The sequence below is a fragment of the Micromys minutus genome, assembly GCF_963924665.1.
Source record: "Micromys minutus genome assembly, contig: SUPER_22_unloc_1, whole genome shotgun sequence".
Lineage (NCBI taxonomy): Eukaryota > Metazoa > Chordata > Mammalia > Rodentia > Muridae > Micromys > Micromys minutus.
In genome coordinates, this window is record NW_027667990.1 from 545,756 (window position 1) to 689,934 (window position 144,179).

The following is a 144,179-nucleotide window of genomic DNA, read 5'->3' on the forward strand; positions in this document are numbered from 1 at the left end:
GAGCAAGGTATAGAGTAAGAGGCAGCAAACATGCATGACAGAAAAGGAAGCTAAATGCCTAAAAGATGATAAGTTAGCTAGAAGAAAATTGTTATTCATAACATATTTTAGTAGCATCTGCTTTATCATATTTGTGGGAATTGTAGATGCTATTAGAATTTTCTTTTAGTCATTTGTAAACTGAAATCCTGAAGTGAAATTCTTTGGACACTGGAAGTCTAGCCACAAGTACAGTCTTTTGCTAAGAAAAGTCTAGGCTTCCCAGTACCAAGTGAGTTCTTCAAACTTCAAGAAAAATCTTCAGCATCACACATTTGAAGCTGTCTCATGATGTTAACTGTATATCAGACAAGACAAGGGAAACGGTCTACACAACAAGCAACTGAGAAAAATTAGAAAGCCTGTCACATAAATGCACCAGTTAAATTGTTAGAAACCAAAAGGAAACATCTCCAGGAAAGATGAACAAGATGCAAGTGAGCAAGTACAAAAAAATCAGAGCAAGTTTTAGGGATAAGGTAATTTCTCAGCAGAGCAGGGCTTGGGGTCATAATACCTTGGGGAAACAAAAATGACACTTTCCTAAATTCATGTTTTCGGTAGGGTTTTAAGTTGATCTTCATGGCTGTTCACATGAATCAAACAAATAGTAAAAGCATACAATGACAATAATAAAAGCACATGGCTCTTCAGGTGACATCCTCCACAAGAACTGTTAATAACAAGCCAGATTTACTTCCCCCTAGAGACTGTGAAGTCTTAGAAACACTATAGCATTTTGTGAATCTAGAGAGCATTTTTGGTGTCTGGCAAGAATATGCAGTAAGTGGATGCAGTTCTGCATCATAAACAGCATCTGCCTCTAAACCAATGATCTCTCTATCTTAAATTCAGAGTATTCTAGGATTTCAAGAGAGCAGAAAGAATCAGAGAGGTGATCTACGGCTCCATGTTGGGAAAGAAGAAGTAGAATATCTTATGATTGATCATGCTCATCTCCCAGTATGAGCAGTAGTGAACCAGCTCATATCTGTGGGAAAAAGAGACCATCTCTTCCCTAAGATTTAAAAAACACAACACTCTGCTATGAGAGTATGGGTCACTGAAACTTTAGAGGAATCCCAATGCCATTGCTTCATGTTTCTAGAGGATATGGTGCTCACAAGTCTTCCAGTCGTGGTTTCCCTGTATGTGGGTCTGAATAGCTAAAATTCTATAAAGATGACCAAGGCAAGATCTTCACCTCTGAAATTCTTGAAAATGTCAGCTCTTCACATAGACCATAGAGAATTGAGAGATGGTTTAAGTTCTCTGTGTAGTTTGGGGGTGAGACATGAGGTGATAAAGATGCCCACATGGCTCACATTAAAGCCTGCTGTGACAGGCCTCATTGTGATGTTGCCTCATTATAGAGCTGCAGAAACAGTGGACATGGCCAACAACTGCCCAGGTTACACAAGAGCAAAGCCTGCTCTGACAGGTCTAAATGTGCATTAAAACAGGATTACTCAAGAATTGTTATGACACTGGACATGACTAAGACCTTTCCATGTCACACAAAGGGAGAGATTTCAATTGAATGACATTCAGATGGTGTGCCAAGGTGATGTCTGTGAGAAATACTGAGCCAGGTTTGTTGGAGTGTGAGAGTTGTTTAACAAAGAAAGCAAGGGGGGGGGGGATAGATCTTGAGTCTGTCTCATGACAAACAGGTCTTCATATGTGTGTCTTTCCTGTGAGCCTTGATGAGATTCTGTGTTGTCAAGGCAGTTGTCCTCAGGAGAGACCTTACTCTACCTGGCTTTCTTTTTTCTCAAATGACATAGTTTTATGATCTCAGTCATGTACAGAGATGGGTACATATACAAAGACACAATAAATATCCTGTCTTTCCATATATTGCCAATTTTGTATCATTGGGATGTTATTCTAGCAAGAAATCATACCTGGATGGCATTTGATAGAGATGTATGAGAAACATCCCTTACAGCAGCTTCAGTGAGAGTGGTAGGACTTGTCATGTGCATCTATGTTTCCAACCTCACTTGCTTTAGGATATGGTATGAACAAAGCTTCTGCTCTAGGTTCAGAGACCTGAGAGTTTTACAAGAAATAGACATTTTCCAAAGATGCCCTCTGAGAACAGAACCCCGGAACTTCAGCTATGTGTGGTATGAGATGCAGGACTCAGCTCTACTTTGTGCCCTTACCTCTCATAGTTGTTTGCAGTCTCAATGTCTGAGCATGGAAATCTAGGTTATCTATGGTAATCCTCTTACCTGCATCTACCAGATGAAGGCTGTAATAAGTTTCCCTTCTGTATTTATGGGTATCACATATGAAGGGTAATCTAAATTTGTATTTGAGATCTGTGGTGAGCTTCTGAGTACCTCATGTCATAAGCCACGCTAACTGCAACATCTTGACTCATCTTCAGGGAGGTAGCATGGTGCTTATGTTTTAGTGATCCATAGAAGATAGATTTGGAACTATTTATTGGTAGACTTCAGTCCTATTTTCTTCTGTAGACTCACTGTCTACATGGTTTTCATCATGGCAGAGGCACATTATTCCATTAAGAGGTTGTTCTTTATTAACAGCCAATGAAGATCCCATGGAGAACAGGGCCGTTTTTCAGAGCTTCCACAGTATAATGTAGATTCTGTGATAACAGCCAGACCTTGACCTTCACTCATTTGACGTTCACTCTATCTTCCTCACTTAGTTCAGGATACTTAGGCAGGCGTGGCCTTTGGGGAGATAAGGTATATTTAATGTTGAAGGTGGAGGTGGAAGGCATAACCATGACCCATGATGGGTCAACATCCTGCACAAACACCCTCCCCTAGCTTTCTGGATCCCCAGCTTCTGCAGAAGTTTTGTTGACACTAACTAGAAAGGAATAGAAAAGTTTCAACTGTGAAGCTAGGAACTCTGACATCAGGAACTACAATATTGTAGGGCTGTTCAAGTTTTAAGTTCATTTTCACCACTGAGTCAAGATTAAGTTTACTGGCTTGGATTTCTAGTAGTTAAATATGAGCACCTTGTGTATGGGCTCTTTGTCCCTGATGTTGGATTTTCCATTTTTAAGTGTTACAGATGAATTGTTTTACCCATAGAAAATTCTGATAAAATAAATATAGGCAGAATGGACAGGGAAAATAAAGTAGAATGCTAAGATCCAGTAAGACTTAATGTTAGAGAACTAAGCTGAGAGTGTGGGGATTCCGAAATAAACAACCAAGACAATTATGTGGGAAATAATAGACCCCATTGTCCTGACTGGATTCCAAGGAAGAACAGCACAGGTGTGGGTGAAGACCGAGACTCCCACAATTATTTCCCCAGCATGTAATGGCACAGTCACAGATTCTTCATTTTCTTCCCTTAGAAAAACTTTTCCAAGAATTCACAATAAGGTTCAATCCCTGTGACCTATAAAGGGTTTGAGAAATACCGCAGTAGAGTTATTGTCTGTCTTCACAGGCCACCCTGGAAATAAATAAGCTATCCCCCAATTCCCACAGACAGAGAAACACAGAGTCACACACCAAACACAAACACACAGAGAGGAAAAGATTCAGAAAGAAATAGAAACAGATAGAAATGGAGATTGTTAGTGATACAGAAAGAAAGACACACACAGACAAAAGGAATAAAAAAAGCTAAGAGACAGAAGAGAAAAAGAGAGAGTTAGAAACAAATGTAGAGATAGAAACCAAACTGAAATAACAGATAGATGTAGAAACAGAGAAACAGACAGACAGATAGACACAGTATAAAGAATAGACAATGAAAACTAAGTGAGAAAAATAAGTAAACAATTAAAATTCTTAGCAAGGTTAGATGTTCTCAGTGCCCATATAATCTGTTCAGATTAGGGTAAGTTCTGTAAGCATCATACATACCTAGCAATACTGAACTGGTTCTACTCAAAGAGGCACAGACTAATAGGAAATGGCATGAAAGGCTGACCACTTTGTTACCTTTTGTGGAAGGAGGGACTCCATAATTGGAAAAGGACCTAGCAGAAAAAAATAGCAAAAGGATCAACCTTGAGGCAAAGAAGCTTGATATGAAATCTTAATCTATGTATAGAAAGAATTAGTCGAGGTCATTGTAGAGACATCCCAGTGATGAGCTTTTGGCTGAATGAAAACAGAGATATGTGTAATGTGGGGAGAAACTGAGCAGGCCAAGGAGTTCACAGTTTAAGATGTTGTCTTTGTGTCTAGATAAAATCAGAATCTGATGCCTTTAGTGTTGAGTCTGATAGTTCTCAGTGTTGGGAGCTGTACTTGACACTGGGATCACATTTTGCTCATATAACTCTCAATAGAGCAGGAGAAGTGACCTGGAGGGGGGATCTTCACAGAGAAATCCTGTAGATGAAGTTCTCTTGTGAGCATATCTATAGAGGATCTGTTTGATTATCTTAATTGATATGGGAAGAAAACAACAACTTTGCCATTGCCTTCCATAGGCTTGGGTACAGAACACATAAATGCAAAGAGCTTTAGATGAGCACAAGCCTGCAAGTTTACATGCATGCATTTATCTCTCTCCGCGGTTTACTGTGGATATGACATAGGTAGCCCCTTTGTATGTATGCCTCGGTTTCACTGAGTTAATGCAGTAAAATCTGTACATGTCAAGTCACCTGGATATTGCACTAAAAGGTTTTGTTTCAGATAGTCTCCATGATTCTAAAGCAATCCACAGACAACAGTGGAAGGCATCTGGTGGTTCACTTTTCAGTCAAAGTTATTAAAATGTGGCTCCCTACTCATGAGGAGTGGGACCAGGTGCATATTGCCTCACTCCAATTTTCTGATTCCCACTCATAATCTAAGACTCTCCCTCAAAGAGTTCTGTCAAGCATCAGAAAAACGTCTTTCTGTGTGTGCTGTATGTCGAATTACAGCAAAGAGTAGATTTCAGAGACTCTTAAAACCCATCTACTAATGTCCTGCCAGGAAATACCAATCATATTGAGAGGCAAATATTGTGCCACCATTTCACTGACATAAAATTAGTGAGCAACATAATTGGTGAAACACGGGTGAAGAACAAGGAAAGAAAGCACTCAGTAACTGGTGGATACCCAGATTTCTCACATTTAAGAAATAACCAATGACATGAACCACCATAACATCTGCACATAACCCTTTTCCAAACCCCAATCTGTAGAGGAGTTCAAGGTTTACACATTGAAATAAATGGCTACTTGATACTTGATGGTGGCAACCAGATAAGGGAGAGGGCCATACTGCATTTACCAGACTTTCATGCTACAGATGTTTGGGATGTTGCAGATGAGGTTGCTTGACTCATTGATGGTGGCTTCCGGTCTGGCAGATAGGGGCTATTGGTTGGCCTGCCAGGTAGCCACATTCGGCAACTTCTTGTGGGAAAGCCCCATGATCTGCAAAAGAGAAGCGAGAGGATGGAATACAATGGGATGAGAAGGACAGAGTTCCCAGTACCTTAGTCATGATTCTGCCCATTGCTTCCTGACATCCTGACACTGTACTGAGTCTCTGGAGAGAAGAAGTATATGCAGACCAAAGGAAGTTCTCTAGCAATAACCACAGAGGTTCAGTGCTCAGAAGGAGAGGACAGCAGTGAGTTTGTGAATATGGAAGAACATTATAGGATGTTCCCATGTTTCTAGACATGTAGGTCAATTCTAGGTTAATGCCATTCAGAAAAGATTTAGAAAACTGTGGATGGAAGCCCAGAATATTCTTTCTGTGCAGATGAGTGATAATAAAATCTGAGAGAAATAGAAATGACTCTATCCTGTGGCTCCATCATGCACTGCCTCTAGGCATTAGAGAAGTCTAGCTGGTCAATGCACTGCATTAGTCAGTTTCAAGTGTGACCACACTAAACACCATCTATGGAAAAGTAAGCTGGAATCTAGAAGACAATCATAGTGAGGAAACTTTTTGTAAGTGATCTGCAAACTGACAAGTGAGCATCAAGTGTTCAAGAGAAGAATTCATCCCACATGCTGTTTGAAGAATGAAGAGAAGTAGGCCTTCACAGAAGATCCTGAAGAGTCTCCTCATGGGGCATGACACCCAGTGATCCCTCAGGACCTATCAGCACTTCAGAGGTCTAGTCATCCTAGAAATACTACTTACTTGGGCCGGGAATGAAGAAATGTTGGGACGTAGGTTAAGATGAAGCCATGGTGAGAAAGCCACATGGCACCTGTCCTTCCTCACCAGGTCTCTCCTTTCACGTGTAAACACTGTCTTCCCTGAGACAGAATGTTCCAGGTTGGAAAATGGGAAACTCATATTTTCAGACATTGAACTAGATTTTGGGGTCAACAGTATTAGCTATAAAGCCAGTTCAAATTCAGATTTCAAGTGGTTGTGACTTCACTGAGAGAGCAGGTACAGACTTTCAGTTCAGACTGTCTTTGGCAGTAAAAAACAGGGAAGGACATTGGTGCAGAGTATCAGCAATTTGGCTCCAGCCTGTGTTGCTTTGGTCAGGGATCCTCTTGACCTTTGAATGCTGTACTGAATGTCAGGATCTTATCTGGAGATGTCTGAAAAGACAGCATTGATAGAAGGTCTAAGCATACGTGATTTAGGCAGCTCAACCTACCTGTACCACACAGTCGCTTATTTCCATAGTTAATAAAGTCAGGGAGAGTAAGTTGTTGTGCTCAAGGAGACTGAGAGTCTGCATGGGAAATAAATAAACCAAAGGCTGATGAACAGCCAAGGTCTAGGTTTACCTCTTGTGACAGTTTTTATCTACACCCTTACCTGCTTAGAAGCTCAACATGAATATGTGAAAAAGGCGGAACCACATGCAGGAACACAGCATCCTTACATTTTCCCTCTGTCAGGATGGCCTCCTCGTCTTCTGACTTTCCCATCACCAGGACAAGAGGAGTGCACAGTTCATGCTTTTGGCTTGTTATGACAGTCAACTCTCCCAGGGCCTGTGATCTGTGTAGAGAACACAATTTCACCAAGAGATGAAATACAGTAAATCCCTTTAGGGTGTGCACAGTATCACAAACACTCCTCAGTTCCACGTGTTCATGATGGCTGAGTGCCACATGGTTGCTCTCAATGTCCTCAGTTTCATGCCTTCTTTCTCTGCAGGCTCAGCCAATCAGAGCTGTCTTCTCAGGGACACTGTTTCCCAACCACCAGGACTGGGATGCTAACTCCATTTTCATTACTGTTCTTACCTCTTTTGATATGGACTTACCTCACCACCTTCATCTTCCTGAATGCAATGGGCTCTGTCAGTCTGTCAGCCCCTCGGACAAGGCATGTGTATCACACTGATGATCCTGGGATCTAGCACGTAGTGAAATCCTTGCACCTCACTCTGGTTATTGAATGGCAACTGACAAAAGAAGAGATCACACCACTTCAAATAGTCTAGAAGCTGGGAACACATCTCAGAGCCAGTCTTCACCCTTGCTCCTTGTGGGTAAGAATGAAGTCAGACCTGTGAAATGAAAATGGCTTCCATGGTGCTAGAGGAAGATTGGAGTAGGCACAGTCCAGGAAGTGACTCAACAGGTTGCAAGGCAAGAACTGAGAGCCTAGCTCTGGCAGACATCCCACACTTAGGAAAGAATTGCTAGGAAATGCAGTGACAGATGTCAGGGTTTCACCCACTGACTCATCTGTAGAGGTCCTTCTCTATTGTCCAAATTTTAAAGACTGAGAAGGAGGGCTGGGTGAGTGTCAGAGAGATAACAGTCCTGTCACTAGGAAAACACCAGCTTGCAATGAAAAACTGAAGAAAAGATCAGGGGATGCACCATGTAGCTTCCAGATTGGCCTCACATTAATTTTTGCATACAGCCTTCCACTGTCACAGGTATATCCTCCTTTTTGCCTCCTCAGTGCCAGGAGCTAATTGTAGGGCCAAGTCTCCTCTATGGATACAAAGCAATCATTACCTGAGTTTCAATGGCAGAAAAACCTTGTCAGCGGGTACTCCACTAAGACATGGACTTCTGCGTGAGATGGTGACATCACTGCAGCTTGAAGTGAAGGGGAACATGTCCATCCACACTTTCATCTCTAGGTTCACTCATACAAGCATTAGATTTCTCAGGAGCTTCTGTTGTCTGTGGGAACCATATCCTAATACCATGTCAGCACAGGAAGGAAATGTCTTCCTCTTGATGGAAAGAACAAATGGGGGAAGGAAGAGAAACAAGGGCCAGCTTATGTGTTCTATGAGAATGAGAGTTGCTTGTTCTTGGGGTACAGGAATTGAAGGACTGTGTATCAGATGGTTTGGGCAGCTATCAAAGAGGCCCTGTTCTTGTATGTCATTTCTTATATACCTGTTGTTTTACTGTTTTAGCATGCAGAACAAAAGTGTAGAAATCCAGTCCTTTGTTTATCTATAGATGCTGGTGTCAAGGCTTGGGAGATGTTCCACACTGGTATCACAACCACAGAGTTCGGGCCCTTGGTGTTCCTCTGAACTGCAGGGAGACTTTGAGGTGGCCCATTAGAGACTTGATCATTGTTCCTCTTCCAGGCACCAGATCAACACTATAGATTCCATTTGGACACTTGTCCCTGTGTAAAACATCCTTCCTTATTTTCTGCATAACTTGCTCAGGTAGCAGAATTTCAGTTTGTATTTCCAGTTCAGTGTTGTTATTTTGAGATGTGATCCTTAGCAACAATGAACCACAGGCCTCATAGTCAGGAATCCATGACCATCCTGGACTCACATGAACAAGCTTCTGTAGCACAGCACCATCATATGCAGAGGAGACACTGAAGGAGAGAGAGGCATTGGATGTGAGGTGACTTAAACACAGGGCACATTGGACAGTGGCAGGATCATCCCTGTTGAGAATATACTACTGAATGTGACTTTCCTTGGAAGATTACAACTAGGATAACTGCCAAAGGGCTCAGGAGAACAGGGAACTGGGACAAGTTCAGAGATGAGAGAAGCAATGGACCCTTTACCTTTTCCAGAATGACTAAAAACTGCACATGAGACGGCCAGGGACTACTAAAAATTGTCAAGTCCATTGACTACTGGATGTCAGCATGTTGTGTGTCTGAAACATAAAGGAACACCCGGGACTTTAGGATGGAGAGAGGAGAGTTCAGTTGTGCCAATGGTCTTTGTCTCATGCTGACTCTGGGATATAGAGAGTCCAGACCCTCTATTCCCTGTCTGAATTTGGTTCAGGATGACTCTAATGACCACCATGTGCAGATAAAGACAGCAGCAACAAGTCCTAGAACTGAAACAAATGGAGAATAGAATTGACTGGGGGAGGGAAAGTGGCTGAGCCTCCTAATAGATGCATGAGTTAAAAGGTGAAAGGAGACAAGTTCAAGTTCTTCATTGTTCCAAGAGTGAGGAGGAGCTTACACCCTGAAGTGTCTTGCATGCACGCCAGTAAGGGACTGCCTCTGTCCCTCTGGGTTGGATACTTTTCTGACAATTTGGTCAAATTTAAGTCATACATTGTTTATTTTAAATTATGCCCTATTCATTTTCTCGACTCCACCTGATGTACATTTTCCTCATTATTTACTGAATGTAAGTGTTTAGGAAAGTATGGATTGGAGCTTAGCTGGGAGTAGGAAACAGGACACAGAAATCATAAAGAAGCCAATAGAGAGCACCCTTCACGGCCTCTATTGTTGTTTCTGTTACTAAATTTCTACCTTCAGTTACTATACTTGACTTCCCTCAGGATGGTTGTATGCATGAGTTTTAAGTTAAAAACCTTTCCCCACAGCCAAACACACCCCACTGTTCTCTCTGTTTCTTTCAGCAATGTAGAGGGAAAGGCTTTGATAAACACCTTTTGAATTGTAGCTCCAGATGAGGGCAGTCTTATCACAGAAGTCTCATGGGAGCTTCCTACATTATTAAAAAAAAAATCTCAGCTGGGTACAAAGCCTCAGGTACTGGCTCCCAGGCCCAGATAAAAGCACACCTTCATTGCCCGTGGCCAAGCTTAAGATCCCCTTCTACATGAATGGCGACCATTTGATATGTACCCATGTCTGGTGTTGGTGCTTATGGGATGGTACACTAAGCCTGAGATCCCCACAGTGGCCACTGTGTGGCCTTCAAGTATTTGAGAGTTCCTAATGGAACAGCAGCTGGGAAAGTCCTTTCTCTCAGCACCGTTCATGAGGCAGCCTTGTTAAAGATGATGAAGATCTTTGAACATCCCAGTGTTGCATGGCTGATTGATATCTGTGCTACTTCCTGAACTGATGGGGACATCAAGTTAATCCTCGCATTTGAACATATATATCAGGACATGAGGACATACCTGCACAAAGCAACGCCACTATGCTTGCCATTTGAGACCTTTAGATCTGATGCACCAGTTTCTAAGTAGCCTCCCTTATATTCATGGAAACTGCATTGTTCACTGGGAACCGAAGCCAGAGAACATTCTAGTGATAAGTAATGGGACAGTCAAGATGGCTGACTTTGGCCTAGCCAGAATGTTCAGCTTCCAGATGGCCCTCGTGTCTGTGGATGTTACCCTCTGGTGCTGGGCTCATGAAGTTCTGCCGTCTACTTATGCAACACCTGTAGGCATGTGGATCATTGGCTGTATCATCAGAGAGATGTTTCAACAGAAGCCTCTCTTCTGTGGAAATTGAAGCTGACCAGTTGGGCAAAGTCTTTGAACTTATTTGATATCCTCAAGAAGAAGACTGGCCTCCAGAGGTATCTCTTCCTCAAGGAGCCTTTGCCCCGAGAGAGCCTTGTCCAGAACAGTCAGGGGTGCCAGACATGGAGGAATCTGGAGGACAGCTGCTGCTAGAAAATTTGACCTTTAACCCACAGAAGCAAGTCTGTGCCTTCCGAGGCATCCCTGCAGCACCAAGACCTGCACAAGGAGGAAAGCGACTGGAGTGAGAAGAGGGGCTGCCTGCCTCAGTTTCCAGACACTTGGTGGGAGGACCTGGATGAAGTGGCAGGCTCTGCCTACTCCTGAGGCCGTGCAGAGTCCTCCAACTTTTTACAGAGATCATTTTCAGCCTTAAATGACAATCCCTCACTTCTCCTTATAGGTTTACCCCCCCGTACCTCCCTTTTTTCTACACTAAATGTCAAGTGTATTTGTTTTCTTCTCTTCCTGAATCATACTGGTATAGTTTTTATACAAGAAAAATAAAAGCAGACAATGAAGTATGGTCTTCAAAAAACAAAACAAAACAAAACAAAGTCCAAGATGAATTGTTCTACAGAGATATGGGATGGCAGGTGAAGGAGAAAAAATTAGCCAGATCAGTATAATCATGCCCCTTTGTAGGTATGACTGGCCTCCAGAGGTATCTCAATCTCAAGGAGCCTATATCCCCAGAAAGCCTCAGCTAGGGCAGTCAGGGGTGCCAGAGATGGAGGAACCTGGAGCACAGCTGCTGCTGGAAGAAGACTTAGTGTTAGAAAGATGGCAATGGTTAGGATGCAAATCTTCAAGATTCTTAGGAATAAAAGCCTTTTTGGATCATTCAAAAGATTTACAGCTTTTCTGTGCAAAGTGCAAAAGATGTGCTGTGTAACTACTCCCATCAAACCCACAGGAAAGCAGGTCACACAGGCTGAGTGGTCTCCATGATGGAAGCACGATGACTTTCTGTGTTCTCTAAACCTCAGTGCACGGTTCTTGAGCCCAGCAACGAGTTTCCTAACACTTTCAGGAAGACAGAAGCCTGGACTTTCTCTCACACCTGAAGCCCACTTTCTATGTCCGCCAATGGCACTGCTGTCAGCTACATACAATGTCCCAATCCTTCTGGGGCTGACTCTCAGGAGGATGGCTAGTTCAAATGTTGCTGCAGGTTTAGAGTGATACCTAAGGCAACTGGTTATTGTGAGAAACCATGAAGGTGCATCCTAGGTGAGCACATGTGTAGGAATCTGAATAGAGACACTTTGAGTGTCCTGTGGCCTGCACAGTAGCTGCCTGAGACAGCACATTTACTGAATGATTAGGTAAGCCATCAACAATGCTGCTGTGTCAGGAGGCTTCACATTTCTGTGTTCTGGAGCAGGCATTTGTTGTGCTCATGGGGAGCACATTTCTTCTTGTTGGTATCAGGGCAAATGATGGGAGGAAAGGACAGTGTAGAATGTGAGAGGTGAGTGTGCTGGGAGAGTCAGTTTGAAGTTCTGTTGCCTTGAGTTTGTTGACTGTGAAGATCCTCTGGCAGCTCCTCAGCCCTGGTTTCAAGATGGTTTGAAAGATTAGAATGCTGCTGTCTGCCTAGGCTCTGAATGCCACAGTGGAGAATAAGGTGACATTGAAACCATTTCATCTCTGAGCAATGTAAGACACCTAAAAACTGGGAATCCACATCTGATACCCAATGTAAGAAACATAGCAACAATGTGAGAATTCACAGGGCTTAGTACACTGTGCCTTCCAATTGAATTATAGAAAGACATTGATATGGCCACCTTGTACCTCAACCATTGTCACTATTTCAAGCACTAGGTCTCCAAGCATAATCTCTACCTGGATATTTTCCCGACAGACGACAGGTATACATGCCCCCTTTCACTCTGGCTGTACCCTCAGACACTTGATGGTTACTGCTAGTTCAGTTGCCTTAGATCCCACCTAGGCATTCTCCAAAAAGGTTTTTTCCTCAGATGTTAAGGATCAGGGTTTAATCCAGCTGGGATAGAAATAATTTCTGAAAATAAGCTTATAGCACCCTCTAAGAGTGTGGTAAACCTCTAGACCCTAAAGCATTAATAATTCAAGAGCTAAGAATGCAGCCTTGTGGCAATCCTTGGTATTTAAAAATCATTATGTTTAATCTTTACATATCAAGAAAACTTCGACATTTCCATATTACATTTATTTTATATGTATTTTATGCTTATCATAACTAGTAAATTTAGAGTACTATCAAACCTATAAAAATCAATTAAGTACTGAAAAAATATTTTCATATAGTTTTATGCACAAATGCTTTGAAAATCTGTATATTTATCTGTTTTTTTTTTAAATAAGTTTGTTTATTTTTTAAAAGACCTGAAAATCAATTGCAAATAAAAAAGAGAAAGAAAGAAATCTTGTCATCCCGACAGACTCCAAAAAATACATCTTTTTGATTTTTTTCCAATAAGAAGACATGAATAAAACAGAGACAATAAAATTCAGAGCTGAGATGCATCCCCACCTGGCAAATTTGCTTACCTTCTCATCGGGTTTTTCTCACTACCTCTTCCAGGGGAGCCATTTTTTTGGAGAATGGATGTTGTCATTTTTTCCTTCGTGCACAGGGAAAGCAGCAGATGTTGGAGAAGCGATTCCGTATCCACCTACGAAATTTCTTCAGTCGCCCAATCTTCTGACAGGGAGATGTTATTTCAATTTCAGAGTCTTGTGAAGTAGTCGGGAGTGTTTCGATTTCTAATACGTTGTTACACACACATGGGCCAGCCACTGCTCTTGAATGTGGGACACTGCTAGAAGCTCTGCTCTGCTTACAGGGGTAATGCAGAGCAATGGGAGGCAGGGACACACTCCTGGCCAACTTGTGTCCCGATGGTTTCAGTGGAACAGGCCCCTGCTCTCCTGAGGGCCTGATGTGGAGGAGGCCAAAGTTTGGCTCACTGGCCCTTCTCTTTAGGGGAAGAGTATGTGTTGGGGATGCGGATGGTGTAGGACAGGGATCCACAGCCTTGGCTGAAGAGGGAGATCCATGCTTATGCCCTAGGTCTACATGTGCTTTTAATGTTAGATATGCACCCATTGGTGCATCGTATTTCTTTTTGTGCAGGGAATTCAAAATCTGGATGGCATTGTATCCCATGCCACACAGCATATCAATGATTTTGAAGTCTGGGTCTATCTTGGTCGAGATGGTTATTTCGCACTTCCTCACCCATGGATGGTTTTCAATTTCTTCGATGGAAGGCCTCATCTCTGGGGGAACCGTGAGGACTTGGTGGATCAGGTTCTCCAGTTGTCCAGAGAGGAAACGTGGAACAGCATAGGACCCCGTTACAATATTTTTACTGATCTCTTTAATAGTCTTTCCTCTAAAGGGGAACAACCCAGTAGTAATGAAAAAGAGCAGTACTCCCAAACTCCACACATCCGACTTCTTTCCCTCATAGGGTTCACTTAATATAAGCTCTGGGGCAAAATATATTCTGGTTCCACGTGGTACTTTCAGTAATGTCCCAGGTCTGCATCTCCTGGCTAGGCCAAAATCTATTATTTTGATGTTACCTTTGGCGTCTCTTACTATGTTATCCGGCTTGATATCTCGGTGTACAATATCTCGTTGGTGGCAGAATTTTATTCCCGAAACTATCTGTCCAAATGTTTTTTTTGCCTCCTCCTCCGACAGTCGGCCTTGGTCTCTTACTATTTCAAGTAAGTTTCCTCCCGGGACATATTCCAATATGAAATGTATGTTACTTGCTGTTTCTAAGACTTGGAAAAGGCGAATGATGTAAGGATGTTGTAGTGTCTCCAATATTGCTCTTTCAGTCCGGATCCACCTGATGTTGTTCTCATTAATCTGTACCGTTTTGATGGCAACCTTGGCCTTGGTTTTCTGGTGCCAGGCCAATTTCACAGTGCCAAATGTACCCTGGCCAAGTAAGAAACCCACACTATACTGACTTCTCAAAGTCTCTGTTTTGAAATTGCTGTCCATGAGGCTGTTCCCTGTGCTCTGGTGCACAGTGGTTGTGAGATAATACAACCTGAAAATGAACAATCTAGTCAACTCTGAACGAGTCCCACAGGTCACCCAAATCAGCTTCCTGCTCTATCTGGACAAAACTCACAGGCCAGTCCACAGTCTTATACTGAGGACATTCACTCTTCTATCACAGTGGTTCTTTGTGAGGTCAGAGCATGAACTTCACCATGAAGATAGGGTTATCCTGCAGTGTGGCTGTTTCCTCTCTGAGCCACAGGGACATTTCTACTCTCATGAAAATGAGACTATCCTCTATCATCTTCTTCAGCAGATCAAAAGACAGATATTTACTTGTTTAGCAGTTACAGGCTGCAGAGGGCATCTGCTGCACAAGGGAAGTGCATTAAAGCTGCAGCCAGAGAGAGAGCTTTGGTCAGCTCTGCACCCTCCAGCTCTTTAGGCTCATGAGCCTCCAGTTAGAGGAGCAGCACCTGGGAGGTGCACTGAAGGTCCAATAAGAGAGCCCTTGTTTAGTCCTCTTCAGGTTATTTATTGATTAATTTATTTATTCCTATCACTTTCCAAAATAAAGACAGTTAATGATGAGTGCTGGGACAGTTCAGAAGCCTCCCTCTGCAAATAAGGAGGCCCAATCAAAGTGCAATGATCAAACAGGAAGGAAGCACTGGGACTCAGAGCAGGAAGGGCCCTGGACTCCCCAGTGGGAACAGTTTCTTCTTGCCTCTACTACTTTACCAAAACTCTTCTTCTTGCCTTTGTTCTGGGATCTGTTTCTTTTGTTGCAACCTCCCATTCTTCCTCTGAACTTTGTCTGAAGTTCCTCCTCCTCTTCACTGTTCCTGCCTGTGTTTCTGATAGTTCCTGCATCCACAATGCTGTCCCCTGAAAGCACCATGTCTGCCATCCTGCTTACCTCTGTCATCTAGATATTCTTCCAGAGTTCCTTCCCAATGATGGGTTCCTGGTCCCTGGATCAGGCAGGGCAGGGGCGCACTTTCTGTGTGCTCTCTGCAGAGATTTCTCTGCCCCCTGGCTAGTCGGAACCCCTTCTCCTCAGGCTTGTATCTCTGGGTCTCTGCTGGTCCTCGTCAAGACACCTCATTCTCTGATGAACAGCTCTGAACCACCATGTCTACCTTAGGCAGTACCAGTGGTTGCCACCAAGACTCGAAAATTGCCATTGAAACACCCTTCAGTGTGATTTCCTTTGGCTTCTTTGTAATGTAGCCATGTACAGACTGGACATCGTGCTTTATGAATGTGTTAGGCAACAGCTCCTTGACCTCCTCCTTTTTATCAGAGAAGATGGGTGTGTGCCATAGATGACCACTGTGCACTCAGATCACATCCCTAATCCTCACTGCCCTCTCTGTCCTGTGACACTTAATCTCCAGGTGTCCACAGTTATGGCTGCTTCCTGAGTCTTCATCCCTATCAGGTCCAGCTGTTTGTGTGCACATTTTGTGTATTTCTTCAAAACATTAAAATCCCATGAGGTCAAGTTTCAGAGAAAAGGCAGTGTTTGCGAGTTGTCTTCAAAAGCTTTCTTATTTGCCACACATAAAATTTCTTCCACCTGATTAGCAAAACCTGTATCCAAATAGTATTACCACAACCTGGGGTTTCGAACAGAAATCACCCCCACTATGCACTCCTTCAAAATGACCACCTTAGGTAGTTCCAACCGAAGAACAATTTACTGATAGCTTTTTGCTGATGTCACTGTAGCCTCTGGTCATTTGATTTGCTAGTTCTCTTCTAGGTCCAGGAATAGAACCTGAGGGGCTTGGCTTCACTTCCTCTCTTGTTGCAGACCATGAAGTTTCTCAAAGGAATAGCAAAGGAGAATGTCTTCTTGGTTACTGTACATGGCTAGGCAATTAATTCTTTCCCACTGTACACATGGTGGAGTGTCCTGGCTTGTGAAGGAAATAGGAAGTTCACCCCACAATCTTTAAAAGTCTCTTCAGATATTGAAAACTTAAAAGAGAGTTCTTTCTTTGTGCCCCATGGGTATTTCCTTTTCTGTCTCACTATTACTTTCTTCACTGGGAGCTTCACTGAGTTTGAGTTTGTTTTAGAATGGCAGAGTCCATTCCTCAGCCTGAGGATTTTCTATCCCACATTTCTATTGGCTTCCTTCCCTTTATTCTTTTCTTTGGTCTCAGGAATGTTTGCCTCTTGATGAGAAAGCTCCTTTGTTTGTATCTCTGGTTTTAGCAGTGGCTGCTTTCTTCCCAAGGGCTCCTTTATCTTCCTGAAAACTTTGCGTTTAGAAGCAGAGTTGTCTTGAGGCTCCACTTTCTACTCCTTTGCCTTCTTGTGTCTGTGTCTGTCTGTGTCTGTGCCTGTGTCTGTGTCTGTGTCTGTGTCTGTTTTGGTGCCTGTGCCTGTGCCTGTTCCTGTGTCTGGGTCTGTGTCTGTGTCTGTGCCTGTGTCTGTGTGTGTCTGTGTCTGTCTTTGTCTCTGTGTGTCTGTGTATATATATTTATGTGTTAACTACATCAAGCCATGAATATGAGAGATTTCTAATTTTTCTGAGGTCTTCTTTGATTTTCTTTTTGAGCAAATTGAAGTTCTTGTCCTAAGGATCTTTTACTTATTTGGTTATTTTTACCCCCAATATATTTTATATATTTCTGACTATTCTGAAATGTGTTGTTTCCCTAGTTTCTCTCTGAACAAATTTCTCATTTGTAGAGAGGAAGGATGCATATTTATTTTAGTTAATTTTATCACGTTGCTGAAGTTCTTTATGGGATATAGAGGTTTTCTGGTAGAATTTTCTAAGTTGCTTATCTATACTATCATATCATTGGCAAATAGTGATACCCTGACTACTTATCTGACAAGTTGTATCCCCTTGATTCCATTTTGTTGTCTTATTGCTCTAGGTAGAAGATTGAGGCCTTTTTGGATAGATACAGGAGAGTGGGTCTTGTTGACTTCTCATTCATCTTATTGGGATTGCTTCATGTATCTCTCCATGTTATTTGATCTTGCCTGTTGCTTTGCTCTATGTTGCTTTTATTATGTTTCAGTTTGTGCTTTCAATTCTCGGTCTTTCTAGTACTTTTAACATGAATGCCTGCAGTATTTTGTCAAATGCATTTTCAGCATCTAGGGAGAGAACCATGTAATTTTTTTCCTTTGGTTCATGTTTGTAGTGGGATAATTTAATATATTTTCATATATTGAATGACTCTTACATCCCTAGGATTAGGGCTAATTGATCGATTATGGTAAATGGTGTGTGAGATGTTTTCTTGGATTGAGTTTGTAAGAATAGTAATGTGTATTATTGGAACAACATTCATAATCAGAATTGGTCTGAAGTTTTCTTCCTTTGTTGGGTCTTTGTGTGGTTTAGGTATCAGAGTAATCATGCTTTCATAGAATGAATTAGGTATTGTTCCTTCTAATTCTACTTTAAGGAATGATTCTATTTTCTGGAATTCTTTTTTATGGAACACATGGAGTGTTGATATTAGGTCTTTCTTGTAGGACTGGTAGAATTCTGCTCTAAAGCCATCTCTGTTGGGCTTTTTGAGTTGGGATGTTTTTAATACCTTCTTCTATTCCTTAGGGGATATGGGACTGTTTATATAGCTTATCTGCTCTTGATTTAACTTTGGAACTTGCAGTCGTGAAAATAATATATTTCATCTAGATTTTCCAATTTTGTTTAGTACAGACTTTTGTTGTAGGATCTGATGATGTATTTGAATTTTCTGGGTTTCTTGTGTTACTCTTTTCATTTCTGATTTTGTTAATTTGGATACCTTCTTTGGGTCCTTAAGTTAGGCTAGGGATTTATCTCTCTTGTTGTTCTCAAAGAAACAGTTTTTGGTTTTGTTGATTCTTTCTTTCATTCTCTTTGTTGCTATTTGGTTGGTTCTGGCCCTGTGTTTGACTATTTCCTGGCATCTACTACTCTTGTGTGTGTTAGCTTCCTTTTGTTCAAGAGTTTTCAGATGTGCTGTTAAATTGCTAGCTTAAGATCTCTCTGATTTCTTTACCAAGGTACATAGTTCTATTAATTTTCCTCTTAGCCCTGTTTTCATTATGTCCCATAAGTGTAGGTATGGTGGTTCATCAGTTTCATTAAATTTCAGTAAGTCTATAATTTCTTTCATTATTTTTTCTCTGGCCAATTTACCACAGAGTAGAGAGTTGTTCCGTTTCCATAGATATGTGGGTTTTTCTGGTATTTTCATTATTGTTGATATCTAGTATTTGTCAGTGGTGATCTCATAGGATGCACTGGACTGTTTCAATAAACTTGTATTGTTTGAGGCTTGTTTTGTGACCAATCATATGGTCAATTTTTAAACAGAAACCATGGCCAGATAAGAGGGAGATATTTCTTTTGGTTTTAGGTTGAAATGTTCTGTAGACACTTGTTAAATCTATTCGGTTCATGACCTCTCTTAGTTTCATGGTATCTCTGTTTAATTTCTGTATCAAAGTCCTGGACATTAATGAGAGTGAGGTATTTAAGTCTCCCAGTATTATTGTGTGAGATTCAATGTGTGTTTTGACCTTCAGTAAAGTTTCTTTTATGAGTGTGGAATACTTTGTTTTGGGGCATCAATGTTCAGGGAGTGTTTTTTTCTTTCTTTTTTTCTCTTTTTTTTTTAATGTCTCTCTCCAGCCTCCCATGCTAAAGATGTACGAAGTATGTAGTCAGAGCCTAAATAGTTATTTTTGTGAAGAAGTTCCTGACACAACTCTCTCCACAGTATAGTGCTGTTCATCAATAGATTCTCTTGAAGCAGGGTAGGACCATCTAGAGAAAGGGCTCCTGGAAAGATCATTTCTGTTAGTGGAGATGATCTTATTTTGGTTTCCAGATCTCCTGTCCCAGGATTAATCATCACTGGTCATTCCAGCTTTAGGATGACCTACTGCCCTCCAGTGGTTGTCATTCTTGCCTGCACTTTCATGAATAGCTTAAAAAAGAGTCATAGGCACAGCCAGAGAGAGTCAGAAAGAGAACGAGAGGGAGAACTAAATATAATGTTTTGGAAACAAAGGAATAGACATTTAGTGTAAAGTTCTGTAAATAAGCACTTTATATATTTTTAATTTTATGCCAATCTGTGTGGCATGGTGAGAAATCACACTGTCCCATGAGATTCTATGGAGCAAACTAGGTGAAAGACCCTCATCTAGAGGACCTTTACCTGAGGAGACCCCAGGACCCAAGAACCAGCTGAGACCACTGGATGCAAGTCACAAGAGGGTTTATTGCTCCCACACAGGTGTCCGTGGGTGACAGCCTATTTGGAGGACTGGCACGCCGGACAAAGGGACAGTTTTCTTTTCATAGGGCTTGTGGGGCAGATGTGAGGGACAGAAGCAGAAGCGTAGTTACAGGGTTCTAATTGGTTAGTTTAAATGTGGTCCAGGAGTGAGTCTAAGGACACGGTTCCAAAGACACTGCTCCTGGTGTCAGCTGGGGCTGCAGTTTTTCTGAGAATAGCTGCTTTGGGCTTCTCTGAGAGCAGTTGCCTTATAGGGCTTATTTGGGGGCTTTCTGTTCTCTGTCTGTTGCAAGCTGGCTGCCCATCAGTATCTTGTTTGGCCACCTGGGTCCATGACCTGGCCCGCCCTGTGTGCACAGCCTTGAAGAAATGGCGTTATTGTTGCTAAGCGGGGGTCTTTCATAGGGGCTACATTTCATCCACTGAACAAGCATTTGTCCATGCAGGAAGAATATATTTAATCAAAATGGACAAAGATAACCGATAAGTTAATCTTGAATTTCAATTTATTCCTATAAGATGATATGGGTGTGCTAGCAAGACAATGCAGTTGAAAGACAGGATGCTCTTTCACAGGGCTCACATGGTGGTTCCAGGCCCTACATTGTGGCTAACAACATCTTTAATCTCCAGGTCCAGTGGATGAAGACATTCCTCTATTGTCCTCACATACCAAGGGCTGGAATGGCTTGCCATCATGTAGGCAAGGAAAACACTCATTGATGCCAAGTGAAAATTAAAAAAAAAAAATTAAAAAGTAAAGAAAAAACATAAGTTCCTGCCTTAATGGGCAGGAATAAAAGAAACATTGACTACTAGAAAGCAAACAGGTTAAGAGGAGGACATGTCAGTCCTATGGCTTTTTCCTGGGTACTCCCCTTCTTGTCCACATTACCTCTCACCTACAGAAAAATCTAACAAAGATCAATTAGTGCTTGTAGAACTCTTGACCTCAAGACCTGCTTTAGTGCCAGTCCTGACTTCCTTTGGTGATGAACAGTGATATGGAAGTGTAAGCTGAATAAACCCCCTTCCTCCCCAACTTGCTTCTTGGTCATGATGTTTGTGCAGGTGATAAACCCTGACTAAGACAATATGTTCAAAGGAGCCAATCATAGGTCTTCCACAAGAGCAATGAGAGCTCTTAACCACATAGTCATTTCCCCAACCCTGTTTTCTTTCTTTTTTTTCTTTGAAAATATATGCACATGTATATATGGTGAGTTTATTCCTTCTGTATCTTACTCTCTTCTTTATTATGAACATATTTTCTGTTCTTTTACAACTTTATTTTACAAATCAAAGACAAATGTACAGATTTTAAGCATTTATGCATAAAAGTATGAGAATACATTTTTGTCTGTACTTGATTTTTTTTAAAGATTTGATAGGATGCATTACAATCTTAGTAATTACAATGAGCATAAAGTACCTGTAAAACCAGATGTAACCTGGAAATAGTCAAAGTTTTCCCGGTGTGTAAAGATTAAGCATAAAGGTTTTTCCTCTTCTTTTTTTTCCTTTAATTTCATATAGTCTGTGGGTTATTTCTGGGGTGTTCAGAGCTTTCTGGGGTTAGTATCTAATTATCAGTGACTGCATATTATGTTACTTCTTTTGTGACTGGGTTACCTCATTCAGGATGATGTTCTCTAGATGCATCCATTTTCATAAGAATTTCACATTTTCAAACCATTGGTCCCGATTTTCTTCATAGACAATTTTATTGGATATTTTATGTCTTTACAGTACAAATGTTATCCCCTTTCCCTGTTCTCTTATCCTGTCCCCTGGAGGCTCATTGTAACCCCCTCACATGCTTCTGTAAAAGTGCTCCCAATCCCAGTCACACAATCCCACCTCAACCACACTGGCAAAAAGGTGCCTTCACAGACAGGACCATGGGCTTCTTCTTCTATTGGTGCCAGTCAATGCCATCTTATGCTAAATATGTCACTTGATCCATGGATCCCTCCATGTGTACTCATTGGTTTGTTGTTTGGTACATGGGAGCTCTGGGGGTGGGTCTAGTTAGTTGATACTGTTTTTTTTTTTTTTATGGGGCTGTAAATCGCTTCAGCTACTTCAGTCCTTTCTCTAACCTTTCTCTAATTCCTCCATTAGGTCTCCTTGTACAATTCAATGATTAACTGCAATCATCCTTATCCCTGGAGACATACCTATCAGGCTTCTATCATCAAGCATGTCTTGACTTCAACAATAGTGACTGATTTTGGTGGCTGCATATAGGATAGATCTCGAGATGTAGCAGTCTCAGTGTGACCTTTCTTTCAGGCCCTGCTCCCATTTTGGTCAATGTCATTCGTCCTGTGAGTATTTCTTCTCTCTTCTGAAAGGGACTGATGGATCCACATTTTGGTCTTTCTTCTTCTTGAGCTTCATATGGTATGGGAATTGTTTCTTGGGTATCCCAAGCTTTTGAACTAATATTTATTAATTGGTGAGTACATACCATGGATGTTCATTTGTGAATGGGGTACCTCACTCAGGATGATGTTTTCTAGTTCCATCCATTTTCCTAAGAATTTCATGTAGTCATAGTTTTTAAGAGCTGAGTAGTATTCCATTGTGCAAATGTACCATATTTTCTGTCTTTATTCCTGTTGAATAACATCTGGGTTCTTTCCACCTTCTGGTTATTATAAATAAGGCTTCTGTGATTGTAGTGGAGATCATAATCTTGTTAAACGTTTCTGCATCTTTTGGGTATATTTCTAGGAGTGGTATAGTTGGATCCTCATGTAGTACTATGGCCAAATTTCTGAGGAACCACCAGAGGGATTTCCAGAGTGCTTGTAGCAGCTTCAAATTTAACCAGCAATTATGGAGTATTCATCTTTCTCCACATCATTGCTAGCATCTGCTGTCACCTGATTTTTTTTTCATCTTAATTATTCTGACTGGAGTGAAGTGGAATCTCAGTGTTGTTTTCATTTGCATTTCCCTGATGACTAGGAATGTTGAATCATCCTTAGGTGCTTCTCAGCCATTTTTTATTCCTCAGTTGAAAATTTTTTGTTTACCTCTGCATCCCATTTCTACTAGGATTATTTTGTTCCCTGAAATCTAATTTCTTGAGTTCTTTGTATATATTAGATATTAGCCTCGATTGGGTGAAGGATTGGTGAAGACCCTTTCCCAATCTGTTGATTGCTGTTTTGTTTTATTGACATTCTTTGCCTTACAGAAGTGATGCAATTTTATGAGGTCCAATTTCTTAATTCTTGATTTTATAGGATAAGCCATTGGTATTCAGTTAATGGAATCCTCCCCCATGTTCATGTGTTTCAGGGTCTTGCCCAATTTCTTTTTATCAGTTTTAGTGTATCTTCTTTATGTGGAAGTCTTCTACCCACTTGAACTTGAAATTTGGATGAGGATAGTTGCATTCTTCTACATGCTGACCTTCAGTTAAACAGCACCATTTATTGAAAATGCTTTCCTTTGGATGATTTTAACTCCTTTGTCTAAAATCCACTGACTATATGTATGTGGATTCATTTCTGGACCTTCAACACTATTCCACGGATCTTCCTGCCTGTTTGTGTATCAAGACCATGCACTTTTTATTATGTGGATCCTTTCAGTCCATGAGCATGGAAGATCTTTTCATCTTCTGAGATCTTCGTCAATTTCTTTCTTCAGACACTTGAAGTTCTTGTCATACAGATCTTTCCTTGCTTGGTTAGAGCCACAACAAAGTACTTTATACTAATAGGGACAAATGTACAGGGCAAGATTCTGATTTCCTCTTCCCACTCATGTGTTGGAGCTCTTCCTAGCTTATTTCTTTTCTGAGCTATAGTAAACAGTGCAGCAATGAGCCTGTATGACTGAGTATCCCTGCTTCATATTGATGGATCAAACAGCAGTCCCATTTTACTTGTTCTGAGGAAGTTTCCTCTTTTACACGGGAGTCACTGATGATTGTGAGTCACTACTTGTGTGCTGATACTGCAACCCAGGTTGTTGGCATGAGTAGACAGTATTTTTCACTCTTGAGGTGTCTCTCAAATTCTTACAATGTAGGGCTCATGGATGGCCTGATGCATGACTTGGATCTTTAGTCAACATTTGGTTAGAGGCTAAACTCAGGTATTTTATTAGAACAATGATAGCTCTTAAAAACTTAACCATTTCTTTTGCCCACAAATGTTCAGAAAAGGTTTTGCACATGAATATTGTGGAGTATATTTCTTTTTTACCTCACTCACCTCCCTTTGTCACCCACTTCCCATCACATTGGTTCCATTGTCTCCATATTACACAAGATTACGTCACCTTTATGTATGTATGATGACTTAATATGTTCATATAGAATTCAGGACTGTGGCTAGTTTGATATACTTAATGTGATTTTCCATGACTGCTTCCATTGTCCAGATAATGACTTCTGCTAATCCCATCTTGTATGTGTACTATATTTCATTTGTCCACAGCTCTGGAGATGGGTGTCTGGTTTCAATTGTTTGGTGTCATACTTCGTAGTGTAGTGAGCAATGATATGCAATACCTACCTCTGTGCTATGTTGGCATCCATTATATACCATAGAGTAGTACAGCTAGGTCATATTGACAATCTGTGTGTTCTGAGAAACCTGCATCCTGATTCACACAGTCACTAGACCAGCTCACATTAGCATTACCAGTGTCTAAGGCCCTGTTGTCTACCACATTACCAGCATTCATTGTTCTGTTTTTTTAGTAAACAATAATTTGGTTAATATTTAAAAGTTCAAAGGGCATGTCTCAAACATATTCATCTCCCCTTCTTCCAAGTGTTACCAAAAATGCATTGGCATTCCTACCCAACATCCTCTGTTTTGTGACATAACCAGAGGGGGTTATTGAATTCCAGTCCCAGCATGACAAATATGTTTCTGGTGGGCTGAGCCTTTACTAATTTCTCCTCTCTTGTTAAATCCTTACATTCCATTCTTTAGTTTAGCAACCAATTCCATTAGCTTATTTCACTCTGTCTTCTTTCTGAGGCTCCTACCCAGGTCCAGTTATCATAGAATTGAACTTCAGCAATCAGAATCCGCTTTTAACTCACCTATTTGCCATGCCCAGTAACAACAATCCAGTGTATTCTACCCATTGTAATCTTTTCCTGTTGAAAATCTGAGATATTGATTATTTGCTGCTTTGCCTGAGTGAGTCAGAAATTAGCCACTTTAAATCAACAGTGAAAAACATGCGTGTTTAAGTGTGCATTTGTGGTCTCAGTTTAATCCTGTTCCTGTAGTGAGCATTCTCTATTCCTCCTGTGTGTTGTTCCCTTCAAAACATTCCCTGTGAATATGCAAAACATAAATCTACCCACTGCATATAGGAAACAAAGAACATAGTATAGATACCACAAAGTCTAGCTTTGTGATGCAATGACAATTATTCCAAGGAATATGGAGTGGAAGGTGACTCAATGGAAGAGAGAATCAAAGACAGAATCATCATCAAAGCTAGTCCCTGAATGGGTTACAAGCTTACTAAAGCTGGGAACTTGGAGCACACTTCACAGTCTGAGAGTAGCTTAATAGGTAGATGAGTACCTGTTACAAGTAGCAGTTTGTTTAAACTTTTTTCAGGCAGCATGGCAAGAGGTGGTCTGGTTTCAGTTGTCTTTGTTCCTTGGTGTGTGAGAGAGACTCTGAGGGCTTTGGGTTGATTACATCCTGAAAAGAAGAGATCTAAAGAATCTGGTCAGTTTCAGGAACTTCCTGGAGCTATTTGGCATTGTTTCCCTTCCAGGTTAATTCACTGCAGAAAAGAATATTTCAATCTCTCAGGCAAAGGATACAGAAGACACATACCTGATACCACTCAACTCTGACAAGTTGTTTGGTCTTCCTCTTCAGCACCCTTTCCTATACTTCTCCTCTTCATATTCATATTCTTCCTCTCCCTCACCTTCCTGTTAGTTCCTCCTCCTGCTCCTTTCCTCATTCCTTACCTCCTCATCATGTTTCTTCTTGTCTTTCTCTCAGGTCCATATTTTATTACCCAATGAACCTAAGTCATGAAGTCTGGGTTGGGGATCATTGCCCTCTCAGGGATTGCATCAAAGAAAAGACTTTCCCTTTCCTATCCCCTGTCAAGTGCCAGCCATTTCTCACCTTGTAATTGGATTTCTTGTCCAAGTCCTCAGTTCCCTATTCATGAGATTCTTCCTGGTGAGCTTGCTTAGCTCTCATGCATGCTGTAACCATCACTGTGTGTTTCTACTTCTAACAACTTGGTGGTGTCCTTGATGTTAACTACAACTGTGGCATTTACAGTCTTTCTAGCTCTCATCCCAAAGATGTCTGAGCTTTATCCTGGTTGACATTATAATATTTTGGTGTATGTCTCTCTCTCTTTGTGTGTGTGTGTGTGTGTGTGTGTGTGTGTTTGCATGTGTGTGAGTGTGTGAGTGAGTGAGTGAGTGAATGTCCCTCCACATGCCACAATCCTCCTATCTTCCATTCCTCCCTGGTCCATTCTTCACCCTCACCCACGTTCTTCAATCTCAGGTTCAGTATTTTTCTGTGGAAGCTGTAGTATGTCACCATTTGCTCCACACATTTTTGCCTGCACATTTTCATTATGATGCCTGTTTGGCATTGTATGCTATTTCAGCTAAACTGCCAACACTGGAATTTCAATGGGACTCTTCTCTGGTATCTTATTGTCATGGAGATTATCTATATTATATAAATCCTGGAGTTCTGGACGTGTAGAACTGGCCACTTCATGTACTACAGTAGTTCACCAATGATCTAGATATTGGTGTGGGACAATTCAAATGCCTGGATCTGTGCATGAGAATTTTCTGAGTTTGTCATGTTGTGAGCTCTAGCCCCCTTCAATGGCAGTGCCTATGCAGTATTCCTTGCAAAGAGGGAGAGCTCTACCCTACTGCCTATGTGAGGTGCCAGTCCCAGTGTTTCAAGTATTGCAGTTAAGGAGGACATGGATGTTCCTTGACAGTGACCACAGGGCCATCTCTCCTGCCTGCCATAGATGTCAGTGGATGAATGAGCAGAGAGGGGTCTCTCCCTCATCTTTACTATTGCATAGTATACAAGAAGCAAGACCCTTGTGGGCTACTCATACACAATCTTTATGTACAGGGCTAGCTCTGATGAACTTCCCGAGCACGATCCGGGGCCTGAACTCCCCAGTGTTGTAGGAAGTGAGTGGCAGGGGCAGCTCTCTTGCTCTAGTCACACCAGAATCAAGTCTTGTCCTTGCCATAGGTGGTGAGGTACAAGGACTGAGCAGGGTGTCTATTTCTTTTCCACAGCACTAGATTGGCAACAGGTGGCAGCGCCACCTCTCCCACACTTTCTCTGACTGAGGGCACACACTCTCCCCAACTGTGAATATGGTTTATCATTGGAGCTCTTGCAGATGGCTATAAAGAATGCCACAAGGCACTCTTGTGCAGTACCTGACATACCCCATGGGGAGTTTTCCTGGACAGCATGCATATGATGATTCTTTTTAGCAGGAAAATCTCCAGACCTTGTTTGAAACAGATTGTCCTTGTTTTGCAGTCAGATACCCCACTGATGATTTTGAACCTTATGACTAGGCTAAACCAGCTATACTGACCAGTTTTTCTCTTTTGAAGAGTAGCTTTCTTGTGCAAGACCACTCATACTTGCCCAGAACACAGCTAACTTAAAGTTGCCCTTTTTCTCAGGGGTCTTACTAACTTTGGATAGTCATATCGCTCAGGAAAAAACAAAACTTGTACCTGGTTTTAGCCCCACTTGGTAACACTGACATTCCTCCCTCCTGCATGGTGAGTTCTGCTTCCCAACTATGACTTTTTGGTATTTGTCTTGTTTTAAACCAGAGAGTGAAGCCGCAAAAAAAGAGTGTATTTTCACCATTCCCCAGGCTTGTTTTTAACCTGGCTTTATGCCCAATACTTACCAGGATTATGAGGCCCCAGAAAATGTTTGTCCAGATCAAAATAGAATTTTTGGGGGGCTCAAAATGTTGCTTTTATTGTGAGGTTGGCCTCAGCTCTTGGGAATGAATCTTCAAAGGTTTAAACAGTTTGAGCATCTAAGTAGGTCCTGAAAACTGGAGATTGTTCAAAAGGTTTAAAACAACCATGAGTGTGAAAGAGAAAAGCAAAGAAATAATAAAATAGACCTCAGATTGAGAAGCCATAGATACCAGGCAAGAAATAGGACAGATGGATGACTGGTCCTATGACACTGACACTACAGAGGGTGTAATTGCTTGTTGAGTGGGCCTTTCTCTGTAGCAACAGCGATGGATTTACAATGCTCAAATAATCAGGCACTTTTTTTGGAATAGCAGCATATCTAGTACTGTTAACTTTGGCCTAGCCAGCCTGCTGCCAGACATTAACTTGACAGAGCCTCTTTGAGAGGACAGAGGAACTGTGGCCATCAAATTCCCTCAACCTAGATGGGGAGACATAAGGCAGTGTCTTTGTGATGCTGCACTGGGTGCAGACAATTTGTCTAGCCATGAAGCATTCTGGGGGAAAGATACATTCTACCTTCTTCCCCAGGGCATGTCACTTAAGTTCTAGCTGCTAGACCTTGTAGCTCAGCTCATCCAGATGGGAATAGCAGTTTGTTTTCAGCTTGTATTGGAGCCATGGTACCTCTTAGTGAATATCTCTTTAGCTGCTGCAGGTGGAAAAGACAAGCCCCATTATTTGAACATCATGCAACATGAGACCTGGAAGGATGGAGTGCTTCTTCTCCTAGGTATATGTGCACAAGACTGGCAGGCTGACATGTTTGTCAAGGAGAAGGTCTGTGGGCCTCTGACTATTGACGTGGACAGTGCACCTGGTAGCTTTTGCTATGGTTCCTCCCCTTGTTGACTTGGCATGGAAAGAATTCTCACAGGTCCTCTATCTACCAAATGTCGCTCACTGACCAGGGGATTCTCTATAGCTTCCCAAATAATGCTTAATATTAAGGCTTTGCCAAAAACATCTGAGGTTTAAAACCTAGTTATTAGAATTCTTTTACTGGGATACCAGACTTTTACCACAGATATTCTAACTCCCAAGACAGGAAGTCACGTAGAGTAGGTACTGATAAGATATTTCAAGTATGAAATGGATGTGAGGCTGGAACCTGAGATTACCTGTGTCTGTCAGTCTGTGAACAGTTGTATGACTCACAGTTTTGGCTCAGGACTCTTTATGTGGTTTATCCCAAATAATGCTTCACTTGTTCAGAAAAACATCTGAGAGGGGTCTTGGCTCTAATCTGTGTTTGAACAGAAAATGAGTGAAAGGATCACATTCTCTGATGATGAACTGGACTATAGGTTTTCTATCCTCTTGTCTGCTGGGCCTGGGGAAACTGGGTTTGGCATCTAATGCGTGGTATAAGGTCAGTAACCATATGGAATATTTTGGGCCTGTAAGATTTGGGTGGATTATTTGAAATCCCTCTTTATATGTCTCTGTATAGAGAGAAATAGGAAATTATTGCTTACTCTCCTGATCTTGAGCATGGTTGGATCTCGGAGCTCAAACAACTCTACCAAGTAGTACATCAATATCAATATCCAGAGTGCCATAAAACCTCTAGATGGATGGAACACGGATTAGTGGGTAGGGATGTATTTTCAAGAAGTAAGAGGATGACTCATACCCATGATTCTCACAATCATGCCGGGCTTGGGTTCCAATTTCTGTGTGGCTTCAAAAGGCTGTACCAAAAGGCAGCTTTGTGCCTTTTCTGAGATTAGACCCACCTGCCTTTTCTGGAGCCATTTTGTCTGCTTTTGTGAAAGTTTCCCTATAAGGCAGAGTCAAGTCAGGCCAGATTTATACTGGCAGATTTCCTAGTTTACTGAGGCATGGAAAGATAAGAGGGGATACACTTGAAGCTTATGTCCAGGAAATCAATTTTTTAATCTTGGAGGACAGAACAGGGAGAATAAAAAGGCCACCAGATGCTTAGAGATGTTGAATATATGTCGGCCATTTTCTCTGCTAGCTTGGGACTTCATTTCCCATGATACTTTTAAGTATAATTAGTCTCTGGGAGCACTGGGTCATCTGGTCAGCTGATGTTGTTCTTCCTTCCATTGCAATCCCCTTTCCTGCTCTAGTCCTACTGATAGCTCCCCCACCGGTGTCCCTGATTTCAGTCTGAAGGTTAGCTTCAAGCATCTACATCTAAATTGCTTTCCAGACCTTCCAAGGACCAGCCCAACCAGTCACTGTCAGAAAACACCTCTAGTTAAAGGCAACAGCATCACGTTAATGTCTGCAGACAGGATGGATTCACAGGTATGAAAGACCCTGGATGGCCCTTCCTATAGTTTCTGCTCCATTTTTTGTCCTTACTCTTCCTTTGGATAGGAATATTTCTGGGTTAAAATATTTGAGATGGGTGGCCCATCCCTTGATTGGGAGCCATGCCTATCTCCTACAGGAGTTCCTTAAAGGTCCTATCTCCATCATCTCTGCACATTTCGGCTAAAATCCTTCCCACTGAGTCCTAGGAGCCTCTCATTTTCCTGTTGTCTGAGGCCCTCCAGTGGCTATTTCCAATTCCTCAACACTCCCCCTCCCTAGCTACATATTATTTGATGTTCTGATGTTCTACACCTTTCTCCCATCTCCTCCAGGACCTCATTCTAACCCCTCATTTTCTTTGCCTCCTCTCTTTCCAAGGTCCTTCTCTCCCTTCACCTCCTGTGATAATCCTGTTACTCTCAATGCAGAACTGAAACATCCAAGGGAACACACAAGGTGAGCAACAGGACAACATCCTCACAGGGATCCACAAATTTCAGTGTCCCATCTCTTATGAACTAAAATCCCTCATGTACTGACTTTTACAGCTGCCCCAGAGATGGCACCTGCTAAAAGATATTCAGAAACACCATCATTCACCAAATATGAATGAGAAAAATTCACAGACTATTTCAAGTGAGACTTCTACAGGCCATACCATATTGGCCTTCTATGTCCTATGAATTTGGTATGACAACTATATATTCTGTGCCTCTATTCAGAAGTGAGAGGATATAGGCCTGGCGATATTGCACTGTGAGTGACCTTGGTGCTGAGAGGGCTGGGCAGAGCTCACAAAGGACTTGCCCCTGCAGCCCACAGTAGGGCCATACCTCTGACAGCAGATACTGGAAAGGATGATGGTGAAAGAGTAACACTCTTCCACTGTTGGTGGGGTTGTAAGCTGAAACAACCTGTCTGGAAATCAGTCTGTTGGTTCCTCAGAAAATTGGTCATAGTCCTACCTGAAGACCCAGTTATTCCACTACTGGGCATATATCCCAGAGACGCTCCAACATAGAGTCAGGACACATGCTCCACCATGTTCATAGCAGCCTGTTTATAATAGCCAGAAGGTAGAAAGTACCCAGATGTCCTGCACTAGATGAATGGATAAAAAGTTGTGGTATATTTACACAATGGAGTACCACTCAGCTATTAGAAACAATGTCTTCACGAAACTCCTAGGAAAATGGATTCATCTAGAGAATATTATCCTGAGGTAACCCTGTTCAAAAAAGAACAGACATAACATGCAGTCACTAATAATTAGATACTAGCCCAGAAAGTTCTGAATACCCCAGAAACAAGTCACAGACCATATGAATCTCAACAAACAAACGAAAAAGAAAAAAAAAAAAAAAAAAAAAAAAAAAAAAAACAACCATAGGCCATAATTGAAATCCTCATTCCTTCTTAGGAAAAAAAATTGGTGTAAAGCCCCCTTTAAGATGCAGTATACCAGGACCTTAAAACATTAATAATTCAAGAGCTAAAGGTTTAGCCTTGTAACAATTTTTGTATTAAGAATCATTATGTTTAATCTATATACAGCTAGAAAACTCTGCTGCTCCCATGTTCTGTTCTGTTCTACATGTGTTTAATGCTTATGGTAACTAATAAGATTTGAATGCATACTATCAAACTTCTAAAAGAATTAAGTACTGACAAAAAAGTATTCATATTAGTTATGTCAAAATGCTTTTAAAAATCTGTACATTTATCTCTGATTTAAAATAAATTTTTTTAATTAAAATAATAAAAATACAAAAAAGAATAATAAGGAAGTGCATCTTGAGGAAGAGCTATGTACCTTGTGTTGGTTTCATAGGTTCAAAAACCCAAACCATTCCTGTCCTGCCCAGGTTCTTCTTCCCACCAACACACACACACACAAACACACACATATACACATGCACACACACATGCACACTCACACATACACAGACACACACACATGCACACACACACACACACACACACACACTACAGTGCCTGGTGATCAACCTCAAGGAACTCCTAGGAATTGTATATATGACAGAAAACCCCTCATTTTGTTGAGAAGCCATGGAGAATCCAGGAAGTTAAACAAGGTAACAGAGGCTTCTTAACCCAGTGTTTCTTCTGCATTGCACCTATTTAAAACTTTTTCAGGTTCCTGAGAGTAAATATTTCATTGTCATGTTTAATTAAGAAAATCCATGAGAATGGCGCCTTGAATATTTGAATAATACTTTAATTATATCAATAAAATTGACATAATTTCATAACAACACAAGTCTAAAGAATAAAGCTAATCACTTTTGAACCCACCTATGCAAATACACAAATAGAAAGTTCCTCCTTGCTTTACTTGAAGATAGGAATTTGTAGCACTTTCTTTTACATTTTTTAATTTAGCATATACAGTTCAAGATGAACCAATTCTTATTAGTACATGTGAATCATCCACATATTTTTCAGTTTTTATAATATTTCCCATGCATGGAGATGCCATTGCTTACTCATCCATTCTACCAGTCATGAACAGACATGGTTTAAAACAGTGCTACAAGAAAAGCCTTCACCTCAGTCACCCATTCTTCAGGACATCATGGAACATGCCAGATAATGAGATTCCTAGAGAAAAATAGATGGATCATGAGATACAAGCATTTCCCAGGAGGCCATGGGCCCAAATTTTACTTGGTGCTTAAAAATTTCTTGGTAGGTTCTCATGCCAAATGTGTCTTTACCAAATTGGATACCAGAGAAAATATTTTCTTTATTAAATGATGAAACATGCCCCAAAACAGATGGATATAGAAAATCATGACAGAACTGCCATAGCTTGTGTTTAAAAAAAATATTTGCATGCTGCCCATAGTCCTAACCCAAAACATAACCCCTAAGTCTACAACAGGATGTGCTAGCTCCCATGAGCATAACACTGCTTTGATAAAAAGTTCCAGAACTATACAGAAAATTTCTATGAGGTGGACATGTTCAGCTTCAGAAGAGAAACACAGAAATAAAAGGATCACAGAGAGAAAATGTTAGTCTACACTGAGAAGGAAAGAATCACAGGATATGAAAAACAGACTCACCACCAAACGGCAAGAAATAGGCAGTGGATCTTTGCCAGGGAGAGACTACACATTACAGGGGTTGATCCAGAGCATAACTGACAGAGGGCATGATACTTAAGGGTGTGGAATGATGTGCTGATGGGTCTGGTCATTTACTCAAAAGTTGTGTCACCTTAAACAATGTGTAAGTCTCTTCAGGCCTCTTGTTCTACAATCTGAGGCAGGGGAATAAGCACCACTCAGGGCAGCTGAGAAAATGTGAAGGTCACATGGCTATAGAGATGGTTAACATGTGCCTTGTGTGTAGAAATTTTGATGTGATTTGAACAACGGTTCCGTGTTGCTAGTGTGAGATGCTGCTAGGGAAACTTATCATCAGGGAAACACAAGGTCCCTTCTTGATTTTATTGTTGTCCATGGTGTGCCTAAGCTGCTCAAGTTGCCTAAATGTCAAATAGCACAACAGAGATGCCATGAAGATGGGATGGTTTCAGTGCTGCAATGACATTGCACCTCTGGGGCTCAGTGCAGATGAGGAAGAAATGCCCATTTTCACTCTTGACAGATGTTCCTCTGGCAACTGAGCTAGGTTGAAATGATAGATAACCCTATGGAGAGCATCCTACACAGACTCAATTATATGTGTGTTTTAGGATGGAAGGCAGACATATGAGCAAGTTAACCTGTTTGCTGTGTCTTTCTGCCAAAGAACCTGAGAAGCTAAAATGTGTAAGAGAAAAGTTAAAATAGATTCAACAGAAAATACTACATCTAGGGACCTGACTCAAGGTTAGTTCTAATTAAAACACACCTAATACAAAGAACCTGAATCTGACAGGCACTTCACAGTAAGTTGTATGTCTGTCCTACTGACTTCTCCATTGCTGTGGTAAGATCTCTTGGCAAAAGACACATGGTAGACAAAGGGTTTGTTTTAACTAACAATTCTAGCTTGAAGTCTATCATTGTGGCAAAATTTCGGTAGCAAAAGCTTGAGACATTTGGTGAGGCCGCATCCACAACCATGAACAGATAAATGAATGTGTGTAGGCTCAGTGGCTTCTCTGATTGTTTGTGCTCAGTTCAACTTCTCCACTTACATAGTTCATTACCCTGTGTATATAGAAAGTTGCTACCGTCAGTGAGATGAAACTTCCTATAGAATTAATTTAATTAAAATAATCCCCTTTAGTCATGCTTACAGGCACAACCAATGTAGTCAGTCCCTTACTGATATGATGCTCTTTTTAGGTGATTCTGGTTTGTGTCTAATTGACAAGAGTAATTACTCACCATGATGACATTATTTTGTAGGTGAAGTATACAAAGCCTGGAGAAATAATGGGTTTTAGGCCAAGACTGCACAGGGAGCCCTCATGCTATGAATATAAACCCTATGGCTCAGGGATTATCAACATTGTTTTTATAATACTGGTTGTGGTAGATGGAATGAGAATGGCTTCTGTTACCTCACATGTTTGAATTCTTAATTAACTGTCAGTGGTACTATATAGGAAGGATTAGGAGGTATGGCCTCGACTGAGACAGGATTACTCCCGGGGATTGTCTTTTTAGGTTCAGAAAGACCATGCCATTCCCAGTGACCACTGGCTGCCTCCCAATAGTTTAAGCCCTCAGCTCCTGCTCCAGCACCATCACTGTCTGATTTCCTGATCTGATGCTTCCCACCATGAGGGCCCTGGACTATAATCCTATGGCACTGGATCCCAAATAACTCTTCCTTCTGTAAGTTTCATCAGTTGTGATGTCTCCACAGCAACAGAAAAGTGACTAACTATGATGCAGTATCTAGCTGCTGACATCCTGGCTACTCCCCTGTCTGCTTATTTAGTTGGTTGAAAGGAATTGAGGAATCCATGCATCTTGAATTTTAATCGGGAAGGTGCTTAGAATGTACAGCCAAGCATGGGATTGTGTTCCTGTCAAAGTGTTTTCATCTCCTGACCCACAGGATGGGGCCCTCCCCTATTTACCTTGCTGGAGCTGATTCTGGCTGAGACCTGGAGAAAAATTTATTAGGCCTTGAGTGTGACACAATCATCTGAAGCTTCCATGCACCATAATGATGAGCAACGCCCTCTGTCATCTGCCTTCTCTGAGGAAGAATGCTAGAACTCATAAACTTATTTTACTGGTTGCCATGGGAAATTTTTGCAGTGTCAGCAGAAATGCTCCACAATACACAAAGCTAGCAAAAAGCTCCCCCAAGTCTCTAGCTCAGAATCCCCCTCAGCCCTAGACTGAAGCACAGTATTGCAGAGCCTTTACTCTGTTATTCAAGAAACAAAACATACACTATGAGATTCTTTCCTATCAATCACCTTACTAGGGTTCAGAGGGGAAATAGTTTGCAACCACCTGTCCAAGTGGAACAGGCATGGGAGTAGATGGAACTGAAAATTATTTCCCCGCTGACCATCTTTGAATAGTCTCCAAAGCTCTTTGTTTCTTTATCTCTCCAACTGCTAAAGTAGCACTAATCCCTCAGAATGTGGATGATGCCTGTTCTCAACAGCATTGTATTCCATGCTTAGCAATTTGACTGTTTTTAATTATGTGTAACTGTGTGAGCACATATTACTATGAGCATGTTATAGATGACATGTGGAGTTCACAGGATAACTCGGATGCTGGTTCATCTTCTCCTTCTACATTGTTTGACCCAGGTCTTTGTTTTCTTCTGGTGCACAAAGGCTAGTTTCTGGATATTCTTCAGAATTTACCTTTTATCCTGCCTTTCAAGCTCGAGAGTTACAGGTGTGATACCAAACCTGAACTTTTACATTAATTCTGAGGATGCAGATATAATACCTCATCCTGGTACCATTAATCCATTTTGCCATGTTATAGTGCATCTTCAATCATGTAGAGCTATTAAAGAAATTTTGAAAAATTAAGCCTTCCAATCATCTAAAAAATCTTGCTATGTATAGAAAACATAACAGTTCTACCCTTGCTGACAAGCAAAGCTGAGATATACCCCAGGAATTCCTGACCTTTAGGGAGTTAGAAACCAGGCTTTATCCACATCTTGATCAGTAGCAAACTATTCATATTGAATGTGAAATACTTGCAATATCTAAACTTTACACTAAAGAGGTTTTTCTCAAGAATTGTTTGTTATACAAAGAGCTAGCTCACTTCTTTTTAGTCCTGCTAAGAACAGTATATCTGGGTTATTTTCAAATACAAATATAATTTCAAATTCTAATACTACCACCATCTTTGGGCGTCATATTTTTGGAATGATGAAGGAGTGTACACATATCTGTTATCATGTGTAACAGATCCGTGTTCTGCACTGTTCACTTGCTGTTGTATGAGGCAATCTTTTCTCCTGAATCCGTCAAGGTCTTGGCACAAAGAAACAGAAATGGTTGGGTGACTAATACAAGACAGTGGATGCAAGCAGAGATGGAGATTCACTACAGAAAATGGTAGGGTGTGGTACAGGGGTAACCAGAAGGATGAGCCTTGACATATTGGCAAAAACCATGGGAGCCATGGATCTGACCCCCATGAGTCAGAAGTACACCGTTTAGTCTTTTATAATGCCACAGCTGTCACTGTCACACAGAGCAACCTCCTGTCGAAATTATCCTTCTTGTGCTACTTAGACTAGCATTTTGTGCTGAGACTAGAGGTAAATGGTAGATGGGGAAACTATGGAGAGTTCTGACCTGGGGAGTTGCCAAGACGTTACTCCTTGAAATTTTACCCCCATGAAGATGCTGAGGTGCAGGGACTGGAGATATGGTCCAGGGCTTGGGTGTGTTGTCCGGCTATAACAGAGGCCTGAGCTCAGTTCCATGCACCCAATATGCAGGTTCACAACAGCCTGTAACCCAACTCCAGGGAATTCTCTTCCTCTGGTCTCTGCAGGAACTCATGTTCACAAGCCTACACACACATAACTAAAAATAAGGAAATCTCTTTTTAAAAATATGTGGAAGGAAAAGTAATTGACATTTCTAGAAAGCTATCTTTTACCTGGTCCTCATTTGACTGCTGACAAAGTTTCAGAATCAATAAATTGGCATGGTTCACCTCACAAGATCTTGTACAACTTACAAGACCAAGCCAGTGATTTATGAAGTCTTCCACATTTTCTCCATATTTAAACACCCTTTGAGGTGAGAACAGTAGGAGAAAAGGGATTGCTTTTTCTTGGTGTGATGACTGTTGCAGACCCTTTTATTATTCAGATTTAGTAGATGAAGATTAAAGTGCTAGGTGACACTTAACTTCGTGCATGGCAGATGAATATCATGAATGCAAACTTTTTGATGATGTATACTGAACACTGGCCACCATACACTGATGTTTCCATGGAAACCACTACAGCTCCTGCATCTAACCTCTACCTTTTCTTATTTATCGTGCAATAAAACATGAATACTTGGGCCGTAATTTGCTTGGCTTATCATCTAAACCTCTGTTCCACTCCTTCTTTTGTCATAAATGTAAGGTTTATAAAGTCATTGTCTTTAATAGCTGAGTAGTAATCCATTGTGTAAATGTACCACACTTTCTGTGTCCATTCCTCTGTTGAAGGACATCTGGGTTCTCTCCAGGTTCTGGCTTTTATAAATATGACTGCTATAAACATGGGGGAGCATGTGTCCTTGTTAAATATTAGAGCTACTTTTGGGTATATGCCAAGGGGTGGTATAGCTGAGTCGTCAAAAATTACTATGTCCAGTTTTCTGAGGAACCACCAAACTGATTTCCAGAGTGGTTGTACCAGGTTACAACCCCCCAACAGTGGAGGAGTGTTCCTCTTTCTCTACATCCTCGCCAGCATCTGCTGTCATCTGAATTTTTGATCTTAGCCATTCTTACTGGTGTGAGGTAGAATCTCAGGATTGTTTTAATTTGCGTTTCCCTGATAACTAGGGATGTTGAGCATTTCTTTGGATGCTTCTCAGCCATTTGGTATTACTTCACGAAATTCCTAAGCAAATGTGATTCATCATGTGAGTGAGCTAACCCAGTCAAAAAAGTACACACATGAAATGCAGACTGATAATTGGATACTAGCCCCAGAAAGCTCTGAGTACCCAAGAAACAATTTACAGACCTTATGAAGCTCAAAAAGAAGGAAGGCCAAAATATGGAAGCCTCAGTCCTTCTTAGAAAGGAGAAAAAAACACTCACAGGAAGAGATACAGGATCAAATGGAAGAGCTAAAAGGATCTTTCAGGGGCTGCCTTACTTGGGGATGCACCCCATGTGCAGCCTCCAGGCCCAAGCACTGTAGCTCATGTTGGGCGATGCTTGCTGACAGAATCCAGATAGGGGTGCATTCTCAGGGTCTCTGCCAGAGTCATGCAGCTGAGTATGCTTACAGCTAACCATCAAACTGAGCACGGGGACCCCAGTGAGGTTGTTCGGGGGGGGGGAGATAAATGAGAGGGCTGTGCCCTCAAGGGAAGAACAAGATTGTTGACCAACCAAATTCTTCACAGCTCCAAATAGACTAGAACACCAACCACTGAGCTTGCGCTGAGAGGCCCAAGGCTCCAGTTGCATATTAAGGGCACATTTTCCAAAGGTAGAAGAAAGCCAAGGCACTGAGGAGGAGAGGGTGCTTGGGAGCTAGTGTGCCTTTGTGAGGACATGTAGAGGGGGGAGGGGAGCAGGGTGGGCAAAGGGGATAACATTTCAAAAGTAAATACAGAGACTATCTAATAATTTTTTTTAATTTAAGGTTCTTTAGAATTGTCTGTCTTGGCAAGAATTCTGCTTCCTTTTATCCCGAGCATTTTTATTTATTTTGAACACCAGTAGTGTTTTTTAAAGTAACTATATTTATAGGTTTAGATGTTGAAGTTAGAGGTGGAATGGTGGCACATGCCTTTTAAATCAGCATTCAAAAGACAGAAGCAGGAGGATCTCTCTGAATTTGAGTCCAGCCTGGTCTACATAAAAAATTTAGGCCAGGCAGAGCTACATAGAGAAACCCACTCTCATAAAAAACAAACAAACAACCGTAGAAGACAGAAGAGCTTTGATGGAGATCTGCTTTGACCTTCTGAATGTCCCTGAGGCATAGAATATAACAAGAGACAAGGACCTGCCAAGTGTCCCCCCTGTCTGTTCTGGTTAAGCTTCTAGGTTGCCTTGTTCTCCAATCTGGATGTCCTTTAACCTTGCTGTCTTAATTCACATCTCACAAATCTCTTCTGTAGAGAGTCCTGGCATAGTCGTGGCATCCCTTTTGTCGTCTTACTCCACAGCCCTCTCAGCTTACAGCAGGCTGACATTATCTTTGTATGTGTACTTGTATGTAATCAAGTCCTGCACCATCCCCACGCCAGGGTAAGAGCTTAGCTCCTTGTTGCTTCTTGTGCTTGTAGTCCTGTGACATTTGCTGACAGCAGGCTCACTGGTCTCTCAGAATCTCCTACTAAGGACCAGGGAAGTCAGGTGAGTTTCTTCGGATTATTTCTTTCTAGGATACTGAGCTTGATTATTGACACTCCCTGAGGGACATCTCACCCTCCTGGAATGGAGAAAGATCACTCTTTTGGCCACTTGAGGGCAGCAAGAGCAAAGCATGCCTGCTATAGCAACTTTCCCTGGCTGGAGAGGGAAAGCCTACCCAGTGAGGTAGGAGGGGCTGGAGGGGCGGGTCTAGGTGCGGGGCCCTTTTTGCCCCAGCCAATGGGCTTTCCCGCGTGGGGAACCAGGCTGCCCAGAGGAGGTGCTCTCTCACTGTGCAGAGCAGCAACAGGGCTCTGAGGTTGCAGCACTTCCTCAGATCCCATAATTGGAGGTGCCAGTCCGAGCTACACATGGGCCACCTTAGCTGGCATGGCCGGTAAGCCACAGCAAAGTGAACTAGGTGGGTTTTCTGGCCATAGGTAGCACTCACCCCGAATTCGAGCTGCTGGTTCGTCCTCCCATGGTGATACATCCTCATAAGCTCCTTCTCTTTTGTTAGCAGAATGTTGATGCTGCATGGCTGTGGGATGCAGGTGCTCTGTGGGCCTGGAGTGCCACCCTCTGGTCCCAGGCTGCTGTTAGCCCCTGCAGAGCTACGGAGGGCCTAGGCTTTCAAAGCTTTGACTTCTGAGTCATTTAATGCAACATCCAGACATGTCCAGGGAAGAGCATCCTCTGGGAAGTTGAGACCACAGCAGGTGCTGGTGCTCTGCACTGAAACCCAGCACCTGCTTCATGCAGGACCCTCTGGACCTGTTGTTGCCCTGGGTCTGGGGCTCAGATCTGTTGTGTAGTCTTCTATTTCCAGCTATCCAGTGGTGAAGGAAGAAACCTTGAAGGGTTTGTTTCCCGGACTAGACAAGGAACAGGGACTAACACTGATGGAGCGCCCTGGTTATTTATTCAGAGAGGAAAGAATCCATACATAGATGTAGATCCAAGTGGTGCTACATGTCCTTGCCCTCCAAGTTATTCTTGATTGGTGAATAAGGGTACCCACAGCCTATAGCTGGGCAGAATTGAAATCAATAGAGCATGAAATTTCTGGCATTGGGGTTGGAATAGAACCAAGAAAGGGAGGAAAGGAAGGCAGAAAGAAAAGATGCCATGGTAAGACCCTTTAAATCATGGCCATGAGGGCTGACCAATTGCATTTCAGAGCAACCCAGGTGGAGCATAGTAAGTAATAGCTCAGGGTTATCAAGAGGAAAGTAAGTGTAATAACATAGAGGGTAGATATCTGCCTATCTTTAGTGGTGATAAAGGCTTTTTATAGGTTAAAGGTCATGTGTATGTTTTATCTGGCAATTGTATAACCAAAGGGGGTGGGGTTACAATCCCTGGATTGAGATTAAATATTCGACAACATGTTGGCATCCAATGGGAAGCTCAAACCCATGACCCTGAGATTAAGTCTCAGGCAAAGGCAGGATAGAAGCCCTAGATAGAAATGAACTATTTCAACAGCACTTGGGTTTCAGTGTTTTCTTGAACAGTGACTATCAGGTTCACAGCATTTTTTTTTTTTTAAATCACAGTATCTGCCAGAAAAAGCTTAAAGGTTTCTTTCAGCTCATTGTTTTCTAGGGTTACAGTCTGTCATGGCAGTGGGCACATGGGAAGAGGCTGCACATAGCAGCAGATCAGGCAGCAGGAACTAGGTCAGAACCAGGACTGGGCTCACCTTTCAAAGCCCACCCCTAGGGACCTACATTAGCTAACCAGGCCCCACTTCCTAAAGGCTACCCAGCCACTTGAAATAGCAACACCAGCTGGAAAATAAACGTTCAAACCCTGAGCCTACAGGAAAGTGTATCAGGATTCTCTAGAGGAACAGAACTGATGGAATGAATATGTATTACAAAGAGATGCATTTATGAGGGCAGCTTACATGGTATGTGCTAGGGAGTCCAACGGTAGCTGTCCTCACTCTGGAGACCCTGAGAACCATGTAGCTCCTCAGTTCAGAAATGCTTCAGCACTCCCACCCTGGTAATTCAGGTCTGGAAGATTCTTGAGGAGACATTGGTCTTTAGCCCACATTGGAATCCCAAAGAAGATGGAAATTAGGGATGCACATAGTGACAGCCTCAATAACAAGATCAACGACTATTGGAAACACGGTGAGTGAACTTGCTGGTGAAGAATTAAGCCAAAGAGCAGAACTTTCCCCCTCTGATTTCCTTTTATCTGAACTGCCGTTAGAAGGTACTACCCATATTTAGAGTGGGTCTTCCTGCTTTAGACAAGCTGATCCAGACCACCCCTCACAGGTGTGCCCGCAGCTTGTCTTTTAATGGATTTCATATTCAGTCAAGTTGACCACTGAGATTAATTTAAAACTCACAGAGACATTTCAGATTCAAACATGAGCAAGGGATCTGAAGCAATGGTAGCAATTCATCAACGCCTCAGTTTTTAGCAGGGACTTGCCCAGGTAAAATGTTCCAAGCAGGAGGTCCACAGAAGTGTTACTTGTGCATTCAGAGTCTAACTTGATAAGGGCATCAGAGAAAGACCTCCTGCTATGACAAAGGAGCTAGCTGCATGTGGCTGGCATGTGCAGAGCTTGGCAGAACACTGTTCCTGGTACCACTTGCAGCTTTTCATGAAGTGCCTGACAGACTCAGCACCTCCTTTTCACACATCATCCTTCCTACTCACTAAGGGTGCCAGAGCCATGCTGTAGAGTAGCTTCTGGTTTCTAACTCACTGTCTGTATGGAAATGGTAGTTTGTATGGGATCATCTAACTCTTGCTAAAATCCAGGAGATGACCTAGAATTATTATCCCTGTTGTGTGATGGGTGAACTGGGGTACACCTCAGAGAATGAGAAGAAAAAAGGGAGGACCACGAGCCATACCTCGGGGAGTAAGGAAGTAGTTACGGAGGACCTTCACTGTTTTATGCTATTTGTAAGTCCCCCCACAATGCAGACACTATTTCAATAATAAAAGCAAGGCTTGAGGATCATAAGTTTTGGGTTCATCTCTAAGCAAGTTCTGATGCTAAGAGAAAGGATATGGAAATCAAGCAAATAAGACAACTTAAACCTCACTGTCATTATACCCCTTTTGTCCCCTTGTGTGTCACTATCCCTGGGGAATTGTGAACAAATACCCATCTCTGATAGGGAAGCAATGACAGACCAAAGTATGGATAATCCCAGTGTCCAACTTTGTGAACCAATGGATTGTTTTGGCATTATATACATTAGCAGGATTGACTCCCAAGACAACCATATCACCCAACATGGGTAATGGTTCATGAAAGCTGGAAAGCAGAAGTGCACTACAAAATTAATTGAAATCTCAGCAGGTTAGAGTCTCTTTCAAGCAGTTCAGCTCTTACATGCTCTGCTGGTCTCTGCTTCTTCCAACCTGGTGGGTCTCTGTTTAATTTCCTCTAGGCTACTTGGCTTATCTTAGTGTCTCAGCAATCCCCATTGCTTATATATGTATGAGGAGGAAGGGCCAGGTAATCTGGTCAATTTTAGGGACTTCCTGAAAATTTTGAGTTGCTTGGTTCATGAGCTGAAAAAGTTTTTTTTATAGAAAAGAATGGTTCACCTTCATTTAAAGCATTTTGTGCCTTAATAAACTTCTCTCCAAGATGGATGTTTTTATCCCGGAAAAAATTATGCAGTACCCTCTCACATCACCGAGGTTTCACTATTCCCTCTCCCTTAAGATCTTTTTTCCCTCTTCCCATCAATGAATGAACCCTTTCTTATTTTCTGGATTGTACAGGTACTCCAGTTTAAACTTACAAATCTAAGGAGTCAGTGTGAACATCCACATGTGAAGCAAGAATATTTAACATTTGTCTTTCCTGGTCTGAGTTAAATCAGTTAGTATAAAGCTTTCCAGTTTCATTCATTTATCTTCAAATTTCATTTTCCTTTCTAGATGAATAAAATTTCATTATGTGTATGCACCATATTTTCTTTAATCATTCATTAGTTGATGGATATCCCAGCTATTTTCATGTTTGATTTGTTGTGAATAAAATCACCTATGAACATAGACAAGGATGTGTGTCTGCAACAGGAAATAAATGTGTTTGGTTATATGCTCTGATATTAGATGGCTGTGTCATGTAGTGATTCTGTTTTTAATGGTCTTGAGGAACTGTCACAGATTCCACAGTGGCTACACTGATTTACACGCTGCTCCCACCACCAGAGCCTGACAGAAGAGTATGATTCTCCCTAGAATGTGTTTTCATAATCTTAGCCATTCTGGCATGTGATGGTTTATATATGCTTGGCCCAGAGAGTGGCACTATTAGGAATTATAGACTTGCTGAAGTAGGTGTGACCTTATTGGAGTAGGTGTGTCACTGTGAGTGTGGGCTTTAAGAACCCTGTCGTAGCTGCCTGGAAGTCAGTCTTCCAGTAGCAGCCTTCAGATGAAGATGTAGAACTCTCAGTGCTACCTGCACCATGCCTGCCTCGATAATGGACTGAACATCTGACCCTGTAAGCCAGCCCCAATTAAATGTCATCCACATAAGAGTTGCCTTGGTCATGGTGTCTGTTGACTGCAGTAAAACTCAAACTAGGACATAGAAACTCACAACTGCTCAAAGTACAGGGAACAAGTGCCTATTAGGTGCTCAACTATTAATAGGACATCAGCATCAACCCCCTGCACTCATACACACACACACAATGCTCAGCACCATTGTGGAAGAGGGAACTGAAAAGTTGTAAGAGCCAGAGGTCAAGATGGATTTAGCTAAACAGTGTCTTCTGTACATGTCAATAGTGACATATAAACTCATAGCAGCTGAAAGGACTGGTCCAAAATGAAGCTAGTGAACTATCATGGAGGGGAAGGAGCTCAGGAGCCTCCACCCGTAATGGAGGAGCTATTGGCAGCTAATGGCTTCTATGGGAGGAGAGTCAAGTATTTTTAGAAAAGATATAGGCCCTGGGAGGTGGACCACACTCTATGACCCCATATGAACAGCACACAATGGAGTTGGTGGATTAAAAATACGTGAAGTTGTGAGGAGATAAAGAGGAAACGGTAGATTTAGCAGGAGTTGTGAGAAGTAATGGAGGATGAATGTGATCAAACACATTGTACATGCATCTAATTCTCAGTATTAATAAAATGCTACATTTTAAAAAGAAAATAAGTCCAACTGGGTGTAAAGGAGAGCTGGTGGGAGGATGTTTTGGCGAGGGCTGGCCTCAGAGCTGCTGTTATTGCAGAAGCCCAGGGAACAGCTGCCAGGTGGCCGTCCACTGAGGAAAACCCCCACTAGTCCATTAGGGACACTACTGGGGCTGCTGGGAAGATCTGGCGCCAGGATTCCAAAGCTCCGTCTACTCTGCCTGTGGAATCGCCTTTGCCCTTAGGTGTCACAGATCCCACCTGGCTGAGGCTCAGCCACGTCTGAGCTGGGAAGCCACTTGTAGGAAGGGAGGTGTCTGGAGACAGTGAGCTCCCAGTAAGAGGGCACAAATTTGCCCCTATGTTCTTTAACTTACCTACTGAAAAGGCTTTTAATGCGGTTTATTTTAGTCGCGATTTTTACTCCTATATTTTAATCTATATATTACTCCTATATTTTAATATTGATTTAATTTAATGTCTCCACTCATTATTATTATTCTTTTATAATCCCCTACACATTTTCTTATTGATATTTCCAACTACAAGGAGTGTTCCCTGCTTCATGGTAAGGCAAGAAATTCAGACAGCTCCTCCTCTGGCCCCCAGGAGGCGCTGTTTCCAAGGAAGGGTAGAGGAGCAAGAGGTAACTGAACAAAATCTAAGGACCTAGACATTGGATCCCAGCAGCCTGGTTGAGCTATGAGGTGGCTTACGTTTCATTGGTTAAATTACAAGTCCTGCTGAGATGTGGCTGCCTCTGCATAAAATCACGCAGGTAGAACCTTTTCCATCTGCTTGTTAGGAATTCATGGGAATGCTTAGCTAAGCCCTCCCCCCTTTTCTAAATGGGACAATTAAAAATAATTTCAGTAAATGTCACTAGTAATTTAATATGTTTTATTAGAAATAAAAATAAACAAAGGCAGAGAAATTAATGTCTTTGCTGTGCTTGGCTCTGGCAGTTGGGACTAAGAAAGACTTGCATGAAGTCTTCATGAGGGCCTTTCATTTGCTGATACAAAAGAAGCTTGCAGGGTAATGGGGTAATTTGCTCAAAGGGTGGAGTGGGAAGGGGAGGAGCTTATAGTCAGAAGCCAAACTATCTCTCTTGGCTTTAGGGCATTGCCACTGGGCAAGTAGTTCTCCCTCTTCTATCCTTTCTTCTATCTGCAAAGCAAGGAAAATGATGAAGCATTGGAGAGGAGGGCAGCACTGCCCCTGTCAGCGGTGTGAGCTTTCACAGGGGTCAAATATCAGACATCCTACATATCTGATATTTACATTATTATCCATAAGGGTAGCTACATTACAGTTATGAGATAGCAATGGAGTCAAGGCAACATGAGTCAGTGCCTTGGGCAGGTTGATCACTGCCGTCAGTCATCTCTGGGCCATTTACTGGGACTGTATACTATCAAAGGACAGACTATCAGAGGAAAACTGCGTCTAAGGCATGCAGTGCACACAGACACTTCATGCAATCTTCCTGTGGTTCACCTGAGACTGTCTCATTCTAAGTGGGACTATGACACTCCTGTAAGAGTGCTTTGGTTTTCTTCATGTTTTTCTTTCTTTTTTTTCCAAGCTAGCAGGGTGTGTTGTGTTCTTTTTCCATGATGCTGGGCTGCTGCAGCCAGTGGTCCAGGCAGTGTGTGGTCACAGAGGCAGCGTCCCATACCCTGCGGTGTTGCAGTGTGCAGCATGGCTGAGGAATGGTGTGCACTTGGTCTGGCTTCTCTGCATTTTCCCCTTCAGATATTTTCAACTCACATTGTAGCTGTGGATCACAGCAGCGCAAGCACTCAACTGCGAACTTGATCAACTCTGAAGGGTAAATGGACCCTGAACCTTAGAACATCGAAACGTAAGAACAGAGATGTCCAGAGAACTGACAACACAGAGGAAAGGGGCTGGGTTTAACAGACAGCAAATAAGTGGGAAACTAATAGAAAAAAAACTACTTAGTAAAAATCTTATCGGAGAAATTCCTACTGTGCTGGGATGGGTGCTAAAGGATCGATGTTGTCTGGAGCAATTAACTCATGTCCTTCCTGGTAGAAATTGAGACACAGGCACTGGGGTGCCCTGGCTTTATGCAAACAACAGATAGTAAGGTCTTCCTTTGATCTCTTTTTAAATTTACTGTGTCTATTTTATTTTTTTTTAATTTTTTATTGGATATTCTCTGTATTTACATTTCATATGTTATCCCCTTTCCCCTCAGTCACATCCCCCCTCCCTTCCCATTGCCTCCAAGAAGGTGCTCCGTCTCCCAACTACCCTTTCCACCTCAGCACCTTGGCATTCCCCTACACTGGGAAATCGCACCTTTACTGGACCAAAGTCCTCTCCTCCCATTGATGCCAAAGAATGCCATCCTCTGCTACATATGCATCTGGAGCCATGGGTCTCTCCATGTATACTCATTGGTTGGTGTTTTAGTCCCTGGGAGCTGTGGTGGGTTTGGTTAGTTGATAATTTTGTTCTACCCATAGAGTCGCAGACCCTTTCAGCTGCTTAAGTCCTTTCTCCAGCTCCTTCATTGGGGTCCTTGGGTTCTGTCCAATGGTTAGCTGAAAGCATCTTCCTCTGTATTAGTATGGCTCTGGAAGAGCCTCTGAGGAGGCATCCATATCAGATTTCTGCTAGTAAACACTACTTGGCATCAGCAATAGTGCATGGGTTTAGTGGCTGCATATGGGTTGGATCTCCAGGTGAGACAGTCTCTGGATGATCTTTTCTCCAATTTCTGCTCTTTATTTGTTCCTTCATTTTCTTCCATGAGTGTTTTGTTCTCCCTTCTAGGAAGAACTGAGGCATCAACCTTCTGGCCTTTCTTCTCTTTGAGCTTTATAAGTTCTGTGAATTGTATCTTGGTTATTCCGAGCTTTTTGGGCTAGTATCTGCTTATCAGTGACTATGTACCATAAGTGTTCTTTTGTGACTAGGTTACCTCACTCAGGATGATAGCTTCTAGTTCCATCGATTTGCCTAGGGATTTCGTAAAGTCATTGTTTCTTATAGCTGAGTAGTAATCCATTGTGTAAATGTACCACAATTTCTGTATCCATTCCTCTGTTGAAGGACATCTGGGTTCTTTCCAGTTTCGGCTATTATAAATAAGGCTGCTATGAACATGGTGGAGCATGTGCCCTTGTTAGATGTTGGGGCTTTTTTGAGTATATGCCCAGGAGTTGTACAACTTGGTCCTCAAGTAGTACTATGTTCAATTTTCTGAGGAACTGCCAGACTGATTTCCAGAGTGGTTGTACCAGCTTACAACCCCCCAACAGTGGAGAAGTATTCCTCCTTCTCCACATCCTCACCAGCATCTGCTGTCACGTGAATTTTTGATTATATCCATTTTGACTGGTGTGAGGTGGAATCTCAGCGTTATTGTTTGATCTTTCTTAAATTCATCTCAAAACAGTATTTGAGCCTAAGTTGCATATTCTATTCCCCTGCAACTATTAGGACTGATGAGTTTGTTACACAAAAGAGACTTGGAACAGGACATAGCACTGTCTAAGCTGCTGCTGTTTACATTGTCAGTGCCATCGTCCTTCTCATGAGAATGAGGAGCCTGTGGCACTAACCAGCCCAGTTCTACTCCATCACATGCATGCATGCATGCACGCACACATACACACAGTGTGTGTGTGTGTGTGTGTGTGTGTGTGTGTGTGTGTGTCTGTGTGTGTGTGCCTATTTTCAGTGCAGAAAGGCAGTCAGCCTGCAAGATGAGAGTGTGTCCCTGATGTTGCAGCTGATTGGGTCATTCTTAATCCAGTTCCCAGACTTGGGCTTTCCAAGGTGAAGGACAAAGCAGAGCTGGGAGAATGCTGCATCTTAGACAGTTACCAAAGAGCAATCTGTTAAATCTTTGCAACAGGAGAGGAGATGGGTGGGCAGAGCAGCCCACCAGGGTGTCTCAGTGACTGAAAGTCTCCATTCTGAGATAGAGGAGAACAGCATAACAACAAATGTCCTGGCACATGATATTTCACAACTTGCTAAGTCCCATGAGCCTCAGTTTATTCATTGGTAAATGAGGTCAGTGATTGCATTTGTCCAGAGGGGTTGGGTGAGGATTAGAGAGAGGCTGCTTGTCTTTGAATCATAATCAGCGTGGTGGGTGCTATTTGGTGATTCAGAGATGATCCTGTTGGGAGAACATCAAGTAACCAGGAGGTATTCAGGATATCCTTGTGTATTAGCTAGGGTAGTCTCAGAGGCATATAAACACATTAGCTGAGGATTCAAAAGACCTGTGCCCAAGCTAACCTGTGCTTCTACTATGCTAAATGATCTTAAACCAACCAGTCTGCTGTGTTTTCTTGCTTCAGTCAGGTTTTCTGCTGTTGTAGCATAAATCCTCAGATTGGATCTTCTGTAAAGAAGAGAAATTTATTTAGCTCACTGTACAGGAGACGAAAAAATTCAGGATCAGACTATTACATGGGGTGAGAACCTCATGTTACATCACAACATGGTGGATGCCAACAAATACCAGAAGGACTCAGGAGCATGGGGTTTAAGCACATGAACACAAGGCGAGCACATGGGCTGACTTATATCACCCTGCTCTTTTGAAAGATAACTCAGTCCTGCATGAGTGAGAACCCACTCATTCCTCCACCATTAATCCATAAGGACTTTGTCCCAGTGACAGAAACATGTTCTCTTAGGCTCTACTGACCAACACTGCCCAGTGAGGAATTACAAGTTTTGGTGGAAAGTGACCATACTTGAACCATGGCACACCCCATCAGGAAAGTAGCAGGAGGAGGAGGGCCAGAATGTGGGGGTTCTGTACTGCACAGACATCTCCTCCTCTTCCCTTCCCCAGTAGACACAGACAGCTTACAAACACCCACAGACCTGTAGTCATCCAGCAGACGTCTACCCTGTGTTCAGTATGTGTGGCTTGCTCTGCGTGCCAGATCCTGGGCCAGGCAGTGAGACAGAAATTTGGGGGTGGGGCGGGATCTGGGATTGCGGAAGGGGAAAAGGCGCAGTTACATTGTTATTGGGGACAGTGGGTGCTGGGACAATAATACAAGAATGTTCAGAGTGGTTAGAGGTCTCTGAGAAAGTGGTAATAGAGGTGGGACATGTGTGGCAAGGAGGAAGCTAGGGAAGAGGTTTAGGTGAAGTGTCTAGTAGGTGATAGTAAGGTTAAACACCTACTCTCCTGATAAGTGTTAATGGCACTGGGGCATTTGTGTCATTGTGATCAATTGCCTCACAGATACTAGAGAGGGAAGAATTGACCCATGGTTTCAGAACTTTGATTCCATCGCCATAGAGAAGGCAGGGTGGAACCCAGTAGCTCACATCATTGTAGTCAGGAAACAGATCAAAAGAGTAAATTCTAGGACATGACACAGTCCCCAAGGATTTATCCCCTTATGGTAGAAATCCATCAGATAGGCATGTCCTCCAAAACCTCAAAAATGTCATCATCTGGAGATCAAACATGCAACATTTAATCTTATGAAGGGTCCTCATTTCAAACTGTATGGAACGGGGTTTTATTTACTGGAAATACAAAAATAGGCGGTTTGGGAGTGGACTGTGACTAGTCATGGACCTAGTCTTGTCATCTCCAGTGGTTCAAGAGGATCTTGAATTCCAAAGTGCACTCAGTGGGGCGTGGAAAAGGTCAAGTGGGGTTAGTGATATGGGGAGACTTAACAGACTGTCAGTTGGGGAGTCACAGAAGCAAATGAAGAATTGCATCTACTAGAAACGATGACTGTGGGGTTTAATCAAGCAAATAAATCAATCTATTTTAGGGTAGTGGTGACTTCGTGTGCTAAAGGAGAGGAAAACATTCAGACCCCCAAACAGCCGACCCATGTGATTCAATAGGGTCATTACTGAGGTGGAGATGGATAGGAGGGGCATGGCAGGACATGGGGAGCTGCATTTAGAACTGTTTATTGGGATGCTTTTTACCCATGCCATGACTTCTTTCCCAAGTGTATTTTCCAAATTCCTCATTAGGCTAGCAACTGGCTTCTAGGAGCATTGCCAATTGTTCATTTTCCCTGCCCTAGGCAGGGGGCTTTTGGCCAGCAATAGAAGATATAGGAGGATTGAAGGCCAAGTAGGGACAGTCTGGCTCATCAGGTACGTTCCCTGTGAGTGTGCCTCCATCTGTCTTTCTCTTGTCTTTGTTTTTCTCATTCTATGTGTGTCATCTGCTCCCTCTGTCTACATTTTTGTGTCTACCTATCTCTGTCTCTCTCTCCATATCTACCTATTAGATAGACAGATAGATAGATAGATAGATAGATAGATAGATAGATAGATAGACAGACAGACAGATAGATATACAGATAGATGGACAGGCAGATATAAATACATAAATATATTTTCTCTGTGAGTGTTGAGTGTGTCAATGTTGACAGACTAACATAGAGACAAAGACATCTACATGGGCCCCACACTATATATGTGTGTTGCCTTTGGCAGAAGAATCATGCATATTTTCCAGATGACTTGGAATTTCTCACCATTATATGCTTTTTATTCTCAGGAACATTCAAGGAAGCCAGATCCCTTTGTTTTTAAGAAGAATGCTTGTTTTCTTATTCAGCAGGCTGGAAGTTTATACCTGGTTTCCAGATAGTGTTGATACAGGCATCTCATTGACTATTCTCTGCCTGCTCTCTCAAAGTCCACATGTGCTACCAGTCTTGGTACCTTAGAGCTCAGAGCCAAGCCCAGGATCTTTTTCTCAAATCCACAGCAATGAGTATTCATAGGACACCATAATAATCAGCTTTAGACCTCATTGGTAACTGTTGAGTAGCACCAGCATCTTTCCAGAGGAGGAAATAATCCCAGAGAGCATAAACAAAATAAATTCCCAATCAGAGTGGGGGAAGCACAGAGAAGGACAAGCCATGGAGGGCAAACAGAGGTGAAACCACCATACAGAATAAAGGGATGGGGCCTCTGTGCCAATGGCCACACTCAATGTGAGCACCTGAAAAGCCAGATTCCAATGGGACAAGGCGCCATGGTGTTCTGGAATGATCACGGACCATGGCCTCAGGTCGACCAGGTCTCAGATACTAGAGGTATGAGGAAGTGGCACTGCTAAATGGTCAGGACTATCAGAGGCCACCAGAGTTCTACAATTGAGATATAGAACTAGAAGATTGGTGATTTAATTTATGAGCCAGAGCCCATTAAGCTGAGGGACTGTGTTGTATCTGGTCTTTGACTTTTATATCAATAAAATGGAGGTGATAGCATTTCCTACCCAAGGTTGCTGAGAAATCAAGTCGACTCTTTTGGTCTATCTCAGCAGAACCAGTATTTTAAGCCCAGTAAAGAGGCAACCCCATTCCCAGTGTGGCCATAATCACTTTTATGATTATCACCACCAACATCTGGATCACATTACACAGTCATCCCCTACTCATTTCTATTGTTGCTGACAAAAAGAAATTTAAGGAACAAACTGTTTGCATTGGCACAGAGTGTGGGTTTGCAAACATCACGACAAACATAGCAGCAGAAGTAGAATGTCAGATTCCATCCGGAGTCAGGAAGCAGCAAGAGATGTAGGCTGGTGCTCAGCTCTCTCCTTTTTACTCAGCCTAGAAGCCCAGCCCAGTGGAGAGTACCACCTACTCTTCCCACCTTAATTAACTCAATCTAGATAATCTCTTGAAGAGGCTTGTTTCCAGAACACTTTAAAGCCCATGAAGTTTACAAGGTTAACTGTAGTAGTTGTCAACCTGTGAAAGAGCCTTCTGTTTTTTTTTTTTTTTTTTTTTTTGTTGTTTTTGTTTTTGTTTTTTTTTGTTTACAGTGATTCTTTAAATGCTGAGCCCTGAGTTTTAATTTCCAGATGGCAGTGCTCTTAACAGTCACCTGTCACATAATAGACCAGCACCCCCCTCTCTCCCTCCCTCCTCCCTCCCTCTCTCTCTCTTTGTCTCTCTGTCTCTTTGTCTCTCTCTCCCTCCCTTCCTCTCTCCCTTCCTCCCTCTTCCTCTCTCTCTCTCTTTCTCTCTCTCTCTTCTGTGGGGCTGACCACTCTGGCATTCCACTCACAGGAAAAAATCCTCTAGGATTTGAACTCATCAAAAAACAGAACACACTTTCATGATGATATGTCTAGGAGGTGGGCTTTACACTCCAAAGGCCCAGGACATCTGTTAGAATCAGGGAAGCCATTCCCTTCACACGTGACCTTTTCACTTGAAAGTTAAGTGTCTGTTAGCTCCAATCCAATACGAACTGTGGGTTGCCTACCTCCCCTGAGAAACTTTCTGTACTCACAGTCATCAATATATTGGTGAAGTCCAAGCTATGCAATTCTAGCAATCATTTAACAAGCTAACCAAGGAAAATCAGGGAGAAAAAGAATTCCTTTTAGTCTTCACCCATGGAGCAGAGGACAGAGTTAGGGACACTATATGAATCTGAATGTGTTGCTCAGAGGAGTGGCCACTAAAAACTGAAGATGGGTATTCCTCCAAGTATGGTGTTTAGTTAACTGAAATGTGAGTCCAGCACCTAGAGAGCTTTCTTCAGTATAATGCATTTAGTCAGCTCAGAAAACAGTGGAGGTAGTTAAACTTTGTCTCTGATGATTTTATGTAGATTTACTCGGTCAATGATTATTGCTACTCTACTACGTGAAGACACTGTCCTATGTGTTTAGGGGACACCAGGGGACAGGACACACAGTGGTATCTGATCTTGAGGCACTTGGATTTTTTCAGTACAAGCAGAGACTTCATGGAGTAAATTGTAGGCAGAATATAGGTGAGACATGCTGTCGTGTTAGAGGAATCCCAAATGTCAGACAGTGACCACCAGAAGGGAGTCAGTCCCGGAGAGGGTGTCATTTATAATAACTTAAGGAGAGAAAGACTGAGCTGGGCAGGCGTCTAGAGGAACTCCCTGTTAAGGGAACAGCCAGTGTGCATCAAGCACTAGCAGGAAGATTCAATCTGTGATTCAGTCTTTCCTTGTTGGTTAAGAAATGAGGTAGGCTTCACTTATTCCTCATCTAAATGACCCCTGCAGGAGGCCCAGGTGTCAGCTTGCAGAGCACTGTGCCAGTAACCTCAGAAGGGTGTTGTAAAGTGATCTTGTAGGGAATGATGGATCTATTCTGGGTTTTAGTGTTTATGAGAATGTATTAACACTCATAGAACTAGATAGCCAGAAAATCCATTTTACTCCCTGTTAACTTAAAAGACAAATATTTTCAAAATTGCTTTTATACCAATTACTTTGATCTACTTTAGCTCCACAGGTCTGGGTGTTTCTAGATATTGCTAAAGATGAGCACTTCTGATGCAAATACAGCAGCCCCCACCACAGTGCCTTCAGAACCATTGCTGGACCTTCTAGTGGTTGCTGTCAAAAAGTGAGTTATACTAGTGGGACACAGATTGCTCGTTAATGCCAGGCACTGTTTCCAACTCCTTAATTTGTCACTTGTTACTCATAAGAACCCCATGAGGTAGATGCTGGTCTATCATCTGAATTCTGCAAAGAAACCCAAGTACTGTGAGATGAGATCGTTTTGCCCAGACGTGAGCACAAAGTAGCAGAGCCCATCAGCCCAACCTTCAGGCTAACTGGTTGTGTCAGGCTGTGTCAAAACCAGAGGGTTGGCACTGTGTTGTCTTTAATCAGTGTGTTGAGAGAGGCCTGTTCTAAACAACAACCACCATTGGAGTCTGTTCACTGCACCCTGAAGACTAAGCAAGAGGATTGACAAGATAAAGTGAGCAGGAATTTGAATCCTCTTTGAGGGAATAGAAGTCGAAATATGCGGTTTATAGATGGATCCCAGAATGGGAACCCAGTTCTGTGCGTCTACCTGATCTTAAGCAAGGAAATAAGACATCTGAGCAGATATTATCTGCCTTCTTCTCTGGGCTGATGCCACCATGAGATGGCTCTTCCCACTCGACAAGCTCTTCCCAAGTTGATGCAAAATCTGTGACCCTATGATTGTCCCTCTTCGGGCTCTACTGCCAACTTGACCTGTTTTCATCCTCTCAGCATTCCTCCTTCCCACCTCAGAGTGGCAAGGCTGCCAGCCAAAAGGTTTATTTTCCAATCTGCTGTGGCCACTCCTGCCCTCTGGTGGCATGCATGTGGCAGTGGCACTGCTTTTTAACTTGGCAGCCATTAAACAAAATACTCATCACTTTAACACAAGAACTGTTATATTATGATACTAGAATTCTTGTGACCAAGATGGGGTATAAGTGACTGATGGGCAGGTAGCATATACAATGTACATACCCTGGACAAATGGGTGGTCATTGTCTTGTATGTGGTGGGTCAGTATGAAGAGTAAAAGGTTGTCAAAGGACACTGATTCCTTGCCCTAGGGATTTCCTCTGCCGCTCCCAGGAAATCCCACCCAGGAAATCCCACTTTCTTGAGATTTGAGTTCCCAAAATACCACAGAAGGTCCGGATGTCCTCTGTGGAATGTTCCAACGCCCTAGGTGTGCCTGGGGGTGTACTGATAAAAAATGAATTATTCTTCCCCTTATGAATTTCCTCATTCCCCCTGTCCTCCCCCTCCTTTGTGATTTTTGCCTTTATAAGCCTGTTACAAGTTCAGGCCGGGGTCGAACTCCTCTACCCCTGCGTGGTGTATGAGTCTCGACCCCAGCATGCTGGCCTGAGATCTCACTCTTTCACTTTCAATAAACTTCCTCATGCGATTGTAGCAAGTCTGGTCTCGGTGCCTTACTGGGTGCGCGCCTCTCCTGAGATTTGAGTGAGGGTCTCCCTTCAGAGGTCTTTTATTTGGGGGCTCGTCCTGGATTTGCGCCACCACCTAGGGGCCCTAGACCTACTTGGAGGTAAGGATTTTCTTTCCTTTCTTTCCTTGTTGTCCTGTTGTGACTCTTTGTTTGTGGATTGTCCAGATTGTGATTCTGTGTTTGTGGATTGTCCAGATTGTGATTCTGTGTTTGTGATTTGTTCAGAGGTCTGGTGCGATCGCAGCAAACGCTCTAACCAAGTCTGCTCTTCCAAGGGAGGAGTGGAGTGGACAGGGATAGACGTGTCCAGGGTCCACCGTTTGCTCACCCTGGGAGACATCCCAGGAGGACAGGGGGAGGACCAGGGATGCCTGGTGGACCCCCACGGGAAAAGTCGGGAGATCAGTTTTTCTCCTTGACGATCTGTGTCAGAGGGCCAATTCTGGGCCATCTGGCTCTTTTCGGGATTTCGGGTCGACTCGAGGTCGTCGACTGACTTTGTCTCTCTGTTTTGTAGTATCTGTGAGTGTTTTGTGTGTGTGTGTCAGAACTAGAAATGGGCCAGACTGTGACGACCCCACTAACACTGACTTTGAACCATTGGACGGACGTTAGGACAAGGGCCCATAATCTTTCTGTTGAAGTTAGGAAAGGACCGTGGCAAACTTTCTGCTCCTCCGAATGGCCAAGTTTTTGCGTAGGATGGCCTTCGGAGGGAACTTTAAATCTATCTCTTATCTCCGCTGTTAAGCGAATTGTTTTTCAGGCTTCAGGGGGACACCCCGATCAGGTCCCATACATCATCGTGTGGGAGGACCTCGTCCAAAACCTGACATTCTGGGTGAGACCCTGGACAGCGGGGGCAGAAATGGCAACGGTGGCCGTGGCCTCGAACAAGCTGGCACCTGCTCCATCGGCCCCCACGCAGATCTATCCTGAAATTGATAATGGTTTTTTCTCCTCGACAACCCTCCACCCCCATACCCTCAACTGGCTTCTCATGCAAGTCCCCACAGGCGCCGACTCCCACTGACTACCAGAGGACCTCTGAAACAGGACCAGCGGCCGGGACCCAAAGCCCCCGGGTTCGAAGCCCAGGGGGAAATGGCGCGGGGCTTGGCTCTGCTATTGCCCTATCATTACGGGCTTATGGACCCGCCCCAGCTCCGGGAGAACTAGTCCCGCTACAGTATTGGCCGTTTTCATCAGCCGATATGTATAACTGGAAAAATAACCACCCCTATTTTTCAGAGAACCCCTCGGGCCTGACGGGACTCCTTGAGTCCCTGATGTTTTTTCATCAGCCCACTTGGGACAACTGCCAGCAGCTTTTGCAGGTCCTCTTTACTACGGAAGAAAGGGAGAGGATCCTCCTGGAAGCTAGAAAAAATGTTCCAGGACCAGATGGGACCCCCACCAATCTCCCTAATCTTATAGATGCAGCTTTTCCCTTGATCCGCCCTGACTAGGATTACAACTCTGCAGAAGGTAAGGAGCGTCTCAAGGTTTACCGCCGGGCTCTAGTGGCAGGTCTCAAGGGAGCCGCAAGGCGACCCACAAATTTGGCTAAGGTAAGAGAGGTTCTTCAGGGACCTGTTGAACTGTCGTCTGTGTTTCTTGAACGTTTAATTGAAGCTTACAGGGGTTATACTTTGACCCAACTTCTGAGGGTCAGCAGGCAGAGGTGGCTATGGCCTTCATACAGCAGTCAGCATCAGATATTAAGAGAAAGTTACAGTGGCTAGAGGGGTTCCAAAACCCTTGCAGGATTTGGTGAAGGAATCAGAGAAAGTGTTTCATAAGGAGGAGACTGAGGAAGAGAAGCGAGAAAGAGAGAAGCAGAAGGCAGAGGAAAGAGAGGACCAGAGGGTAGTAGACAAAAAAGGAATTTTTAGGATTTTGGCCACAGTAGTGAAGGGCCAGGGAGTTAGGAATCAAGTCTGGCACTAGGAGGGAGCCTCTTGACAAAGGTCAATGTGCTTACTATAAAGAAGAAGGCCACTGAGACAAAAAAATTGCCCCAACAAGAAAAAAAGGGGACACCAGCAACAGAAGGCCCGAACATGTGGCTCCAAAGTTTTAAATATTTATGGACTACCCGAAGATCTGTGGATCTCGGAGTGGGCTGGGTATCCCATCTATTCATTGTAATGCCAGACTGTCCCTGCACCCTGTTGGGGAGAGACCTCCTGACCAAGATGGGGCACAGATTCACTTCCACTCTGATGGACCACAGGTTAGAGGTCCAGAAGGGGAGCCTGTGCAGGTTCTAACCATCCAGTTGGAGGACAAGTACCAATTCTAAACAGCCTGCCTCAGATCAAAAGGACTGGTGGCTGCAGGCATATCCACAGGCCTAGGCGGAGACTGCAGGAATGAGGGAGGCTAAGAACCAGCCCCTGCCCATATGGAGCTGAAAGTCCAGGCTAGTGGTGCGTTAGTACCCCATATAAAAGGAGGCATGAGACGGGATCAAGACACTCATCATTCGGTTACTCCAACAACTTCGTATGTGTCCATCATCCTGAGGTGTGCCTCTCCTACTGGTGCGGAAACATGGAACCAACGACTGCTGGACAGTTCAAGATCTCTGGGAGGTAAACAAATTGGTGGCAGAACTCCACCTCACAGTACTTAACCCCTATAACCTGTTGAGCTCATTGCCCTATCCAGGACCTGGTGTACAGCACTGGACTTGAAGAAAATGCATCAATGGACTCATCTAGAGGTAGACAAACTTGTAAAGACTGTCTTGAGGTCAAATTCTTTTGTGCCAGATTTGACTAGATAGCTGTGTGCCATGTTAGAAAGCAAATGTATGTAGAAGGCCGGGAGGAGAGAAGATAGACCTGAGGTTTACTGAGAAGTGGATTTTACAGAACTGAGCCAAGAAGATATAGATGTAAGTATCTATTAGTCTTTATAGATACCTTTTCTGGGCGGGTAAAAGCCTCCCCACAAAGAGAGAAATGGCAGCAGCGGTCATAGCTAAGAAGATTCCTGAAGAGATCTTCCCTAGGTTTGGTACCCCTAAGGTAATTGGATCAGACAATGGGCCATCTGTGTTGCCCAGGTAAGTTAAATATTAGCTTGTTTATTGTGGACTAATTGGAAATTGCATTGTGCTTACAGACCCCAGAGCTCAGGACAGGTAGAAAGAATGAATAGAACTCTAAAAGAGACCCTTACTAAATTAGCTATTGAGACCGGCGGTAAAGACTGGGTGACCCTCCTCCCCTTTGAGCTTCTTAGAGTCCGAAACTCGCCGGGGCGTTTCGGCCTTACCCCTTATGAAATCCTACATGGGGGACCGCCCCACTTAATGGAGTCGTGCGGGATATTGGATCCTGGCACTAACTCCCCCTCCTCCTCTGCTCTATTTGCCCACTTAAAGGCCTTAGAAGTTATTAAAACACAGATCTGGAGTCGAATCAAAGAAGCCTACACTCCAGGAACCACCGCGGTGCCCCACGGGTTCTAGGTCGGAGACTCAGTCCTGGTCAGATGACATCGCGCTGGCATGCTTGAGCCCCGGTGGATGGGACACTACCTGGTGCTGTTGACTACACCCTCGGCAGTCAAGGTCAACGGGATTGCTGTTTGGGTACGGTGGCAGCTGGTGACAATTCTCTTAAGCTGCGCCTTCGTCATAGCCCCAACCTTGGGTAATAACCCCCATGCCCCTCAAAAATTAACCTGGGAAGTGCTTAATGAAGTGGGCGACGTCGTGTGGTCAACAACCGCAGTGCACCCCCCTTGGACTTGGTGGCCTGATCTTGCACCCAATGTCTGTAAGTTAGCAGCCGGCTCTATGGCCTGGGATCTTTCCAGTTATACCAATTTAGAAAAGCCACCCCCAGAGGAACAGTGTGTCCCTCATGGCATAGGGATCACATTGGGGTGTTCAGGACAGTTTTACTGAGCCAACCTTCAGGCAGCAGACTTCTATGTCTGCCCCGGACAGGGACACAGCAGGGAAATGAAGAGAGGGGCCTCAGACTATTTTTGTAGTAAATGGGGATGTGAGACCACGGGAGAAGCCTACTGGAACCCTTCCTCCGCTTGGGATCTAATAGGGTCGTAGGCCAGGGGAGCCAGAGAAAGGGGAAAGAGATCCATCCAAATACCTGGCTTATAGGACTGGGTGTGCCTCCGAAAGCTCCGGTAGCCCTCAGGGACCGTGCAAAGACAGTTATTGTAACCCTCTAAATATCAGCTTCACCCCATAGGGAAAACAAGATCGTCAGTGGGTAAGAGGAAACCGTTGGGGATGGAGAGTCTATACTGGCAGAGGGGACCCTAGATTCATTTTTGTTATTAAGATAAAGATAGAGAGTCCGCCCACACGACCCGTAGGCCCCAATTCGGTGCTTGATAACACTGCACCCAGGCCTGAGAGACCTCCTTGTCTCACTCTGTCACCAAAGGAGGACTCCTATCCCCTTTTGACCACACCCTCCTATCTCCCTATGAGAACTGAGGACCGCCTGTTCAATCTGCTTGATAGTGCATTTGTTGTTTTAAACTGCCACTACTTTGACCTTAGCTGTCTTGTTAGGACTTGGAGTGGCAGCAGGAATTGGAACAGGGGCAGCTGCCCTCATCCAACAACCTTACTATTATAATGAACTCAGAGCAGCTATGGACACGGACCTGGGAGCATTAGAACAGTCCATAACCAAACTAGAAGAGTCATTGACTTCATTATCAGAGGTAGTGCTACAGAACAGGAGGGGATTAGATCTGCTTTTTCTAAAGGAAGGAGGGCTCTGTGCTGCCCTAAAAGAAGAATGTTGCTTTTACATAGATCATTCTGGTGTCATAAGAGATTCTATGGCAAAGCTTAGAGAAAGACTAGAAAACATAAAAAAAAAAAGAGAGAAACATACCAAGGATGGTATGAAAATTGGTTTAACCAGTCACCCTGGTTCTCTAAGCTAGTCTCTGCTTTGGTCCTGCCTTTACTCATTTTAATGCTAATCCTAACCTTTGGACCATGCATCCTCAATAGACTGGTGGCTTTTATAAAAGAAAGGGTGACTGCTGGACAGGTAATGGTCCTAAGACAACAATACCAGATATTACAAGAAGCTGAGGGATCGCTCTAAGATTAGAGCTTTTTTACAAAAAGAAAAACAGGGGAATGAAGAGTAAAAGGTTGTCAAAAGACACTGATTCCTTGCCCTAGGGATTTCCTCTGCCGCTCCCAGGAAATCCCACCCAGGAAATCCCACTTTCTTGAGATTTGAGTTCCCAAAATACCACAGAAGGTCCGGATGACCTCTGTGGAATGTTCCAACGCCCTAGGTGTGCCTGGGGGTGTACTGATAAAAAATGAATTATTCTTCCCCTTATGAATTTCCTCATTCCCCCTGTCCTCCCCCTCCTTTGTGATTTTTGCCTTTATAAGACTGTTACAAGTTCAGGCCGGGGTCGAACTCCTCTACCCCTGCGTGGTGTATGAGTCTCGACCCCAGCATGCTGGCCTGAGATCTCACTCTTTCACTTTCAATAAACTTCCTCATGCGATTGCAGCAAGTCTGGTCTCGGTGCCTCACTGGGTGCACACCTCTCCAGAGATTTGAGTGAGGGTCTCCCTTCGGAGGTCTTTTAAGTACAGTGTGAGATTTTACCACACCATGTAAAGCACTGAAAAAGTTAAAGCACATGAATATCTGTCTTAATTAGGGTTTTACTGCTGTGAACAGACACCATGCCCAAGGCAAGTCTTATAAGGATGACATCTGATTGGGGCTGGCTAACAGGTTCAAAGGTTCAGTCCTTCATCATCAAGGCAGAAAGAAGCATGGCAACATCCAAGCAGACATGGTTTAGGAGGATCTAAGAGTTCTACATCTTCATCTGAAGTCTACTAGCAGAAGACTGACTTCCAGGCAGCTAGGATGAAGGTCTTATAGACCATAACGACAGTCAAACACCTAGTCCAACAGGGCCGCACCTTATAATAATGTCACTCCCTGGGACAAGTATATGCAAACCATCACAGATTCTTTCTGGAACTTTGAAAGAAGAAGACTTTGGATTATGGTGAATAGTGGATGTCTAAGCACACAAAACAAAGCAAAACAAAATCAAACAAATAAAAACCTGAAACCCTGGGTAAGGGATACCTGGGTAAGGTAACAGTCATATAAAGTCTTTAGAGTTCGTGTCTCAGATAAAGCCAGAAAGACTTGATCATGACTCTCTTTCCTATAGACCTTCTGTAGAGTACTGCCACTGTTGTATTACAGTCAAACTCACGTTCAATATGCCTGTTTTTTAACTGGTATCTAATCACTCTTCCTCTCATCTTTCTCTTCAGAAAGGTATTTTTCCACAGCAGAACGGACCTTTTCTCTCCCCTTCAGATGTGCCAACATCTTTCCTATCATTTACATAAATACTTTCCATTCCTCATGCTTCATCTTAAAGACCCATGGCCTACAGTTAAGTACTCAAGAGATGGCTCAGAGGCTAAGAGAACCGACTTCTCTTCTAGAGGACCTGGATTCAGTTCCCATCACCCACATGCTGGCACCCAATCATCTAGAACTATAGTTGCTGAGATCTAATACCTTCTTCTGGCCTCTGTAGATACCAGGCCAGCCTGTAATGCTCATGTGTACAAGCACAAAACACTCACATGCATAAAATGCAAATAGACAAGTGTTGGTACAGTACAGCAGCAATGGAGAAATGGATACATAGATCCAGAACAGAGCAGTGAGCTCAGGGATAAAGCTGAGCACATACAGGAAAATCACTGTGGAGATGGCTGACTATAGGCATAAAAATGACACTGGAGCCTTGTCTTACACAATATAAAAAACTGGATAAATCAGTATAAGACTGAAAATGAAAACAAGTAGAAAGACAGAAAGGGAAGGTAATCCATTTTGCATCGGTGATGAGATCTGGAATATGTCTCCCAAATCCAGGCGACATATAAGTCAAATCAAACAAAGTTTACACCAGATTGAAAGAAGCAGTAGCATGAGAGACAGCTTATGGGTTGTTAGAATAATTTACAAATATCTGTCTGATAAAAGGCTATCATCCACAAACATAAGAGAACTTAATTCAACAGAAAACAAATATATATCCTAAAAATATATAAAGTGCCTGAATAGATATTTCTCAAAATAATGCATACCAAAGATATATGAAGATAATGGTCATCACAAAGAGACACAAATGGATGCAATAAAACGCCTCACACAGGATGGAATAATGAATATAAGCAAAATGAAAACATGGCCCAGTGGGTAAAGGTGCTTGCTACTTAGTTTGATGACTTGAGTTTGATCCCTGGGAACCACACAGCAGAAGGAGAGAATTGATTTCTGCAAGGTGTTCTCTGACCTCAACAAGCACATTATGAAGTGCACAGAGGTAAATGTAATTTAAAATGAGAAATGTAGAGCCATCAAGCGCATGGAGAATAGAGTCAATGGGAGTATAAATAAAATATATAAATATAAATTAATATAGTTGTTACACAGAACAGTATGGAATTCTTTGGAAAAAGGGAAATGGAATTACCATTTGGTCCAGCAGTCTCACTTCTGTGCACACATCCAAAGAAATTGAAATCATCATGACAATGAGCTAGAGAGAGTGGCTCTCCCATGATCATTTCGGCATGATTCACAATACCCAAGGTGTTAAATCAATCTGCCTTCATTGTCAGATCCTGTGGGACTGGTGATGATGAAATTGTATTAGACAATTGAAAAGACGAAAATCCTGTTCCTTGTAATATGTATAAAACTGGAGAATGCTATGTTAGGGCAGATAAGCAGGGTACAGAAGGACACATGACCTCAGTTGGGGCATCTAAGAGTAGAAAGCACGGAAGTGTAACATCCAATTCTGGCTACTAGAAGTACAGAGAAGGTGTGGAGCGAAAGCGGGTGACAGTGATCAAAGTTGCAACTGAGAAGAATGAGCTTCAGTTGTCCACTGTAAGGACCTCAGGTGTTAAATATTAAACAATAACATATCTCCTATTATCAAATTGCCGAAGAGGATCTTAAATGTTTGTACCATGAAGAAAATGCTAACTACAGAGCACAGTTTTATTTACATAATTGAATCATCCCACAGTGTAATCATATGTTTAAAAATCTCACATCACCTTCCAGGTAAAAATCCAGTTATGGAAAAGGTCACATCCTCAGGAAGAACTTTCCAGATGTCCTATTTAAAGACACAATGCTCTCAGAAAAGCCACCTAGCCTTCTTTACCAGCACATACCTCAAGTCATAGCTACCGGTTCATCTGTTACCAACTCTCACTTGCCAGACCTAAGTCTTACTGGGGCCCATAGTAGTAGGGATTGCATGAACACCCCTGATCATTGTTGGGGATGACCAGAAGTTTATTAGGAGGCATGCCTCTAGAAACACAGGTTCAAGGTCACCCTGAGCTACTTAGTAAAGCTCTGTCTCAAAATAAAAAGTAAAAATGGCTTTCAAACAGACAGAAACATTTTTAGGAGGTAAGTCTAGTGATAATAGTTGAATTCTTACCAGTGTGATGTTGACCAGAGTTCCCAAAAAAGGAGATTGTTATATAAGCTGCATAATCTCTTCAGCTCAAATATCTCACAAACTTTTTCATCCAGAAATTGTACAAGAAGAGCACTTCAATTTCAGTAGTTACCAGTAGCTTGTTGGGATTAGGCCCCTTCGCAGATGCTGATCATGAACGTTAGACAAACATTTAAATCCAAATACATGATGTTGCTAGAAAGAAACACAAATCAGAGGAGAAGCCACCATGAGGGAGGGAAGTCACTTCACATCTACCCTGGTGAAACAGAAAGCTAGAGACGCCAGCACTAATGCAGAGGGCTTCTGTAGTAATGGTCTAATTTGTAACCAGTCAGCTTATAAACTGGGGCGAGGGTCATCAAGAGATGTTTCAGTTTCTCTCAAGAGGATCAGCCAAGGCTTTGCTCAGACCAGTTCCTCTTTTTCCTTCTTGCTGACAGTTGTTAATCAGGGTGGCGCTTGTCATAAGACACTATGGGGAGAAACAGCACAGTGAGGAACCAGACTCCAAACAACAGAAAGTAATTTTAAGCATCTGTATTCTTGTCAAGTGCAATACACCATCATCAATTTGGATCATATTAAACCATGAAGTTGGCCTCAGGGCTACACAGGTGGCTTTGCCAATGAAGTTCTTGCTGTATGAACATGAAGACTTGAGTTGGTGTCTCTGGCACCCAGGTAAAATCCCAGGCACAGCGGTGTGCACTAGTATATCAGGAAGGTGTGGGTTTACCAGAAAACGGTATGGGAGAATTTTCATAGGTGATAAGAACAACGAAACCCTACCTCACCTTGTCATTGAGCAAAATCAAAGATTGTAAAGATTTCCTTAATTTTACTCTAGGTAAATTTACAAGGATAAAATATAAACATAGAGCAGAAACATATATTTCAGTTCCATGACTTAAGTAGTCATTGTTCTGGATCTCAAATAGATACTAAGGTTTTAAAAATTATTCTTGGGTCGATAAGTTGGCTAAGGCTCAGCCACTTAAGGCATCTGACACCATGCCTGGAAACATGAGTTTAGTCTCCAGCCCCACAGAGTGGAACGAGGGGACTGGTGTGTGTGTGTGTGTGTGTGTGTGTGTCTGTGGGTGTGTGAGAGAGAGAATGTGTGTGTGAGTGTGTGTGTGAGTGTATGTGAGTGTGTGTGTGTTTGTGTGTGTGTGAGACTATGTGTGTGAGTGTATGTGCTTGAGTGTATGTGACTGTGAGTGTGTGAGTGTTTGTGTATGTGAGTGTTTGTGTGTGAGAGTGAGAATGTGTGTGTGAGTATGTGTGTGTATGTGAGTGGGTGTTTGAGTGTGTGTGTTAGTGTGTGTGTATGTGAAAGTGTGTGAGAGTGTGTATTATGATAACTGGAACACACTCTATCAATAAATAAATGCAATTTAAAAAGCACAAAATGTTTATTTTGCTTAGAAAATAAATTGTGTGTGTGTGTGTGTCTGTGTTTTAGTTAGCATGACAAAATGACACAGCCTGTTTCGCTTAAACTGCAGGAATTTATTTTGACTCGGTCTAGAATCTGGCAGCAGAGTATTGCATGGGGGTCTGGCTAAGCCCACCTCCTAGCTTGCAGATGGTCACCTTTTGCTTGTGTCCTTACAAGGTACAGAGAATGTCTGTCCTAAGAAGAGCTGTACTCCATCCCAGGGTTCCATCAATACCCACCCATCTCCAGCTACCTCCCATAGGCCTTGTCTCTAAATTTCTTCTCACTGGGGTCACATTACACCTGAACTTAAGAGGGGTGTCGGATTTCACAAACTTCAGCATTATACATTCAAGGAAATTTGGAAATTACAAATAAACAAATAAATAAGTGTTGCCAGAATGAATTCACTACTGTGATTTACTTATAATTCCTTTTGTGTAACTTGTATATGGCTGTACTTATGTCATACATATCATTTTATATTATGATTATTTTTCTTTATTCAGTGCTAGGGATCCAGATCAGAGCTTTCTGCATAATAGGCCCCTCTATTGCTAAGCTTTCTGCCCCAGTCATTTAAATTTTAATTTAGACATTTATCCACCTAATTTGGAGAGCATCTCTAGCCTTCTGCTGAGTTATTCAACCTGGCCTTGGGTACACAAGAGTCCCGTTAAACCTTCAACTGTTACAGTTTTCTGCCTTCAGTGGAGCTGGGGTTGTTAGCATGTGCCAGCAAGCCCAGTCTTGATTTACCTAATATTACAGCATGAGGCTTCGCTACTCAACATGCTTCATCTGAACTCTGTTTGAATGGACAAAAACAATTCTCCAGGTGACTGCATCATCCTGTGGCTGAATATTGGACTGTTTTAAATCTATTTAGACATGAAGTATTTACCTGTTGCTTGGATTATTATTTTTTTAGTATAGAATTCCTGAAAATGGAAGTTGTATGCTGTTAAAGCATATTGCCAAATTACTCTCTAAAAGTGCTCCAGTTTGCACAGCCACGAGCAATGGGCTGGAAGTGTGCTTTATGTATTTGCTTTTAAATGGGAGGTAGTTGGTTCCACTAATGTGCTTGCTGGCTTCTTTTCGACAGGTAAACAGAGTGCTGTGAAGCCCGCTTCTGACAGTGCAGAAGCCCTGGGATTCTCTGACCCCAACCCTCCAGCTCCCTTTACTGGCGACCTGCACTTCAAACCTCATCTGCTTGATTTTGTGTGGATGGAGGCTTCCCCTCCATCTCAATCATGAACTTCCTCAGGAGGCGACTGTCTGACAGCAGCTTTGTGGCCAACTTGCCAAATGGCTACATGCGGGACCTGCAAAGCCCAGAGAGCTCCAGTAGCTCCCCAGCATCCCAGGCCACAGAGAGGAGACACCCCCAGCCCCTCGCTGCCTCCTTCTCTTCTCCAGGATCCAGCCTGTTCAGCTTCTTCTCCAGTGCCATGATACAGACCCCACAGGCTCCTTCGGGGCTGATGGAATCACCAACTCCTGTCACACCCGTGGTTCAGAGACCCAGGATCTTGTTGGTCATCGATGATGCCCACACAGACTGGTAAGCAGCTTCAGGGATAGAATCTGAGTGGGGTTGTCTCCCCTCAGAGAGGAAAGAATAAGAAGCAAATGTTAAAAGGGGCTTATGTATTTTCTGAGGCTAGCTGGAAGCGGGAGGAGTTCATCAAAGACAAGCTGTGTGTCTTGTATTCTAGGGGCCTTATATTGGCAGAGACATCTGCAAATTCCAAGTCTGGCAGTTCTTGGAATAAACAGAGGTCCCAAGTCTGGAAATTTCCATGTGTATGTTATAAATGTCTTAAAGTTTTTGATACAGAAAGCACTTGCTCTCTGTGAGTGTTCTGGAGACAGCAGGGAAATCATACAACCTTTCTGAACAAGCAAAGTTCTTCAGCATGAAATACACCTCATAGTGTTACCCAAGTTACCCTCTGTGTGTGTGTGTGTGTGTGTGTGTGTGTGTGTGTGTGTGTGTGTGTGTGTGAGTGTGTATACCCCTGTGTATCCCAAGATACACCAGTCATCGGAAACTGCCCATTCTTACTCTTGAGAACAGATTACCCACAATTACCTCATACTTACCCATTGAGCTTGACCTCTGTTAGCCCATTGGGTGGTGTTGACCAGTTCTCTGGCCTCCTCCAGAAAGTAAGTTCTGAAAGCAGAGGCCTGCAACAGTAGTCATTCAGCAAGTGACCAAACACAGGGGACCAGGTCAAGTACAAGCTGCTAGGCCAGAGCAGGTGAGATGTCAAGTGTGTCTGCCTCTGGGGAATAAGTCTATACCCTAAGGTTGTGGTCCTGAGAGGTGACAAATACTATAAGTCTCAAAATAAATAGCTGAGTTAAGAACATTGGATGCAAATATGGAGACACTGAAGCGCTATGACCAGAGAGGAGCTGAACCTGTGCAAAACAGAGTTGTTCTGTGTTGGGAGGCAGACTCGTGTGTAAGTATCTCCAGAACTCCAAAAACTGGCACATGTCAGCACCTACTTTATCCCTGGGAATGTAGACAGGTTGGGGGGGGGCAAGCTTTGCTTTGAAGTCAAAGCTGCTCATTTATTTAAACTGCATTCCTAATGGTTGAAATGCTTGTTGGGATTGTGTAAACCCCACCCCTCAGTTACCTAGCAACAGCCAGGTATACCCCAACCCTCAATTACCTGGCAGTAGCCAGGTATGCTCTGCACCAGTGACCTGACACTATAAAACGGGCTGCTTGCCCCCTCCTCTGTCTCGTGCTCTTGCCTCTCTTGCCCCTCTTGCTCTCCCACCCCTTTCCCTCCTCTTCCCCTTTCCTTCCACCTCCTTTCTCCATGTGCTCATGGCCGCCTCTACTCTACTTCTCTACTCCTCTTCTCCTTCTCTCTCTGCCTCTACTACCCTCTTAACTCTTCTATGACTTGAATAAACTCTATTCTGTACTATACCCTCATGTGGCTGGTCTTTCAGGGGGAAGAGATTCCTAACATGGGCCCCTCAAAGGCATCCCCTTTTCTCCCAGGCCTCGATGCACCTCCATTGTCCATATGCCTTCCACTCTCTTCATCCTTTCCCTAACAATGTTAACATGTGTTCAGCTGATTTTGGTGGCAGGCCTTATCTTTTGGATGAGAAGTTATCTCTTTACTGTCCATTGCTTTATGCCATGAGTTTGAATTCAGTCTCAGTTACATAGTCACTATGAAAGTCATGGAGAAGCTACAAAGGGGCATTGACACCTGCACACACTGTGGCAGAGAACTGTGGACTTTTCTCTGTGTCACTGATGACAAGACACAATCATAATGACAGCAGCACCTTCCAGGCATTCTTTACTTAAGTCTTCATCCCCAGGACTGTGCAGAAAGGGCGGGGTTCGTACCATCGTTTCCGGATTCCTGTTGCCATTCCTTCTGCTTAGCCCCTGCTAAGCTGATCTTACAGCTCTGTGTCTGCCAACAGAGCCTGTAGTACCATGACAAGGCACAGTGAACAGGGCTGAGATCCAGCTAGTGGCCCCAGAGAAATAGCATCTACATTTTTTACTTTGGCCATCAAGCTTCTTAATCCATATAAGTATTTTAATTAAATCCGTATAAATCTTAGGTGCTGCTCCCTTGCAGGGGGTGGGATGGGGGAATTTTGACTTGAGTAGTCAGTCTCTCAATGTGTTGAAACATCTATCACTTGCTCACACTTTAATTGGGTTTTAAGAACAAGTGTTTCGTTTCTGGTATTCTTTCTGCCCATTGGTGGGGAAAAAGAAACTGAGGCTCATGGGTTTACCTGAGAGTTAGCTACATATTCACTGAATGTTTGTGACTGAGAGACTTCCTACCACAGGTTCATTGGCTTCTCCTTTGAACTCTGTTCTTAAATCTTTATGACCTCTCTAACCTCTCAGTTTCTCAGTGACATTCCCAGCTGTGTCCAAATTAATGTTCCCTGGCTGGTTGTGGTGGGGCACAGCTATAATCCTTGCATTTAGGAGGCTGAGTTTGAGAGGACTGTAAGTTCAAAGCCAGCCTTTGCTATATAGGGAGACTGTTTCCAGAAAAAACAGCTTGTAGACACCAGAAGATTCACAGTCCTACCTATCCAAGCCTCCAAATATGCCTGGCCACAACTACTGAACTTAGCTAGCAGGTGGCAGGCTAGCCCCTTGGTCCAGTGCATCCTGGCACAACCAGCTGTCCCCAGGTCCTGCTGCTTCCCTGCTCCTCCTCCTTTGTGAGAAGTTCTTGAGAGGAAGATGTGAAAAGAGAAGAAGGCTGCTCCCACAGCCTTTTCCTTCCCCCTTTGATATGATAATGAAGGGGTTTAGAGTGTCTGGGCTAAGAGTGACCCTACCTCCCAGCCCCAGGGACACACTGCTGTCTGCTTCCTGACCCTTCTCAGACTCAGCCCTGCAAACTACTGTCTTTCTTTATTGGTCCAGGGCCAATCTGTCCCACAAGGTTTTCTTGCAAACAGTGTGTTGGGAACACAGGTCTCTATACAGAGTCCAGCTGGCGGGCATTCAAACCTGTGGGTCCAACCAATTCCACCTGAGTACTGGCCAGACCTCTGGGAAAGGGACCTAATTTTTTCCCTTAATTTTCATCCCAACTAGTCCCTCAGTGGCTACACCCTCAGAGAATGACACACCCCCTCACAGCAACCAGTCTCCTCAGGAAAGGGTGGGATCTTGTGGGCAACACCTCTTCTCTCTGACACAGTGTGGACAGGTCTATGTTCTCATGGTTACAGTGACAATGTCATATCACTTCATGACAACCTTCCCTGCCCTGACACTCTTAAAACCTGTGTGCCTTGACATGAGGAATAATAAGATGTCCCATTTCCTGATTTATGCTTCTCAATCACTTATTCTCAGCTCTTGGACGAGACATTAATCTTTCTGTTAACCAACATCCTCTGAGGAGAGGGGGTAAAAACTGTGCCAGGCTGACAACAGCCCATGAGTGTAAACATAAATATTTGGAAGGCAGTTTGACAGCCAGTCCCTTGGGAGAAACAATACATCTCAAAGTGTTCAGCCATGAACTCCTGCAGCAAAGGTGGCCTGGGGTCTCAGTTCGCTCTCAGAAAATGCAAACACCACAAACCTGATCAAAATCAAAAGCATGTGGCTGAAGAAGGTGCAAGAGGAGAACATGCCAGCAGACACAACAGGCAAGCCTGTGAGTCAAAAGCCTTCGAGAAAAGAGAATTCAACTCAGACTGGGTAACACAGAGACAACTTCCAGGCCACCCTGGATGTTAACATCAGATTATTTCTAGTGTGTGGGGACTCATACCTGTAATCCCAGCACCCAGGAGGCAGGGGTAGGAAGCTCAGCCATGAGTTTGAATTCAGTCTCAGTTACATAGTGAGTTCCAGGCATAAAGCAATGGACAGTAAAGAGGTCACTTCTCATCTGAAAGATAAGGCCTGCCACCAAAATCACCTGAACACATGTTAACATTGTTAGGGAAAGGATGAAGAGAGTGGAAGGCATATGGCCCATGGAGGTGCGGCGAGGCCTGGGGGAAAAGGGGATGCCTCTGAATGGCCCATGTTAGGAATCTCTTCCCCCTGAGGGACCAGCCACATGAGGGTATAGCACAGAATAGAGTTTATTCAAGTCATAGAAGAGTTAATAGGGTAGTAGAGGCAGAGAGAGAGGGAGAAGAGGAGTAGAGAAGTAGAATAGTAGAGGCCAGCTAAGAGCACTTGGAGAGAGGAGGGGGAAGGGAAGGGGAAGAGGAGGGGTAAAGGTGGGAGAGCAAGAGAGGATAGAGAGCCAAGAGCAAGAGGGAGAGGAGGGGACAAGTAGCCCCTTTTATAGTGTCAGGTCATGGGGGCAGAGCATACCTGGCTACTGCCAGGTAAATGAGGGGTGGGGTTTACAAAATCCCAACAAACATTGGGACCATTAGGAATTCAGTTTGAATAAATGAGCAACTTTGACTTCAAAGCAAAGGCTTGTCTGCCCCCAACCTGTCTACTTTCCCAGGGATAAAGTAGGTGCTGACAGGTGCCAGTTTTTGGAGTTCTGGAGATACTTACACACGAGTCTGCCTCCCAACACAGAACAACTCTGTTTTGCACAGGTTCAGCTCCTCTCTGGTCATAGCGCTTCAGTGTCTCCATATTTGCATCCAATGTCCTTAACTCAGTTATTTCTATTGAGGCTTATAGTATTTGTCACCTCTCAGGATCACAACCTTGGGGTATAGACTTATTCCCCAGAGGCAAACACACTTGAGCATCTCACCTGCTCTGGCCTAGAAGATTGTACTTGACCTGGTCCCCTGTGATTGGTCACTTGCTGAATGACAACTGTTGCAAGTGGGCAGGCCTCTGCTTTCAGAACTTACTGTCTGGAGGAGGCCGGAGAACTAGTCAACCCCACCCAATGGGCTATCAGAGGTCAAGCTCAATGAAGAAGTGTGAGGTAATTATGGGTAATCTGTTCTCAAGAGTTAGGGTAAGAATGGGCAGTTTCCCATGACTGGTGTATCTTGGGATACCCAAGGGTACACACACACACACACACACACACACACACACAAAGAGAGAGGGGAGGTAACTTGGGAAACACTGTGAAATGTATTTCATGCTGAAGAACTTTGCTTGTTCAGAAAGGTTGTATGATTTCTCTGCTGTCTCCAGAACACTGACAGAGAGCAAGTGCTTTCTGTATCAAAAACTTTAAGACATTTATAACATATTCATGGAACTTTCCAGACTTGGTACCTCTGTTTATTCCAAGAACTGCCAGACTTGGAATTTGCAGATGTCTCTGCCAATATAAGGCCTCTAGAATACAAGACACACAGCTTGTCTTTGATGAACTCCTCCTGCTTCCAGCTAGCCTCAGAAAATACATAAGCCCCTTTTAACATTTGCTTCCTATTCTTTCCTCTCTGAGGGAAGACAACCCCACCCAGATTCTATCCCTGAAGCTGCTTACCAGTCTGTGTGGGCATCATCGATGACCAACAAGATCCTGGGTCTCTGAACCACGGGTGTGACAGGAGTTGGTGGTTCCATCAGCCCCGAAGGAGCCTGTGGGGTCTGTATCATGGCACTGGAGAAGGAGCTGAACAGGCTGGATCCTGGAGAAGAGAAGGAGGCAGCGAGGGTCAGGGGTGTCGCCTCTCTGTGGCCGGGGATGCTGGGGAGCTACTGGAGCTCTCTGGGCTTTGCAGGTCCCGCATGTAGCCATTGGGCAGGTTGGCCACAAAGCTGCTGTCGGACAGTCGCCTCCTGAGGAAGTTCATGGTTGCGATGGAGGGGAAGCCTCCTTTCACACAAAATCAAGCAGATGAGGTTTGAAGTGCAGGTCGCCAGCTAAAGAGAGCTGGAAAGTTGGGGTCAGAGAATCCCAGGGCTTCTGCACGGTCAGAAGCGGGCTTCACAGCACTCTGTTTACCCGTCGAAAAGAAGCCAGCAAGCACATTAGTGGAACCAACTACCTCCCATTTAAAAGCAAATACATAAAGCACACTTCCAGCCCATTGCTCGTGGCTGTGCAAACTGGAGCACTTTTAGAGAGTAATTTGGCAATATGCTTTAACAGCATACAACTTCCATTTTCAGGAATTCTATACTAAAAAAAAAAAAATCCAAGAAACAGGTAAATACTTCATGTCTAAATTTAACACAATCCAATATTCAGCCAGAGGATGACGCAGTCACCCGGAGAATTGTTGCTGTCCATTCAAACAGAGTTCAGATGAAGCATGTTGAGTAGTGAAGCCTCATGCTGTAATATTAGGTAAATCAAGACTGGGCTTGCTGGCACATGCTAAGAACCCCAGCTACACTGAATGCAGAAGGTCTAATGGACTCTAGTGTACCCAAGGCCAGCTTGAGTAACTCAGCAGAAGGCTAGAGATGCTCTCCAAATTAGGTGGATAAATAAATATCTAAATTAGACTTTAAATGACTGGGGCAGAAAGCTTAGCAATAGAGGGGCCTATTATGCAGAAAGCTCTGATCTGGATCCCTAGCACTGAATAAAGAAAAATAATCATAATATAAAATGATATGTATGACATAAGTACAGCCATATACAAGTAAAGCAAAAGGAATTATAAGTAAATCACAGCAGTGAATGCATTCTGGCAACACTTATTTATTTGTTTATTTGTAATTTCCAAATTTCCTTGAATGTATAATGCTGAAGTTTGTGAAATCCGGCACCCCTCTTAAGTTCAGGTGTAATGTGACCCCAGTGAAAAGAAATTTAGAGACAAGGCCTATGGGAGGTAGCTGGAGATGGGTGGGTATTGATGGAACCCTGGGATGGAGTACAGCTCTTCTTAAAACAGACATTCTCTGTACCTCGTAAGGACACAAGCAAAAGGTGACCTTCTGCAAGCTAGGAGGTGGGCTTAGCCAAACCCACATGCAATGCTCTGCTGCCAGCTTCTAGACTGAGTCAAAATAAATTCCTGCTGTTTAAGCGAAACAGGCTGTGTCATTTCGTTATGATAAATAAAACACACACACACACAATTTATTTCTAAGCAAAATAAACATTTTGTGCTTTTTAAATTGCATTTATTTATTGATAGAGTGTGTTCCAGTTATCATAATACACACACACTCACACACACACACACTCACACACACACACACACACACACACACATTCTCTCTGACACACACACACACTCTAATAAACACACACTCACACACACACACTCAGATACACACACACACACACACACACACACACACACTCAGACACACACACACACACACACACACACACACACACACACACACACACACACCTACACATGTACTAATTCCCTAGTTCCAGTCTGTGGGGCTGGAGACTGAACTCACATTTCCAGGCATGGTGTCAGATGCCTTCAGTGGCTGAGCCTTTGCTATCTTATCAACCCAAGAATAATTTTTAAAACCTTATTATCTTTTTGAGATCCAGAACAATGACTACTTAAGTCATGGAACCGAAGTATATGTTTCTGCTCTATGTTTATATTTTATCCTTGTAAATTTACCTAGAGTAAAATTAAGAAAATCTTTACAATTCTTTGATTTTGCTCAATGACAAGGTGAGGTAGGGTTTCGTTGTTCTTATCACCTCTGAAAATTCTCCCATACTGTTTTCTGGTCAACCCACACCTTTCTGATATACTAGTGCACACTGCGGTGCCTGGAATTTTACCTGGGTGCCAGAGACACCAACTCAAGTCTTCATGTTCATACAGCAAGAACTTCATTGGCAAAGCCACCTGTGTAGCCCTGAGGCCAACTTCATGGTTTAATATGATCCAATTTGATGATGGTGTATTACACTTGACAAGAATACAGATGCTTAAAATTACTTTCTGTTGTTTGGTTCTTCATTGTGCTGTTTCTCTCCATAGTGACTTATGACAAGCGCCACCCTGATCAACAACTGTCAGCAAGAGGAAAAAGAGGAACTGGTCTGAGCAAAGCCTTGGCTGATCCTCTTGAGAGAAACTGAAACATCTCTTGATGACCCTTCCCCCCACACCAGTTTATAATCTGACTGGTTACAAATTAGACCATTACTACAGAAGCCCTCTGCTTTAGTGCTGGAGTCTCTTGCTTTCTGTTTCACCAGGGTAGATGTGAAGTGACTCCCCTCCCTCATGGTGTGCTCTCCTCTGCTTAGTGTTTCTCTCTAGCAACATCATGTATTTGGATTTAAATGTTTGTCCAATGTTCATGATCAGCATCTGCAAAGGGGCCTAATCCCAACAAGCTACTGGTCACTACTGAAATTAAAGTGCTCTTCTTGTACAATTTCTGGATGAAAAAGTTTGTGAGATATTTGAGCTGAAGAGATTATGCAGTTTATATAACAATCCCCATTTTTGGGAACTCTGGTCAACATCACACTGGTAAGAATTCAACTGTTATCATTAGACTTGCCTCCTAAAAATGTTTCTGTCTATTGGAAAGCCCTTTTTACTTTTTATTTTGAGACAGAGCTTTACTAAGTAGCTCAGGGTGACCTTGAACTTGTGTTTCTAGAGGCATGCCTCCTAATAAACTTCTGGTCAACCCCAACAATGATCAGGGGTATTCATGCAATCCCTACTACTATGGGCCCCAGTAAGACTTAGGTCTGGCAAGTGAGAGTTGGTAACAGATGAACCGGTAGCTATGACTTGAGGTATGTGATGGTAAAGAAGTCTAGGTGGCTTTTCTCAGAGTAATGTGTCTTTAAATAGGACATCTGGGAAGTTCTTCCTGAGGATGTGACCATTTTCATAACTGGATTTTTACCTGGAATGTGATGTTAGACTTTTTAAACATATGTTTACACTGTGGGATGATTCAATTATGTAAATAAAACTGTGTTCTGTAGTTAGCATTTTCTACATGGTACAAACATTTAATTAACATCCTCTTTGGCAAATTGATAATAGGAGATATGCTATTGTTTAATATTTAACACCTGAGGTCCCTACAGTGGACGACTGAAGCTCATTCTCAGTTGCAACTTTGATCAGTGTCACCGGCTTTCTCTCCACACCTTCTCTGTACTTCTAGTAGCCAGAATTGGATGTTACACTTCCGTGCTTTCTAATCTTAGATGCCCCAACTGAGGTCATGTGTCCTTCTGTACCCTGCTTATCTGCCCTAACATAGCATTCTCCAGTTTTATACATATTACAAGGAACAGGATTTTCGTCTTTTCAATTGTCTAATACAATTTCATCATCACCAGTCCCACAGGATCTGACAATGAAGGCAGATTGATTTAACACCTTGGGTATTGTGAATCATGCCGAAATGATCATGGGAGAGCCACTCTCTCTAGCTCATTGTCATGATGATTTCAATTTCTTTGGATGTGTGCACAGAAGTGAGACTGCTGGACCAAATGGTAAGTCCATTTCCCTTTTTCCAAAGAATACCATACTGTTCTCTGTAACAACTATATTAATTCATATATATATATATATATATATATTTTTTTTTTTTTTTTTTTTTTTATTTATACTCCCATTGACTCTATTCTCCATGCGCTTGATGGCTCTACCTTTATCATTTTAAATTACATTTACCTCTGTGCACTTCATAATGTGCTTGTGGAGGTTAGAGAACAGCTTGCAGAAATCAATTCTCTCCTTCTCCTATGTGGTTCCCAGGGATCAAACTCAAGTCATCAAACTAAGTAGCAAGCACCTTTACCCACTGGGCCATGTTTTCATTTTGTGTATAATAATTATTCCATCCTGTTTGAGGCGTTTTATTGCATCCATTTGCATCTCTTTGTGATGACCATTACCTTTGTATATCTTTGGTGTGCATTATTTCAAGAAATATCTATTCAGGCACTTGATATATTTTTAGGATAGATATTTGTTTTCTGTTAAATTGAGTTCTCTTATGTTTGTGGATGATAGCCTTTTATCAGAGAGATATTTGTAAATTATTCTACCAACCCATAAGCTGTCTCTCATGCTACTGCTTCTTTCAATTTGGTGTAAACTTTGTTTGTTTTGACTTATATGTCCCCTGGATTTAGGAGACATATTCCAGATCTCATCACCGATGCAAAATGGATTACCATCACTTTCTGTCTTTCTAATTGTTTTCATTTTCAGTTTTATACTGATTCATTCAGTTTTTTATATTGTGTAAGACAAGGCTCCAGTGTCATTTTTATGCCTATAGTCAGCCATCTCCACAGTGATTTTCCTGTATGTGCTCAGCTTTATCCCTGAGCTCACTGCTCTGTTCTGGATCTATGTATCCATTTCTCCATTGCTGCTGTACTGTACCAACACTTGTCTATTTGCATTTTATGCATGTGAGTGTTTTGTGCTTGTACACATGAGCATTATAGGCTGGCCTGGTATCTACAGAGGCCAGAAGAAGGTATTAGATCCCAGTAACTATAGTTCCGGATGTTTGTGTGCCAGCATGTGGGTGATGGGAACTGAATCCTGGTACTCTAGAAGAGAAGTCGGTTCTCTTAGCCTCTGAGCCATCTCTTGAGTACTTAACTGTAGGCCATGGGTCTTTAAGATGAAGCATGAGGAATGGAAAGTATTTATGTAAATGATAGGAAAGATGTTGTCACATCTGAAGGGGAGAGAAAAGGTCCGTTCTGCTGGGGAAAAATACACTTTCTGAAGAGAAAGATGAGAGGGAGAGTGATTAAATACCAGTTAAAAAACAGGCATATTGAAAGTGAGTTTGACTGTAATGCAACAGTGGCAGTACTCTACAGAAGGTCTATAGGAAAGAGAGTCATGATCAAGTCTTTCTGGCTTTATCTGAGACACCAACTGTAAAGACTTTATATGACTGTTACCTTACCCAGGTATCCCTTACCCAGGGTTTCAGGTTTTATTTGTTTGCTTTTGTTTTGCTTTGTTTTGTGTGCTTAGACATCCACTATTCACCATAATCCAAAGTCTTCTTCTTTCAAAGTTCCAGAAAGAATCTGTGATGGTTTGCATATGCTTGGCCCAGGGAGTGGCACTATTTGAAAGGGCGGCCCTGTTTGACTAGGTGTGTGACTGTGGTCATGGTCTATAAGACCTTCATCCCAGCTGCCTGGATGTCAGTCTTCTGCTATTAGCCTTCAGATGAAGATGTAGAACTCTAAGATCATCCTACAACATCTATGCCTGGATATTGCCATGCTTCTTATTGCCTTGATGATGAAGGACTGAACCTTTGAACCTGTTAGCCAGCCCCAATCAGATGTCATCCTTATAAGACTTGCCTTGGTCATGGTGTCTGTTCACAGCAGTAAAACCCTAATTAAGACAGATACTATTCATGTGCTCTAACTTTTTCAGTGCTTAACATGGTGTGGTAAAATCTCACACTGTACTGACCCACCACATACAAGGCAATGACCACCCATTTGTCCAGGGTATGCACATTGTATATGCTACCTGCCCATCAGTCACTTATACCCCATCTTGGTCACAAGAATTCTAGTATCATAATATAACAGTTCTTGTGTTTAAGTGATGAGTATTTTCTTTAATGGCTGCCAAGTTAAAAAGCAGTGACACTGCCACATGCATGCCACCAGAGGGGAGGAGTGGCCACAGCAGATTGGAAAATAAACCTTTTGGCTGGCAGCCTTGCCACTCTGAGGTGGGAAGGAGGAGTGCTGAGAGGATGAAAACAGGTCAAGTTGGCAGTAGAGCCTGAAGAGGGACAATCATAGGGTCACAGATTTTGCATCAACTTGGGAAGAGCTCTGTGGAGTGAAAAGAACCATCTCATGGTGGCATCAGCTCAGAGAAGAAGAGAGATAATATCTGCTCAGATGTCTCATTTCCTTGATTAAATCAGGTAGACGCACAGAACTGGGTTCCCATTCTGGGATCCATCAATAAACCGCATATTTCGACTTCTTTTCCACCAAAGAGGATTCAAATTCCTGCTCACTTTATCTTGTCAATCCTCTTGCTTAGTCTTCAGGGTGCAGTGAACAGACTCCAATGGTGGTTGTTGTTTAGAACAGGCCTCTCTCAACACACTGAATAAACATCACACAGTGCCAACCCTCTGGTTTTGACACAGCCTGACACAACCAGTTAGCCTGAAGGTTGGTTTGATGGGCTCTGCTACATTCTGCTCACGTCTGGGCAAAACGATCTCAATCACAGTGCTTGGGTTTCTTTGCAGAATTCAGATGATAGACTAGCATCTACCTCATGGTGTTCTTATGAGTAACAACTGACGAATTATGGTGTTGGAAACAGTGCCTGGCATTAATGAGCAATCTGTTTACCACTAGTATAACTCCCTTTTTGACAGCAACCACTAGAAGGTCCAGCAGTGGTTCTGAAGGCACTGTGGTGGGGGCTGCAGTATTTGCATCAGAAGAGCTCATCTTTAGCAATATCTAGAAACACCCAGACCTGTGGAGCTAAAGTAGATCAAAAGTAAATGGTATAAAACCGATTTTGAGAATATTTGCCTTTTAAGTTAACAGGGAGGAAAATGGACTTTCTGGTTATCTAGTTCTATGAGTGTTAATACATTCTCATAAACACTAAAACCCAGAATAGATCCATCATTCCCTACAAGATCTCTTTACAACACCCTTCTGAGGTTACTGGCACAGTGCTCTTCAAGCTGACACCTGGGCCTCCTGCAGGGGTCATTTAGATGAGGAATAAGTGAAGCCTACCTCATTTCTTAACCAATAAGGAAAGACTGAATCACAGATTGAATCTTCCTGCTAGTGCTTGTTGCACACTGGCTGTTCCCTCAACAGGGAGTTCCTCTAGACACCTGCCCAGCTTAGTCTTTCTCTCCTTTAGTTATTATAAATGCCACCCTCTTCGCGGACTGACTCCCTTCTGGTGGCCACTGTCTGGCATTTGGGATTCCTCTAACACGACAGCATGTCTCACCTATATTCTGCCTACAATTTACTCCACGCAGTCTCTGCTTGTACCGAAAAAATCCAAGTGCCTCAAGATCAGATACCACTGTGTGTCCTGTCCCCTGGTGTCACCTAAGCACATAGGACAGTGTCTCCACATAGTAGAGTAGCAATAATCATTGACCGAGTAAATCTACATAAAATCATCAGAGACAAAGTTTAACTACCTCCACTGTTTTCTGTGCTGACTAAATGCATTATGCTAAAGAAAGCTCTCTAGGTGACAGACTCACATCTCAGTTAACTAAACACCATACTTGGGGGAATAGCAATCTTCAGTTTTTAGTGGCCACTCCTCTGAGCAACACTTTCAGATTCATATAGTGTCCCTCACTCTGTCCTCTGCTCCATGAGTGAAGACTAAAAGGAATTATTTTTCTCCCTGATTTTCCTTGGTTAGCTTGTTAAATGATTGGTAGAAATAGCATAGCTTGGGCTTCACCAATATATTGATGACTGTGAGTACAGAAAGTTTCTCATGGGAGGTAGGCAACCCACAGTTCATATTGGGTTGAAGCTAACAGACACTTAACTTTCTAGTGAAAAGGTCATGTGTCAAAGGAATGGCTTCACTGATTCTAACAAAGGTCCTGGGCCTTTGGAGTGTAAAGCCCACTTCCTAGACATATCATCATGAAAGTGTGTTCTGTTTTTGATGAGTTCAAATCCTAGAGGCTTTTCTCCTGTGAATTGGATGCCAGAGTAGTCAGCCCCACAGAAGAGAGAGAAAGAGACAGGGGGGGGGAGAGGGAGGGAGGGAGAGGGAGAGGCAGAGAGACAGGGAAAGAGGGAGGGAGGGAGGTAGGGATCGAGGGGGAGAGAGAGAGAGAGAGAGAGAGAGAGAGAGAGAGAGAGAGAGAGAGAGAGAGAGAGAGAGAGAGAGATGCTGGTCTATTATGTGACAGGTGCCTGTTAAGAGCACTGCCATCTGGAAATTAAAACTCAGGGCTCAGCATTTAAAGAATCACTGTAAACAAAACAAAACAGATGGCTCTTTCACAGGTTGACAACTACTACAGTTAACCTTGTAAACTTCATGGGCTTTAAAGTGTTCTGGAAACAAGCCTCTTCAAGAGACTTTCTAGATTGAGTTAATTAAAGTGGGAAGAGTAGGTGGTACTCTCCTCTGGGCTGGGCTTCTGGGCTGAGTAAAAAGGAGAGAGCTGAGCACCAGCCTCCATCTCTTGCTGCTTCCTGACTGCGGATGGAATCTGACATTCTACTCCTGCTGCTATGTTTGCCGTGATGTTTGCACACCCACACTCTGTGCCAATGCAAACACTTTGTTCCTTAAATTTCTTTTTGTCAGCAACAATAGAATGAGCAGGGGATGACTGTATAATGTGATCCAGATGCTGGTGGTGATAATCATATAAGTGATTATGGCTATGCTGGGAAAGGGGTTGCCTCTTTACTGGGCTTAAAATCCTGGTTCTGCTGAGATAGACCAAAAGAGTCGACTTGATTTCCCAGCAACCTTGGGTAGGAAATGAGGTCACCTCCATTTTATTGATATAAAAGTCAAAGACCAGATACAACACAGTCCCTCAGCTTAATGGGCTCTGGCTCATAACTTAAATCACCAATCTTCTAGTTCTATATCTCAATTGTAGAGCTCTGGTGGCCTCTGATAGTCCTGACCATTTAGCAGTGCCACTTCCTCATAGCTCTAGTATCTGAGCCCTGGCAGACCTGAGGCCATGGTCCGTGATCATTCCAGAACACCATGGTGCCTTGTCCCATTGGAATCTGGCTTCTCAGGTGCTCACATTGAGTGTGGCCATTGGCACAGAGGCCCCATCCCTTTATTCTGTATGGTGTTTTCACCTCTGTTTTCCCTCCCTAGCTTGTCCTTCTTTGTGCTTCCCCCACTCTGATTGGAAATTTATTTTGTTTATGCTCTCTGGGATTATTCCCTCCTCTGGAAAGATTCTGGTGCTACTCAACAGTTAACAATGAGGTCTAAAACTGATTGTTATGGTGTCCTATGAATACACCCATGGTTCTAGATTTGAGAAAAAGGTCCTAGGCTTGGCTCTGAGCACTAAGGTACCAAGACTGGTAGCACATGTGGAGTTGGAGAGAGCAGGCAGAGAATAGTCAATGAGATGCCTGTACCATCACTATGTGGAAACCAGGTAGAACCTTCCAGCCTGCTGAATAAGAAAACAAGCATCGTTCTTCTTAAAAACAAAGGGATCTGGCTTCCTTTAATGATCCTGAGAATGAAAAAAATGTAATGATGAGAAATTCCAAGTCATCTGGAAAATATGCATGATTCTTCTGCCAAAGGACAACACACATATATAGTATGGGGCCCATGTAGATGTCTTTGTCTCTATGTTTGTCTGTCAACACTGACACACTCAACACTCACAGAGAAGATATATTTCTGTATTTATATCTGCCTGCCCATCTATCTGTCTGTCTGTCTATCTGTCTATCTATCTATCTAATAGGTAGATATGGAGAGAGAGACAGAGACAGGTAGACACAAGAATGTAGACAGAGGGAGCAAGTGACACACATAGAATGAGAAAAACAAAGACAAGTGAAAGACAGATGGAGGCACACTCACAGAGAACATACCTGATGAGCCAGACTGTGCCTACTTGGCCTTCAATCCTCCTATACCTTCTATTGCTGGCCAAAAGCCCCCTGCCTAGGGCAGGGCAAATGACCAATTGCAACGCTCCTAGAAGCCAGGTGCTAGCCTAATGAGGAAGTTGGCAAGTACACTTGGGAAAGCAGACATGGCATGGGTAAAAAGCATCCCAATAAACAGTTCTAAATGCAGCTCGACATGTCCTGCCACGCCCCTCCTGCCCAACTCCACCTCAGTAATGACCCTATTGAATCATATGGGTTGGGGATCTGAATGTTTTCCTCTCCTTTCCCACACGAAGTCACCACTACCCTGACACAGATTTATTTGCTTCATTAAACCCCACAGTCAACATTTCTAGCAGATGCAATTCTTCGTTTGCTTCTGTGACTCCCCAACTGACAGTCTGTTAAGTCTCCCCATATCACTCACCCCACTTGACCTTTTCCACGCCCCACTGAGTGCACTTTGGAATTCAAGATCCTCTTGAACCACTGGAGATGACAAGACTAGGTTTATGACTAGTCACAGTCCACTCCCAATCCGCCTGTTTTTGTATTTCCAGTAAATAAAACCCTATCCATAAGGTTTGAAATGACGACCCTTCATAAGATTAAATGTTGCATGTTTGATCTCCAGATGATATGTTTTGAGAGGTTTTGGAGGACATGCCTATCTGATGGATTTCTACCATAAGGGGATAGATAAATCCTTGGGGACTGTGTCATGTCCCAGAATTCACTCTTTTGATCTGTTTCCTGACTACAATGATGTGAGCTACTGGGTTCCACCCTGCCTTCTCTGTGGCGATGGAATCAAAGCTCTGAAACCATGGGTCAATTCTTCCCTCTCTAGTATCTGTGAGGCAATTGATCACAATGACACAAATGCACCAGTGTCATTAACACTTTTCAGGAGAGTAGGAGTTTAACCTTACTATCACCTACCAGACATTTCACCTGAACCTCTTCCCTAGCTTCCTCCTTGCCACACATGTCCCACCTCTATTACCACTTTCTCAGAGACCTCTAACCACTCTGAACATTCTTGTATTATTGTCCCAGCACCCACTGTCCCCAATAACAATGTAACTGCGCCTTTTCTTCTTCTGCACTCCCAGACCCCCCCCCCCCAAATCTCCGTCTCACTGCCTGGCCCAGGATCTGGCATGCAGAGCAAGCCACACATACTGAAAACAGGGTAGATGTCTTCTGGAGGACTCCAGGTCTGTGGGTGTTTGTAAGCTATCTGTGTCCGACTGGGGGAGGGCAGAGGAGGAGATGTCTGTGCAGTACAGAACCCCCACATTCTGGCACTCCTCCTCCTGCTACTTTCCTGATGGGGTGTCCCACGGTTCAAGTATGGTCACTTTCCACCAAAACTTGTAATTCCTCACTGGGCAGTGTTGGTCAGTAGAGCCTAAGAGAACATGTTTATGTCACTGGGACAAAGTCCTTATGGATTAATGGTGGAGGAATGAGTGGGTCCTCACTCATGCAGGACTGAGTTATCTATCGAAAGAGCAGGGAGATATAGGTCAGCCCATGTGCTCACCTTGTGTTCAGGTGCTTAAACCCCATGCTCCTGAGTCCTTCTGTTATGTGTTGGCATCCACCATGTTGTGATGTAACATGAGGTTCTCACCCCATGTAACAGTCTGATCCTGAATTTTTCCATCTCCTGTACAGTGAGCTAAATAAATTTCTCTTCTTTACAGAAGATCCAATCTGAGTATTTCTGCTACAACAGCAGAAAACCTGACTGAAGCAAGAAAACATGGCAGTCTGGTTGGTTCAAGATCATTTAGCTTAGTAGAAGCACAGGTTAGCTTGGGCACAGGTCTTCTGAATCCTCAGCTAATGTGTTTATATGATTCTGAGACTACCCCAGCTAATACACAAGGATATCCTGAATACCTGATGGTTACTTGATGTTCTCCCAACAGGGAGCATCATCTCTGAATCACCAAATAGCACCCACCAAGCTGATTATGATCCAAAGACTCTCTCTAATCCTCACCCAACCCCTCTGGACAAATGCAATCACTGACCTCATTTACCAATGAATAAACTGAGGCTCATGAGACTTAGCAAGTTGTGAAATACCATGTGCCAGGACATTTGTTGTTATGCTGTTCTCCTCTATCTCAGCATGGAGACTTTCAATCACTGAGACACCCTGGTGGGCTGCTCTGCCCACCCATCTCCTCTGCTGTTGCAAAGATTTAACAGATTGCTCTTTGGTAACTGTCTAAGATGCAGCATTCTCCCAGCTCTGCTTTGTCCTTCACCTTGGAAAGCCCAAGTCTGGGAACTGGATTAAGAATGACCCAATCAGTTGCAACTTCAGGGACATACTCTCATCTTGCAGGCTGACTGCCTTTCTGCACTGAAAAAAAGGCACACACACACGTGTTTGTGTGTGTGTGTGTGTGTGTGTGTGTGTGTGTATGTGTGTGTGTGTGCATGCATGTGATGGAGTAGAACTGGGGTTGTTAGTGCCACAGCTCCTCATTCTCATGAGAAGGACGATGGCACTGACAATGTAAACAGCAGCAGCTTAGACAGTGCGATGTCCTGTTCCAAGTCTCTTTTGTGTAACAAACTCATCAGTCCTAACAGTTGCAGGGGAATAGAATATGCAACTTAGGCTCAAATACTGTTTTGAGCTGAAGTTAAGAAAGATCAAACGATAACCCTGAGTTTCCACCTCACACCAGTCAAAATGGACAAAATCAAAAATTCATGTGACAGCAGATGCTGGTGAGGATGTGGAGAAAGAGGAACACTTCTCCACTGTTGGTGGGGTTGTAAGCTGGTACAACCACTCTGGAAATCAGTCTGGCAGTTCCTCAGCAAATTGAACATAGTACTCCCTGAGGACCCAGTTGTACAACTCCTGGGCATATACCCAAAAGAAGCCCCAACATCTAACAAGGGCACATGCTCCACCATGTTCATAGCAGCCTTATTTATAATAGCCGAAACTGGAAAGAACCCAGATGTCCTTCAACAGAGGAATGGATACAGAAATTGTGGTACATTTACACAATGGATTACTACTCAGCTATTAGAAACAATGACTTTATGAAATTCCTAGGCAAATGGATGGAACTAGAAGCTATCATCCTGAGTGATGTAACCCAGTCACAAAAGAACACTTATGTTACATAATCACTGATAAGCAGATACTAGACCAAAAAGCTCGGAATAACCAAGATACAATTCACAGAACTTATAAAGCTCAAAGAGAAGAAAGGCCAGAAGGTTGATGCCTCAGTTCTTCCTAGAAGGGAAAACAAAACACTCATGGAAGGAAATAAAGGAACAAATAGAGGAGCAGGAATTAGAGAAAAGATCATCCAGAGACTGTCTCACCTGGAGATCCAAACCATATGCAGCCACTAAACCCATGCACTATTGCTGATGCCAAGTAGTGTTTACTAGCAAAAATCTGATCTGGATGCCTCCTCAGAGGCTCTTCCAGATCCAAATTAATACAGAGGAAGATGCTTTCAGCTAACCATTGTCTGAACCCGAGGATCCCAATGAAGGAGCTGGAGAAAGGACTTAAGCAGCTGAAAGGGTCTGCTACTCCATGAGTAAAACAACATTATCAACTAACCAAACCCACCACAGCTCCCAGGGATTAAAACACCAACCAATGAGTATACATGGAGAGACCCATGGCTCCAGATGCATATGTAGCAGAGGATGGCATTCTTTAGCATCAATGGGAGGAGAGGACTTTGGTCCAGTAAAGGTGCGATTTCCCCATGTAGGGGAATGCCAAGGTGCTGAGGTGGAGAGGGTAGTTGGGAGAGGGAGCACCTTCATGGAGGCAATGGGAAGGGAGGGGGGATGTGACTGAGGGGAAAGGGGATAACATTTGAAATATAAATACAGAGAATATCTAATAAAAAATTTAAAAAATAAAATAGACACAGTAAATTTAAAAAGAGATCAAAGGAAGACCCTTTTATCCGTTTTTTTTTTTTTTTTTTTTTTTTTTTTTTTTTTTTTTTTGCCTAAAGCCAGGGTACCACTGTGCCATTCATTTCATTCTTCAGATTATATGCTCTGAGACAGGGGCATAGCTTGCGGCAGGTTCTGTGGTAGCATGTATGGAACTCTGAGATCAGTCTCCATACCAACCTTGCACACATACACGCATCAGATGAAGAAGGATGTGCTTAACACTGCTAGTCTCCAAGGACAAAGCAGCCTTTGATGGTCTGGAGCTTGTGGTGTAGTGAGGAAGATAAACAAAGGAAAGAGAATAAAATTTAAAAGTGCTGTAAATGGAGAAGCAAAGGGAAGGGAGGTGTCCACTTCCCACAGCATAGTCTTTCCAAGGAGGATGCACTGAACTGCAAGACACAAAGAATCACTCGGGCAAAACTCTTTTCGTCTCTATGTGCCATACAAAGCCACGGACCATTCTTCAGTGTTTTGTTTTACAGTACTCAATGCTCACCCAACTTCCTCCCTTAGCAGACAGACCTGTATCTTCCTGCTTGGAACAACCTTCCAAACAGACTGACTGTTCTCATAACTGGATGAACTAATGAGTGACTCGTCAATAACAGCATCTCCTGAAGTGTACCAAGGGACAAGGTGAAACGTATGAGGTCAGTCTAATTTGAATAGGAACTCAGTTATGTTTGAGAAACACTGACATCACTACAAATTGAGAATAAAAGGGTTTTATTGAATGAAAATTGAGAATAACTTTGCATGTGGTAGGACAAATAGGAGAGTGTGCACATGCCCAGCAAACAGTCAATTAGAGTCTCCAGTCATCTGGGGTATCAGTAAAGGTGTCTCACAATAATAAACACTCAAGCCAAACCTCTACTAACAGAGGGAGTGAAAGAATTAAAATGCCAAAGATACTTTCTAAGAAAGAAGTCCAAGCCAGGAGTATTGACTGCTTGTAGCTCATGTTTGTGTTTTTATTTTAAAACTGTTTGATTGAAGGTTTACTCACTTGAATAGTAAAGCTACTTCTCAAGGATACTCCTAACTGAAATCTCAGAAACAGTTCTGTGTTCATCCTAGCACTCTAATAAACTATCACATAGCAATGTAGGTAAGAAAGGGTTTCTTTTACTTCACAGGTTCAGGCTACAGCCCTTATTTTGGGGTGTATCCAGGTGCCATGTGTTTGTGGGAGCTAGTCACAGCCACAAGTAAGACAGAGAAAGAATAATCCCATGCCTACTGCTCAGCTCACTTCTTTATACATATACACCATCCAGGACTCAATGTCAGAGAAGAGCACTGCTCACCGTGAGCATCTACTTGTAAATAAATGCAGTGTCTGACAGATATACTTCCAATCCATCCCTCACTGAGATGTTACTCCTTGGTAATTCTGGGTTGATGAAAATTAACAGTTTTAAAGTAACTACGCTCTGAACTTTTAACTGAGGAATTTTGCCGGTGACAAGGCAGAATAATCTCCTAATACATACATACATACACACACACACACACACACACACACAGAGAGAGAGAGAGAGAGAGAGAGAGAGAGAGAGAGAGAGAGAAAGAGAAAGAGAGAGAGAGAGAGATCACAAGGCTGATAAAGTCTTTAAGGCAAACAGATTAAATGACTTTCTGGTCTCACTTCCCATGAGTCTTTGTTATTGCTGCTATACCAGGCTCTATATGGCAACCCCCACCATACCCACTGGGTCCTGGGAGATAGAAAGATAAGACCAGGTAAGTGAGAAGTTCTCACACGGCAATCAGGCATCAGAAAGCAAGCACAGGTGCTCTATGCCACTCCCCTCGGGCTATTCCTGATAAGATAGAGGTCACAGCTACCAATACAATGACACAAAGTTCAGAAGCAAGCATCACATGGTAGCATCTCCCTGCATGAATTCATGTCCAGAAGCCAGGGTTACAGGGCCCTGACCGGATAGTTTGCCTTAAGTGGCCAGAGTCATTACAGCTATGTTGCCTGAAAACCAGCTTTTCACAGCTTACTATCTTGTAGTTTTCCACTAGTAGGGTGGCCGTGGGACCAACCGGAATTCTTTCCCAGCCTCCTTCATTCTAGAATAAACTCGTAAGGCTGCATGGATCTCTAGACCTGTGCACATTTTGGATAGCCCCTCCACCTTGCAGTTTATGTCCCACTGAAAGTCTTGGCCATACTGCATAATATGCTGTTTAATTATCAGCTGAGATTCTGGCTTCTTTATTCTTTCATCTGCACTTAAGAAAATCTACCGGAAATTCTTCTGTCGCCAAAGACTCTGCCTCCCCAGTTTTCAGGCTGGCAAACTCTCCAGTTTCTGCTGTCTGCATTGAATAGAGACCTCTCAGGCTTCCAGGCTGCATCATGACCCACCCACTTCTGCAGTTTGCTCTACACCACACTGCCATCCCTCCTATCCTATCATCCCTGTTGGGCCCCAGGAACTCCTGAGATCCCCTTTAAGCCACTAGAGCTGAGCAGTGTCTGGCATCCAGCCCAGGAAATGATGAATAAATAACCAGGGCGCTCCATCAGTGTTAGTCCCTGTTCCTTGTCTGGTCCGGGAAACAAACCCCTCAAGGTTTCTTCCTTCACCACTGGATAGCTGGAAATAGAAGACTACACAACAGATCTGAGCCCGAGACCCAGGGCAACAACAGGTCCGGAGGGTCCTGCATGAAGCAGGTGCTGGGATCCAGTGCAGAGCACCAGCACCTGCTGTGGTCTCAGCTTCCCAGAGGATGCTCTTCCCTGGACACTTCTGGATGTTGCATTAACTATCTCAGAAGTCAAAGCTTTTAAAGCCTAGGCGATCCGTAGCTCTGCAGGGACTAACAGCAGCCTGGGACCAGAGGGTGACAATCCAGGCCCACAGAGCACCTGCATCCCACAGCCATGCAGCATCAACATTCTGCTAACAAAAGAGAAGGAGCTTATGAGGATGTGGGAGAACGAACCAGCAGCTCAGATTCGGGGTGAGTTCTACCTATGGCCAGAAAACCCACCTAGTCGACTTTGCTGTGGCTTACCGACCATCCAGGTATGGTGGCCCATGTGTACCTCGGACTGGCACCTCCAATTACAGGATCTGCGGAAGTGCTGCAACCTCAGAGCCCTGTCACTGCTCTGCACAGTGAGAGGGCACCTCCTCTGGGCAGCCTGGTTCGCCACGCAGGAAAGCCCATTGGCTGGGGCAAAAAGGGCCCCACACCTAGACCCGCCCCTCCAGCCCCTCCTACCTCACTGGGTTGGCTTTCCCTCTCCAGCCAGGGAAAGTTGCTATAGCAGGCATGCTTTGCTATTGCTGCCCTCAAGTGGCCAAAAGAGTGATCTTTCTCCATTCCAGGAGGGTGAGACGCCCCTCAGGGAGTGTCAATAATCAAGCTCAGTATCCTAGAAAGAAATAATCCGAAGAAACTCACCTGACTTCCCTGGTCCTTAGTAGGAGATTCTGAGAGACCAGTGAGTCTGCTGTCAGCAAATGTCACAGGACTACAAGCACAAGAAGCAACAAGGAGCTAAGCTCTTACCCTGGCGTGGGGATGGTGCAGGACTTGATTACATAGAAGTACACATACAAAGATAATGTCAGCCTGCTGTAAGCTGAGAGGGCTGTGGAGTAAGACGACAAAAGGGATGCCACGACTATGCCAGGACTCTCTACAGAGGAGATTTGTGAGTTGTGAATTAAGACAGCAAGGTTAAAGGACATCCAGATTGGAGAACAAGGCAACCGAGAAGCTTAACCAGCAAAGACAGGGGGACACTTGGCAGGTCCTTGTCTCTTGTTATATTCTATGTCTCAGGGACATTCAGAAGGTGAAGGCAGATCTCCATGAAAGCTCTTCTGTCTTCTACGGTTGTTTGTTTGTTTATTATGAGAGAGGGTTTCTCTATGTAGCTCTGCCTGGCCTAAATTTTTTATGTAGACCAGGCTGGACTCAAATTCATAGAGATCCTCCTGCTTCTGTCTTTTGAATGCTGATTTAAAAGGCATGTGCCACCATTCCACCTCTAACTTCAACATCTAAACCTATAAATATAGTTACTTTAAAAAACACTACTGGTGTTCAAAATAAATAAAAATGCTCAGGATAAAAGGAAGCAGAATTCTTGCCAGGACAGATAATTCTAAAGAACCCTAAACTAAAAAAAAATTATTAGATACTCTCTGTATTTACTTTTGAAATGTTATCTCCTTTGCCCACCCTGCTCCCCTCCCCCCTCTACATGTCTTCACGAAGTTGCAGTAGCTCCCAATTACCGTCTCCTCCTCAGTGCCTTGGCTTTCTTGTACATTTGGAAAATGTGCCCTTCATATGCAACTGGAGCCTTGGGCCTCTCAGTGCATGCTCAGTGGTTGGTGTTCTAGTCCATTTGGAGCTGTGAAGAATTTGGTTGGTCAACAATCTTGTTCTTCCCTTGAGGGCACAGCCCTCTCATTTATCCAACATCCTCACTGGGGTCCCCGTGCTCAGTTCGATGGTTAGCTGCTAGCATACTCAGCTGCATGACTCTGGCAGAGACCCTGAGAATGCACCCCTATCTGGTTTCTGTCAGAAAGCATTGCCCAACATGAGCTACAGTGATTGGGCCTGGAGGCTGCACATGGGGTGCATCCCCAAGTAAGGCAGCCCCTGAAAGATCCTTTTAGCTCTTCCATTTGATCCTGTATCTCTTCCTGTGAGTGTTTTTTTTCTCCTTTCTAAGAAGGACTGAGGCTTCCACATTTTGGCCTTCCTTCTTTTTGAGCTTCATAAGGTCTGTAAATTGTTTCTTGGGTACTCAGAGCTTTCTGGGGCTACTATCCAATTATCAGTCTGCATGTCATGTGTGTTCTTTTGTGACTGGGTTAGCTCACTCACATGATAAATCACATTTGCCTAGGAGTTTCGTAAAGTAATACCAAATGGCCGAGAAGCATCCAAAGAAATGTTCAACATCCCTAGTTATCAGGGAAATGCAAATCAAAACAAGCCTGAGATTCTACCTCACACCAGTAAGAATGGCTAAGATCAAAAATTCAGATGAGAGCAGATGCTGGCGAGGATGTAGAAAAAGAGGAACACTCCTCCACTGTTGGGGGGTTGTAACCTGGTACAACCACTCTGGAAATCAGTTTGGTGGTTCCTCAGAAAACTGGACATAGTAATTTTTTCGACTCAGCTATACCACCCCTTGGCATATACCCAAAAGTAGCTCTAATATTTAACAAGGACACATGCTCCCCATGTTTATAGCAGTCATATTTATAAAAGCCAGAATCTGGAGAGAACCCAGATGTCCTTCAACAGAGGAATGGACACAGAAAGTGTGGTACATTTACACAATGGAGTACTACTCAGCTATTAAAGACAATGACTTTATGAACCTTACATTTATGACGAAAGAAGGAGTAGGACAGAGGTTTAGATGATAAGCCAAGCAAATTACGGCCCAAGTATTCATGTTTTATTGCACGATAAATAAGAAAAGGTAGAGGTTAGGTGCAGGAGATGTAGTGGTTTCCATGGAAACATCAGAGTATGGTGGCCAGTGTTCAGTATACATCATCAAAAAGTTTGCATTCATGATATTCATCTGCAATGCACGAAGCTCAGTGTCACCTAGCACTTTAATCTTCATCTACTAAATCTGAATAATAAAAGGGTCTGCAACAGTCATCACACCAAGAAAAAGCAATCACTTTTCTCCTACTGTTCTCACCTGAAAGGGTGTTTAAATGTGGAGAAAATGTGGAAGACTTCATACATCACTGGCTTTGGTCCTGTAAGTTGTACAAGATCTTGTGAGGTGAACGATGCCAATTTATTGATTCTTAAACTTTGTCAGCAGTCAAATGAGGACCAGGTAAAAGATAGCTTTCTAAAAATGTCAATTATTTTTTCTTCCACATATTTTTAAAAAGAGATTTCCTTATTTTTAGTTATGTGTGTGTAGGCTTGTGAACAGGAGTTCCTGCAGAGACAAGAGGAAGAGAATTCCCTGGAGTTGGTTTACAGGCAGTTTGAACCTGCATATTGGGTGGTTGGAACTGAGCTCAGGCCTCTGTTAGAGCAGGACAACACACTCTTAAACCCTGGACCATATCTCCAGTCCCTGTACCTCAGCATCTTCTTGGTGGTAAAATTTCATCGAGTAAAGTCTTGGCAACTCCTTAGGACATAACTCTCCATAGTTTCCCCATCTACCATTTACCTCTAGTCTCAGGACAAAATGTTAGCCTAAGTAGCACAAGAAGGATAATTTGGACAGGAGGTTGCTCAGTGTGACAGTGATAGGTGTGGCATTATAAAGAGACTGGACTGTGTACTTCCGACTCTTGGTGGTCAGACTCATGGCTCCCACGGTTTTTGCCCTTTTCTCAAGGTTCATCCTTCTGGCTACCCCTGTACCACCCTATCATTTTCCATTGTGAATCCCCATCTCTGCTTGAATCCACTGTCTTGTATTAGTCACCCAACCATTTCTATTACTTTGTACCAAGACCTTGAAAGATTCAGGAGGAAAGATTGCCTCATACAACAGCAAGTGAACAGTGCAGAACACGGATCTGTTACACATGATAACAGATATGTGTACACTCCTTCATCACTCCAAAAATATCATACCCAAAGATGGTGGTAGTATTAGCATTTGAAAATTATATTTATATTTGAAAAGAACCCAGATATACTGTTTTTAGCAGGACTAAACAAAAAAAGTGAGCTACCTCTTTGTATAACGAACTATTCTAGAGAAAAACCTCTTTACTGTAAAGTTTAGAAATTGCAAGTATTTCACATTCAATATGTATAGTTTGCTACTGATCAAGCTGTGGATGAAGCCTGGTTTCTAACTCCCAACAGGTCAGGAATTCCTGGGATATATCTCAGCTTTGCTTGTCAGCAAGGGTAGAACTGTTATGTTTTCTACACATAGCAAGATATTTTAGATGATTGGAAGGCTTAATTTTTTGAAATTTCTTTAATCGCTCTACATGATTGAAGATGCACTATAACATGGCAAAATGGATTAATGGTACCAGGATGAGGTATTATATCTGCATCCTCAGAATTAATGTAAAAGTTCAGGTTTGGTATCATACCTTTAACTCTCGGGCTTGAAAGGCAGGATAAAAGGTAAATTCTGGAGAAGATCCAGAAACTAGCCTTTATGCACCAGAAGAAAACAGAGACCTGGGTCAAACAATGTAGAAGGAGAAGATGAACCAGCATCCGAGTTATCCTGTGAACTCCACATGTCGTCTATAACATGCTCATAGTAATGTGTGCTCACACAGTTACACATAATTAAATATAGTCAAATTGCTAAGCATGGAATACAATGCTGTTGAGAACACACATCATCCCCATTCTGAGGGATTAGTGCTACTTTAGCAGTTGGAGAGATAAAGAAACAAAGAGCTTTGGAGACTATTCAAAGATGGTCAGTGGGGAAATAATTTTCAGTTCCATCTACTCCCATGCCTGTTCCACTTGGACAGGTGGTTACAATCTATTTCTCCTCTGAACCCTAGTAAGGTGAGTGATAGCAAAGAATCTCAGAGTGTATGTTTTGTTTCTTGAATAACAGAGTCAAGGCTCTGTAATACCGTGCTTCAGTCTAGGGCTGAGGGGGATTCTGAGCTAGAGACTTGGGGGAGCTTTTTGCTAGCTTTGTGTATTGTGGAGCATTTCTGCTGACACTGCAAAAAATTCTCATGGCAACCAGTAAAATAAGTTTCTGAGTTCTTGCATTCTCCCTCAGAGGAGGCAGATGACAGTGGGTGTTGCTCATCATTATGGTACACGGGAGCTTCAGATGATCATGTCACGCTCAAGGCCTAATAAATTTTTTCTCCAGGTCTCAGCCAGAAGGAGCTCCAGCAAGGTAAATAGGGGAGGGCCCCAACCTGTGGGTCAGGAGATGAAAACACTTTGACAGGAACACAATCCCATGGTTGGCTGTACAATCTAAGCACCTTCCCGTTTAAAATTCGAGATACATGGATTCCTCAATTCCTTTCAACCAATAAATTAACAGACAGGTGCATGGCCAGGATGTCAGCAGCTAGATATTGCATCATAGTTAGTCACTTTTCTGTTGCTGTGGAGACATCACAACCAATGAAACTTACTGAAGGAAGAGTTATTGGGGATCCAGTGCCATAGGATTATAGTCCAGGGCCCTCATGGTGGGAAGCATGAGATCAGGAAATCAGACTGTGATGGTGCTGGAGCAGTAGCTGAGGGCTTAAACTATTGGGAGGCAGCCAGTGGTCACTGGGAATGGCATGGTCTTTCTGAACCTAAAAAGACTATCCCTGGGAGTAATCCTGTCTCAATCGAGGCCACACCTCCTAATTCTTCTCATATAATACCACTGACAGATAATTGAGAATTCAAACATGTGAGGTAACAGAAGCCACTCTCATTCCATCTACCACAACCAGTATTATGGAAACAATGTTGATAATCCCTGAGCAAGAGGGTTTATATTCATAGCATGAGGGCTCCCTGTGCAGTCTTGGCCTAAAACCCATTATTTCTCCAGGCTTTGTATCCTTCACCTACAAAATAATGTCATCATGGTGAGTAATTAGCCTTGTCAGCTGGGCACAACCCAGAATCACCTGAAAAGAGCATCATATCAGTAAGGAACTTACTACACTGGTTGTGCCTGTTAGCATGACTTAAGGGGATTGTTTTAACTAAATTAATTCTCTAGGAAGATTCATCCCACTGACGGTACCAACTTTCTATATACACAGGGTAATGAACTATATAAGTGGAGAAGTTGAACTGAGCACAATCAGAGAAGCCACTGAGCCTACACACATTCATTTATCTGTTCATGGTTGTGGATTAAGCCTCACCAAATGTCTCAAGCCTTTGCTACCAAAACTTTGCCACAATGATAGACTTCAAGCTAGAATTGTTAGTTAAAAAAAACCCTTTGTCTCCCATGTGTCTTCTGCCAAGATATCTTACCACAGCAATGGAGAAGTCACTAGGACAGACATCCAACTTACTGTGAAGTGCCTGTCAGATTCAGGTTCTTTGTATTAGGTGTGTTTTAATTAGAACTAACCTTGAGTCAGGTCCCTAGATGTAATTTTTTCTCTTGAATCTATTTTAACTTTTCTCTTACACATTTTAGCTTCCCAGGTTCTTTGGCAGAAAGACCCAGCAAACAGGTTATCTTGCTCATATGTCTGCCTTCCATCCTAAAACACACATATAATTGAGTCTGTGTAGGATGCTCTCCATAGGGTTATCTATCATTTCAACCTAGCTCAGTTGCCAGAGGAACATCTGTCATGAGTGAAAATGGGCATTTCTTCCTCATCTGCACTGAGCACCAGAGGTGCAATGTCATTGCAGCACTGGAACCATCCCATCTTCATGGCATCTCTGTTCGGCTATTTCACAGTTATGCAACTTGAGCAGCTTAGGCACACCATGGACACCAATAAAATGAGGAAGTGACCTTGTTTTTCCATGATGATCAAGTTTCCCTAGCAGCACCTCACATTTGCAACACGGAACCGTTGTTCAAATCACATGGAAAATTTCTACACACCAGGCATATGTTAACCATCTCTATAGCCATGTGATCTTCACATTTTCTCAGCTGCCCTGAGTGGTGCTTATTCCCCTGCCTCAGATTGTAGAACAAGAGGCCTGAAGAGACTTACACATTGTTTAAGGTGACACAACTTTTGAATAAATGACCAGACCCATCAGCACATCATTCCACACCCTTAAGTATCATGCTGTCTGTCAGTTATGCTCTGGATCAACCCCTGTAATGTGTAGTCTCTCCCTGGCAAAGATCCACTGCCTATTTCTTGCCGTTTGGTGGTGAGTCTGTTTTTCATATCCTGTGATTCTTTCCTTCTTAGTGTAGACTAACATTTTCTCTCTGTGATCCTTTTATTTCTGTGTTTCTCTTCTGAAGCTGAACATTTCCACCTCATAGAAATTTTCTGTATAGTTCTGGAACTTTTTATCAAAGCAGTGTTATGCTCATGGGAGCTCACACATCCTATTGTAGACTTAGGGCTTATGTTTTGGGTTAGGACTATGGGCAGCATGCAAATATTTTTTTTGAACACAAGCTTATAGCAGTTCTGTCATGATTTTCAATATCCATCTGTTTTTGGGCATGTGGCATCATTTAATAAAGAAAATATTTTCTCTGGGATCCAATTTGGTAAGGACACATTTGGCAGGAGAACCTACCAAGAGATTTTCAAGCACCAAGTAAAATTTGAGCCCATGGCCTTCTGGGAAATGCTTGTATCTCATGATCCATCTATTTTACTCTAGGAATCTCATTATCTGGCATGTTCTGGGTTCAAAAGTGATTAGCTTTATGCTTTAGACTTATGTTGTTATGAAATTATGTCAATTTTATTGATATTATTAAAGTATTATTCATATAATCAAGGCTCCAAACTCATGGACTTTTTAAAATAAATATAACAATGAAATATTTACTAACAGGAACCTGAAAATGCTTTAAATAGGGTAGAATGCAGAAGAAACATTGGGTTAAGAAGCCTCTGTTACCTTGTTTACCTTCCTGATTCTCCATGGCTTCTCAACAAAATGAGGGGTTTTCTTTCATGTACACAATTCCTAGGAGTCTCTTGAGATTGATCACCAGCAACTGTAGTGTGTGTGTGTGTGTGTGTGTGTGTGTGTGTGTGTGTGTGTATTGGTGTGAAGAAGCACCTGGGCAGGACATTTCTAACTTTTCACTCATCATCTGCACTAACACTTTATGCCTGATTTTCTGTCATATGCCACACACTGCGATCTCCATGTTGGACTCAATAGGAAAGGTTGTTCTTTCACTTTCCTGTTGGTTAGAGCAGCCATGAAGAATGTCCAAGCCACTGGTCCTTCTGAACACTTTATGAGGTTTGAGTGCAACATCTGTCACAATTTTCTTTCCCATCAGCTCTGTTGGTGGAATTTCTTCTTCTGAATTCGAGCCCTTGGGAGAATAGAGACTGACATCTAATTGACCGAAACTTTTTTCTCTATCAACAATTTCTGTCTGGATATTAGAGCCTGCACCATCCATTGGATTCTTGGCAAAGTGCTGCTTGTCTGCAAAATGCAATCTAAGTTTTAGTTGTAATTCTATGTTTCTCAATTAGAGGCTCATAAGTATTGAGGGTAAAAGAATGTTCCACCGGCCTCTTCTTTCCAAAAAGAAACAAGATCACGGTAAATATTGCCTTGGTTTGACCAGAGACCTTGATTGGAATACAAGCCTTTTCCCATTCGTTGCCATTTGTTAAGGCAAAAAACCAGTAACCACAACCATATTGGTCATATGGACCAGCCTCTGAGTTTATTCTGTATAATATGACTCAGTTCTATCAATAGTTCCTTGAGATGGAGAAACCAACCGAGGTTCATAGAAACTTACTCAAACTCTGTAATGACAAAACCAAGACAGAAACTCACTCATATTTTTTGAAACCATTGCTCCTGTTTGTTCCAAAGTTTTCTAATCTGTTGAACTTCAGCTCTGCTAATTTTATAGCAGTAAATGAGGAACCATAGGACATAGAGAAAGGGTTTTGTCATGTAATTAAGAATTTGTGGTATGCACTGAATAGCAGACAAAATCGGGGAATGATAATTTCAAAGATATCCCTTCAGCCACTTTATGTAAACACATCTCTGTGAGTTTCGTGGTAGTATTGCCTCCTGGTAAATCAGGAGGGTTGGCCACAGCTCCCCCACATTACACAAAGAATTTTTGTTCACCTCTTTCTGGATGAGAGTCCTTTTACTTTTCTTCAAATATTGGGCTGCTTTTACAGCAGAGTGATTAAAACATATTTATGATAGGCCCAGTTATAAATTCTATAGTTTGTGGCATTGGCTGTCGTTGCTACCCAGTGGCGAGACTGAATATTGCAATTAATTCATTGTGAGAATCAGCAGACAGCATCACTGGGTTGTCCTACAACCAGAACAGTACCTGCATCTGGAGGTGAGTGAAGTAATCAAGATACTAAAGAAAGAGTTTAGTTAGTTGTCCACTAATAGAGAAAGTGGGCACAGTGGGTTGCATCAGAACCTGATTTTGAAGATTACTCAGAATCTAGAATCCTCTTGTTGTGAATAGTGGAGTGAGGTTGTGTTGTGTATATATGAAATCGTCAAGATAATCTGGGTTTAATTATAGTCTACGGGGTCATTCCTTGTACCATATAGTCCTCACATCCAGCTTCGTTGACATTATCCACGCCTCAGCTCTTCACCTGTTGGTAAAGAGATGCATAAAGCATGAAGCTACCATGCTTCATTCAGTATGAAGATTGTTTCTTCAAGACCACTTAGGGAAGTTCACCATCAAATAAGGGTGAGACAGTGTTGAGTGGTAAACCTTCGTCTCCTCCTTGGGACATTTGCAATGCATATTGGCACCACAAAGTTCCTGACACATTCTACATCACATAAAGTGAATAAATTTAAGTGTCATAGGGTCTTCCAATGTAATTTGATCACAAAAATCTAACCTAAACATCTATTGTTTTAGTTGTTTCTCCTGCTAAAACAAGACAATACCCAATAATTGCAAACAGGGGTTATTTTTGCCCAAATTGCAATGGAAACCATCACTTAATATCACTGAGAGCTTGATCCTCTCCATGCCTTGGTGCACTTCTCATCAACAATCATGACTTCCTCATGTTTTCTAATGTGTATCTCAAGATTATCTAGAGGAAATAAGAGAATCAAAGAACCTGGTTATTCTGAAGGAGGTTGTATACACAGCAAGGCTCTGTTGTGGTATGATGTGTTATTTTTTCAAAAAATCAACAAAAAATATTTAAAAGGAAGGTAGGAAACATTTCTCAGTCTGTACCAGGTAGATTTTTCCAGAGAAATGGAACGAAATCTCTAATTGGCTAGTTTGTGGAAAACAGAGTTATTTTCTCAGGAGAGAAGAGAGAGAGGAGGGGCAGATGGACAGCTGTGATGTGATTTCATTTTGAATAAAACTTCCATTCAGAAAAGGGGTCAAAGTTTAACTTCCCAAGACCAACCTGGATGAGGGTCATCGTGGTTGGCAAGTTGCAATACGAATGCTGGTCACATCTCTTGAGCAAACCAACTAAGGAGACCCATATAAATTTACCACAAAAAAATGTTTCCAGTAAAGTTCTGATTGGCAAAAAATATAACTGTAACTTGGAGCGGATGAATATGCCTGTTCTTATTTTTATTTTATTTTACTTTTTTCCTTAACAATTCTTTAGCATCCCTACTCAGGGTCACAGTTCATCTCTAGAGTCCGTTGTGTATATCTGTAATGGCTTATTATTAGAAACTTTTCTTTTCTGAATTAACTTGGAGTTTAAATTATGGTGGGCACAAGAGGAACCCACAATAATACTAGTTTGATAGGTTTTGAAATATTTAGGAGCAGAGCCTACTGGAGTAAACAGGTATCTTGGAAGATTGGCTTTGAGTTATAACCTGCTCGGATGTCATCTTGTGTTTTCTACATCCTAAATGAGACAGAAGTAATCAATAACCTGTGCTTTTGGTTCTCATCACCACACCAGATGCCTTAAGCACAATGCCATCCCTTATATAATACTGAACCTTCTGAAACTATGAAGCAAAATAAATCCTTCCTCCTTTAAGGGGCTTCTGTCATATACCTTGAGATAGTGATGAGAAAAGCAGAACACACTGAAGGACTCCAAAGACATGGTGTAAGACTGTCTATGTCTGAAAGAACGTCTCTGGAAGCTTGACTTGATAGGTGCTGGCCTGAGGTGTTGAGTCCATGCTAAACAGTCATATGAGTTGCTAAAATCTCATTTTTCATCAATACAGCATTGACTCTCTTCATTCTAACTCCTAATCCAAGTCCAACATCTCTCATCCCAGGCCATATTTTATAATCCACAGGGACTATAATCTGTTAGTCATCTCACAGCAGGCCTAGGTATTGAATATTATTCAAGAGAGCCCTGAGACTAGATTCTTTTCAGCTGAACTCTCTGACAGTCCTCTACACAGACATTTCTAGACGAAGAAGATAATCAGATATATCTGCCTGCAGCTGTCTCAAGGGATCTGCACGTAATATCATTAGAGTTCATAATGTTGCCAGTGGTGGGAGCATCATGTCACGTCTCATCAGGTTTAAACAGGTCATCTACTAACCAGCACTTTTCCCCACAGACTATAAAACTGTGGTGAACTGCCTCCTACATCTGTCAGGGAACAGCTGAGTGTTTTTGTGTATTCTTCTTAAATTTCCTTTCCGAAGCATCAATAAACATTGCTAAACCTTCTGTCATTTTCTTTCACTAACAGCCCTAGCAGAGAAGAGAAACATGGGTTTCTATCTCTGTTATCATACACACTGGGTAGACATGTTAAAGGTCACTACACGTCAGAATCCCTGGTGAGTGACCCTGAACCGATTTACCCCTTTTGGGTGTTTATGCTTCTCTTTCTACTACAGCTTTCAGCTGTGCTTTTAAGTTACTGTTATGAGATTTCTCCAAAATCCTAGTGAAGGCACTTAGTGCTATGACTGTTTCTCTTAACATTCTTTTCAATGTGTGCCTTAAGGTAGGGTATGAGTGCTTTCATTTTCATTGAATCCTGCAAAGTTTCTTAATTCTTTATCTCTAACCAAGTCATCATTGAATAGAGAGTTGTTTAGGTTCTGTAGTATGTGTGTTTTCATTGTCTGTTGTTGAAGTCCAATCTTAATCTTTGGTGATCTGATAGAAAGCAGGGGGTTACTTCAATTTTCCCTTATCTATTGAGGTTTCTTTTGTACCCAAATCCATGGTGAGTGCTGCAAAAGGTTCTGTGAGGTGCTCAGAAGAAGGGATATTCCTTTATGTTGGGGTGAAATGTTCTGTAGATATTAGGTAAATCCATTTGTTTTCTAGCCTCCATAAGTTTCAGTGTTTCTCTGTTCTGTTTTTTTTGCTTTGTTTTTTTTTTTTACCTGTTCACTGATAAGACTGAGATGTTGACGTTCTACATTATTATTGTGTGGGGTTCAATGTGTGCTTTGAGTTTTAGTAAAGTGTCTTTTATGAATGTGGATGCCCTTGCATTTGGGCATAGATATTGAGAACCGGGACTTCATCATAGTGGGTTTTTCTTTTGAAGAGTGTGAAGTGTCATTCTTCATCTCTTTTGATTACATTTGGATGCTTGTTATTTTATTAGATATTATAATGGCTATTCCCCCTTGTCTCTTGGATCCATTTCTTTGAAAATATTTTTATCCATTTGATCTCTTTTTGCTGTCAAATTGCTCTGGCTAGTACTTCCAGTACTATATTGAATAGTAAGGAGAGAGTGGGCAGCCTTGTCTCATCCTTGGTTTTAGGTGAATTGATTCATGTTTCTCATCATCTAGTTTAATGTTGACTACTGGGTTGCTATATATTGCTTTTTCTATGTGTAAGGGTGAGCCTTGAATTACTGACATTTGCAAGACTTTTAACAGGAAGGGTTGTTGAAATTTGTCAAATGCTTTATCAGCATCTAGAGAGATGATCATGTGTTTTTGTGTTATTTTTTCCTTTGAGTTTGTTTATATAGTAGATGCCATTGATGGATATCCATTAATTGGACCATGCTTGCATCTCTTGGATGAAGCCCACTGGATCAGGGTAAATGTTCATTTAAATGTATAATTGGATTCAATTTGCAAGGATTTTATTGAGTATATTTGAATCAATGTTCATGAGGGAAATTGGTCTAAAAGTCTTTTTCTTTATGTTTTTTTTTGTTTTGTTTAGGAATGAGCATAACTGTGGCTTCAAGTATGAGTTGGGTAGAATTCCCTCTGCTTCTATTTCGTGGAATACTTTGGAGAGTATTTGTATTAGATCTTCTGTGAAGGTCTGATAGAACTCTCTCTAATAAGCTTTCTTAGGTGTGTCTCATTTCCAGGCTCCAATCACAGTATGCCATGTGCTGCTAAATAATCTTCTTAACCCTCCTAATGTCCCAGTGGAAATTCTCAGCATATGGATAGAGTGACCAAATATGAGAACTATCAGTAACTTTCCATGATTACTTAGTGAATAGGCATTAGAATACAAATGATTGCTGAAGGCATGTTAGAGAAAACAAGTTTCCAAAGAGAGTTCCTTGGAAAGTTTACAATGATTAGTGTCATAATATGATATGCACAATTAAATATATGACATGTTTTTTTTTTTATTTTGAAAGACACCTCTCATGACTGCCTGAATAGATGTATCACAGATCCAATGCAAATGAAAATTTTTCTCCTGTGAGCTCTGGGCTTTCTCCACCTAAAATGTCCCATCCAGACAGGATGATATTATCCAGATCACACACGTCCACAGAGAATATTAACATGGTCATTTTGAGTGAATCAACTTTCTCTGGATATCACAATCAGTCTGTATCAAATCTAATAAGCACTGATGGGATCCAAAGAATGCTGATTTATTCAATGAAGTCAGACAAGTCCAGTGCCTGAGGCAAAGAAAGTAGAAAATTAGATCTGTTCATCCTCTAATTAACCTTGAAACTTTATCTTAACTTACAATTTTAGAGAATTAACAAAAAGGCAGGAAGTAGGAAACTATAAATAATGACACAGGAAAAATAAATATCTTACTAGAGGCTAAATGATTAAGTCATCTCTTCATTTACAGTGTCTTAAGAAGAGTAAACAATCTCCATTATAGTTCAGGAATACACCACTGTGCTTCTGTGTGATGTCAATCATGCTTCAAAATTTTAGGCTGATCAGTTCAAGAACTTGTTTTGTGACTTCAAATTCAGCTTTGTGGACGCAGTACTGTCTCATAGAAGTTAGAAATTTTGTAGACAGAAGGCTTTTTTGTTTATCTTTATTCATTTTCTTCATAAGTGCATTACACTGATAGTTAATAGGTCTATAGAACTTCGTGGACTGTAAATGTTTTGTTAGGTTTATCTTCCTTTTTCCCTGCCAGAAGTATGGGCATCTTCAACATGAACAGCCTCCATCATGCTTAAGATAGTTTCCCTTGTTCCCTTTAGTGTAATTTGTAAAGATATGTTTCTTCAAGATGTATAGACATGGGCTGGAGAGACAGCTAAGTGGCTAAGAGCACTGACTGTTCTTTCTGGGGTTCCAAGTTGAATCCCCAGTAAGCACATTGTGCCTTACAACCATCTGCAATGAAATTTGATGCCCTCTTCTGGTATGTCTTAGGACAATGATACGTGTACTTCCATAAAACAACAAATATAAATATTTAAAAGAAAGTTTTTAAAATTAATGTGGAGATACATCTTGTGTCAAGACATTAATATATGCATGCTCCCCCCTCACAGAAATACAGAAAACAGAGTGAGGTGCCTGCTGGAGAAGTCAGAACTTCCTTAGAGTCACATCATAATTTAGAGATTTAGGACTTCTTCCCATCAGGACGCACAACTTCCATAATTTTTCCATACATTAATAAGAAATATGGGACTTCTTCCCATGTGGGGATCCAATAAACAGAACAGCTTCTCCCGCTGCCCCATCATATCCACCAATTATCATGTGGATCCCAAGAACAAGGCTGCTTCCCACACAGGTACATGATAGTCAGGACTGCCTTACATATGGATAAGTAGTGTGTCTTACCTCTTCCCATTTGCGTACATGATATCTGAGAATTTTCCCATGTAGGAACAAGATCTACAGGGTACTATTTGTGTACGGATGCCCAATATACAGGACTGTTTTTCTGTGACTTTAATGACATCCAGTATGTCTTTCCATGTGTCAACAGATGCCAAAGACTGACTCACATAGAGGTATATGACCTTAGATACTTAATCATATTAAAGTGAATAGTCTTAATGGCTGTTTCAGAGGTGGGTCCATGAGATTCTATACTTTTCCTCATTCAGGAACAACATTTTCAAGACTGTTTTCCATGTAGCTATGTAAAATCCAGGAATGCTTTCCTCACTGGTCATAATAAGCTGGTCCTCCTCAATTGTACATGTATTATCCAGAACCACATGGATACAGAACATCCAGCACTGTTTTCCACATGGGTAAGGGTTATTCAGGACTCCTTTATAAACAAAACATGATATCCAGGGCTTCCAACCATCCAGGAACATGATATTCAGGACTACTACACATTTGGAAACAAGATATTTACAAGGTTATCCCATGCAGGTATTACGTATCCACATATTCTTCCAATGCTAGAACATGAAATACAAGAACTAATATGGAGGCACATACATGTAGTACTTCCTCCTATGGAAAACCCAAATTCAGGACTGCTGCCATTCAGGCTACCTAATTTAATGAATTCTTGCTCTCAATACATGATATAAGAATTTTTGGCCTTTGTATACTTGATATGCAGGACTGCTTTCTATGCATGAAAAATTTATATATGAATACTTTTTTCATTTATGATTTATTTATTCATTTTACATTCTGGGCACTGCACCCCTTTCTCCTGACCCTCCCTCACAATTTCCTTTTCCCCATCCCCTCCTCTTCTTTTTGCTTTCTGAGCAGGGAGGAAGCCCTTTTGGATATTACTCCACCATGCTACATCAAGATACAACAACTTCTTATGTAGGAAAATAATATGAAGAATTGTTTTTCATGTTGATACATGACATGTGTGACTAATTCCAACGTGGATACATGATAACAAGGACTTTTCTGAATGCTGATACAAGATATGTAGGACTTAAGTCTCTTGCATGTAGAGGATAACCAGGACTACATGACATTTGGATTTTATATATTAAAACTTCTTGTAGATTCCTCTGAGCTGTTCTAAAATCCACTCCTCCAGGTTGAGGCGCTTCAGCAGCTCCTTGTGGTCTTACTTGAAGGTGACCTTCCCTTGTTGTCTCACCAGGCCATCTTCATCCGCGCCCCCCTGGCCCTCGCCTGCGGCCCCAGTGGGACTCTGGAAGTAGACCCGGGGCCCTTGCTGCCACTGCCTGGCCTAGGGCCCGGGGCAGCCAATGCCCCCCACCCCGCGGGGCCGCTGTCTGCCAAGGCTGTCCCCTGGGCGGGCCACATGCAGGCTTGGGCCCCTCCCTGGGCCACAGCCTCCAGGATGCCCGCTGCTGGCTCTGGTTAGCTCGCAGCCTCTGCTCCGCGCAGCTCCGCGGCGAAGGCAGCGGCGGTGGCGCCCGGGGTTCAATATTGTTTCCTATGATGTGCATCCATACAATATTTCTTCCAGTTAGGGTACTTGATATCCAGTATTTTGTCCCATGTAGGTACTGATATAGAGGAATGCTTCCCATACAGGTACATGATACACAAGATTTCTTCATATATGAACATGTTAATGCAATAATGCTTTCCATGAGGTATGTGTTTTGGATGATTTTTCCCAAGTGGAAACAAAACATCCAGGGTGTTGTTTGAATCTCTTAAGAAATACTAGTGTGGGTTTATTGCATACATTAAAGTTTATGTTCTCAAATGAAAGACACACACACACACACACAGCCTCTATATTAAAATATGCCTCATACTGCATAATAGTTGGGCAACTGAATAACCTCCATGTAGTTCGAATCCATTTTCCCATCGATATCTCTGAATTACTAATTACTAATTTCTATGTTCCATCTTCGATGCTCTCTTTTTCAATTACTTAGCCCTTTGGGTCATGTTTTCTTGGCACAGTGCCCAGAGAACTGTTCTTGCTTCTTTACATCATGGTGGCTCTTTCCTGCACACACTTCGAAGGCATGGATGCTCTTCTTCCTGCTCCTTCATGGTCTCTAGCCTGGCAAACATAAAACATAAAACATACTTAGGTCTCTTCTCTCCAGCTATTAGCTGCTGACACCTTTATTTACCAATCAGAATCAATTTGGGGCAGGTTCCCAAAAGCTACACGCAAAATCCAGATCTTTGAGACTGGCACTTAACATTACAATAATCTGATAATGGTATACTAACCCCAGAAAGCTCTGAACATTCCAGAAACATCTCACAGACTGTGTGAAGTTTAACCAAAAAATTAATATATATATATTAATTAAAATAGAATTGTATAACATCTCCCTTTGCTCCCTACAGCCCCCTTCCTAGTTTCTATCCTCTTCCTTCAAATTAATACCCTCTTTTCCTATATTATTGTTACATATATACTTGTGTGTATGTATATGTACCCACAAATACTTAATTAAAACCTTAAAAATGCATTCATATACTTTTATGGAAAAATGCTGAAAATTTGTACATTTATCTTTGTTTTTAAAATAAATAAATGAATGAATAAATAAATAAATAAAGTACTCTAATGAAGCAAAAACACAAAAGCCAATGGACAGCAAAAGACAAGACCTCAACACCAAGGCTGATTCCCATGTGTTTACATGATAATGAAGCCTCCTTCTAATGCCCATGCACAACATCCACTTCATTGGATCACAGGGACAAATAGAATCCAGGGCTTTTCTTCACGCAGAAACATTGGACTCAAGACTGTTTATCATATATCCATTACATTCTGGAATGCTACCCAAGCATTTATACTTAAATCTTCATTTGTAATGTCCATTTTCTGAAGCATGTCCTGGATGGCAGTCTCTTGGTTGCCCTAAAGGCGATCACGCATGCGCTGCAGGTCTCCAGCGCCCTCTAGTGTGTAGCGCTGGCTTTGCCCAGAGGCTTCTCATCCTTGGAGCCTGATCCACTGGTTGCACAGCTCATCATCCAACTCTTCTGGCAGCAGTGGAGTGAAGGGCAGAGAGCCATCAGCAAGTGAAATCTTAGTCTGAGAGGGTGCTATACACCATTTCTATTTTTACTAAGAAGGAATGAGGCTTTCAATTATGGCCTTCGGGTTTTTGTTGTTGTTGTTTGTTTGTTTGTTGAGCTTCATAGGGACTGTAAATTGTTTCTGGGGTATTCAGAGCTTTCTGGGGCTAGTATCCAATTATTAGTGACTGCATATTATGTCTGTTCTTTTTTGAACAGGGTAACCTCAGGATAATATTCTCTAGATGTATCCATTTTCCTAGGAATTTCATGAAGTCATTGTTTCTAATAGCTGAGTGGTACGCCATTGTGTAAATATACCACAACTTTTTATCCATTAATCTAGTGAAGGACATCTGGGTACTTTCTACCTTCTGGCTATTATAAACAGGCTGCTATGAACATGGTGGAGCATGTGTCCTGACTGTATGTTGGAGCGTCTTTGGGGTATATGTCCAGTAGTGGAATAACTGGGTCTTCAGGTAGGACTATGTCCAATTTTCTGAGGAACAAACAGACTGATTTCCAGACAGGTTGTTTCAGCTTACAACCCCCACCAACAGTGGAGGAGTGTTACTCTTTCACCATCATCCTTTCCAGTATCTGCTGTCAGGGGTCTCGCCCTACTGTGGGCTGCAGGGGCAAGTCCTTTGTGAGCTCTGCCCAGCCCTCTCAGCACCAAGGTCACTCACAGTGCAATATCGCCAGACCTATGTCCTCTCACTTCTGAATAGAGGCACAGAACATATATGGCTGTCATACCAAATTCATAGGACATAGAAGGCCAATATGGTATGGCCTGCAGAGGTCTCACTGGAAATAGTCTGTGAATTTTTCTCATTCATATTTGGTGAATGATGGTGTTTCTGAATATCTTTTAGCAGGTGCCATCTCTGGGGCAGCTGTAAAAGTCAGTACATGAGGGATTTTAGTTCATAAGAGATGGGACACTGAACTTTGTGGATCCCTGTGAGGATGTTGTCCTGTTGCTCACCTTGTGTGTTCCCTTGGATGTTTCAGTTCTGCATTGAGAGTAACAGGATTATCACAGGAGGTGAAGGGAGAGGAGGACCTTGGAAAGAGAGGAGGCAAAGAAAATGAGGGGTTAGAATGAGGTCCTGGAGGAGATGGGAGAAAGGTGTAGAACATCAGAACATCAAATAATATGTAGCTAGGGAGGAGGTGTGTTGAGGAATTGCAAATAGCCACTGTAGGGCCCCAGACAACAGGAAAATGAGAGACTCCTAGGACTCAGTGAAAAGGATTTTAGCCGAAATGTGCAGAGATGATGGAGATAGGACCTTTAGAGAACTCCTGCAGTAGATAGGCATGGTCCCCAATCAAGGGATGGGCCACCCATCTCAAATATTTTAACCCAGAAATATCCCTATCCAAAGGAAGAGTAAGGAAAAACATGTAGCAGGAACTATAGGAAGGGCCATCCAGGGTCTTTCATACCTGTGAATCCATCCTGTCTGCAGACATTAACGTGATGCTGTTGCCTTTAACTAGAGGTGTTTTCTGACAGTGACTGGTTGGGCTGTTCCTTGGAAGGTCTGGAAAGCAATTTAGATGTAGATGCTTGAAGCTAACCTTCAGACTGAAATCAGGGACACCAGTGGGGGAGCTATCAGTAGGACTAGAGCAGGAAAGGGGATTGCAATGGAAGGAAGAACAACATCAGCTGACCAGATGACCCAGTGCTCCCAGAGACTAATTATACTTAACAGTATCATGGGAAATGAAGTCCCAAGCTAGCAGAGAAAATGGCCGACATATATTCAACATCTCTAAGCATCTGGTGGCCTTGATGTTCTCCGTGTTCTGTCCTCCAAGGGGGAAAAAAAAAACATTGAGCCCCTGGACAGAAGCTTCAAGTGTATCCCCTCTTATCTTTCCATTCCTCACTAAACCAGGAAATCTGCCAGTAACCCTGGCCTGACTTGACTCTGCCTTACAGGGAGACTTTAACAAAAGCAGACAAAATGGCTCCAGACAAGGCAGGTGGGTCTAATCTCAGAAAAGGCACAAAGCTGCCTTTTGGTACAGCCTTTAGAAGCCATACAGAAATTGGAACCCAAGCCAGGCATGATTGTGAGAATCATGGGTATGAGTCATCCTCTTACTTCCTGAAAATACATCCCTACCCACTAATCCGTGTTCCATCCATCTAGAGGTTTTATGGCACTCTGGATATTGATATTGATGTACTACTTGGTAGAGTTGTTTGAGCTCCGAGATCCAACCATACTCAAGATCAGGAGAGTAAGCAATAATTTCCTACTTCTCTCTAGACGGAGACATATAAAGAGGGATTTCAAATAATCCACCCAAAGCTTACAGGCCCCAAACATTCCATATGGTTACTGACCTTATACCATGCCTTAGATGCCAAACCCAGTTTCCCCAGGCCCAGCACACAGGAGGATAGAAAACCTACAGTCCAGTTCATCATCAGAGAATGTGAGCCTTTCACTCATTTTCTGTTCAAACACAGATTAGAGCCAAGCCCCCTCTCTGATGTTTTTCTGAAGAACTGAAGCATTGTTTGGGATAAACCACATAAAGAGTCCTGAGCCTAAACTGTGAGTCATACAACTGTTCACAACTGACAGACACAGGTAATCTCAGGTTCCAGCCTCACATCCGTTTCATACTTGAAATATCTTATCAGTACCTACTCTACGTGACTTCCTGTCTTTGGAGTTAGAATATCTGGGATAAAAGTCTGTTATCCCAGTAAAATAATTCAAATAACTAGGTTTTAAACCTCAGACGTTTTTGGCAAAGCCTAAATATTAAATATTATTTTAGAAGCTATAAAGAATCCCCTGGTCAGTGACTGATATTGGCAGATAGAGGACATATGAGAATTCATTCCATGCCAAGTCAACAAGGGGAAGAACCATAGGAAAAGCTACCAGTAGCACTGTCGACTTAAATAGTAAGAGGCCCACAGACCTTCTCCTTGACAAATATGTCAGCATGGCAGTCTTGTGCACATATACCTAGGAGAAGAAGCATTTCAGCCTTCCAGGTCTCATGTTGCATGATGTTCAAATAATGGGGCTTGTCTTTTCCACCTGCAGCAGCTAAAGAGATATTCACTAAGAGGTACCATGGCTCCAATACAAGCTGAAAACAAACTGCTATTCCCATCTGGATGAGCTGAGCTACAAGGTCGAGCAGCTAGAACTTAAGTGGCATGCCCTGGGGAAGAAGGTAGAATGTATCTTTCCCCCACGATGCTTCAGAGCTAGACAACTTGTCTGCACCAAGTGCAGCATCACAAAGACACTGCCTTATGTCTCCCCATCTAGGTTGAGGGAATTTGATGGCCACAGTTCCTCTGTCCTCTCAAAGAGGCTCTGTCAAGTTAATGTCTGGCAGCAGGCTGGCTAGGCCAAAGTTAACAGTACTAGATATGCTGCTATTCCAAAAAAAGTGCCTGATTATTTGAGCATTGTAAATCCATTGCTGTTGCTACAGAGAAAGGCCCACTCAACATGCAATTACACACTCTGTAGTGTCAGTGTCATAGGACCAGTCATCCATCTTTCCTATTTCTTGCCTGGTATCGATGGCTTCTCAATCTGAGGTCTATTTTTATCATTTCTTTGCTTTCTCTTTCACACTCATGGTTGTTTTAAACCATTTGAGCAATCTCCAGTTTTCCGGACCTACTTATATGCTCAAAATATTTAAACCTTTGAAGATTCATTCCCAAGATCTGAGGTCAACCTCACAACAAGAGCAATATTTTTGAGCCCCCAACAATTCTAATATAAGCTGAACAAACATTTTCTGGGACCTCATAATCCTGGTAAGTTTTGGGCACAAAGCCTGGTTAAAGATAAGCCTGGGGAATGGTGAAAATACACTTTTTTTTGTGGCTTCACTCTCTGGTTTAAAAGAAGACAAATACCAAAAAGTCATAGTTGGGAAGCAGAACTCACCATGCAGGAGGGAGGAAGGTCAGTGTTACCAAGTAGGGCTAAAACCAGGTACAAGTTTTGTTTTTCCTGAGCGACATGACTATCCAAAGTTAGTAAGATCCCTGAGAAGAAGGGCAAGTTTTAGTCAGCTGTGTTCTGGGCAGGGATGAGTGGTCTTGCACAAGAAAGCTACTCTTCAAAACAGAAAAACTGGTCAGTATAGTTGGGTTAGACTAGTCACAGGTTCAAAACCATCAGTGGGCTACCTGACTGCAAAACAACTACAATCTGTTTCAGACAATGTCTGGAGATTTTCCTGCTAAAAAGAGTCATCATATGCATGCTGTTCAGGAAAACGCCCCATGGGGCATGTCAGGTACTGCACAAGAGTGCCCTGTGGCATTCTCTATAGCCATCTCCAAGAGTTCCAATGATAAACCATAGTCACAGTTGGAGGAGAGTGTGTGCCTTCAGTCACACAAAGTGTGGGAGAGGTGGCACTGCCACCTGTTGCTCAAGCAGTGCTGTGGACAAGAAAGTGATACCCTGCTCAGCCCTTGTACCTCACCACCTATGGCAAGGATCAGACTTGACACTGGTGTGACTAGAGCAAGAGAGCTGCCCCTGCCACTCACTTACTACAACACTGGGGATTTCAGGCCCTGGATCTTGCTCGGGAAGTTCATCAGAGCTAGCCCTATACATAACGATTGTGTATGAGCAGCCCACAAGGGTCTTGCTTCTTGTATACTATGCAATAGTAAAGATGAGGGAGAGACCCCTCTCTGCTCATTCATCCACTGACATCTATGGCAGGCAGGAGAGATGGCCCTGTGGTCACTGTCAAGGAACATCCATGTCCTCCTTAACTGCAATACTTGAAACACTGGGAGTGGCACCTAACCTAGGCAGTAGGGTAGAGCTCTTCCTCTTTGCAAGGAATACTGCATAGGCACTGCCATTGAAGGGGGCTAGTGCCCACAACATGACACACTCAGATGATTCTCATGCACAGATCCAGGCATTTGAATTGTCCCACACCAATATCTAGATCATTGGTGAACTACTGTAGTACATGAAGTGGCCAGTTCTACACGTCCAAAACTCCAAGATTTATATAATATAGATAATCTCCATGATAACAAGATACCAGAGAAGAGTCCCATTGAAATTCCAGTGTTGATAGAGTAGCTGAAATAGCATGCAATGCCAAACAGGCATCATAATGAAAATGTGCAGGCAAAAATGTGTGGAGCAAATGGTGATATACTACAGCTTCCACAGAAAAATACTGAACCTGAGATTGGGGAACGTGGGCGAGGGTGAAGAATGGAATAGGGAGGAATGGAAGATAGGAGGATTGTGGCATGTGCAGGGACATTCACTCACTCACTCACTCACACACTCACACACATGCAAACACACACACACACACACACATAGAGAGAGAGACATACACAAAAATATTATAATGTCAACCAGGATAAAGCTCAGAGATCTTTGGGATGAGAGCTAGAAAGACTGTAAATGCCACAGTTGTAGTTTACATTAAGGACACCACCAATTTGTTGGAAGTAGAACCACACACTGATGGTTACAGTAAGAATGAGAGCTAAGCAAGCTCACCAGGAAGAATCTCATGAATAGGGAACTGAGGACTTGGACAAGAAATCCAATTACAAGCTGAGAAATGGCTGGCACTTGACAGGGGATAGGGAAGGGAAAGTCTTTTCTTTGATGCAATCCCTGAGAGGGCAATGATGCCAACCCAGACTTCATGACTTAGGTTCATTGGGTAATAAAATATGGACATGAGAGAAAGACAAGAAGAAACATGATGAGGAGGTAAGGAAAGAGGTAAGGAGCACGAGGAGGAACTAACAGGTAGGTGAGGGAGAGGCAGAATATGAATATGAAGAGGAGAAGTATAGGAAAGGGTGCTGAAGAGGAAGACCAAACAACTTGTCAGAGTTGAGTGGAATCAGATAAGTGTCTTCTGTATCCTTTGCCTGAGAGATTGAAACATTCTTTTCTGCAGTGAATTAAACTGGAAAGTAAACAATGCCAAATAGCTCCAGGAAGTTCCTGAAACTGACCAGATTCTTTAGATCTCTCCTTTTCATGATGTAATCAACCCAAAGCCCTCAGAGTCTCTCTCACACAAAACAAGGAACAAAGACAACTGAAACCAGACCACCTCTTGCCATGCTGCCAGGAAAAAGTTTTAACAAACTGCTACTTGTAACAGATAACTCATCTACCTATTAAGCTACTCTCAGACTGTGAAGTGTGCTCCAAGTTCCCAGCTTTAGTGAGCTTGTAACCCATGCTGGGACTAGCTTTGATGATGATTCTGTCTTTGATTCTCTCTTCCATTGAGTCACCTTACACTCCATATTCCTGGGAATAATTGTCATTGCATCACAAAGCTAGACTTTATGGTATCTATACTATGTTCTTTGTTTCCTATATGCAGTGGGTAGATTTATGTTTTGAATATTCACAGGGAATGTTTTGAAGGGAACAACACACAGGAGGAATAGAGAATGCTCACTACAGGAACAGGATTAAGCTGAGACCACAAATGCACACATAAACACACATGTTTTTCACTGTTGATTTAAAGTGGCTAATTTCTGACTCACTCAGGCACAGCAGCAAATAATCAGTATCTCAGATTTTCAACAGGAAAAGGTTGCAATGGGTAGAATACACTGAATTGTTGTTACTGGGCATGGCAAATAGGTGAGTTAAAAGGGGATTCTGATTGCAGAAGTTCAATTCTTTGATAACCGGACATGGGTAGGAGCCTCAGAAAGAAGACAGAGTAAAATAAGCTAATGGAATTGGTTGCTAAACTAAAGAATGGAATATAAGGATTTAAGAATAGAGGAGAAATTAGTAAAGGCACAGCCCACTAGAAAGATATTTCTCATACTCTGACTGGAATTCAATAACCCCTCTGGTTATGTCACAAAACAGAGGATGTTGGGTAGGAATGCCAATGCATTTTTGGTAGCACTTGGAAGAAGGGGAGATGAATATGTTTGAGACAAGTCCTTTGAACTCTTAAATATTAACCAAATTATTGTTTACAAAAAGAAAGCAGAACAATGAATGCTGGCAATGTGGTAGACAACAGGGCCTTAGACACTGGTAATGGTAATGTGAGCTTGTCTAGTGACTGTGTAAATCAGGATGCAGGTTTTTCAGAATACACAGATTGTCAATATGACCTAGCTGTACTACTCTATGGTATATAATGGATGCCAACATAGCACAGAGGTAGGTATTGCACATCATTGCTCACTACACTAGGAAGTATGACACCAAACAATTGAAACAAGACACCCATCTCCAGAGCTGTGGACAAATGAAATATAATACTCATACAAGATGGGATTAGCAGAAGTCATTATCTGGACAATGGAAGCAGTCATGGAAAATCACATTACGTATATCAAACCAGCTACAGTCTTAAATTCTATATGAACACATTAAGTCATCATACATACATAAAGTTTACATAATCTTGTGTAATATGGAGACAATGGAACCAATGTAATGGGAAGTGGGTGACAAAGGGAGGTGAGTGAGATAAAAAAGAAATATACTACACAATATTCATGTGCAAAACCTTTTCTGAACATTTGTGGGCAGAAGAAATGGTCACGTTTTTAAGAGCTATCATTGTTCTTGCAAAATACCTGAGTTTAGCTCCTAACCACATGTTGATTAAAGATCCAAGTCATGCCTCAAGGCCATCCATGAACCCTACATTGTAAAAATTGGAGAGACACCTCAAGAGTGAAAAATACTGTCTGCTCATCCCGACGACCTGGGTTGCAGTATCAGCACACAAGTAGTGACTCACAATCATCAGTGACTCCGGTGTAAAAGAGGAAAATTACTCAGAACAAGTAAAATAGGACTGCTGTTTGATCCATCAATATGATGCAGGGATACTCGGTCATACAGGCTCATTGCTGCACTGTTTACTATAGCTCAGAAAAGAAATAAGCTAGGAAGAGCTCCAACACATGAGTGGGAAGAGGAAATCAGCAACTTGCCCTGTACATTTGTCCCTAATAATATAAAGTACCTTGTTGTGGCTCTAACCAAGCAAGAAAAGATCTGTATGACAAGAACTTCAAGTGTCTGAAGAATGAAATTGACGAATATCTCAGAAGATGAAAAGATCTCCCATGCTCATGGACTGAAAAAATCCACATAATAAAAACTGCATGGTCTTGATACACAAACAGGCAGGAAGATCTGTGGAATAGTGTTGAAGGTCCAGAAATGAATCCACATACATATAGTCAGTGGATTTTAGACAAAGGAGTTAAAATCATCCAAAGGAAAGCATTTTCAACAAATGGTGCTGTTTGAACTGGAGGTCAGCATGTAGAAGAATGTAAATCTCCTCATCCAAAATTCAAGTCCAAGTGGATAAAAGACTTCCACATAAAGCAGATACACTAAAACTGATAAAAAGAAAGTGGGCAAGACGCTGAAACACATGAACATAGAGGAGGATTCCATTAACTGAATACCAATGACTTATCCTATAAAGTCAAGAATTAAGAAATTGGACCTCATAAAATTGTATCACTTCTGTAAGGCAAAGGATGTCAATAAAACAAAACAGCAATCAACAGATTGGGAAAGGGTCTTTACCAATCCTACACCCATTCGAGGCTAATATCAAAGGTATACAAAGAATTCAAGAATTAGACTTCAGAGAACAAAATAATCCTAGTAAAAATGGGATGCAGAGGTAAACAAAAAATTCTCAACTGAGGAATATAAAATGGCTGAGAAGCACCTAAGCATGATTCAACATTCCTAGTCATCAGGGAAATGCAAATGAAAACAACACTGAGATTCCACTTCACTCCAGTCAGAATGGTTAAGATGAAAAAAAAAATCAGGTGACAGCAGATTCTGGCAATGATGTGGAGAAAGATGAAAACTCCATAATTGCTGGTGAAATTTGAAGCTGCTACAAGCACTCTGCAAATCAGTCTGATGGTTCCTCAAAAATTTGGCCATAGTACTACATGAAGATCCAACTATACCACTCCTGGAAATATACCCAAAAGATGCAGAAACCTTTAACAAGATTATAAGCTCCACTACAATCACAGAAGCCTTATTTATAATAACCAGAAGGTGGAAAGAACCCAGATGTTATTCAACAGGAATAAAGACAGAAAATATGGTACATTTGCACAATGGAATACTACTCAGCTCCTAAAACTTATGACTACATGAAATTCTTAGGAAAATGGATGGAACTAGAAAACATCATCCTGAGTGAGGTACCCCATTCACAAATGAACATCCATGGTGTGTACTCACCAATAAATAAATATTAGCTCAAAAGTTTGGGATACAATTCCCAAAGAAACAATTCCCATACCATATGAAGCTCCAGAAGAAGAAAGACCAAAATGTGGATCCATCAGTCCCTTTCAGAAGAGAGAAGAAATACTCACAGGAGGAATGACATTGACCAAAAGGGGAGCAGGGCCTGAAGGAAAGGTCATACTGAGACTGCCCCATCTCGAGATCTATCCCATATGCAGCCACCAAAATCAGTCACTATTGTTGAAGTCTAGACATGCTTGATGATATAAGCCTGATAGGTATGTCTCCAGGAATAAGGATGATTGCAGCTAATCATTGAATTGTACAAGGAGACCCCAATGGAGGAATTAAAGAAAGGTTAGAGAAAGGACTGAAGTAGCTGAAGGGATTTACAGCCCCATAAAAAAAACAACAGTATCAACTAACTAGACCCACCCCCAGAGCTCCCATGTATCAAAAACTAACCAATGAGTACACATGGAGGGATCCATGGTTCAAGTAACATATTTAGCATAAGATGGCATTGACTGGCACCAATAGGAGGAGAAGCCCATGGTCCTGTCTGTGAAGGCACCTTTTCACCAGTGTGGTAAAATTCCAGGTGGTTGAGGTGGGATTGTGTGATTGGGAGTGGGAGCAGTTTTACAGAAGCATGCGAGGGGGTTGAGCCTCCAGGGGACAGGATAAGAGAACAGGGAAAGGGGATAACATTTGTACTGTAAAGACATAAAATATCCAATAAAATTGTCTATGAAGAAAATCGGGACCAATGGTATGAAAATGTGAAATTTTTAAGAAAATGGATGCATCTAGAGAACATCATCCTGAATGAGGTAACCCAGTCACAAAAGAAGAGACATAATATGCAGTCACTGATAATTAGATACTAACCCCAGAAAGCTCTGAACACCCCAGAAATAACTCACAGACTATATGAAATTCAAGAAAAAAATAAAGAAAATGAAAAACCTTTATGCTTAATCTTTACACACCAAGAAAACTTTGACTATTTCCAGGTTACATCTGGTTTTACAGGTACTTTATGCTCATTGTAACTAGTAAGATTTTAATGCATCCTATCAAATCTTTTTTAAAAAATCAAGTACTGACAGAAATGCATTCTCATACTTTTATGCATAAATGCTTAAAATCTGTACATTTGTCTTTGATTTGTAAAATAAAGTTGTAAAAGAACAGAAAATATGTTCATAATAAAGAAGAGAGTCAGATACAGAAGGAATAAACTCACCATATATACATGTGCATATATTTTCAAAGAAGAAAAAGAAAGAAGACAGGGTTGGGGAAATGACTATGTGGTTAAGAGCTCTCATTGCTCTTGTGGAAGACCTATGATTGGCTCTTTCGAACATATAGTCTGAGTCAGGGTTTATTACCTGCACAAACATCATGACCAAGAAGCAAGTTGGGGAGGAAGGGGGTTTATTCAGCTTACACTTCCATATCACTGTTCATCACCAAAGGAAGTCAGGACTGGCACTAAAGCAGGTCTTGAGGTCAAGAGTTCTACAAGCACTAATTGATCTTTGTTAGATTTTTCTGTAGGTGAGAGGTAATGTGGACAAGAAGGGGAGTACCCAGGAAAAAGCCATAGGACTGACATGTCCTCCTCTTAACCTGTTTGCTTTCTAGTAGTCAATGTTTCTTTTATTCCTGCCCATTAAGGCAGGAACTTATGTTTTTTCTTTACTTTTTAATTTTTTTTTTAATTTTCACTTGGCATCAATGAGTGTTTTCCTTGCCTACATGACGGCAGGCCATTCCAGCCCTTGGTATGTGAGGACAATAGAGGAATATGTTGATCCATTGGTCCTGGAGATTAAAGATGTTGTTAGCCACATGTAGGGCCTGAAACCACCATGTGAGTCCTGTGAAAGAGCATCCTGTGCACATCACAACTGCACTGTCTTGCTAGCACACCCATATCATCTTATAGGAATAAATTTGAAATGTAAGATTAACTTATAGGTTATCTTTGTCAATTTTGATTAAATATATTCCTCCTGCATGGACAAATGCTTATTCAGTGGATGAAAAATGTAGCCCCTATGAAAGACCCCCGCTTAGCAACAATAACGCCATTTCTTCAAGGCTGTGTACACCGGGCAGGCCAGGTCATGGCCCAGGTGGCCAAACAAGATACTGATGGGCAGCCAGCTTGCAACAGACAGAGAACAGAAAGCCCCCAAATAAGCCCTATAAGGCAACTGCTCTCAGAGAAGCACAAAGCAGCTATTCTCAGAAAAACTGCAGCCCCAGCTGACACCAGGAGCAGTGTCTTTGGAACCGTGTCCTTAGACTCACTCCTTGACCACACTTAAACTAAAAAATTAGAACGCTGTAACTATGCTTCTGCTTCTGTACCTCACTTCTGCCCCCCAAGCTCAAGACACAGACACAGATACAGGCACAGGCACAGACAGACACAGACACAAGAATGCCAAAAAGTAGACGGTGGAGCCTCAAGACGACCCTGCTTCTAAAAGCAAAGCCTTCAGGAAGAAAAAGGAGCCCTTGGGAAGAAAGCAGCCACTGCTAAAACCAGAGATTCAAACAAAGGAGCTTTCTGATCAAGAGGCAACCATTCCTGAGACCAAAGGAAAGAATAAAGGGAAGGAAGCCAATAGAAATGTGGGATAGAAAATCCTCAGGCTGAGGAATGGACTCTGCCATTCTAAAACAAACTCAAAATCAGTGAAGCTCCCAGTGAAGAAAGTAATAGTGAGACAGAAAAGGAAATACCCATGGAGCACAAAGAAAGAGCTCTCTTTAAGTTTTCGATATCTGAAGAGACTTTCAAAGATTGTGGGGTGAACTTCCTATTTCCTTCACAAGCCAGGACATTCCACCATGTGTACACTGGGAAAGAATTAATTGCCTAGCCATGTACAGTAACCAAGAAGACATTCTCCTTTGCTATTCCTTTGAGAAACTTCATGGTCTGCGACAAGAGAGGAAGTGAGGCCAAGCCCCTCAGGTTCTATTCCTGGACCTAGAAGAGAACTAGCAAATCAAGTGACCAGAGGCAACAGTGACATCAGCAAAAAGCTATCAGTAATTTGTTCTTCGGTTGGAACTACCTAAGGTGGTCATTTTGAAGGAGTGCATAGTGGGGGTGATATCTGTTTGGAACCCCAGGTTGTGGTAATACTATTTGGATATGGGTTTTGCTAATCAAGTGGAAGAAATTTTATGTGTTGCAAATAAGAAAGCTTTTGAAGACAACCCCCAAACACTGCCTTTTCTCTAAAACTTGACCTCATGGGATTTTAATGTTTTGAAGAAATACACAAAATGTGCACACAAACAGCTGGACCTGATAGGGATGAAGACTCAGGAAGCAGCCGTAACTGTGGACACCTGGTGATTAAGTGTCACAGGACAGAGAGGGCAGTGAGGATTGGGGATGTGATCTGAGTGCACAGTGGTCATCTCTGGCACACACCCATCTTCTCTGATAAAAAGGAGGAGGTCAAGGAGCTGTTGCCTAACACATTCATAAAGCACGATGTCCAGTCTGTACATGGCTACATTACAAAGAAGCCAAAGGAAATCACACTGGAGGGTGTTTCAATGGCAATTTTCGAGTCTTGGTTGCAACCACTGTTATTGCCTAAGGTAGACATGGTGGTTCAGAGCTGTTCATCACAGGATGTGGAGTCTTACATTCATAGTTCAGGGCGTATAGGCAGAACTAGAAGGACAGGGGTCTTCTTTCAGCACAAAGAAGAGGACAGTTACTATAAGTGAAGCAGAAATCAGGAATTAAATTTAACAAATAGGTACTCCTTGTGAAGAAGAAATAATAAATGTCTCTAGCAAAGATGCCAACAGGCTTTTGGATTCTGTGCCTCCCACGGCCATTGGCCATTTCAAGCAGTCAGATGAGAAGCTCATTAAGGAGAAGGGAGCTGTGAGGCTCTGGCAGCTTCTCTGGCCCAAAGCTCAGGGACCACATAGGTTGACAGTGCTCTCTGATCAGCTCCCATGTGGGTTTACTGACCCTGGTCCTTCAGTGCTTTGTTGAGATGTCCAACATCTGTAACTCTTGAACAAATCTTAAGAAGCTGCTGGCCAAGATCATTGAAGCCAAAGTGAAAGGAATGGTCTTCCTCAGAGGAAAACTGTGAGTCTGTTTTGATGTCTGCCCTGAAGCAGTTGCAGAAATACAGTACAACTGGCATGATTCAAGACACTGGCAGCTCACAGTGACCACTCAGCAGCTGGAGCTGGAAGGAACTCTGGAAGGATATCTAGATGGCAGAGGTGAGCAGGATGGCAGCCATGGTGCTTTCAGGGGACAGTTTTGTGGATGCAGGAACTATCAGAAACACAGGCAGGAACAGTGAAGAGGAGGAGGAACTTCAGACAAAGCTCAGAGGAGACACAGGAGGCTGCAACAAAAGAAACAGATCCCAGAACAAAATCCAGAGATGAGTTTTAGTAAAGTAGTAGAGGCAAGAAGAAACTGTTCCTACTGGGGAGCCCAGGGCCCTTCCTGCTCTCAGAGTCCCAGTGCTTCCTTCCTGTTTGATCATTGCAGTTTGATTTGGCCTCCTTATTTGCAGAGGGAGGCTTCTGAACTGTCCAAGCACTTATCATAAACTGTCTTTATTTTGGAAAGTGATAGGAATAAATAAATTAATCAATAAATAACCTGAAGAGGACTAAACAAGGGCTCTCCTATTGGACCTTCAGTGCACCTCCCAGGTGCTGCTCCTCTAACTGGAGGCTCATGAGCCTAAAGAGCTGGAGGGTGCAGAGCTGACCAAAGCTCTCTCTCTGGCTGCAGCTTTAATGCACTTCCCTGGTGCAGCAGATGCCCTCTGCAGCCTGTAACTGCTAAACAAGTAAATATCTGTCTTTTGATCTGCTAAAGAAGATAATTGAGGATAGTCTCATTTTCATGAGAGTGGAAATGTCCCTGTTGCTCAGAGTGGAAATAGCCACACTGCAGGATAACCCTATCTCCATGGTGAAGTTCATGCTCTAACCTCACAAAGAACCACTGTGATAGAAGAATGAGTGTCCTCGGTATAAGACTGTGAACTGGCCTGTGAGCTTTGTCCAGTTAGAGCAGGAAGCTAATTTGGGTGACCTGTGGGACTCCTTCAGAGTTTTCTAGGTTGTTCATTTTAAGGTTGTATTATCTCACAACCTCTGTGCACCAGAGCACAGGGAACAGCCTCATGGACAGCAATTTGAAAACAGAGACTTTGAGAAGTCAGTAGAGTGTGGGTTTCTTACTTGGCCAGGGTTCATTTGGCACTGTGAAATTGGCCTGGCACCTGAAAAGCAAGGCTCTGGTTGCCATCAAAACGGTTACAATTAGCAAGAAGAACATCAGAGGGATCAGGACAGAAAGAGCAATATTGGAGACACTACATCATCCTTACATCATTTGCCTTTTCCAAGTCATAGAAACAGCAAGTAACATACATTTCATATTGTAATATGTCCCAGGAGGAAACTTATTTGAAATAGTAAAAGACCAATTCCGACTGTCTGAGGAGGAGGCAAAAAAAAAAAAAAAAAAAAAACAAAACAAAACAAAACAAAACATTTGGACAGATAGTTTCGGGAATAAAATTCTGCCACCAACGAGATATTGTACACAACGAGATATCAAGCCGGATAACATAGTAAGAGATGCCAGAGGTAATATTAAAATAATAGACTTTGGCCTAGCCTGGAGATGCAGAACTGGGAGATTAATGAAAGTGCCACTTGGAACCAGAATATATTTTGCCCCAGAGCTTATATTAAGTGAGCCCTATGAGGGAAAGAAGTCGGATGCGTGGAGTTTGGGCGTTTTGCTGTTTTTTATTACAACCGGGTTCTTCCCCTTTAGAGGAAAGACCATTAAAAGAGATAAGTAACAATATTGTAACAGGGACCTATGCAGTTCCACGTTTCCTCCGGGGACCTATGCAGTTCCACGTTTCCTCTCTGGACAACTGGAGAACCTGATCCACCAAGTCCTCACGGTTTCCCCAGAGATGAGGCCTTCCATCAAAGAAATTGAAACCATCCATGGGTGAGGAAGTGAGAAATAACCATCTCGACCAAGATCGACTCAGATTTCAAAATTATCTATATGCTCTGTTACATGAGGTACAATGCCAGCCAGATATTGAATTCCTGCACAAAAGAAATATGATGCACCAATGGGTGCATATTTAACATTAAAAGAACATGTACACCTAGGGCATGAGCATGGATCTCCCTCTTCAGCCAAGGCTGTGGATCCCTGCCCTACATGATCCCCATCCCCAACACATACTCTTCCCCTAAAGAGAAGGGCCAGTGAACCAAACTTTGATGCCTCCTCCGCATCAGGCCCTCAGGAGAGCAGGGGCCTGTTCCACTGGCACAATCAGGACACAAGCTGGCCAGGAGTGTGTCCCTGCCCCCCATTGCTCAGCATTACCCCTGTAAGCAGAGCAGAGCTTCTAGCAGTGCCCCACATTCAACAGAAGTGGCTGGCCCATGTGTGTGTAACAACATATTAGAAATTGAAATACTCCCGCCTACTTCACAAGACTCTGACATGGAAATATCATCTCCCTGTAAGAAGATTGGGCAAGTGAAGAAACTTTGTAGGAGGAGCTGAAGTCTCATATCCAGGCCATAAAACCCATGACAAAGGAGGAGTGGGATGCACGACCGAGCATCATTCACAATGTAGTGGACCCAGAGACAGGACACACAAGACTCATCAAGGGAGACTTTGTGAGGTTTTAGAGGAGATCGTAACTGGCACAGAAAGATCAACAATCAAGCCACCCAAGGGGCGATGGGGGTGAGCCTGCTTCCCTGAGGGCCCCGACACCCCCAGGTGGCCTGAGGCTTCCAGGTGTTTCTTCATGTGGCTGGTCACCAAGGCTAGGCAAGATAGGTGGGACTGAGGGAGGAGGCCCCTTGTCCCTGAAGCCCCCAGTGGAGCAGTGATTGTCAGGCCAGCATCTTCCTGTGGAAGTCAGGAGTGGTGGGGCAGATATTACACTTTTACTGTTCCATGGAATTTTGATCCTTAAAATAATCACTGGTTTACACAGAATTCTGGAAACAACACAGAGCTACACCTGATGAGGAGACCCTGAAGGTTTCATCCCTCCAGACATTGGTTTTCGTCTGAAAAAAATCAATAGCTTTCCTCCTGTGTAGATGTGCCATGGCACGAATCCCACGCTCCTGTGCTGTACATACACAGCAAAGTCACTGTCTCCTGTACACCTCTTGGGCCAGCCAAGTGACTCTGAGTCTGAGTCCAGTTTGTCAGCTGCTCAGGCACAGAACCCCATGACTGGACAGCAGGCTCTCATCCAACACAGGGAAGTTGCAGAATTGTGGCCAGTGTTGTGTAGAAGGAAGGGCTCAGACACAGTGTAGGATTCCTATCCTTGTTTGCACAGAAATAAAATGGCTGTATGACCTTAATCTGAAAAAAAAAAAAAAAAAGATTAGACACTTGCGCCCACCACAAAGAAAAGCAGATCAAAGCTGACATATGCTTAGGATTTGGAATGTCAACTCAACTCTCCTTGTCTAGTGAGTGTTTACACACTGTACTGTATCCGTAGGACCCGAGACAGAGCCTCTAAGCAAGTTGCAAGATATGGTTTATAATTAATAGCCAATGGCATCCTCAATAGCATGGAAAGAAGCTACAAGAAAATCTCAAACCCAGACTTCTGGGGGTAGAGGGACCAAGATCCAGAAAGGAAAGCCTCCTAATTAAAAACTCTTCCTGGAGAATTGCAGGTCTATAAGATGGATGCCCTCAGATGACTCTCGGTAAAATTCAAGTTTTCCATCTGAACAGGGATCTTATGAAGATTATGATGTATGGTTGGATCCAGGGAAAGATGCTTCCATTTGGCTAAATCTGAGATGTTAGGATGCTTTATTTACATGGGGGAGGATCTCTGGTGTTGTGGCTAGGTGGGTGACATCATGGTCCTAGTGAAATATTGTGTTCACTTGTTCTGACACCAGTAGGCATTGACTTGAATTGAACTAATGTCTACTCTTCTCAAAGAGAATTATTGTATTTTAAACATCCTTCAACCTAGCCAGTTCTTATGTCTCATGACAGACTCCATTGACCCACATAAAACTTCACACACACATACAAAATCCTGTCTTCTAAACAATACATGCGTTACAAAACTAAAGAGATGATCCTCAAAATAAGACACTCAAAGTTAGGTACTTTGAAAAAGCGTTTCACAATATTGTTATCTGAAAATATAATTAAAATGTATTAGGTGGCATGTGCTCCATCCGTGACTAGTAACAGGAACCTAAGTGCAACAAGTGATGGGCAGGACAACAAGAATCATGGATGCTTACACACTGAAAGTGCGATGTAAAGAAAGGTCAGCCACCCTGGTGGCCAGCATGAAAGTTCCTCAGAACAAGTTGATTAGGAGTGCTGTCTGATCTGTCAGTATGATGCAGGGAAACTCAGACAGTCAGGACCATTGTGGCACTGTTCACTATCAGAAAAGAACACAGCCAGAATGAACTCCAACACCTGAGTGGAGATAAAAATCAGGAACTAAGCATATCATTAATGTTCTGTTTAGACTCTCTCCTCTCTGAGTTTGTGTGTGTGTGTGTGTGTGTGTGTGTGTGTGTGTGTGTGTGTGTGTGTGTGTGCGCGCGCGCATGCCCACGCGCGTGAATGTAGTTTTTGCATGAGATGTCTTATTTCCATTCTCTTTCCAGTGGCCTGTTTACTTTCCTGACATTGATTTTTGGATTTCCTTCCATTCTCACTGTGATGTTGTGTCATATGCATTACAAACTAGTATAAGCCTCCCTTTTCTTGCCCACTATGTGTCCTGACTTCCCCTCTCAGAACTGGTCTACTCTTTTGTCTTACTGCTGTCTGAATATTACAAGTGGATTGAACTTTGTTTTAGGGCAGTAATTGGTTTCTCTTAGGAGTAGATAGTTTCTTGTTCATTTCTTCACAACCTTAACAGGATGATTCTGCCAGGAAGAACATTAAATTGCTAAAATAAAACATATCTGTCATTATGCCATGGAATATGAACCTTGAATTCAGATTCAGTTGCTGGTAGAGAACAGCAATATCAAAACTGATATAGTACAGGTACTTCCCTGTGGTTTCCACATTAGTAATATTATGACTGTCAGGTCACTTCAAGGCAAGGGTAGGCTAATGTTATGAAGTCAAGCCCATATAACTATGCTCACTCCTGAGGTTTCTCTTTCTCAAAAGGCTGGACAAGAAGTGAGGCTGAGTATTTTCCTTGACTTCTGCTAACAGGTCCAAGAAAATCACAAAACATGGACTTGAAATTAAACCAAGAGAGAGACAGGAGGACAGTAGTTACAAAATAACAGCTTCATAGACCCTAGGGATAAAACTCCAGCCAGACTGCAGACTTTTATACATGGTGTTACTTTTTCTTATAATTTTCTCACAAATGCTCCACAAAAACAGAAGATGGACACTGACCCTCTCAATATATCTTCAGAGTGGCTCTTTCAACTTTTGCCTTCAGGGCCTTTTTCTTCCTTCTTATAATGCTAAGAATCTATTTAAGGGTTTGAATGAGGTTCGATCCCTTAGGATCATGTACTTCAGTATATGGTTCTTCGTTGGTAAATCTGTTTCAGAAGTATAATGCAGAGGGCTGGATCTCTGTCAGCAGGACTCAGGATCTGCCCAGGAAAGGCTGTGCTCACAGTTCAGCTGCACGGGCTCTTTTACAGCTCAACCAGTGCAGAGCTTGAGGACAGGGATGGTGATTCCCCCAGAAGTGTTTTTATTTTCGAGAATAGATTTCGATATTCTAGGTATTTTGTTATTCCAGATGAATTTGGAAATTGCTTTTCCCAACTCTATGAAGAATTGAGTTGGAATTTTGATGAGGATTGCACTGAATCTGTAGATTACTTTTGGCAAGATGGACATTTTTACAATTTTGACCCTGCAAATCCATGAGCATAGGAGATCTTTCCATTTTCTGAGATCTTCTTCAATTTTCTTCAGATTCTTGAAGTTCTTGTCATATAGATCTTTCACTTGCTTGGTGATGGTCACACCAAGGTATTTTATGTTCTTTGTACCTTTTGTGAAGGGTTTCAATTCCCTACTTTCTTTCTCAGCCTGTTTATCCATTGTGTACTGGAAGGTGGTTGATTTGTTTCGGTTAATTTTATAGTCTGCCACTTTGCTGAAGTTGTGTATTAGTTGTAAAAGTTCTCTCGTGGAATTTTTGCGGTCACTGAAGTATGCTATTATATCTCCTGCAAATAGCAATATTTTGATGTCTTCCTTTCTAAAGTGAATTCATTTGATTTTGTTTTGTTCTCTAATTGCCCAAGACTTCAGTACTATACTGAATAAGGAGGGGGAGAGTGGGCAGCCTTGTCTATTCCCTGATTTTGTGGGATTGCTTCATGTTTCTCACTGTTTAGTTTGATGTTGGGCACTGGATTGTTTTATATTGCTTTTACTACGTTAAGGTATAAGCCTTGGATTCCTGCTCTTTCCAAGACTGTTATCATGAAGGGGTATTGAATTTTGTCAAATGCTTTCCCAGAATCTAATGAGATGATCATATGATTTTTTTATTTGAGTTTGTTTATATGGTGGATTATGTTGATGGATTTCCAAATATGGAATCATCCCTGAATCCCATGATGGTGAATGATCATTTTGATGTGTTCTTGGATTTCTTTAGAAAGAATTTTATTAGTTTTGCATCAATGTTCTTGGGGAGACTGGTCTTAAGTTCTCTTTCCTTGCAGAGTCTTTCCATGGTTTAGAGTAATTGTGGCTTTGAAGAATGAGTTGGTTTGTGTTCCCTCTGTCTCTATTGTCAAAAAAAACCGCAGCTATACTCAGAAAAACCGCAGCCCCAGCTGATACCAGGAGCAGTGTCTTTGGAGCCGTGTCCTTAGACTCACTCCTGGACCACATTTAAAGTAACCAATTAAACCCTGTAACTATGCTTCTGCTTCTGTACCTCACTTCTGCCCCCCAAGCTCAAGACACAGACACAGATACAGGCACAGGCACAGACAGACACAGACACAAGAAGGCAAAGAAGTAGAAGGTGGAGCCTCAAGACGACCTTGCTTCTAAAACAAAGCCTTCAGGAAGAAAAAGGAGCCCTTGGGAAGAAAGCAGCCACTGCTAAAACCAGAGATTCAAACAAAGGAGCTTTCTGATCAAGAGGCAACCATTCCTGAGACCAAAGGAAAGAATAAAGGGAAGGAAGCCAATAGAAATGTGGGATAGAAAATCCTCAGGCTGAGGAATGGACTCTGCCATTCTAAAACAAACTCAAAATCAGTGAAGCTCCCAGTGAAGAAAGTAATAGTGAGACAGAAAAGGAAATACCCATGGAGCACAAAGAAAGAGCTCTCTTTAAGTTTTCGATATCTGAAGAGACTTTCAAAGATTGTGGGGTGAACTTCCTATTTCCTTCACAAGCCAGGACATTCCACCATGTGTACACTGGGAAAGAATTAATTGCCTAGCCATGTACAGTAACCAAGAAGACATTCTCCTTTGCTATTCCTTTGAGAAACTTCATGGTCTGCGACAAGAGAGGAAGTGAGGCCAAGCCCCTCAGGTTCTATTCCTGGACCTAGAAGAGAACTAGCAAATCAAATGATCAGAGGCTACAGTGACATCAGCAAAAAGCTATCAGTAATTTGTTCTTCGGTTGGAACTACCTAAGGTGGTCATTTTGAAGGAGTGCATAGTGGGGGTGATATCTGTTTGGAACCCCAGGTTGTGGTAATACTATTTGGATATGGGTTTTGCTAATCAAGTGGAAGAAATTTTATGTGTTGCAAATAAGAAAGCTTTTGAAGACAACCCCCAAACACTGCCTTTTCTCTAAAACTTGACCTCATGGGATTTTAATGTTTTGAAGAAATACACAAAATGTGCACACAAACAGCTGGACCTGATAGGGATGAAGACTCAGGAAGCAGCCATAACTGTGGACACCTGGTGATTAAGTGTCACAGGACAGAGAGGGCAGTGGGGATTGTGGATGTGATCTGAGTGCACAGTGGTCATCTATGACACACACCCATCTTCTCTGATAAAAAGGAGGAGGTCAAGGAGCTGTTGCCTAACACATTCATAAAGCACGATGTCCAGTCTGTACATGGCTACATTACAAAGAAGCCAAAGGAAATCACACTGGAGGGTGTTTCAATGGCAATTTTCGAGTCTTGGTTGTAACCACTGTTACTGCCTAAGGTAGACATGGTGGTTCAGAGCTGTTCATCACAGGATGTGGAGTCTTACATTCATAGTTCAGGGCGTATAGGCAGAACTAGAAGGACAGGGGTCTGTATCTACTTCTTTCAGCACAAAGAAGAGGACAGTTACTATAAGTGAAGCAGAAATCAGGAATTAAATTTAACAAATAGGTACTCCTTGTGAAGAAGAAATAATAAATGTCTCTAGCAAAGATGCCAACAGGCTTTTGGATTCTGTGCCTCCCACGGCCATTGGCCATTTCAAGCAGTCAGATGAGAAGCTCATTAAGGAGAAGGGAGCTGTGAGGCTCTGGCAGCTTCTCTGGCCCAAAGCTCAGGGACCACATAGGTTGACAGTGCTCTCTGATCAGCTCCCATGTGGGTTTACTGACCCTGGTCCTTCAGTGCTTTGTTGAGATGTCCAACATCTGTAACTCTTGAACAAAACTTAAGAAGCTGCTGGCCAAGATCATTGAAGCCAAAGTGAAAGGAATGGTCTTCCTCAGAGGAAAACTGTGAGTCTGTTTTGATGTCTGCCCTGAAGCAGTTGCAGAAATACAGTACAACTGGCATGATTCAAGACACTGGCAGCTCACAGTGACCACTCAGCAGCTGGAGCTGGAAGGAACTCTGGAAGGATATCTAGATGGCAGAGGTGAGCAGGATGGCAGCCATGGTGCTTTCAGGGGACAGTTTTGTGGATGCAGGAACTATCAGAAACACAGGCAGGAACAGTGAAGAGGAGGAGGAACTTCAGACAAAGCTCAGAGGAGAAACAGGAGGCTGCAACAAAAGAAACAGATCCCAGAACAAAGGCCAGAGAGGAGTTTTAGTAAAGTAGTAGAGGCAAGAAGAAACTGTTCCTACTGGGGAGCCCAGGGCCCTTCCTGCTCTCAGAGTCCCAGTGCTTCCTTCCTGTTTGATCATTGCAGTTTGATTTGGCCTCCTTATTTGCAGAGGGAGGCTTCTGAACTGTCCAAGCACTTATCATAAACTGTCTTTATTTTGGAAAGTGATAGGAATAAATAAATTATCAATAAATAACCTGAAGAGGACTAAACAAGGGCTCTCCTATTGGACCTTCAGTGCACCTCCCAGGTGCTGCTCCTCTAACTGGAGGCTCATGAGCCTAAAGAGCTGGAGGGTGCAGAGCTGACCAAAGCTCTCTCTCTGGCTGCAGCTTTAATGCACTTCCCTGGTGCAGCAGATGCCCTCTGCAGCCTGTAACTGCTAAACAAGTAAATATCTGTCTTTTGATCTGCTAAAGAAGATAATTGAGGATAGTCTCATTTTCATGAGAGTGGAAATGTCCCTGTTGCTCAGAGTGGAAACAGCCACACTGCAGGATAACCCTATCTCCATGGTGAAGTTCATGCTCTAACCTCACAAAGAACCACTGTGATAGAAGAATGAGTGTCCTCGTATAAGACTGTGAACTGGCCTGTGAGCTTTGTCCAGTTAGAGCAGGAAGCTAATTTGGGTGACCTGTGGGACTCCTTCAGAGTTTTCTAGGTTGTTCATTTTAAGGTTGTATTATCTCACAACCTCTGTGCACCAGAGCACAGGGAACAGCCTCATGGACAGCAATTTGAAAACAGAGACTTTGAGAAGTCAGTAGAGTGTGGGTTTCTTACTTGGCCAGGGTTCATTTGGCACTGTGAAATTGGCCTGGCACCTGAAAAGCAAGGCTCTGGTTGCCATCAAAACGGTTACAATTAGCAAGAAGAACATCAGAGGGATCAGGACAGAAAGAGCAATATTGGAGACACTACATCATCCTCACATCATTTGCCTTTTCCAAGTCATAGAAACAGCAAGTAACATACATTTCATATTGTAATATGTCCCAGGAGGAAACTTATTTGAAATAGTAAAAGACCAATTCCGACTGTCTGAGGAGGAGGCAAAAAAAAAACAAAACAAAACAAAACAAAACATTTGGACAGATAGTTTCGGGAATAAAATTCTGCCACCAACGAGATATTGTACACAACGAGATATCAAGCCGGATAACATAGTAAGAGATGCCAGAGGTAATATTAAAATAATAGACTTTGGCCTAGCCTGGAGATGCAGAACTGGGAGATTAATGAAAGTGCCACTTGGAACCAGAATATATTTTGCCCCAGAGCTTATATTAAGTGAGCCCTATGAGGGAAAGAAGTCAGATGCGTGGAGTTTGGGCGTTTTGCTGTTTTTTATTACAACCGGGTTCTTCCCCTTTAGAGGAAAGACCATTAAAAGAGATAAGTAACAATATTGTAACAGGGACCTATGCAGTTCCACGTTTCCTCCGGGGACCTATGCAGTTCCACGTTTCCTCGCTGGACAACTGGAGAACCTGATCCACCAAGTCCTCACGGTTTCCCCAGAGATGAGGCCTTCCATCAAAGAAATTGAAACCATCCATGGGTGAGGAAGTGAGAAATAACCATCTCGACCAAGATCGACTCAGATTTCAAAATTATCTATATGCTCTGTTACATGAGGTACAATGCCAGCCAGATATTGAATTCCTGCACAAAAGAAATATGATGCACCAATGGGTGCATATTTAACATTAAAAGAACATGTACACCTAGGGCATGAGCATGGATCTCCCTCTTCAGCCAAGGCTGTGGATCCCTGCCCTACATGATCCCCATCCCCAACACATACTCTTCCCCTAAAGAGAAGGGCCAGTGAACCAAACTTTGATGCCTCCTCCGCATCAGGCCCTCAGGAGAGCAGGGGCCTGTTCCACTGGCACAATCAGGACACAAGCTGGCCAGGAGTGTGTCCCTGCCCCCCATTGCTCAGCATTACCCCTGTAAGCAGAGCAGAGCTTCTAGCAGTGCCCCACATTCAACAGAAGTGGCTGGCCCATGTGTGTGTAACAACATATTAGAAATTGAAATACTCCCGCCTACTTCACAAGACTCTGACATGGAAATATCATCTCCCTGTAAGAAGATTGGGCAAGTGAAGAAACTTTGTAGGAGGAGCTGAAGTCTCATATCCAGGCCATAAAACCCATGACAAAGGAGGAGTGGGATGCACGACCGAGCATCATTCACAATGTAGTGGACCCAGAGACAGGACACACAAGACTCATCAAGGGAGACTTTGTGAGGTTTTAGAGGAGATCGTAACTGGCACAGAAAGATCAACAATCAAGCCACCCAAGGGGCGATGGGGGTGAGCCTGCTTCCCTGAGGGCCCCGACACCCCCAGGTGGCCTGAGGCTTCCAGGTGTTTCTTCATGTGGCTGGTCACCAAGGCTAGGCAAGATAGGTGGGACTGAGGGAGGAGGCCCCTTGTCCCTGAAGCCCCCAGTGGAGCAGTGATTGTCAGGCCAGCATCTTCCTGTGGAAGTCAGGAGTGGTGGGGCAGATATTACACTTTTACTGTTCCATGGAATTTTGATCCTTAAAATAATCACTGGTTTACACAGAATTCTGGAAACAACACAGAGCTACACCTGATGAGGAGACCCTGAAGGTTTCATCCCTCCAGACATTGGTTTTCGTCTGAAAAAAATCAATAGCTTTCCTCCTGTGTAGATGTGCCATGGCACGAATCCCACGCTCCTGTGCTGTACATACACAGCAAAGTCACTGTCTCCTGTACACCTCTTGGGCCAGCCAAGTGACTCTGAGTCTGAGTCCAGTTTGTCAGCTGCTCAGGCACAGAACCCCATGACTGGACAGCAGGCTCTCATCCAACACAGGGAAGTTGCAGAATTGTGGCCAGTGTTGTGTAGAAGGAAGGGCTCAGACACAGTGTAGGATTCCTATCCTTGTTTGCACAGAAATAAAATGGCTGTATGACCTTAATCTGAAAAAAAAAAAAAAAAGATTAGACACTTGCGCCCACCACAAAGAAAAGCAGATCAAAGCTGACATATGCTTAGGATTTGGAATGTCAACTCAACTCTCCTTGTCTAGTGAGTGTTTACACACTGTACTGTATCCGTAGGACCCGAGACAGAGCCTCTAAGCAAGTTGCAAGATATGGTTTATAATTAATAGCCAATGGCATCCTCAATAGCATGGAAAGAAGCTACAAGAAAATCTCAAACCCAGACTTCTGGGGGTAGAGGGACCAAGATCCAGAAAGGAAAGCCTCCTAATTAAAAACTCTTCCTGGAGAATTGCAGGTCTATAAGATGGATGCCCTCAGATGACTCTCGGTAAAATTCAAGTTTTCCATCTGAACAGGGATCTTATGAAGATTATGATGTATGGTTGGATCCAGGGAAAGATGCTTCCATTTGGCTAAATCTGAGATGTTAGGATGCTTTATTTACATGGGGGAGGATCTCTGGTGTTGTGGCTAGGTGGGTGACATCATGGTCCTAGTGAAATATTGTGTTCACTTGTTCTGACACCAGTAGGCATTGACTTGAATTGAACTAATGTCTACTCTTCTCAAAGAGAATTATTGTATTTTAAACATCCTTCAACCTAGCCAGTTCTTATGTCTCATGACAGACTCCATTGACCCACATAAAACTTCACACACACATACAAAATCCTGTCTTCTAAACAATACATGCGTTACAAAACTAAAGAGATGGTCCTCAAAATAAGACACTCAAAGTTAGGTACTTTGAAAAAGTGTTTCACAATATTGTTATCTGAAAATATAATTAAAATGTATTAGGTGGCATGTGCTCCATCCGTGACTAGTAACAGGAACCTAAGTGCAACAAGTGATGGGCAGGACAACAAGAATCATGGATGCTTACACACTGAAAGTGCGATGTAAAGAAAGGTCAGCCACCCTGGTGGCCAGCATGAAAGTTCCTCAGAACAAGTTGATTAGGAGTGCTGTCTGATCTGTCAGTATGATGCAGGGAAACTCAGACAGTCAGGACCATTGTGGCACTGTTCACTATCAGAAAAGAACACAGCCAGAATGAACTCCAACACCTGAGTGGAGATAAAAATCAGGAACTAAGCATATCATTAATGTTCTGTTTAGACTCTCTCCTCTCTGAGTTTGTGTGTGTGTGTGTGTGTGTGTGTGTGTGTGTGTGTGTGTGTGTGTGTGTGTGTGTGCGCGCGCGCATGCCCACGCGCGTGAATGTAGTTTTTGCATGAGATGTCTTATTTCCATTCTCTTTCCAGTGGCCTGTTTACTTTCCTGACATTGATTTTTGGATTTCCTTCCATTCTCACTGTGATGTTGTGTCATATGCATTACAAACTAGTATAAGCCTCCCTTTTCTTGCCCACTATGTGTCCTGACTTCCCCTCTCAGAACTGGTCTACTCTTTTGTCTTACTGCTGTCTGAATATTACAAGTGGATTGAACTTTGTTTTAGGGCAGTAATTGGTTTCTCTTAGGAGTAGATAGTTTCTTGTTCATTTCTTCACAACCTTAACAGGATGATTCTGCCAGGAAGAACATTAAATTGCTAAAATAAAACATATCTGTCATTATGCCATGGAATATGAACCTTGAATTCAGATTCAGTTGCTGGTAGAGAACAGCAATATCAAAACTGATATAGTACAGGTACTTCCCTGTGGTTTCCACATTAGTAATATTATGACTGTCAGGTCACTTCAAGGCAAGGGTAGGCTAATGTTATGAAGTCAAGCCCATATAACTATGCTCACTCCTGAGGTTTCTCTTTCTCAAAAGGCTGGACAAGAAGTGAGGCTGAGTATTTTCCTTGACTTCTGCTAACAGGTCCAAGAAAATCACAAAACATGGACTTGAAATTAAACCAAGAGAGAGACAGGAGGACAGTAGTTACAAAATAACAGCTTCATAGACCCTAGGGATAAAACTCCAGCCAGACTGCAGACTTTTATACATGGTGTTACTTTTTCTTATAATTTTCTCACAAATGCTCCACAAAAACAGAAGATGGACACTGACCCTCTCAATATATCTTCAGAGTGGCTCTTTCAACTTTTGCCTTCAGGGCCTTTTTCTTCCTTCTTATAATGCTAAGAATCTATTTAAGGGTTTGAATGAGGTTCAATCCCTTAGGATCATGTACTTCAGTATATGGTTCTTCATTGGTAAATCTGTTTCAGAAGTATAATTCAGAGGGCTGGATCTCTGTCATCAGGACTCAGGATCTGCCCAGGAAAGGCTGTGCTCACAGTACAGCTGCACGGGCTCTTTTACAGCTCAACCAGTGCAGAGCTTGAGGACAGGAATGGTGATTCCCCCAGAAGTGTTTTTATTTTCGAGAATAGATTTCGATATTCTAGGTATTTTGTTATTCCAGATGAATTTGGAAATTGCTTTTCCCAACTCTATGAAGAATTGAGTTGGAATTTTGATGAGGATTGCACTGAATCTGTAGATTACTTTTGGCAAGATGGACATTTTTACAATTTTGACCCTGCAAATCCATGAGCATAGGAGATCTTTCCATTTTCTGAGATCTTCTTCAATTTTCTTCAGATTCTTGAAGTTCTTGTCATATAGATCTTTCACTTGCTTGGTGATGGTCACACCAAGGTATTTTATGTTCTTTGTACCTTTTGTGAAGGGTTTCAATTCCCTACTTTCTTTCTCAGCCTGTTTATCCATTGTGTACTGGAAGGTGGTTGATTTGTTTCGGTTAATTTTATAGTCTGCCACTTTGCTGAAGTTGTGTATTAGTTGTAAAAGTTCTCTCGTGGAATTTTTGCGGTCACTGAAGTATGCTATTATATCTCCTGCAAATAGCAATATTTTGATGTCTTCCTTTCTAAAGTGAATTCATTTGATTTTGTTTTGTTCTCTAATTGCCCAAGACTTCAGTACTATACTGAATAAGGAGGGGGAGAGTGGGCAGCCTTGTCTATTCCCTGATTTTGTGGGATTGCTTCATGTTTCTCACTGTTTAGTTTGATGTTGGGCACTGGATTGTTTTATATTGCTTTTACTACGTTAAGGTATAAGCCTTGGATTCCTGCTCTTTCCAAGACTGTTATCATGAAGGGGTATTGAATTTTGTCAAATGCTTTCCCAGAATCTAATGAGATGATCATATGATTTTTTTATTTGAGTTTGTTTATATGGTGGATTATGTTGATGGATTTCCAAATATGGAATCATCCCTGAATCCCATGATGGTGAATGATCATTTTGATGTGTTCTTGGATTTCTTTAGAAAGAATTTTATTAGTTTTGCATCAATGTTCTTGGGGAGACTGGTCTTAAGTTCTCTTTCCTTGCAGAGTCTTTCCATGGTTTAGAGTAATTGTGGCTTTGAAGAATGAGTTGGTTTGTGTTCCCTCTGTCTCTATTGTCAAAAAAAACCGCAGCTATACTCAGAAAAACCGCAGCCCCAGCTGATACCAGGAGCAGTGTCTTTGGAGCCGTGTCCTTAGACTCACTCCTGGACCACATTTAAAGTAACCAATTAAACCCTGTAACTATGCTTCTGCTTCTGTACCTCACTTCTGCCCCCCAAGCTCAAGACACAGACACAGATACAGGCACAGGCACAGACAGACACAGACACAAGAAGGCAAAGAAGTAGAAGGTGGAGCCTCAAGACGACCTTGCTTCTAAAACAAAGCCTTCAGGAAGAAAAAGGAGCCCTTGGGAAGAAAGCAGCCACTGCTAAAACCAGAGATTCAAACAAAGGAGCTTTCTGATCAAGAGGCAACCATTCCTGAGACCAAAGGAAAGAATAAAGGGAAGGAAGCCAATAGAAATGTGGGATAGAAAATCCTCAGGCTGAGGAATGGACTCTGCCATTCTAAAACAAACTCAAAATCAGTGAAGCTCCCAGTGAAGAAAGTAATAGTGAGACAGAAAAGGAAATACCCATGGAGCACAAAGAAAGAGCTCTCTTTAAGTTTTCGATATCTGAAGAGACTTTCAAAGATTGTGGGGTGAACTTCCTATTTCCTTCACAAGCCAGGACATTCCACCATGTGTACACTGGGAAAGAATTAATTGCCTAGCCATGTACAGTAACCAAGAAGACATTCTCCTTTGCTATTCCTTTGAGAAACTTCATGGTCTGCGACAAGAGAGGAAGTGAGGCCAAGCCCCTCAGGTTCTATTCCTGGACCTAGAAGAGAACTAGCAAATCAAATGATCAGAGGCTACAGTGACATCAGCAAAAAGCTATCAGTAATTTGTTCTTCGGTTGGAACTACCTAAGGTGGTCATTTTGAAGGAGTGCATAGTGGGGGTGATATCTGTTTGGAACCCCAGGTTGTGGTAATACTATTTGGATATGGGTTTTGCTAATCAAGTGGAAGAAATTTTATGTGTTGCAAATAAGAAAGCTTTTGAAGACAACCCCCAAACACTGCCTTTTCTCTAAAACTTGACCTCATGGGATTTTAATGTTTTGAAGAAATACACAAAATGTGCACACAAACAGCTGGACCTGATAGGGATGAAGACTCAGGAAGCAGCCATAACTGTGGACACCTGGTGATTAAGTGTCACAGGACAGAGAGGGCAGTGGGGATTGTGGATGTGATCTGAGTGCACAGTGGTCATCTATGACACACACCCATCTTCTCTGATAAAAAGGAGGAGGTCAAGGAGCTGTTGCCTAACACATTCATAAAGCACGATGTCCAGTCTGTACATGGCTACATTACAAAGAAGCCAAAGGAAATCACACTGGAGGGTGTTTCAATGGCAATTTTCGAGTCTTGGTTGTAACCACTGTTACTGCCTAAGGTAGACATGGTGGTTCAGAGCTGTTCATCACAGGATGTGGAGTCTTACATTCATAGTTCAGGGCGTATAGGCAGAACTAGAAGGACAGGGGTCTGTATCTACTTCTTTCAGCACAAAGAAGAGGACAGTTACTATAAGTGAAGCAGAAATCAGGAATTAAATTTAACAAATAGGTACTCCTTGTGAAGAAGAAATAATAAATGTCTCTAGCAAAGATGCCAACAGGCTTTTGGATTCTGTGCCTCCCACGGCCATTGGCCATTTCAAGCAGTCAGATGAGAAGCTCATTAAGGAGAAGGGAGCTGTGAGGCTCTGGCAGCTTCTCTGGCCCAAAGCTCAGGGACCACATAGGTTGACAGTGCTCTCTGATCAGCTCCCATGTGGGTTTACTGACCCTGGTCCTTCAGTGCTTTGTTGAGATGTCCAACATCTGTAACTCTTGAACAAATCTTAAGAAGCTGCTGGCCAAGATCATTGAAGCCAAAGTGAAAGGAATGGTCTTCCTCAGAGGAAAACTGTGAGTCTGTTTTGATGTCTGCCCTGAAGCAGTTGCAGAAATACAGTACAACTGGCATGATTCAAGACACTGGCAGCTCACAGTGACCACTCAGCAGCTGGAGCTGGAAGGAACTCTGGAAGGATATCTAGATGGCAGAGGTGAGCAGGATGGCAGCCATGGTGCTTTCAGGGGACAGTTTTGTGGATGCAGGAACTATCAGAAACACAGGCAGGAACAGTGAAGAGGAGGAGGAACTTCAGACAAAGCTCAGAGGAGAAACAGGAGGCTGCAACAAAAGAAACAGATCCCAGAACAAAGGCCAGAGAGGAGTTTTAGTAAAGTAGTAGAGGCAAGAAGAAACTGTTCCTACTGGGGAGCCCAGGGCCCTTCCTGCTCTCAGAGTCCCAGTGCTTCCTTCCTGTTTGATCATTGCAGTTTGATTTGGCCTCCTTATTTGCAGAGGGAGGCTTCTGAACTGTCCAAGCACTTATCATAAACTGTCTTTATTTTGGAAAGTGATAGGAATAAATAATCAATAAATAACCTGAAGAGGACTAAACAAGGGCTCTCCTATTGGACCTTCAGTGCACCTCCCAGGTGCTGCTCCTCTAACTGGAGGCTCATGAGCCTAAAGAGCTGGAGGGTGCAGAGCTGACCAAAGCTCTCTCTCTGGCTGCAGCTTTAATGCACTTCCCTGGTGCAGCAGATGCCCTCTGCAGCCTGTAACTGCTAAACAAGTAAATATCTGTCTTTTGATCTGCTAAAGAAGATAATTGAGGATAGTCTCATTTTCATGAGAGTGGAAATGTCCCTGTTGCTCAGAGTGGAAACAGCCACACTGCAGGATAACCCTATCTCCATGGTGAAGTTCATGCTCTAACCTCACAAAGAACCACTGTGATAGAAGAATGAGTGTCCTCGTATAAGACTGTGAACTGGCCTGTGAGCTTTGTCCAGTTAGAGCAGGAAGCTAATTTGGGTGACCTGTGGGACTCCTTCAGAGTTTTCTAGGTTGTTCATTTTAAGGTTGTATTATCTCACAACCTCTGTGCACCAGAGCACAGGGAACAGCCTCATGGACAGCAATTTGAAAACAGAGACTTTGAGAAGTCAGTAGAGTGTGGGTTTCTTACTTGGCCAGGGTTCATTTGGCACTGTGAAATTGGCCTGGCACCTGAAAAGCAAGGCTCTGGTTGCCATCAAAACGGTTACAATTAGCAAGAAGAACATCAGAGGGATCAGGACAGAAAGAGCAATATTGGAGACACTACATCATCCTTACATCATTTGCCTTTTCCAAGTCATAGAAACAGCAAGTAACATACATTTCATATTGTAATATGTCCCAGGAGGAAACTTATTTGAAATAGTAAAAGACCAATTCCGACTGTCTGAGGAGGAGGCAAAAAAAAAAAAAAAAAACAAAACAAAACAAAACATTTGGACAGATAGTTTCGGGAATAAAATTCTGCCACCAACGAGATATTGTACACAACGAGATATCAAGCCGGATAACATAGTAAGAGATGCCAGAGGTAATATTAAAATAATAGACTTTGGCCTAGCCTGGAGATGCAGAACTGGGAGATTAATGAAAGTGCCACTTGGAACCAGAATATATTTTGCCCCAGAGCTTATATTAAGTGAGCCCTATGAGGGAAAGAAGTCGGATGCGTGGAGTTTGGGCGTTTTGCTGTTTTTTATTACAACCGGGTTCTTCCCCTTTAGAGGAAAGACCATTAAAAGAGATAAGTAACAATATTGTAACAGGGACCTATGCAGTTCCACGTTTCCTCCGGGGACCTATGCAGTTCCACGTTTCCTCTCTGGACAACTGGAGAACCTGATCCACCAAGTCCTCACGGTTTCCCCAGAGATGAGGCCTTCCATCAAAGAAATTGAAACCATCCATGGGTGAGGAAGTGAGAAATAACCATCTCGACCAAGATCGACTCAGATTTCAAAATTATCTATATGCTCTGTTACATGAGGTACAATGCCAGCCAGATATTGAATTCCTGCACAAAAGAAATATGATGCACCAATGGGTGCATATTTAACATTAAAAGAACATGTACACCTAGGGCATGAGCATGGATCTCCCTCTTCAGCCAAGGCTGTGGATCCCTGCCCTACATGATCCCCATCCCCAACACATACTCTTCCCCTAAAGAGAAGGGCCAGTGAACCAAACTTTGATGCCTCCTCCGCATCAGGCCCTCAGGAGAGCAGGGGCCTGTTCCACTGGCACAATCAGGACACAAGCTGGCCAGGAGTGTGTCCCTGCCCCCCATTGCTCAGCATTACCCCTGTAAGCAGAGCAGAGCTTCTAGCAGTGCCCCACATTCAACAGAAGTGGCTGGCCCATGTGTGTGTAACAACATATTAGAAATTGAAATACTCCCGCCTACTTCACAAGACTCTGACATGGAAATATCATCTCCCTGTAAGAAGATTGGGCAAGTGAAGAAACTTTGTAGGAGGAGCTGAAGTCTCATATCCAGGCCATAAAACCCATGACAAAGGAGGAGTGGGATGCACGACCGAGCATCATTCACAATGTAGTGGACCCAGAGACAGGACACACAAGACTCATCAAGGGAGACTTTGTGAGGTTTTAGAGGAGATCGTAACTGGCACAGAAAGATCAACAATCAAGCCACCCAAGGGGCGATGGGGGTGAGCCTGCTTCCCTGAGGGCCCCGACACCCCCAGGTGGTCTGAGGCTTCCAGGTGTTTCTTCATGTGGCTGGTCACCAAGGCTAGGCAAGATAGGTGGGACTGAGGGAGGAGGCCCCTTGTCCCTGAAGCCCCCAGTGGAGCAGTGATTGTCAGGCCAGCATCTTCCTGTGGAAGTCAGGAGTGGTGGGGCAGATATTACACTTTTACTGTTCCATGGAATTTTGATCCTTAAAATAATCACTGGTTTACACAGAATTCTGGAAACAACACAGAGCTACACCTGATGAGGAGACCCTGAAGGTTTCATCCCTCCAGACATTGGTTTTCGTCTGAAAAAAATCAATAGCTTTCCTCCTGTGTAGATGTGCCATGGCACGAATCCCACGCTCCTGTGCTGTACATACACAGCAAAGTCACTGTCTCCTGTACACCTCTTGGGCCAGCCAAGTGACTCTGAGTCTGAGTCCAGTTTGTCAGCTGCTCAGGCACAGAACCCCATGACTGGACAGCAGGCTCTCATCCAACACAGGGAAGTTGCAGAATTGTGGCCAGTGTTGTGTAGAAGGAAGGGCTCAGACACAGTGTAGGATTCCTATCCTTGTTTGCACAGAAATAAAATGGCTGTATGACCTTAATCTGAAAAAAAAAAAAAAAAGATTAGACACTTGCGCCCACCACAAAGAAAAGCAGATCAAAGCTGACATATGCTTAGGATTTGGAATGTCAACTCAACTCTCCTTGTCTAGTGAGTGTTTACACACTGTACTGTATCCGTAGGACCCGAGACAGAGCCTCTAAGCAAGTTGCAAGATATGGTTTATAATTAATAGCCAATGGCATCCTCAATAGCATGGAAAGAAGCTACAAGAAAATCTCAAACCCAGACTTCTGGGGGTAGAGGGACCAAGATCCAGAAAGGAAAGCCTCCTAATTAAAAACTCTTCCTGGAGAATTGCAGGTCTATAAGATGGATGCCCTCAGATGACTCTCGGTAAAATTCAAGTTTTCCATCTGAACAGGGATCTTATGAAGATTATGATGTATGGTTGGATCCAGGGAAAGATGCTTCCATTTGGCTAAATCTGAGATGTTAGGATGCTTTATTTACATGGGGGAGGATCTCTGGTGTTGTGGCTAGGTGGGTGACATCATGGTCCTAGTGAAATATTGTGTTCACTTGTTCTGACACCAGTAGGCATTGACTTGAATTGAACTAATGTCTACTCTTCTCAAAGAGAATTATTGTATTTTAAACATCCTTCAACCTAGCCAGTTCTTATGTCTCATGACAGACTCCATTGACCCACATAAAACTTCACACACACATACAAAATCCTGTCTTCTAAACAATACATGCGTTACAAAACTAAAGAGATGGTCCTCAAAATAAGACACTCAAAGTTAGGTACTTTGAAAAAGTGTTTCACAATATTGTTATCTGAAAATATAATTAAAATGTATTAGGTGGCATGTGCTCCATCCACCGTGACTAGTAACAGGAACCTAAGTGCAACAAGTGATGGGCAGGACAACAAGAATCATGGATGCTTACACACTGAAAGTGCGATGTAAAGAAAGGTCAGCCACCCTGGTGGCCAGCATGAAAGTTCCTCAGAACAAGTTGATTAGGAGTGCTGTCTGATCTGTCAGTATGATGCAGGGAAACTCAGACAGTCAGGACCATTGTGGCACTGTTCACTATCAGAAAAGAACACAGCCAGAATGAACTCCAACACCTGAGTGGAGATAAAAATCAGGAACTAAGCATATCATTAATGTTCTGTTTAGACTCTCTCCTCTCTGAGTTTGTGTGTGTGTGTGTGTGTGTGTGTGTGCGCATGCGCACGCGCGTGAATGTAGTTTTTGCATGAGATGTCTTATTTCCATTCTCTTTCCAGTGGCCTGTTTACTTTCCTGACATTGATTTTTGGATTTCCTTCCATTCTCACTGTGATGTTGTGTCATATGCATTACAAACTAGTATAAGCCTCCCTTTTCTTGCCCACTATATGTCCTGACTTCCCCTCTCAGAACTGGTCTACTCTTTTGTCTTACTGCTGTCTGAATATTACAAGTGGATTGAACTTTGTTTTAGGGCAGTTATTGGTTTCTCTTAGGAGTAGATAGTTTCTTGTTCATTTCTTCACAACCTTAACAGGATGATTCTGCCAGGAAGAACATTAAATTGCTAAAATAAAACATATCTGTCATTATGCCATGGAATATGAACCTTGAATTCAGATTCAGTTGCTGGTAGAGAACAGCAATATCAAAACTGATATAGTACAGGTACTTCCCTGTGGTTTCCACATTAGTAATATTATGACTGTCAGGTCACTTCAAGGCAAGGGTAGGCTAATGTTATGAAGTCAAGCCCATATAACTATGCTCACTCCTGAGGTTTCTCTTTCTCAAAAGGCTGGACAAGAAGTGAGGCTGAGTATTTTCCTTGACTTCTGCTAACAGGTCCAAGAAAATCACAAAACATGGACTTGAAATTAAACCAAGAGAGAGACAGGAGGACAGTAGTTACAAAATAACAGCTTCATAGACCCTAGGGATAAAACTCCAGCCAGACTGCAGACTTTTATACATGGTGTTACTTTTTCTTATAATTTTCTCACAAATGCTCCACAAAAACAGAAGATGGACACTGACCCTCTCAATATATCTTCAGAGTGGCTCTTTCAACTTTTGCCTTCAGGGCCTTTTTCTTCCTTCTTATAATGCTAAGAATCTATTTAAGGGTTTGAATGAGGTTCAATCCCTTAGGATCATGTACTTCAGTATATGGTTCTTCGTTGGTAAATCTGTTTCTGAAATATAATGCAGAGGGCTGGATCTCTGTCATCAGGACTCAGGATCTGCCCAGGAAAGGCTGTGCTCACAGTACAGCTGCACGGGCTCTTTTACAGCTCAACCAGTGCAGAGCTTGAGGACAGGGATGGTGATTCCCCCAGAAGTGTTTTTATTTTCGAGAATAGATTTCGATATTCTAGGTATTTTGTTATTCCAGATGAATTTGGAAATTGCTTTTCCCAACTCTATGAAGAATTGAGTTGGAATTTTGATGAGGATTGCACTGAATCTGTAGATTACTTTTGGCAAGATGGACATTTTTACAATTTTGACCCTGCAAATCCATGAGCATAGGAGATCTTTCCATTTTCTGAGATCTTCTTTAATTTTCTTCAGATTCTTGAAGTTCTTGTCATATAGATCTTTCACTTGCTTGGTGATGGTCACACCAA

The 144,179-nt window shown here is 42.6% G+C and overlaps 1 protein-coding gene and 1 pseudogene across 2 annotated transcripts; one reads left to right on the plus strand and one right to left on the minus strand.

Annotated features, from left to right (window-relative positions):
* Positions 1–7,379: 7,379 nt before the first annotated feature.
* LOC308435367 (cyclin-dependent kinase 4-like) lies at positions 7,380–10,999 on the plus strand (annotated as a pseudogene). Its single transcript has 2 exons — positions 7,380–7,473; positions 10,086–10,999. The product of its transcript is annotated as a cyclin-dependent kinase 4-like (transcript).
* A 2,278-nt stretch (positions 11,000–13,277) lies between these two features.
* Positions 13,278–72,793, minus strand: LOC308435368 (putative sperm motility kinase W; the record flags this gene model as incomplete). Its single annotated transcript, XM_080942632.1, has 3 exons — positions 13,278–14,175; positions 67,819–67,905; positions 72,681–72,793. The coding sequence occupies 3 exons, from the start codon at positions 72,791–72,793 to the stop codon at positions 13,278–13,280; spliced, it is 1,098 nt and encodes a 365-aa protein (XP_080798758.1).
* Between the last annotated feature and the right edge of the window lie 71,386 nt (positions 72,794–144,179).